This window comes from Numenius arquata, chromosome 12, assembly GCF_964106895.1.
Source record: "Numenius arquata chromosome 12, bNumArq3.hap1.1, whole genome shotgun sequence".
Taxonomy (NCBI): Eukaryota; Metazoa; Chordata; class Aves; order Charadriiformes; family Scolopacidae; genus Numenius; species Numenius arquata.
In genome coordinates, this window is record NC_133587.1 from 13,046,914 (window position 1) to 13,186,541 (window position 139,628).

Genomic DNA, 139,628 nt, shown 5'->3' on the forward strand with positions numbered 1-139,628 from the left:
AGGGTTGGGAAGTTGGGGAATGTCCAAGAGCTGATGTAGGGGTGAATGGCTCTCACCTGCTTTATTGGGGTGTGTGGTGGTAGGGAGGAGAAAAGAAATAGAGCAGACATGTTGATTAACCAAATTAATTTTTTTTTTTTATTGCCTTTTAGTGTCAGGGATGGAGAAAAGTGGCCAGGGAATCATTTTTTTTACTCAATAGTGGCATATACAGGCAACCGACTCTGTTCATATGGTTGTGGTGCAACTGGTGCCCGAGCATGGAGTGTGTTTTGGGGCTCTGAGCAGCACCACCAAGTCTGCCCAACTGGGTGAGAAACAGATGGGCAGAAACCCCTGAGCATCGAGCATTCTCCATCAGAGTTTCGAGGGGCAGTCCCATTGGGGCATCCCAGTGGAGTTGCCGCATGGGCATCCCTGGACCTTGTTTGTCCGTGGACCTTACGGCTGGTTTTCAGGGGGAGCTGGGTGCTGGGGTAGCCAGCAGAGCCTGGTCAACCAGTCTGCTCAGTGTGCTCAGTCTAGATTGAATTTGTCACTTTTCCCTCATTTTTGCCCTTGGGAAAACACCGTGTTATAATACTTGGTGTTTGTGTTCACTTAACCACGGTACTGAACCACTGCGTTGCTTCCCACACCGCTCCGGAGACCGCTGTGCTCTAACACCTCCAGCCTTTCTCTCGGTAGTATTTTCTGACCTATTTAATCACTGCTAAAATAAATGATTTGGAGACATTGGATTAAACTGTAAATCAATAGTAAGGCAACGTGTCTTTCCAAGATGGGGACTGGGAGACAAAATGACCAGAGGTGTTACTGTCCTCCTAGGGTTTACGGCTGGAAGAAGTTATCTCCACAGCAGAGCTCTGCGATGATGTGTGAAATCCTCCTGGAAAGATTTGCAAACTCCAGCACTTCCTGCTCAGGGCTGAAAAAAGGCCTTTCCCTGCCTGTATATACTTGCTCTGAAGGCTGCAGAAAGACTCCAATCTGGAGGTCCTGCCCCAGGGAAGGATCACCCAGCTCTGGCTCCTGCCCCGTTGGCTCTCGCAGCAGAGCTGGTGCAGTCCCATGGCCAGGATGGGGTGACCAGTGATGAGTCACCCAACAACTGAATCCGTCACACGTCATCTCATCAGGACGGCTGCGGGGGAAGTTGCAGGGAATCCCAGAGGTTGCTAAGGCTCCGTGGCTTCTGCTCCACCAGGTACGTGCTGGCACCTTCCGAAGCACACAGGTCATCACCAGCCTCAGCCCCGCGGGGGACAGCAATCACCTCACCCTGGTGGGATTCCCCTCCTTTCTCCACAAAACCCCCGTGATCAACAATCGCTCTTTCACCCTGTGCTTGCTCACAGTCAGAAAAGATCAAGTTATTTTTGTGTGCCCTGTGACTTTATAGATTAATGTGACATTTCTGACTGCTGTAATTTGATGAGGAAAACAAGGTATTGGCATCTAGAAATTAGTGATGGGTGCTTCACAAATGTCTGGATACCTAAAAATAGCTGCGGAAGACAGTGCTGCTAGTACATTTTAAGTACAAGAACAAGCAATGAAAGCTTTCCTAGAAATGCTCGAGGGAATAGCAGACTTCATTTAAGGTTGTATTATTTAATTGGATAATCTGATTAAATATATAGGTTATGCGAGGACCTGATGCAAGCCCCTTTAGAAACTGCTGCATATATGTGAAAATGGCATAACAACCAATTGCAGGAGAAAGAGAGTTACGATAAATGCTATTCTTGATGCAATTGCTCTGGAGAAATCGGTGGCAGATGCATTATGCCGCTATTTGGATAAAAGGGCTGTTTTCTCCCAGATGAATCAGTTTATGAACTGCAGTGAATTGCCCTTTGCCAAAATAATTGGTTAAGTCTGAGTCATTGATACCAGGTATTTTGTTTGAATTTATATTTGATTTACATACATATATATATATATATATACACACACACACACATATGCCAAATGTACGTACTCTCGCAGTGGCTCTGCTGTGTGAATAGATCCAAGCGAAAGCTGCTGAAGCTGCTGTTGGATCCCCGTGGTGTCGGTAGCAGTCACACCGCTCCTGTGGGCTGGGTAAGCTGAATATATTTAAATCAGTGCTTTTTCTGTGCCTGAGCAAGGGATTTGCCATACCCTGCAGTTGGCTTTTTATTAGCATAACTTAATGGCTGGCTATAAATAGAAATAAAGGGAGGTGCAGACAGAGATCTGCCTTCATGAGATATCTCTTGGGTTGTTGCCTGTGATCTTCCTTTTTTCTTTTTTTTTTCTTCCTTTTTTTTTTTTTTTTTCCTTTTCCACAGTGATAAATAGTTAAAAGGCAATTACAATGTTAATTTGTTGTGTTAATGTGCTACAGCAGGAAGCCGAAGGGAGCCGCGCTGACGCGCACGGAGAGCCAGTCAGTTCCCATTAACCATCCCGGCTGCCGGGGGAGTCCTCCGCCACGGAAAATCGCGGAAACACAATCAGTGTCTTATCAAGTCTGACACCGAAAATGATGCAATCACGTTCAAGTGTCCCAGAAGGACCACGGCACTGAATAAAGATAAAGCCACTCAGCCCTTCCTTTCTTCACTGGGGTCATTGGGAAGGGAAGGATGTTATTAACCGAGCAATAAATCTCACTCCTGAGGCTTCCAGTTTTGGTTTTCTCGCCCGCAGCTCCTCAGTTATGCAAGGAAGGGGATGGCACCCAGCAGACCCCCTTGTCCCTGCATGGAGGGTCCTCACCGGGCAGCACCACGGCCGTGAAACGCTGAGCCCAGCAGTCATATGGTGGGAGAGGCGTCTCATCATCCCTCCATGGATAATCTATTCCAGCTTTTCCATCCACTCTACCTATTGCTGTCCCTTTGGGGACATGGAAACCTGAAAGCAAAGCTTCTTGTCTCGTCCCTTTCTTTCTGGCAGTGACTGCAGTGTGCCTGGGGGGGAGCACCAAGGCTTTGGTGCTTTGCGTGGACCACATTTGTCAAGAGGGAGTTCTGGTGGGGGGCAGCCTTGGGGTTCATGGGCTCTAGCACAGGTTATCATCCTTCCCTCAAGTCTATCCTTTTTTTGTGTTCTTGCTGATACATTATCAAGGGCTTCAGCCTCCCCTCACAGTGCTCTTTGGGGCTCTCCTGAGCTCCATCAGCAGCTGAAGGCTGTCCAGTCCACCAAGCCGTATTCCAGTGTACGCTGGAGGACAGCAGGTTTTTCCTCTCTTCTCATTTACTTGACATTTCAGGTTCCCTCCCAAAGGGAGTGGCAAGAGGTGAGGTTGCTCAAAGGAAGTTGCCTTCTCCTCTGGTGGTCCCTTACCTAGTGATGTTCATTGGAATAATTTGCAGCAGGATCTTGACTGAGCAGGATATTAACGTGAGATCTGCAAACCCAGACCATGGGCAAACATGGTAATGCTCAGGTAAAGAGTCCAAGTTGTGTATTGAAATCTGAAATGTTATTCTTGGCTTTAGTGTGGGAGCAAGACCTAGCTGCGGATCTTCGTGTAGTTCTTAAGCCACTCCGTAGGGTTTTTTAGTGCTCTGAGCACATGAAAATTGCTTATATACCAGGGTGCTGTCAAGGATGCTCAAATTTTGGCCTTCAGCTGCTGTATTTATTGCATTCCACCTATCCTTCCTTTTGAATGCTTACAAAGTAAAAGCTGCTCCAGCAGTACTCCATATGATTTATCGAATAACAAAACACAGCCTTAATGAGATGCTTTTTGGTCAGGACATACATAAATCAGTAAACCAGTCTCCAAAACAGATGACTTGCTAGTAATAGAAAAATCCCTTTTTATTGAAGTAGCTGACCTTCCAAGGAATTAAAACTCATTAGCCTCTCCCATTTAGAAAAAAAAAAAGGCTTTTAAGCATCAATTTGGAATCCATTTGCAAGCTCTCTTGAGGCCCTGTATTGCCACTTGGATCCAGTGAGAAGTCTCCCTAATAAACAGCTGGGAAGTGCAGAAAAGCGGGGATGGTCTCGTAGGGGAACTGGCATTTCTGAAATATTTTCAATTTTTTTTGTACTAAAATAAATAATCAATTACTAAATTAGCATTAGAAAACAAACAAACAAACAAAAAAAACCCCAACCCAAACCTCCAAACTTCCATGGCTCTTGTAAAGAGGAGAAAATTAGAAATTCAGTGTTAAAATATGTAAATCCTGGAAAGTTCAAAGGGGACAAATGACACATTCCTGCCCATCGCTTCCCTGGCCAGGCAGGGTGCTGAGTGCTTGCACTGCCTGTTCCCCAGAGAGGATGAGCAAAAGATATTTGCATTAAAATAAATGTTGTCAAGCTGTGAAGAATATTTATTTTTCAAAAACTATTAATTAAAGAACACATGCAGAGCTATGGTAATATTTCACAACTATTTTACAACCCTGAGACCTGATTTTTCAGTAATACAACTCTTCCAGTCTGGAATTAGAGCCATCAGGGTTTGGGTTTTGAACATACCAGTTGCTGAAGAATATTAAATTCTAGTGGAAAAAAACGAGATCCTGTGTGTTTCGAGCTGACTTTACAATTAAGCAGGGTCCTTCATAGGTAAGATGGGAATAATGCTGCCTTGTTCTGCTGAATTGTACAGGTAGGTCTGTTAGTGCTTGAAAAATCTCATCGTTCTATTGGCGTGGGTCTAATGGTCTGTGGGGAAACAAATACTTGGACGTTCAGAGTAGTGTCTACCTCTGTGCAATGAACGAAGCTTGTGGCCACACAGTGAACAGTGAAAATAAATGAAAATGTTGCTATTTATTCTCTCCTGGAGCTTTACCCTTTTCATGTGCGATGTGAAGAGTGGTTGGAAGGCTGAATTTTGGATCTGCTTAAAGATGCTGAATTAAGACTGTAGGGAACAGTTCAACTCTGATGCCTTTGGTCTCCTGCGTGCTTGATTTGGCACTGGCCAACAACTTTTTTGGATGTGGCCTGCCGTACTTTCCTGCCTTTAGAGAGAAAAGTGTACTGGACTTTGTTTGCCATCCCTTGTGAAAGCCAACAGCAGTGTGTTGGTGTATTTATTCAGGAGGCAGCACAGCTAATATTTAATAATCCTAATTCTGTGTGGGATCTTGGCTCTATATAAACTGAGACGTGGTGCAGGTTTTTTTAAAAGCATTTCTATTTTAAATAGTAACATGAATGCTATAGATCTGGTGAACACATCATTGGGATAGGACGAGGGGTAACGGCTTCAAACTGAAAGAGGAAATTCTTTGCTGTGAGGGTGATGAGACCCTGGCCCAGGTTGCCCAGAGAAGCTGTGGCTGCCCTGTCCCTGGAGGGGTTCAAGGCCAGGTTGGATGGGGCTTTGAGCAACCTGGTCTGGTGGGAGGTGTCCCTGCCCAGGGCAGGGGGGGTGGGACTGGATGATCTTTAAGGTCCTTTCCAACCCGAACCATTCTATGATTCTAGGATAACTGATGAAGATGCTGCAGAGAGGTTTTCAGCTTCCTCACCTCAGTCCTACTGCTACGCTGGAGACAACAGGAGCAGAGATGAGATGCTGTTGGAACCCCCAGTGTCCTGTGCCAGCTGTGTCAGCTCTAAATGTTGTGTGCTGTGGTAAGGTACTGCGGGTGGTGAGGTAGGACAACGGAGCATGGGAACAGCCCTGCTAAGGAAACCCTCGCTGTAGGAGAGTACAGCGCATATGGCAGCTTTCCAGGGTGCGGACATAAAAATCTAAAAATCTAGATTGAACATTTAAATGTGGCATCTAGTGTTTAAAAAAGATTAGTAAGGACTGTGTCCCACTGACACCTGCAGAAGTAAGATTTGCTCCTCATAAAGTAGCCTGAAAAGAAGGGCAGTATAAATATGTCAGTATGTTCCTGATTTACAAAGATCATGCCTCGAGACAGCTCCGTCTGTCTGCTCTTTCCCCTTGTTATACCTCATTTTGATGCCTTGGGTCCTGTTCACTCTATTATCATCACAGTAATGAGCTTGTGCTGCTCCTACCGGTTCTTTCACAGCGTCCAAAGGCATCTTGTGTGCCAGAGCTAAAGACCAGGCGGTTAAAAAGGCCCATCCCATTAGCGAACTTAATGAAATCTGTGGTTGCTAACACAGTGTTGGTGTTTTCCTACAAACCGAGGTGTTCACAGCCTGAGTCACGGCTGAAGTGGTGCTGATGGGAGGTAGCGGTTGCCCACGTCTCTTCTTGTATCTGGCCAAGGGTTGGCTGCACGTGTGTAACTTGGCAGAACAAAAGCAGCTCCAGGTTTGCCATTTTTCTAGGGTATATAATGATAAAGAGTTGGCTGGCGCCAACATGGCAAAGCTGACACGGCGTTTAGGACGAAAGTAGATCTGATTTTGTAATTCTGGTTTAGTTTGGATGGGCAAATAAAAGTAAAGGGTCAAACCATGATGTATTTCATATATATATCTTTGCCGTAAAATCCTGTTTAATGGTAGTATATCAGTAGAGTAGAGGAGCAAATTACATCACTTGGCAATTGTTTTTAAAGAGTATTTTTCTCTTCATGTAGATTTAAATGCTTTGCCATGTTTGCCAAGAGAGACAGATTGTTACAGGCCAGAGAAACCCTCTCCCTCTCTTGGCACTCTGCAGGGCCACACAGCTGGTGTGAATTTTAATATTATAATTGTCAATTAAAAAAAAAATTAAGCTAATTTTAGAAAAAAAAAAAAATAGTCAAGATTTTCCACTAAGCGTAGCTCACCCCTCCCACCCTTCAAAATGTTATAAATAGAAAAACATCATCAACAAACTCCTTCACTGTGCAAGAGCCTAATTTCTTCCTCTCCGCTGGGATCTGGTGTGTTTTTCAGACTCTGTCATTAATTGTGCTGTATTGTGTGCATTTTCTGCTTCACTAGTTAGTCAGATAGGCAGCAAATGGAGTCAGCTCTAGGTCAGAGAACACAAAAAGCCAACTCCTGCTGCCTCCCAATCAGGTAGAGATATTGAATTGGGCTTCACATAATTGAAAACATTAGCAGGGTAGACAATAAGCCAATTCTTAAACACACGAGCCCAAAATGCAGAAAAGAGAAAAGGTCTGCAATTCCCTAGGGGCCTGATCCCTCTCCCCCTGGAAGCAATGGGAATTCTCCCGCCTCTTGCAGTAGGACCAGAGGAGGGTACAGGGAAAGAAATACTGAGGGCACAGTGATTTAGAGGTAGAGATCAAAATACTGGTCTTCCCCAAAACCTGTGAATAAAATGAGGTTTAGTGTTGCCTTTACTCGAATACACATGCTGAGACAGAAAAAGATGTAGGGTCTTTTGCCATGTTTTTTAGAAATGAATGAATATGGACTTTTTCTTATCTATAAATAGAGTAAGTAGGCACATCTTATTTGTCCAGAGCTTTTCCTTTTCTAATTTGATGTTTGCTTTTTTTTGAAGTTGTTTTTAGTCTATTTTCAACAAAATGGCAGAAAATATCCTGCTGTTACATGGTGTGCATTTCCCCAGCCATCAGCTCCTATTTAAACGAGACCTGGACACCTCACTTTCCATACCATTGTCCTGTTTTCACCCTGGGCTCCTTTTATAAAGAAAGGACAAGAGCTGAGGTACATTGCCGGATGCTGCAGACGCTGACTTCAATACGTACATTTGCTAACGAGGGCTTCAGCCCAAGAAGAGCCACATTTGTGAATCAGAGGTTGGCCATTAAATGAGCTGATGGAAACTTCTTTGCCAGTCTCTCTTTTCCATCTGGGGAGCTATCACAGGCTGACCCTCCCCCCCCCGGATATTCTGTAGCTCAATACGAAACAGGGACTCTTCGAAATGTAGATCCTGACCAGTGCAAGATGGACATCTCCACTAGGTACCGTCACAATTTGCACTAGCTGGGAGTGTCCCCCTATGGGACACAGCAAATCCCCTGTGGCAGGGGATAATTTGATGGGCTTAGGCAAGTAAATATATGGGTAAATATTCCCATGCACGTATGTGCATAGGATAAGGATTCTATATGTCTCTGACTATAAATATTTGACCTTCTGTTTTGTAACTTGCTATTTTGGTTTTGATGTTTGAGTCAGTGGTGATGGAGACCACCCTGGCCATAGGAATGTGCAGGGCAAGAGGTTGCAGTACCTTAAAATGCTCTGCTTTTTATTTCCAGCATAATACGACTGCAGGAGGAAACCAGAGGCCCCAGCTCAGGCTGGGTGGGTGCTGCAGGTTGGGCCGGGAGAACGGTGCCCTTGGGGATGGGCTGCTCCATGTGGAGCACCTCAAACTGCCTACATTAAATCTCATCTCTGCTGTTAAAATAAGGGGAAGGGGGAGGCAGGGTGGGCAATGTGCACCACACTTTTTTGTGCGGACAGTTTTTTCTGGGGTAATCACCGTATTGCTTCCCACTAAATATCACGGCATTAAGCATAAACTTGCGTGTTACACTGTGACGTGCAAACATCAGGTCTCCAGGTCTGGTCTCCACTCCGAATGCTGTGACACCAGCAGCCAATCTATGCCTTTTAATTAGAATTAGTTGCATGTGCTTTCTTCCAAATCTCCTTAGATGTAAGAAATGTAGAATAACAGTTGTGGTTATGCGTAGTATGTAAAGAAAGAAACGACAAATGTAGGTGATGGAGCTTCCCTTATCAGGAGAGCAGCACTGGCAGATGCGTCCTTCTGAGACGTGCCAGATCGGGGAAGGGCAGAAATGATGACGTGTGCTGAACGGAGGAGATAAGGCAAGGAATAATTCCCTGTTGCCTCCTGCTGCTTCGGGCCTCCTATCTACACCATCACAGCCCCTTGGTCTGTGTACGCCGAGCATTTGGCGGCCCGTCACAACAATACCCACACGGCGTATCAGCAGCACGACAAAATGTTCTGGGCTCGTTGCTGGGAATCGGCTCAGGCCAACCCTTCCGAACGGCACGAGTCGGTGCTGGCTGCTCCTCTGTTATTGCCCCCCAAAGAGCCACGTAATTCCCTGAGCAAAGGAGGGCAACTGGAGTAAGGATGGGTGGAATGGTGATGAGTGGCTGTGCCTCCAGTATCTGCCCAGTAACCTGCAGAAGAGAGCCCTAGAGAGAATCTAAGGGCATCAGGCAAATGAACCACATCACATCCTGCTGTAACTCCCTGGGGAAAAAAGCTGACCCAGGGTAGCCACTGTATTCTCATATATATCACAGTTACATCTACGCACAGGGCATACCCTTACGTTTGGCCACCTCCACATTCTAACAGACAATTCATTTAATTCCAGCTCGGGCAATAAACTGGCTTCTTTCATAAGACAGTGCTCCGCCGGAGAGTGTGTGCCCATTCGGAAACGCCCCTTTACAACCTCAGGCATCGTTTTCTGCTGATGCAAATCACACCTAGAGACATAATACACCCTCTCCCCAGTCCCATCGGGGACACAGGGAAGTGCTCTTTTTGAGCGGCTGGATGCAAACCCCAACTCGCAGCACATCTCTTCAAGCACAGGAAATGTACAGCGGGCTGTGAACTCAAAGCTGATGAAATCTGTGTGAGGTGTTGGATGTTCAAACAGCAAAACACGTTTTAGCTTTGAATTTTCTTCAGTATCGCTCTAGAGCGCACCTCAGAGCTGTGTTCCAGTTTCTGAGAGCTGGCTGCTGGGGAGGAGACGGGGGAAGCACAGCGATTACGCAGGTAAGTATATTAACGTTAATGATGACGCAAGCAGAAATCCCTTGGATGCGGTGATGGGAAGGGGGGTTGGGAACATCTGAAGGTACCTTCCTGGGATGCTGCTACTCCCTGCATGCCTTCCTGCTGCTGAACCACTGATTATACCACATGGTTTGTGAGGAGCACGGAAAAACAGCTGTTTGCAAGTTAATGTGGACACACAGGTCACCTTCATTAACTTTCAGGGTAAACACCACATAGGGATGAAGGCGACAGTTCATGGTTCTCAAAGAGTAGTGAGGGAGATTATTTTGAGGCTTTGCAACGATTTCAGAAAGGTGAAAATGAATCTCTACCTCGACCCAGCTGTATGCTGGAAACTAACACCTCTAACAATGTCCTTTTACTCCTGGTGTTGTTGCAGCTGAGACCCTTCCACAGCTCCCTGTGTGTGGTGTCTGAGCTCAGGTCCGTGTGGGAGAGCAGTTGTCACCTCAGCAAAATGAGACGGCTCTCCTGGGCATGCTGGCAGGGAGCGAGCCTTGCACTTTTACAGGCGTCGTAAATTTGATGATGGCCCCGAGCAGAAACAAGAAGAGGATCTCTGCCTTGTTTCCAGTGAGAGGTTTCACCTCATGGCTGGTAAGCCCTCCCTCCGTTCTTCCTCAGCTCATTTCACGGCAAGCCCCTGCATGCTCCTCAGGCCGTGAGGTGAGGAGGCCGTGAGGTCCTCAAGTGACCACAAAATAGTTCCTCATCCTCTGACGAGTCTGTCTCAGGACACTGGTGAGTGGAAGAGGCTGAACCTGCCATTGAGGACAAGGCGCACAAGTAGAAAAAAAACCCTTTGTGGTTATTGCTGTGAGTGTGGGGTCTGGCCCCATGTCAGGACCACCCAGCAGAGAGGTGGCTTGAAGGCACCTGCAGGTGCTTTGAACCATGAGGTCTCCAGAAGGATGTTTGAAGCTAACAAGTTTTGTTGTGCAACAGGAAGAGGCTGGGGCTGTCTGCACAGCCGGCTGCTGAGATGTGGGTGATGCGTGGTGATTTGCTCTCGTAACCCACTTACTGTCATCGACTGTCCATAGTGTGGCTTCTTCAGACTGACCTGATGCCCCTCACTCCTCCTTTGTAACATTGCCATTGTCTCGGCATGTTCTCACGCACATAAGTGCTGCTGCTTAAGCAGGTTTTCTCCTAGTTCAGGCCATAAAAGCTGTGTTTAGGGCTCAAATCTTCAGCTGATGCTGACATCCAGAAATATTAAGTTAAAATAATGCTTGACAAGGTTTTGTGTGTGTGAGTTGGCAAAAAAGTGATTGGTACTAACTGAAAATCAAAGGAAATGGTCCCAGAGTAACAGGGAACCAGGAAAAAAAAAAAAAAAGAGATACAGATTTTGATCATAAAATAAAACTTTAATTCTTATAAAGCCCTGAATGAGACGCAGGAAGGGCAAATGTTTGTTCTGCTACTGACCTTCTCAGGCAAATAGCGCACCAGGGCCTGGGGGGATGTAAGAAATCACTGCAAGCAAGAGAGGGCTGCAGAGAAGCAGCTGATTGCTCAGGGGGTCTGTTATGAATTCCCCAAATTCCAGCACACTGAGAAGTCCTTATTTCAATGAACATGCTCAAATAACGCCCTTGGATTTTGAGTGAGGTCTGGCCAAAGAAGCCCACCCGTTCCCTGCCTGGTTCTGGGAGGAGAGGTGCCGGTGTGGGTTGGAGGCACCATCAGGAGCAGTTTGGGGCATCCCTGTGACCAGAGCGTCCCCAGAACCTGACCCTGGGAGTAGCTCTTCCTTAAATTACTTCAAATCTAGAACACAGTTACTGAGGAAGTGCTTAAATGGTGACTTAGCAGATAGGAAAGAGCAGAGATGAAAACCATTAGGCAAATATATAACTCTTGCAGACTAAGATCTTTTGCACAATTAATAAAGCAATTGTTCATACTTGGACTTATTGTAAACTTTATAAAGCTTAGAACAGAAGCATCCCCCTGGGTTAACAGTTTTTCTTCCAGCAGCAAAATGGGTTTATTTTTGCAGTTACTCGTTGCTGCTGAAGACAGAGGAATTTGTTTCCAGTGTGAGCATAGAGTTGGAATTCAAACATATTTTCAGTATATGTGTAATTTTCTGCATGTGTGTGGTCCTGCTGGCTCAGCTGCAGAATAGCTTTTAGCATTTTCAGCTGAAAAATTATTATCTAACAAATTTATGTAGAATTCACCATTTCATCTCACTAAGAAGGTCATCTTGGCGATGTCTGTGCCTCCAAGGGCATGGCACTGCTCTCACACCGGGGAAAGGTGCTCACCTGAGCTGGGCACGGTGCAGAATCAGCCACTTATTTCACCTACAGCTCCAAAAAGTTATATTTTTTTGCTCCTACCTGGAGTGCATGGCTGGGGGGGGTGACACCAGCCACCAAAGCGGTGGTGACTGATCTCTGCCCAACCTGGAGGTTAGGAGAGGTTTAAGGTGAGAAGAAGAAAGACTACCCAGGAGAGGAGCTGGAAATGCTAATACCTGGCTGATGGATTAACAGGGTGTGCGTTACTCACGGCTCCCGGTCTCTTCGTCACAGCCCTTCTCGTCCTGAGAGCACCCCTTCCTCGAGCCAGCATCCTTATTGCGGGCAGCTGATCGTCTCCATAATGATGCTATTTGTGACTAATCTTCCAGGATTAAAAATGAACTGTAGCTGCTGCGGCTTCCACCTTTGCCGCATAGCAACGAGAGCAGAAAGTCAATTAATTACCTTCTCGCTGGAATCCAGGGGCCCTTTCGTCCTCAGCTCAGCCGAGTGTGTAATGGAAAAGGGAGCAAGGCAGGCTGCAGCCGGCCAGCTGGGAATTGCATGACAAAGTGAAAGATGGGCTCTGGGAGAAGAGGAGAGGAGGGGAGAGGAAGGGCGCTGGGGGGAAATCCTCGTCCTACAGGTTCATTAAAAAAAAGTAAGATGCCACTGATTACACAATTATTGACTTATGTCCCTGCTTTCAGCCTCACTGATGGTTCTGCAGACACCTTTGTCTCCTTGTGGGGAACCACCTGAGTTCCTGGGGACATAGGCTTATCTGCTCTGAACTCTTCCCTGCTTCATAACTGTGCTTTCAAGAAGTTTCTTTCACTAATGATCACTTCTTGGCTGCCATAGCCTCTCCTGATGCCCCAGAGAGATGCCACATAGCAGCTGTTTGGTTGCTCCAAGAGGTGGTTTCAAAGGTTTTACTGCTCTTTCAGGTGGCTTTCTATGGTGAAGGTTAATGGGAAAATCATTTTAAAGATTGAGTTGCCTTAGAGCCATTTCACCGATGGGTACAAACGCAACTGAGAAACCATGGGTGATGATCTGAACAGATATTAGGTTTGACTTGGAGCAAAAGGAGGTGCTCCTTCTAGCATCTCGCCTGTGATACAGGGATGGTCACCCTCAGCCCTCCCAGACTGGGACTCAGTGAGCAGAGCCCTGTTCTGAGTGAAATTGGAAAAATGGAAGAAGATAAGGAATATTTTAATGTCCGTTTATCTGATCTGGCAGTTTCAGGCTCCTCAGTAATTACCTGTTAATGAGAGTAAGTCATCATCACCTTTGGCCCCTCTAGTTTAGCAGTATCACTCAGGTCACCTCGCGTGGGTTAGGAGTGGGAACATCACGAACAACACCTCCTGGGGCAGAGCAGAAGTGACAGTGGGAGGATGAATTGGGGGTGTGCACAAGCCCCCACCATGGCTAGGGGCTGAGCCAGGCAGAGCCACTGGGCAAGAAGGGGATCCCTGGGGAGGGCTCTGTTGGGATGGCAGCCAGCGAGAGGTTAGAGGGAATATCAGAGGGAAATCTGGCATCGAAAGACCAGAAAGGCATCCTGATTTGTAGAAAGTTAAGCCTAGACAGACCACAGAAAGTGAGAGCCTCTAGCTCTGGGCACTTCTGTCCCATTACCATCTGGGACTTGAGTTGAACTGACCTCAACTGATTTCTCCAGAGTGACAAAGCTTCAGTGACTGAAATGGGAGCAAGACAGTTCAATTTCTGCTTTCCTTCACAAGCTGGTAGAGCCTGGGATCCCAGGTGACCCCGTCCCCATTGGGGGTTCGTACCATGTAAAGGACTTTTTGGCAAAACAAAGCCTCCAGCTTTATCAGCCCCAGACCTGACACAGCAAGAAGGATGTCAGCTCCTCCTCAAGAGGTCGAGTGAGTGCCGTGCTCAGCTCTAAGTCTAACATCACCTGCAAGTCTTGAGGAACTAGTCCTGAGGATCTTCTACCCCACACAATCACCAAAACAAGTTTAATTAGTAAGTTAATCCTAAGATTAAGTGGTTTAGTATTGGAAGAGAGTTCCTGAATCATAGTCCTGCACTCAGTCCAGGGCAAGACCTCACAGCCCTCTTCTTTCCCAGGCTTTCAGTCATCTTTCACTGTTTTCTGATGTGCTCTGTGGAGAAGTAGTAACTTTAAGTCTCATTATTAATTTATCTCAGCCACAGTTTACGTGTGTGCAGGGGGAGGTAATCACGGAGCTCCCTTCCCTGCTGTTCTTATCCTGAGGTTTTACACTCTCCAAATTTCTTTTTTCATAAATCAAATTAACTAAATTGCTTAAGAAGTACTTTTCTATTAAAAGAAGATAGTGTTATGATGCCAAAAGGCTTACTATGAGAATTGTCTGTTTAATAGTAATACTTAGAGTTTACAGGCTGCTATCTTCTCGTCAAAGTTTAAAGCCTTTTACCATGTGTAAGACTCCCTTGAGAAATGAATATTTTTACATTTACAGAGGTCTAAACTGAGGTAAAAATGGGTGAAAAATTATAAATGTGGCTAAAAGGTTGGTTCCTGTACTTGCTGAAGACCCTTGGATCCCCGTGCAGAGCAGGAGTGGTACCTGGAGTTTTGGTGGGTGTTCTTTGCCAGGACAATAACAGTTTGGATCAAATCAAACACAGCTTAAAATTAGATGTTTGCACAGCAGGGTTTCGGTGTTAGCCCAGAGCAACACCTCGCCAGCCCTGGTCCTGGGGTGGGTTAACATGGTTAGACCACAGCGGCACGCACTGGTGAGTCACAGCTCTGGTTTTTGGACTTAGGGCTTTGGTTCTTTAGTACTTTGGGATCTCTGCCTTTCATTCTGTTTTATGATGGAGACATCATTTAAGATGCTGGAGAGATGGAGAAGTCAATAAATTCCTACCTCTCCTTCCCTTTGGGGTTTCCAGCAGAACTGGAGGCTTGAAGGGGCTGGAAAACTGATTCCTCCTCCAGGGACCGTGCCAAGGGAACCACACAAGCCAGTCTGGTCACCTGAGCAGCCAAATAAATTCAGGGTGATGGCCCTCTGAAATATGCTCTGAGAGGGAATCTCAGCCCTGTTTAGCCTTAAAGCTCCATGGCCATTGAGAGCCCAAGAGCCTGCTGCTCTTCACAGAGCAGTTATCAACACTAATTAGCTGGGCAGCCATAGCTGGTTCTGAATTGCTGTTTGCAGCCCCGTGGATATGTGCAAGGTTGTGGTTCTGAGTGGCTTTGGAAAGGTCCTGAGCCACAAACGCAGTGAATCCTGCTGATGCATTCATGGATCCTTTCATGCGACACAATGATGCCCTTCAGGAAGCAGTGTACCCCCCTTTTTCTATCAGGAGCTACCCCAGGAAGAAAGCGGTGTGTGGGAATGGCAAATCAGTACAGCAGGATTCCTCAGCATTTGAGCCTGCAGTGCAGGGTAAGATGGAAAAGCAGCAGCGCAAAAGGGTAAAACCCTCTCCAAAACTTATGGTGTGTCCCAAACAGATGCACCATGCTGGGCTGGGCTCCTGGTGTGCTCAGCAGGGGGGTGGCAGTGGCCTCGGTGGTACCACGAGCATCTCTGAGCCTTGTGCGGCCACCCCGTGCTGCTCTGGTCGCCAGCAAGGATGGAGAGAGCGAGAAGAAATGCTGCTTTGGTGCACAGAAAGTACCCCAGGGTACTGTGCGATTGCTCCTTTGGCGGGCTGTTTGCTGTGATGGGGTTTTAAGGCTAAAATAGGGTCAATGGAATAAAAAGAAAATGAAAAAAAAAATCAAACCAAAAATATATTTTTTTAAAAAGCAGGTTTTTTCAGGCTGTGAGAGAGAAGGGCATTTGAAAACGAATCAGAGCCAACGGCTACAGTGGATGCTTCTGTGACAAAGGCACGGGCTCGGGATTCAGACATTATTAGTGTGATGTCTGGCATTAGGGGGAAAAAAAAATTCTGTTTGTACTAGTAATTTAGGCCAAAATGTATATGCATAACAAAGTGTTTAACTGCAGTTTTCTGCAGGGGGGTAATGTGGGAGTTCGATGCGCGTGTACCCGTTGTACCTGTCTCTTCATGCCTCTGTTTATCGTGGCTGAAAGGCAGAATAATAGTCCTTCCCTCCCACATGGCAGCGCCGGCAGCAGAATGCAGTGTCCCCGTGAGAAGCCCAGGCAGCGCTGGGGTGGTGGCCGAGAAACACCTCTGGGCAGAGCCAGCATAGGACGGGGCCAGGGAGCTGGCATTCAGCATCCCCCGGGGTGTGAGTTCTCGGGTTTTTAGCTTTCTTGATCATAATAGGAGCATTTTTGTCCTGTTTTGCAGTTGCAAGGAGGTGCATGTCATGATGGCTATATATATATGCATATTTTTATATACATACATGTATATATGTGATATTTTTGAATGGAGGAGGGTGCCAAGCACTATTATTCTAAGTTGTTGGGTTTTTTAAATTCTATTTGCCTTCCCCTCTTAATTCAAAGGTTTTAGCTAGGTTCATGGAAAGGCAAAAAAGTTGTCCTTGTAACACACATTAACCGGGTGCCCTCGGGCTCCCGGCAGCAGACCCCTGAGCGAGGACCACCCCCTCCTGCACCTCGCACGCTCCTGGGACCATTTTGGCCTCTCCCCACTGTGGAGCAGCTCTCCAGGAACCCGACAGCAAACCTCCCGTGGAGTTTTCAGCAGTGGTGACAGGTGAAATTTCTATTTTGCTGAAATATTTGCTGTGGGTCAATGTGAGCCGCACGGTGCGTATGCTGCTGAGTCACAAAAAATACATCCTCTGCTACAGCCGTGATTTCCAGCTCATGGTCTGTTCCCTTCTTCTTGTCTCCTGGGAAGGGACAATTTCAATCATGTCTCAATATCTGGGGTTTTTTTTCTGTACTTTACACTAGATGAAAGAAGAAAATCCTCTCTGCAGTGGTCTGATCCTCCCTGCATACGGGGTTGATGCTGAGCCCACCAGTGCTGGCTGGATTCCTGCGGTGCCTCTGGGCCGGGAGCTGCTCCCGCAGTGGGGCTCGCTGATCGCCTGCTCATAAGGACGATAAATATTTCCCCTGTCCCAGTTTTCCTAACCTAATGTGCTGACAGGAAAGATTTCCAGGTCAGGGTATTTGATAAACTGTATAGAAATGCTACATTTAGACGGTAATGAGTATGTGCTGTCCCTGTGATGGGATCCGGAGTCAGCGCGGAGGAGCCGGCTGCAGTGTGAGATGCTCGAGGATTAGACGCTGGCCAGAGGCAGGATGCTGCAGCAAAGTAAGACACCGGGATTAGCTGATCTCTTTGAGCCATGTGAGGAACAAGCAGGTTCTCTAACAAACATCAGACATGGGTAAACTGTATTTCTTTGCATTTACTCCCAGTTACACCATTAGTCCCAGGGAGGCTGGTTCTGCCCGATGCCGAGTCCCCTTTTGGCTGCAGAGAGCCCTCGCTCTCATGGGGCTGTTTTCATAGAATCATAGAACCGTTAGAGCTGGAAGGGACCTTAAAGATCATCGAGCTCCAACCCCCTGCCCTGGGCAGGGACACCTCCGTTAGAACAGGTTGCTCAAAGTCCCATCCAGCCTGTGCATTTCCCAGCGCTGTGCATTGCGGTGCTCACACTGGTACCCGTGGGATGAAAGGGAACAACGTGTGTGGAGCCTTTCTGAAAAAAAAAAAAAAAAGGCAAAAAAAACCAGGGGTTTGTTTTTTTTTTGGGCTTTGCTTTATTATTTTATTTTTTTTTAAGAGCAGGGCTGTGCCCACAGTGCAGAGCAAAGGCAGCCCAGCCCTCGCCCATGAGCAGCGGCGTCTCGGTAGCTGGCAGTGGGGACGCAGAGGACTCGCAAACACCAGCACGACATGGGGTTTTCCATCCCGTTCTCCCCAGCAGCCGACGCAGCGGCACTGGGAGTGTTGTGTGGGCTGAGCCGTCTTTCCCTTTGGCTCAAGCAATGACGTACCTCGCTTCACCCTTTGGTTTTCCTTACAACACCGTAACAGCCTAATGCGGCGTTTCTCTCTGCTCAGATTTTGACTGTTTCCTTTACGTGGCTTTTATTTTTGGCCTCCGGCAATAAAAACCAAAAACCCAAACTAACGGATGATATCCAGCATCCGGATCCTGCCTCTGGGAATAGCAGCCTCTGCACGTGGGGCTCCGTGGAGAGATGCAGGGACTGGGTCCAGAGACCCAACTGCAATTTTGCCAGTAGCCCCAGAGTCTGGCTTAGTTGTACCCTGTTTGTGTCACCCCCAGATACCGAGCAAGGTCCTGTTAAAGGAAGCTACACAAGCCTGTGCCTGCTGCCTTCCCTCCTTAGCCTTGGCTGAACGGCCAGGAATACCACAAAGCAGGGGCCAGGTTTTCCCAGCGTGCCAGTGGTGGCTTTCGCACGGGGCTGGGAGATGTTTGCAAGAGGTGTCAGCGACTGCCTGTGTCACCGACCCGCCTTTGTCAGAGACGGACACAAAATGGGGAAGGAAAACGGGCAGATGGGGATGGAGGTGGCTGAGACTGAGCCCTCCTGACAAGAAACACCCCGAAGGCGAGCTGGCTGCCGGCACCATCCCTCTGCTCAGAGAAGCCCTCCCTCACAGCCTGCTCTGATTAAAAAATAAAATAAAATAAAATAAAATAAAATAAAATAAAATAAAATAAAATAAAATAAAATAAAATAAAAAAAGATTTAAAAAAAATAGATATAAAACATAAGGAAAAAAAAAAAAGATATAAAAACTCTCCAGCACTGGGACATCATCTGACCACGGGCTGCCTAGGGAGAAATTTCCTGTACAGCCCAGTCACTGTTCATTACAGCAGCTTTTTTTCCATGCTTTGAAGCATCATTTACTAGCCAGGATTCTGCCAGGTGTGGGAGCAGGAGGAGGTGAGTGGGATGCAGGCAGCGGTGGCTGGGTCCGGAGGCGGCTGTGTGAGGAGCCGAGCTCACTGAGGGGAGCAGGGCCGGGGTCAGCAGAGCTAGCAAGGGACAGAATGAACGTTTGCCCCTTGACCGAGCCCGGTGGCCACCCACGTGCCCTCCTGGGCAGGCTCCAGATCCCGGGAATACGCCAGGCTGGGCTGGGAGAGACAGGCAGGGATGCTGCTGTGCGGTCACTGCCAGTTAGTCTGTAGCTATAGGTAACGCTCAGTTCTCTGCAACCCCAATTTTGGTTAAAATCACGAAGAAAGAAAAAAAAAACCAACACAACCCCCCAACCAAAAAATAACTTCATGCTGGAGGAAAGCAGCCAATCTAGGACTGGGGAGCACGATAATATAATTTTAGAAAACAGCACTTAGACTCTGCAGCTGTAGCAGGAGTGAAGGGCTTTTTATTTTGCAAGTTGACCTTAAAAAGCCCGGCATGTAGGAAGTATGCACTTGGCTTTCCTAGTCCTCAATCGTTTCCTATGAAATACAAGAGCACGTACATATATGAATATTTAATTTGACAGTGATGAAGCTTTATATATTAAGTCAATGGAAATGCTGTTAAGCTCGTGGGAACAATACTACTTGCGTAGTGAGCTGGGAATCTGGCATTGCAGGTAACCAATGGCTATCACTTAATTTTTATGTCAACAATAAAGACAAACTCTGAGTTAAATTTAATTCCAACTTATTGGAAGCGTATTTGAAAACACGCCATGGTCAAACTGCAAATGAATTTCTAGTTTATAGATGATAATGGTTTATCAGGCTCTTCCTTTCTGGGAAATGGAAATCACAGACATTCACGTACAAACTGTCTCCCAAATTACAGATCAGAAGTCAGCTATTTCAGGAATAGTGAGGTTAAATCCAGAAGCCTTTATTTAGTTTTCACGTATTCTTCAGGTAAATTTTCTGACTGCAACACACGTTAATCTAAAATTATGGTATTCTCAGCCCTTTATAAGATCTGTCTTTGTTTTATGTCTCTATAATTTAGGCAGCCATTTTGTGTTCAGTGAAAAAAAAAAAAAAGAAATAGAGAGGGGACATCCATTGCGGGCTTTCTCCTGGAGACTTTGCTTTTGGATTTTACTCCATTGTGGTAACCTTACTGCAAAGTGTCTGTTATTCTGGCGACGGCTGTCTTTGTCTCGAACACCACACTGTGCCTGAATTCAGCCCCAACATCCAGAGCACAAACCGAACAGCAGCTTGTGTGAGAACCGCTTCTATATCCAGTGTTTTCAGTTTTTACCCTTAATGCTGACAGCAAGCTCTAACCATGGGCAAGAAGAAGGTGTAAGCAAGGGCAGGGATGTTTGCTATGCTATGCGGGGGTGCTTTCTCGGGGTGTTTCCAGCTGCCCTTCCTCCCCTCCCAAACCTCCTCGCCCTGCACCACGGACTGACACCGCTGCCTTTTCCTTCCCACCCCTCCCCAAACTCCCAGAGCTATTAACTAGGTCAGGGGAGCTGGTCCCAATCCAGCAGTTTAGCTAATTGCCTTTTTATAGTATATTGTGCAACTCTTTATTATCCTGTCAGCGTTCCCCTGTGCGGTGCCGGAGGGGGGGACGGGGAGGCAGAGCTGGGATGAAGCTCGCTGCTGCGCAGCCACTCGTGGCCGGGAGCGGAGGATGAGCTTGTGCATCTCTGATGCTGCAGGGATGGTCACAACCTGGGCCATAAACCCAGGAGGTGCTTTTAGCAACGGCTGGGGGCAAGGTGGACCACTTCTTACTCCTGCCATCTCATCTCTAGGTACACACAGACATGTCCGGGGGGGGGGGTGGGGGGTGGCTGCTTCTCCAAGAGCGAGCGTCTGGGCTGAGATGCGTTAGGTCTGCTCTGGGCAGGCTGGTCCTTGGGCAGATGTGGCTAAGGAAGCTTCTTAGCTGGTCAGGCAGAAGGTGCGCCCTCCAGCCTTCCTCTCTCCGCAGCTGGCAGCTCTGCTGATGATGCCCAGCAGCAGGTTTTTAGTGGTGTGGGGAGATATTGTGGCATAAGCAAGGAGGCTGCGCAGGAATCAGGGGGATACACACCTGCATTCAGACACCCACGCTTTTGGTGAGTATTACAGAGGAAGATGAAGCTGAGCATTGCAGGAATTGCAAGTCCCCTCTTTCATACGGACACAATTTGTGGGACAGTGTGTTTGAGGCTGTTCACAGCCCACTGAAGCCCGTGAGGATAAAATCCTTTGGGGTTTGGGAGCCTGACTGTGCAGTGATGCTCGTCCCACTCCCAAATAATCGCACCTTCATGCCACTGCATTCTGCCGCCCAGCAGCCTGGAGAGGGGCTGCGGTGAGGGCTGTGGAAAGAAAACCCACCCGGGGTTGACCTTTCCTGCCTTCCTTAAATGATTTTTGAGCATGAATAGCTCTTTTCCCTCACTTTATTAATCAGAAGACCCAACAACAATCCCCCTGCCCCGAGCCTGCTCAACAGAGATAAGGCAGAGTCGCTCCTCTGGCTGGATCTGCCTGTGCCTGGGGAGGATGGGGGGGGTCTGGGAGAGCTATTCCCCGCAGGAGTAAGTCTGCACCCCCCGAGCCCTGCCAGGGCTGCCCGGGGGGGGCACACGAGACCCTCAGCCCACCCCAGGGAGCGGCTGCAGAGAAAGCAGTTAGTGCCAGGAACCCCCAGCGTCAACCCCGGGCAGAGGGGAGGGCTCCGGCTCGATTGCAGGCGCTCTCTCTCCTTTTAGCTTCAGCTGAAATGATTTGCAGCTCAAACGCCCCCCCGAGAGCCGCTAACCTTTGGATAAGGTTTGGCACCGTTATCCTGTTTGGGTTAATTAGGAGTTAGGGGGAGCCCAGGAGTGACGCAGCTCCCTCCATCCATCCCTCCAGCATCCCCCTGCTCCCTCCACTCGGGATCTCCGGCGGAGCGGCGCGCTGCGGGCGGCGATGGGGAGAGAAGCAGAGGTAAATGCCCCCCACCCTCCCCTCCATCTCTCCGGGCTTCTCTTTCCTCTCTTTTTCTGCCTCTTTCCTCTGTTCCCCCCGTGTCGCCTCACCTCCTCCCTCCCCCTCCCCCCCCCCCCCGCCTTGTCCCCGTCCCCTCTCTCTCGGTGTGCTTTATCCCCGCTTTTAGACGCCGGTAGAAATTCAAGGGGTCTTTTTTTTTTCTCCCAGCCGCTGCTCCAAAAAGTCTTTTTCTTCCTCCTCTGGAATCGGGACAGGAGGGAGCCGCCGTCCCGGGGGCAGAGGGATTCCCGGGGAGGTGTTTCTGGCCAGGCAGGGTACTGCCGGGGCGGGGGGGGCGGTGGCTCCAAGGTGCCCCCCCCCCACCAGCGGCGGGGGTGGGACGGAGGGTACGGACTCAGCTTCCCAGCGTTAGAACCGGGCTCGGGATTACCGAGAAGCAACCCCGGCACCCCCCACTCCTTCATCTCCAGCATCCCTTGGACCCCCTGCAGCCCCCTGAGCTCCTCAGCATCCCCCCGGCATCCCCGCACTTCCCCTGCATCTCCTGCACCCCCCGTTTCCCGTTCTCCCCGGTGTCCGCCGAGGCTCGGCAGGCAGCCGGTGCTTTGCCAGGGGTGTCAGGATGAAGGGTCCATCGGGCCGGCGGGGACGGGGGGGTCCCACGGCCCACGCAGAGATCCCTACCATCGGGTCACGCCTCTCCGCACCGGACCGGCGAAGCGGGACTTATTTTCAATCTCCCTGTAGTTCGGTGTGTGTGTGTGTGTGTGTGTGTTCGTTGTTGCTGTTTTCGTTTGGTTTCGTGGGGCTTTTAAATTTGGATTGGGTTTTTTTTGTTTTGGTTTGGTTTTTTTTACTGTTTTGGGGTTGTTTTTTTTTTTTAGCTAAGAGGTGTCTTCCGAGCCCGGCACATTCCTGACACGCTGGATGCTCAAGAAGCAGCCGAAAGCCCATCTCCCCCACCCTTGGCTGGGATCCCCTCCCCGGCATCGAGGGGTGCTGGGGGGGGCGGTGGTGGGACACGCATTGGGGCTGCCCGGGGGTTGTGGTTGTGCCCCTCCGGCTCCCAGCCAGAGTAGGGCCGAGGTCTGGGGGTGTCGGGGCAAAGAAGGGGATGTGCCAGGGGGAATTTAGGAAATATTCACGCACCAGAGAGCGATTCGGGTGAATTTTCGTTCCTTCCTCCCTGATGCCCCCTGCAGCCTCCAGAAATAGGTCTCCTTCACGTCTTCTTTCATAATGAACTTGTCTTAGGCTAAATAAAAAAAAAAAAAAAAAAAAAAAATAGAAATCGTTGAATTAACCCCCCGAGGTGTTCATCGTAGCAGTCGTTTTCCAGGACTGGAAAAAGGCGAAAGAGATGCTGCGGCAGCCGAGGGCAGCGGTGATGGCCCAAGCCCCCTGCGTCCTTCCCCGCTTGATTTTAATTTTCCCTGGTTAAATCCCGGCCCGCCAGGCCCCGGGTGCGGGCAGGAGGCTGCTGAACCCGGGGCGAAAGCATGCCCCGCTCGGCTTTCTCGACCTATTTGTGCACTGACATGTAATAATTCCTCCGCAAAGCCAAGGATGCGCCTCGTTTAACCGCTTTCCTCCCCTCGCGGAGGAGCAGTTGCTATAAAAAAGCCCCATTTTTTTTTTTGTGTGTGTGTGGGGGGCATCTGCCGCAGAAGCCACCACAGACCGAGAGACCTTAGGGATAAAACCCTCACCGGGGATGATATTACTTCTATTATTATTATTATTAGACGCATTTCAGCATCTTTGCATCCAATTTCCTTTTGGATACTGGTAGGGAAAAAAAAAACCCAATCAAAAAAACCCCCAAACCAACCAACAACCCCAAACCACAATAATAATAATAAAGAAGGCTATTTAAGGGATTTTCCCTAGGAGCCAAGGCGTGTTTTTTCCCCACCTCTGCTCAGTGCCGCATCCCACCTGCAACCGCAGCCCGAGCGCTCCCTCCCCGCTCCCTCAACAACGATATTAGGAAATAATTTAACGTTGGCTTTTCCGCCCATCTGTAGTAAAAAAATGTCCTTTTTTTTTTTTACCCTTCAAAGCAGCAAACGAAACAGATTCCCCCCCCCCCCCCAAGAAATATATATTTAATTTTTTTTGGTAAAACAACGATTCAAACGATCCCCCCGCAGCAGAAGGGGACGTGCTCTCACACACACCGCCCCAAAATGCCACCGCTCCCCCTGCCACCCTGTAATTGTCTGCCACAGCACAGGACAGGGATTTCTCGTTGTTCGCTCTGTTGGCTGCTTACCTCGGAAATATTTTAAATAAAGAAAAGCTCGTAATGCTTTTTAATTACAAACAAGTGTAAGGGTTTGGAAGCAAAACGAAAATAGCGGTATTTTTTTTGAAGAAGAAGAAAGGAGAATGTCTACATTAGATCATGGGGACCAAGAGGAGAAACGTGCAGCCGAGCATCCCCGCAGGGTGCGGGTGTCCCGCAGCCGCGGGGCGGGACCGGAGCGGTTCCGCGGGGCAGAGGCGCTGCCGCCGGGCTGCCAGCCCCGGCCGGGACCGGGAACCCGTTTCCCTCCGGTTTGGGGACACAGAGACCACAGGAGTCGTTAGAGACCCCGAAACCCTTCTTCCCTGTCCGCGGATTTTCCCGCACACCGCTGCGCTCCGCAGATATGGCAGGAAACGCTGTCCCCAACCTCCGAATGGGGCTTTTGGGGGGGGGGAAGAAAGAAAAAGGAGGGGGTGCGGGGAGAAAAATTCCCTTAAGCACCGGTGGAGAGCCATTTGTCCGCCCCTTCGGTGGGACTGTTTTGTTTCGCCGTGGGGAGGGGGCCGGAGGCTGGGGGGCAGGCTGGGGGGCAGAGTGGGCAGCGCAGGGGCTGCGGAGCCGGGGGGGTCCGCGCTGCGGCGCTGCCGGCGGGGCCCGGCGGGCGTGGGTGGGGCGGGGGGGTGGATGGGGAGGGGGGGGAAGGCTGGGCTTGGCCGGGGAGGCTGGTACCTCCCCCAGAAATGCAGCAATTCTCTCCCCTCTCCCTCTTCTCTCCGCGAGGTGGGCGCACTGCGATGGAGACGCCGAGCGCTCTGCCAGGGGCTTGCGCTGCCCGGCTGCTGACAGCCCCCGGCTGCTGACAGCCCCCCAACTCACCCATCCCCGCCCGAACTCGCCAACCTCCCCCCCGCCCCATCCCGCCGCGGGGAGCGGCGCGGAGCAGCGCGGAGCGGCGCGGAGCGGGCGGCGGGGCCCGCAGCTCCCCGCAGCGGTGTCATGCCCCTGGGCAGCCCGGCGGGGAGCCGCTCGCACTGCGCCGGGACACGGAGGTAGCGGCTCGGAGCAGCTCCCCCCCCGCACCCCCCCGCAGCGGCTACCGACCCTCGGCGGGCGCTGAGCTCCCCTCCGCCGCCCCGCCGCTTGCCCGCCCCGTCGGGTCTCCCCATCGCCGAGCAGCGGAGCCAGCCCAGCAGCCACCATGGCCACCCTCCTCCGCAGCAAGCTTTCCAACGTGGCCACCTCGGTGTCCAACAAATCCCAGGCGAAGATGAGCGGCATGTTCGCCAGGATGGGCTTCCAGGCGGCCACCGACGAGGAGGCGGTGGGGTTCGCCCACTGCGACGACCTGGACATGGAGCATCGGCAGGGGCTGCAGATGGACATCCTCAAGTCGGAGGGCGGGGAGGAGGGCGCCGAGCCCCCCCTGGAAGGGGACATCCACTACCAGCGGGACGGCACCGGCCCCCTGCCGCCCTCCGCCTCCAAGGAGGGGGGCGTCTGCTCGGAGCTCTCCGGGCAGGGCAAGCCCAAGATCACGGCCTGGGAAGCGGGTTGGAATGTCACCAACGCCATCCAGGTACGACCCCGCCGCGCCGCCACCGACGGGCACCGGGGAGCGCCCCCCGCGCCCGACCCCGCGCACGCCTCGCCGGTCCCCCCGGGGTGACCGCAAACCGGGGGGGCGGCGGAGAAGAAAAAAAAAATAAAAGGAGGGGGAGAAAAAGAAAAAATCGGGGAAAGGGAGAGAAAAAAAAGGGGGGGGGGGGGGGAAGGAAAAGGAAAGAATAAATAGGGGAAAGGGAGAGAAAAAAAGGGAGGGGGGAGGAAAAGGAAAGAATAAATAGGGGAAAGATAGAGGAAAAATATAAGGAAAAAGGGGGGGGGGGATTATAAAGAAAAAAAAAAAAGATTAAAAAAAGGAAAGGAAAAACCCCAAACCCGGATCTCTGCTTCGCCCCCCACCCCCGTACGGTGCAGAGCCAGGGAGGGTCGCTGGGCCCCAAGCCCCGTCCTGCTGGTCCCCGGGGGCCGGGCTGGCAGGTGTTGTCCCCCCCCACCTCAGCCGGGCTGCTCCAGCACATGGACTGGGGGTGAGAAGAGACCCTGGGTGGGCTGCACCGAGGTGGGCCCTGGCCAGCCCCTTTGGGGATCCTTGGCTCTTGGGGGTCTTGGTGCACTGAGACGGGCTGGGGACAGAGAGGGCAGAGACTGGGGCAGAGCCCAAGCGCCGAAACCGTCTCGCTTGTTCTGGGTGCTCCGGGGTGAGATTATGCGGGTGTGCGTGAGTGTGCAGGTGTGATTGTGGGGGTCTGATTGTTGGGGGGGAGGGCGGTGGTGTGCTACGTCAGTGAGAAAAGGAGAGGGGTGTAGCCGTGTGCGGCGGTGATTGCGTGGCGTGACTGTGTGACCGATGGCGTGGGTGTGATGGTGTGCGAGCGAGACAGCGAGCAGGCATGTGACTGCGACTGTGCGACTGCGTGTGCCCGGGTATCGGCGCCTGCCCGGTCCCCTCCGCGAGACGAGCAACACGGTTTCCATTTTGTCTCTTTCTAGGGGATGTTTGTTCTGGGCCTGCCCTATGCCATCCTTCATGGTGGATACCTAGGACTCTTTTTAATAATTTTCGCTGCAGTGGTTTGCTGCTACACTGGGAAAATCCTTATTGCCTGTCTTTACGAAGAGAATGAGGATGGGGAGATAGTCAGGGTGAGAGACTCCTACGTGGACATAGCGAACGCGTGCTGTGCGCCTCGCTTCCCTACACTCGGAGGCAGAATTGTGAACGTGGCTCAGATCATTGAACTGGTCATGACCTGCATTCTCTATGTGGTGGTCAGTGGGAACCTGATGTACAACAGCTTCCCCAACTTGCCCGTCTCCCAGAAGTCGTGGTCCATCATTGCCACGGCAGTGCTCCTGCCTTGTGCGTTCTTGAAGAACCTCAAGGCAGTCTCCAAGTTCAGCTTGCTCTGCACGTTAGCCCATTTTGTGATCAACATCTTGGTGATCGCCTACTGCCTCTCCAGGGCACGCGACTGGGCCTGGGACAAAGTCAAGTTTTACATTGATGTGAAGAAGTTTCCCATCTCCATTGGCATCATTGTCTTCAGCTACACCTCTCAGATCTTTCTGCCTTCCTTGGAGGGGAACATGCAGAACCCCAAGGAGTTTCATTGCATGATGAATTGGACTCACATAGCAGCTTGCATCCTTAAGGGACTCTTTGCCTTGGTGGCCTATCTGACCTGGGCTGATGAGACCAAGGAAGTCATTACAGACAACTTGCCATCCACCATTAGGGCAGTAGTCAACATTTTCTTGGTGGCCAAAGCCTTGCTCTCGTACCCCCTGCCGTTCTTTGCGGCTGTGGAAGTCCTGGAGCGGTCCCTTTTCCAAGATGGAAACAGGGCATTCTTCCCCAACTGCTATGGGGGTGATGGGCGGCTCAAATCCTGGGGACTCACCCTCAGATGTGCCCTGGTAGTTTTCACCCTGCTCATGGCTATCTATGTCCCGCATTTTGCCCTCTTGATGGGTCTTACTGGGAGCCTCACAGGCGCAGGACTCTGTTTCCTGCTCCCCAGTCTTTTCCACCTCAAACTCTTGTGGAGGAAGCTCTTGTGGCACCACGTCTTCTTTGATGTCGCCATCTTCGTTATAGGTGGTATCTGCAGCGTCTCTGGGTTCATCCACTCTTTAGAAGGCCTCATAGAGGCCTTCAGAACCAACGCTGAAGACTAAGGAGGGGCCAGAGTCGGTTGCAGTAGGAGAATCGCATCGAACATCCGCATAACCAAATAATTCTGCATCCCTTTAATGGAAAGAGTCATTATTTTCGTTACGTGCATCCAACAAATTCTATGTCATAGAATCTGCAAATTAAAGGAAATAAGAAGAGATGAAAGCGTTCGCCCTGGTGTCTTTTTAAATAAGCTAAGAGTCAAATATATTTTTTTGTTATTTAGAATTTTTTGAAGGAAATTATCCAGTGCCCCACCCTTATCTCCTCACTTGTTTCCTGAAGCTTGGCCCCCCGCGAATGACCTGTTGGGAAACAGTCGCAGTTTTCAATACTCCTTACAGATATGCAATTCAGCGTTTCAGGTGCTGAAACACGGGTGCCGATCCCATGGGATTGGGTCTACTGCGCTCACAAGCGGAAGCAGACCAGCTGTGGGTGCTGGGAGCAGGGACCTTCTTCATTTTTAACACTGTGTGAGATGGATGTAGGCGAGACCTAGGTTGTACGACCAGCCCAACAAGTCCAAGCAAGCGGCTGATGACCAGCCGTGCCAGTTACCTGCAATGTTTACACCGTAGTCACATAGATGTCAGGGCTGCTTAATTCTTCCATTTGAATTCCCACCGAGGAACGGCGCTTCCCATCGATTACAATATTTTTGCCTCTGGTTGAATTTGCAGACCTGGAGTCCGCTTCTCGGTGACTTTGTTTTTTTGTTTGGTTTTTTTTTTTTGTTTAGTTTTGTTTTGTTTTAACACTCGTTACTTCTAAATGATGAAAAGTTTAAAAATAATAATAATAATAAACAAAAAATATATTGTTGGATTTGATGTCATTCAGGATACGGGAACAAAACTACGACACAATTCATTCTGTGCAATCTACCAGATCCGTGGAGCTGTTTCCAATGTACGTGTGGTGTCATTGTGGTAAATAAGATGAAAAAAAAAATAATGTATATCAGAAAAAAAAAATCTATCTTTAACATATAATGTGGTACATAAATATATCGAACAATAAAGAGAAAACATAGTCGACGAGGCTGGCTTGGTTTGTCGGGGCGGGGGGGGGCTTGGAGGAGATGGGTAGGGGCAGAGGGAGGTTCTTGTGAAAGAGGAGGGGGGGGAAAACCCTTAAAAAATAAACAAATGAAGTGGAGAGGAGGGGAAAATAAACGAAATAACAGGCTGGGGGTACCCCCTTGGCTTGAATCAAACTCATTCCACCCTCCCCACAGGTGCGGAGCGTGGGGCTGATCCCCGCAGCGGGGGCGGTCGCCCCCGCTGCGGGGATCAGCCCCACGCTCCGCACTTGTGACCGAAAACACTTCGATTTACACCGATTTTAAAGCCCCAACAACTAATTCGTTGTCTGCCGGTTGCCACTGCCCAGCGGGAATGGGGATGGAGGGTGGGGGCGCACACGACACCCACCGGCAGCGGTCCCGCAGCCCGGGCACAGCAGAGGACTTCGTGGGCCTTCTCTTATTGCCCCCAAATCGTGTCGGGCCCCCCCCCCCCCCCCCCCCCCATCCTCCTGTTCGGCCCGAGCTGGCGGAGCTGCCCCCGACGGCAACGGGCAGCTCCGCAATGCGGTAGCGGGAAGTGTGTGTGTGTTGGGGGGGGTGTTGGCGCAAGCCGGGGAAAGGGGCTTGCAGGCAGGAGGGGGGGGGTGATGCTTTTTTCCGGAGAAAACAGTATTTTGGGCGCTTTCCCGAGCGGTTTCCGAAAGGAAAGCGCAGGGGAGTTGTGGGGTTTATTCCGTGGGGGGGACAGGGATGTGTCGTGTCGTGGGTGGGTGTGGGGGGGCATCGTGGTGGGGCTCCTGCCTCCCCCTCCCCTCCCTCCCTGCCCGCCCCCTTTTCTGGGGGGATGCAGCTGTGTCCCATCTCCATCCTCATCCTCCTCCCCATCCTCACCACCATCCCTATCCCTATACTCACACCCAGCCCCAACTTCATCCTCATTCCTACCCCCATCCTCACTCCTATCTCTATACTCGCCCCCAGCCCCATCCTCATCCTCATAGGAATGAGATTCCTATTCCTATCCCCATCCTCACCCCCATCCCTATACTCACACCTATCTTCAGCCCCATCCTTATCCTCACCCTTATTCTCATCCCTATCCCCATCCCGGGGCAGGTGACCAGTGATTACCCGCCCCGCCGGTAGACACCGGCAGCCCGATCCGCCACCCCTCCGTACCCTCCCCCGTACCCTCTCGCTCGCAGCCCGGGGCCCCGGCGGCGGCGCAGCGCCCTCGCCCGACGGCGCGGCCCGACCCGACCCGGCCCAGCCCGCGAGCCCCCGCACCTCCCCGCCCGGCCGGTGGAGCTGGGCGAGGAGCTCCTCCTTCATGGCTACCTGCTGCTTTTTCATCTGTCGGCAGCTCCCTGGGTGCTGAGAAGGGACCAGCGTGGGAGGAGATCCAGTCCATGTTCTCCCTGCCCCCGTGCGGGGCTGAGATAACCCGTCGGATCCTGGGAGGGAGCGGGGAGCTGAGGAACCCTGCAAGATCAACACATCTGTGGTTTGCACCCGCTTTGCAGGCGGTGGTTTTAGGGTCCTTTCCCTCTCCGTGTTCCCCATTGGAATGGCAGGAGGTAAACGGAGGCAGCCAGGACGGCTGCCATGCCGCAGCGGCAGCGCAGCTTGCTCCTTGCGGGCAGCTGCCTGTGCGGGGACGCGGGATGCTCACAGACTAACCTGTCCTGTGTCTTTGTGTTTTTCAGGGGCCAAAGGTTCTCTGGTTCAGGGCACATGATGATGGAAACCGTCTAATGAAGCTTTAACTTTGCAGAGGTTTTAAACAGAATTCAGCACTATTTTTTCCCCCTTGTGAACAGAAATGGCTCCTGCTTTGATTTGGGGCTGTAAGATGAGTTGTGCCTTTTTTTGTGACAATGAGGCGAAAGTCAGGACAGCCGAGGGCTCCTTGCCTTCGGGGTGCAGAGCAGGGGAGAGGGAGCGGAGCGTGCCCCCAGCCCCTGCACCTCGAATTCCTTCATCCTACCCAGGCACAGCCCCTCCAAGCCCCTGTTTCTCGGGAAGCGGAGACACTGCCAGGCTGGAGGGACTGTGCCAGGCATTTCTGCCTCCCCCGTGATGCCTGGCAGTAGGCTGCTCAGGGACGACAGGGCATGTCGGCGTCTGGCTGGATGCAGTTTTCAGCCGTGGTAAAGCCAGCGATGATCCGGGGAGCCCCATCGGGCTTTGTCTCGCTGTCAGCTCTGCTCAAGCGCTTCCCTCCGTGTTCCTGCCGGGCACCGACACGCGCTGGCGGCTGACGTGCCACGAGCCTGCGAAACGAGCCCGCTCAGCAAGCCGGGGCGATAAGCCGAGGCTTTGCCCTCTAAACCTGGCTGTGGCTGGAATGAGCGTGGCTGTTGGTGCAAGCCTTGTGACAGGGGCGTGAAAGGCAGGCAGCCCCCTCCAGCCCGCCGCAGCAGGCATCTCGATGCTGTGCTGACGCTGGTGAGAGCAGCCGTGAAGCTGGTGCGGTGGGAGACACGTGGCCTTTAAAGCAAGGGGTGCAGCGGCGGGAGCAAAACAACACACACACACCCCCACCCCCCAAATAGCAGCAGGTTTAACTTGGACAAAGCAGAAATCTTCTGAAAAGCCAGCGCAATGGCAAAGTCTGATCTCTGTTCCAAATGGCTTTTGTCTGCAGCTTCGTGGCTTCTGGTCATGTGCTGCAGCAATCCTCTAAACCTTCTCGTTCTGAAAATGAGACAAACAAAGGCCCTCTCTGCACTACCAGGGAACGGATTTATTTCTCTCTCTGTGTCTTTATGGTTCCTCAAGTACAATAGGGACCTCTATTTGGGCTCGTTTCCGGAGACGTGAGGGTGATATCAAATCTCTGTTACCCTCACGCACCCACACAGCCATGCCACCCCATGGGACATCGGTGGGAGCGGCCGCTGGTGCCGGAGGTCAGAGAGGGGAAGGTACGGCACTGCCTTCTCCCCATGCACACGAAGACAGAGACCTTGGCTTGGTCGCAGCTGGCTGTCTTGGCCTCAGGAACCTTGGATGTTCCACATGACACGTTCCAGATTGTTTCAGGAAATGCTTATTTTGATGGCGGCACCAATGTTCTCCATTATCTGATTTTATACATCTTTATACCCCTCCGTGTATTCAAATCCCACCTCAGCTCACCCTTTTGCTTTTGCAATGACCACTCCGTCCACTGACCCTTTTTTTTCTCCTTTTTGCTTTGGGATTCACAGGCCTGGCTGGGATGGGGAGATGCCGATGGCAAGAGGTCAGCAACTTGCTGGACCATAGCTGGAGGAACTGTGCTGCCATTCTTGTCTTCTCAGAGCTCTGGGACCTATTTACCCACTACATCATGATCCACTCCCATGAGAGGAGCAGATGCAAAAGGGCTTTTGAGGGTGAAAGAAACCTTCCTGCATAATCAGAAAATGCCCTGTGCACGTGAAGTTTGTATTTTGGGTGAGGAGCTGGACCAGCAGTGACTCCACCAGCATGCTCAACCATCAAATCGTTATCTGGGCACCCACCCACGCAGGGATGTGGTGACCATTGGTGCTGGGCAGCTGCAAAGGGGAAGGGAGAGGAACAGGGAGCGAATGGAGGACAGTAGATTTTGGCTCCAAGAGGGCTCCTCTGGACTCAGCTCTGATATGCCCATGGGGCTCGGTCCTCGTTGTCTGCTCAGGTGCTTGTTCCTGTGTACGTGTGGCCCAGGATGGGAAGTGTGGAGCCACAGGAGGGGCATGCAGGAGGCAGAGTGGGATTCATAGTCACAGAATCATAGAATAGCAGGTTGGAAGGGACCTCAAGAATCATCTGGTCCAACCTTTCTTGGCAAAAACCACGCTCTAGACAAGATGACTCAGCACCCTGTCCAGCTGAATCTTAAAAAGTGTCCAGTAATGGGGAATTCACCACTTCCTGGGGCAGATTATTCCAATGGTTCTCACTGTGAAAAATTTTCCTCTTGTGTCCAATTAGAATCTCCCCAGGATTAATTTGCACCCACCACCCCTCGTCTTTTCCATGTGACTCCTTGTACAAAGGGAGTCTCCTTCTTTGTAGCCACCATCTAAATACTGGAATGTGGTGATAAGGTCCCCTCTACGCCGCCTTCTCTCAAGGTTGAACAAACCCAGTTCTCTCAGCCTTTCCTCATACTGCAGGCTTCCCAGCCCTTTGATCATCTTGGTGGCTCTTCTCTGGACCTTCTCCAGCCTGTCCACATCTTTTCTGTGTAGGGTTGTAGGACTGTCGCACCTGCAAAGTTCATGCATGTAGAAGTCCCTGGATCTCCTGCCCTGGATGCAGTCCCTCCTGCCAGGGGATGAGGCTCCACCTCACCCAGCTTCTTCCTCACTGCCAAGCTCCATGTACTTCTGGTGGACCAGCAATGGGTCATGTCCACATGCAGGAGGTCTTGCTGGTGTTTGGGAGGTGACCCATGCCTCATTACCTCTGCTGGGACCCAGCATGTGACCCGGCACAGCCTCCGGTGAACAGAGCACTTTGTTCTCACCCTTTGCACTTCCCTGCCGGCGAGCTGCCCCCTAATCCCCCCCAAGGAGGGATTTTCCTCTCCCACCTCAGCTCCCGCTGCCTCCGTCCCTTCAGAGAGCGCCAGCAGGGTAATCATTTACTTCCTGCCACAAGCCACTCCTTCGGACTTTTCCTTCGACCTTCAGACCGAATCGCCAAAATAAAAACAAGGGGAGGGAGAGCGGTCGCAGGCTGCGTCCCGCAGCTGGAGGTGGCAGTGCCCGCCGGCCCTGCTGCCGCAGCCCAGGAGCCTCGCTCTCTGCAGGTAACGCTGATTTACTTTCTCCAGGACGATCGCGACTTTCCCTTCTCTTAATGAGGTCCAGGAGCTGTTTGGTAGAAGCAGAGGGTTTTGTGAAGGACTTGTCCCTTGTTGCCAGGGTCCCAGCTGGCCAGCGGGAGAGCTGGCCCGGGGATAGCAGCTGGAAGTGGAGGGGGTTTGATTTCCAGCGGTGGGTTTCTTTCCCAGCTGTGAAGGAATCCAGAGAGAAGACGAGCAGCCTCCTTGTTCCCTCTGGAAATATCGTTAACAGGTGGAAAGGTTTCTTGCATTAACTGTGCCTCCCTCAGGAAACTTCCATCACAAGGAGCTTCCATCACCCTGCTTGTGTCCACAGCTCCACACCAGCTCGCCTCCCTGGGCAAGCTCCTGTGGGGCGCAGCCGCGAGTGTGTCTGACCCTGGGTAATTTCAGGAGCTGGCAGATCAGCAGAGGTAGCTGATGACCGACTGTGCATGTCCCCATGTCCACCTGCACAGGGAAAGGAGGCTCGGGCTGCACTGGGCTTTTGCAGCCAGCACCAGGAGGGTGAGGTTTGCACCAGGAATTTCAGGTCGTTTTGGCCATGGTCTCCTGGGCTGTGTCTCTGTGCCCGGGCTGGGCCTGCTGAAGCTCAGGGGTGGTGTGTCTGGCATCCCTCTAACGGGGCATTCCCTCACCCCTCGCTGGCAGGACAGGGAGGGCTGCTCCTGCTTGGTGCCACAGCAGGGAACAGAGCCGGGCTCAGCAGACTTCATGGCAGATCTGCTGCTCTTGCACAGGAGGCCATGGGTCCAGACAATGTCTTGAGCAGCACTTGGCTTAATTTGGACTGGGCTGCCCACTGGATCCAGTATATATAGAATTATAGAATCATAGCATGGTTTGGGTTGGAAGGGAGCTTAAAGATACCCAGTTCCAACCCCCCTGCCCTGGGCAGGGACACCTCCCACCAGACCAGGTTGCTCAAAGCCCCCTCCAGCCTGGCCTTGAACTCCTCCAGGGATGGGGCAGCCACAGCTTCTCTGGGCAACCTGGGCCAGGGTCTCACCACCCTCACAGCAAAGAATTTCTTCCTATTATCTAATCTAAAACTCTCTTCTTTCAGTTTAAAACCGTTTCCCCTCATCCTATGGCTCTACTCCCTGATCACAAGTCCCTCCCCAGCTTTCCTGGAGCCCCTTTAGGGACTGGAAGGGGCTCTTAGGTATCCCTGGAGCCTTCACTTCTCAAGGCTGAACAAATGTATAGCTCTGCTGGAGACAATCTCTGGCTATTCCAGCACCAGTTGCTTCCCAGGTTTTCCATGTGGATAAAAAGGGGTGAAAACACACATCCCATGCCATGGATGGAGCAGGGTGGAGGGGAGGCATTCCCAGGGACGCTTCACCCACAAGCTTTCCTAAGGAACCCAGCACTGTGCCAGCAGCGAGGGGCCTGGTTTCAGGCTCTCCAAGCCGTCTCTGAGCTGCTAAGCCTTGCTCAATCCGGCTGGAAAACTGCCTCTCTGCCCTTGTCCCCACCAGGCCGGTCACACTCGGGGCTTGAGCTGTGGGTGGTGGCCCTGAGCGTGCACCCTACGTCAGGCTGACTGCGCTGCAGGAGAAAAGGGGTGCTCATCCCCCAAAACAACTGTGGTTTGGTTTGTTTGGGTTTTTTGTGGTTTTTTTTTTTTTTTTAAATGCTTGAAAACAGGCTGTAATGTGTCCTGAAGTCCTGCTGGGCAGGGGAGGACACCTCTTCCCTGAGGATGAGGCTGGCCAGTCAGCAGAGGAAGGGTCGCTTAAAGCCAGGCTGCTTCCAACTTCATGTTATTTATTCACCGAGACTGTGCCTACACTTGAAAAAAAACACTTGGGAGCAAGAAAATCCCAGCCAACTAATTTAATGGCAATAAGAAGATCAGGCATTTATTCCTCTGAAGATGTAAAGGCTTTAAAAGAGATCCGTAATATTCTGCCATGTTCATATTTGTAGAAAAGGAGGCACAGAAAGTTGCAAGAGTTGCTCACACCCACTTTAGCTGGCCTTCAGAATAAAAACCTGATCCCCAGCGCCCTCCTCTTGGCTCCTTTCACTAAAACATGGGAAACTTCCCAGCACCCATGTGGGACTCCTTGGCAAAATCAAGGGCAATGCCTGAGGCAGAGCTCTGGCTTTTTGAAGCTAAAAGAAATAGAGAGGGGGGGGAAATAATCTATTTTATAGAACCCCACTGGTCACCAAAAGTTTATTAAATCTTTCTTGAATCCTCTTAAGATAAAGAAATAGGCTCTCACCTTCTAAAGAATATTCTATCCTATCGTATCCTATCCCTATCCCGTTCCTTACCCAACAGAGATAACTGAGTAGCCAAACGTTTCAGGTCACCTTTCACTGCCGGTCGATGGAAACTTGCTGTGTGCCCTCTAGAGAAATATTTGTTTTAATCTTATCTGGACCCTTCCCTGCAATTCCGTTTGCTCAGGACTGTGCGGTTCCTCTTCAGTGACACTTTTATGGTTATGGTTATGGATATTGCTAGGAGATTAAGATAGTGCATTTTTTCCTATAAAATAGCATATATGCATAGCATATAAAATATTATACACTTCTCTGCATGTAGAGGCAACAGGCTGGACCTGTTGTCCAGCCCTGGAGAAGCTGCAAATGTGGCTTCCCCAGGGTGACTGGTATTGGCCAGAGAGGGACCAGGCTCAGCCGCCGCAGCTCGAGGGTCCACGCAGCCCTTGGCCCTTTATAGGGCTTGGGGAAGTGAAGGCAGCTTTCCTCCCTTGGGGCAGAGGGAAAACTTCTCCAAGCACAGACCATGTCTGGAGGCTCTGAGCTGTGCGAGCGCAGCTGAAAAAAATGGCCAGGGCTTTTCTTTCTGTGGCCAGGGCTTGTTCCCGCTTTGCCTGATTTTGCCCAGAAGGGGTTAAATCACCTGAGAGCTGCTCAGCACCTCCGGACCCAGGTCCAGCCAGAGGTTTTCCTGGCATAGATGTGCTCTCTGGAGGGTAAGGAAACACCACCCCTGCACTGAAAAAGACAGCAATGCTGGCAAAACCCAACACGGACACAAGCTGGCCTCTGGCTTTACTAGAACTGTTTAATTTTGGAGCATGTTGGTGCTGGGCAGTGGAACGGGCCAAGCCCAGTCTGGTGTAAGGGGTGCATGGCCATGTCCTGCAGTACCTGTAGGAATGGGTACCTGTGTGCCTATATAACCTATGTGCCTTGTGAGCGCTCCCACATCCAGCAGCCCCTGCAACGTGACACTAATGTGTCCTGTGGTGGGCAAGGGGCACCACTGCCGCAGGCTGCTGCTGGCCATGGGCAAGGGGAAAAGTCTCACCTCTTGCACATGGGAAGAGTTGCCTGGGTGGGAAGCACACGGGAGGCTGACCCTGCTCACATCTACCTGTCTCACTCATATCCTCCATCATGGGGACAACCGCTTGCCCAGGTCACCTCTCCGGGGAGAGTCATGGGGCTCTCCTGGGCAAAGCCCTCTGCAGCTGCCCCAGGCATCCGATGTTGAATCCCCAGGTGAGGACCTGCCCAATGCTGGGGATTTACTGGTGGTCCTTGTGTCCCATGTGCTTCCAGGGAGTGCCTTCTCATGTGCCAGAGAGACACTGGTGCCAGGGCAGTCACCCTGGGCACAGGGAGGATGAATTGGGTCTCAGCTCCTCAAAAGCATCAAACAACAAAATCATTTCCCAGGAGCAGAAATCTGTGAATTTAACAGTTGTAGGGTAAATTTCTTCTGTTGTACAGAATGCAAACAGCCAACCAGTACCACCCAGCTCTCTTCCAGTGCCCTCCATCTGCCAGTCCCAGAGCACTTTCCAGGGAAGTGCAAAGAGAGGGACACCGGAGGGGTTGCAGAGCACCCCGATGATCTCCACCAGACCGAGTGCCGGGTGGGTGCTGGCCAGACGAGGTTCAGGGAGCCAGCCTCGTGTCCTGGAGCTGTGCCCAGCTGGCGGGCAGCCAGCGCTGCACCTGAGGGCTTATTTCTCCTCTTACTCCTCTGCCCTTCACCTTTGCAGCTGGAGAAACATTGGGGCTCTGCGTGCTCTGCTTCCCGAGGACGCCCAGTGCCTGTGGCTGCCCCAGCTGTAAGGAGAGGGGACTATTTCGGCTGGCTTTATGTACGTGGCCTGGATGGAGCCCACCTCCACCGCCCTGGGGAAGACGAAGGGTAATGCTCCTGGCTGGTACGGTGTCACTAACTCCCCCGGGGACAGTGAGGGCATGGAGGAGGCTTCCCTGTGGAGGTCTCCTGCCAGCATTGGGTTGCAGAGCAACTGGCAGAGGAGAGAGCCCCATTGCACGCCTGCCAGGTGGCTCCAGTGGGGGTCACCCCTTCCAGCACGGGCTGCACCGGAGCCCAGCTCCTGGGGGACTCACGGGTGGCCCAGGAGGTGGCTGTGGACATGAGGGGCAGTAGTTTCCCATCACATGGCTGGCCCTGAGTTACAGCCAGCGTGCACAGCCCGTGTGTGCCAGCAACCCTTACAGACGGAGTGGGCAGGATGGGCAAAATCAACCCAGCCATTGCTTTGTCCATCAGTAACCATTATCACCACTGGCCATGCTCCAGAGTAGAGATTTTATGTATTCTAGCTGGTAAAAATTTTCCCTTCCAGGATCCTTCTGCTTTCTCTTCTTTGGATAGAAAATGGGTTTTAATTAAAGATGCCTTTCTGTGGAAAATAAAATCAAGTAGATTTTGTACATAATACCAAGGTTGTTATTGAAAGAAACAAAAGCAGAAGATATTGATTTGAAAATGTAAGTTAGCTGCTGAAACTATTCTGAAACTTGACCATTTCAATGCAAGTTGAAACAAAACCAGAGAAAATAAAAGCACAATAGGAGATACTTTTAAAAGCTGACAATGCTAATAGCTTGAGAATGTTGGCTGAGCAGAAAATTCAGGCTTTGACCTGAGAGAGAACAATATTTCAAGCAACACGCTGCTTTCGCCTCTCTCCTTACACGTGGCAATGAGCACATTGGATGTTTCAGATATTTTCCTCCTGGTAGGTGTAGTCTGGGATTAGGGACCTGTCCCACAGTAACCAGCCCCTCTGCTCCCCCAGGGAAGCTGGATTTTCTCCTGCTGCAGCCGCACACGGGAGATTTTATAGGAAACGACAGTGGAAGCAAAAAGAGAATGTTTTCTTTTTAATGAAGAGAGAGAGAAGACACCAGCCCTTCTCTAATGTCTCCTTTTGCTCAGAGCTTAGTCTCTGTTCTCTCAAATCACTGCATGCCTCTGACACCAGGTTTCCCCCTCCGCACGTGTTTATGTTTGCATTTAATGCTGCTGCAAAGCGCCGGTCTGTCTGCCCTGGGCTGCAGCCTTCCCAGGGCGGTGAAGAATGCTGGAAGAAGCAGCTTCTGCTGGGTTTGACCTGAACCAAATGACAGTTTTGACCTTCCTCCAAACCACAGGACAGTGGACAAATTTGCACCTTCTTACCAGGTGTAAAAAATTGTTCTGAGTACCTGAGATGCTGGCCAGGATGTAATTGGCTCCCACTCACCATCTGCACCCCTCCCTCCTCATCCAAAACCATCACCCCCACCTAATTTATCACTCCTTGGGTGGTGTCTCTTCATTCTTTTGCAGCTGATGAGCTTTTCCTGCTCTCTTTAAAGGGCTGCAGTGAGCCAGGAGCAGTGGCGTGATCACCCTGAGCAGGTGGGAGGGGGTTGTTTGTGTTCATGGGCTAAATGAACTGCTGCAGGAAAGAAACCCATTCCCCTCTGAGTTTTAGGAGAGAGCCTCGGGCTTCTGGTCTGGCAGGGTGGGCTGGTGTGAGGATGGGAAGTGTGAGGAACGAGGGGTGTCTGTGCTCGCTGGCTGTGAACTGCTTCCCCTGCTTCAGGACCCAGTCTCTGCTGGTAGATGTGCTCCCAGGTGTGTTTGATGCTTTGCTCTCTATTTTCATGGGACTGGTTTTTGCAAAATGCTGCAAGATTTAGCCACCTACTGGTTTGGCTTTTTTTTTTCCTAGCTCTGCATGTAGCTTTTCTCTAAAGTATGGAAGGTTGGTTGTCTGTGGGCTCTAGCTTGCTCAAGGCTGCTTGGCTGGGTTCCTGCTCTGGTTTGCAGTGTCCCTGGGGTGCACGGGAAAGGATCTTCAAGAGAAAATTGGACAAGCCAGGAGTTCTGCAAAGGACAGCTAAAAAAGCTTCCTCAAGTGAAGAAGTCCTTTAAAGTATTTCCTAACCTCTTCCTGGGCTTCCTGTAGTGTCTCAATAGGAGTGAAAGTGGAGCTCAGCACTGGCCTGGAGCTATCTCTTAGATCTGTAGCAGGGGAAAAGCTTGGGCAGCTTTTTTTCTTGCCAGTAAAAGTATGTGTTTGCAGGAATCCTCCTTCCCACCTCCCCCTGTGCTCCTTCTCGGAGCTGAAACTGGGGCATCTCCCCCTTATGCTGCGTGCAGCCCCTCTGCTGGGTGAGGGGCTGCCTCCACTGCCCCTCTCTCAACCTTGCTCCTCCAAACCCCGGGCTTCTTCCAAAGCATCTCCTGCTGTCCCGGTGACAGCCTGCCAGGCCTCCTGGCCTCTCCATGCTGGCAACCAGCCCTTCCCAGAGCGGGAGAGGATGAGGCACTTGCTCGGAGGGGTTTGCAATCTAGGTTAGGTAGGAAATGATGCCGAGAGCCGTGACATCAGGGAAGAGGGTGGGAGGCAGCTCGCAGATGACGAGTCTATGAGGTTGCCGCTCCGTGCAAGGTACGCGTTGCATTAGTAATGTGTTTGTAGCAAATAACGCTGGGCTAGCATGGGAATGTGGGTCACCGCTGGCAGAACTGGTGGAGGAAGAGGAAGCTGCTTGTGCTGTGCTGGGAAGAAAACGTATGTTACGGAGGGATGTGTGGTAGGGGGAGGTTTAGCGGCAGTAACGGCTCCAACTTGTAAGTAGCAGCTTTACGTTGTGTGAGCAGGTGCCTGCTGCCTGGGGGATGCCTCTGCTCTGGGCGTTGGGGTGAAAATGGTTTTTGATGAGGGGGCTGTGGGGTGCGGTGGTTTGTTGCTGGTGTGTAATAGTCACATCAGATCAGGAAACTCTTAGGTTTGCTTGCTGATGCTCTCTGTGGCCTTGGAGCATCCCTGCTGCCCCAGCAGGCATAAGGGGGGATGCAGCCGGGCATGTCTAACCAAGGATTCCAGCGTATTTTTGTGACCTACTTCTGATTCTGTTGTTCAGTGTGTGTGTGCGCTCAGGAAATCTTTGTGCTTTAGGGGGAGTAGGGTTTGTTAGTGATAAGGAAAAGTCTGTTTGGCTGCTCAGGAGATTTAAACTAGAAACTAACCTGGCTTTGAAGGTGGACTCAGACTGGAGAAGGCGGCTCTGCGCCTGAAGAGAAAGTGATAGGGGACGGGGATATACATATCCCAAAAATGTGTGTGGTATTTAAGCGCAGAAAGAGTCTTGCCTTAGAGCAAGTACATTGAATGAAATAGCTTTGTTGGAAAATGCTGCCCTTGGTCAGCAGAGACTTGTTGAGTGGCTTCACTTGCAGCAAAGAAGCAGTAGAGCTGAATGGAGCTGGTGGAGGGAAGCATGAAGGGGCTGCCAGGCTGTGGCCCTGGAAGCTTTGCCTGGCAGCGATGCTCCTGCCTCACTGCAGTTGTGGAGACCTTGCTAAAGCAGCCTTGTCCAAGCCCCTCAGAGCAAGCCAGGAATTTGTCCTGCCCCTGTACTGCCAGCAAGTACCCCAATCCGGACAGATGTGTTTCTGAGGCTTGCTCCCATGCTCCTCGAGATGCCCAAGCTGTGACATGCCCACCTGTGCCTGAAGGAAATCTCTTGTTTTCCCCTGAAAACAATCCCACCCTGTGTGGGATGAGAACAGTGTCTGTGGCAGCAAGCTGACCCTGGGGCCAAACCCAAGCTTGTTAGGGGTTCAGATTTGGAGGGCAGGTCCCTCTGCTGTGACGGTGATATTGGCTGGTCTGTTGAGCAGCCTGTGGGACAGACACAGCCCCTAGGCAGGCGTTGGATGACCTTCAATAGACCTTGGTGAGACGGGGAGAGCCAGACTGTCAGGGGAATGAGGACTATGCCCAGTGGGAGGAGATGGGGATTGATCCATCTGGGTCCTGCCCGCACACTGTCCCTAACTGGTGGGTGCCTGCTGGGACAAGTTCTCCTGCCTGCTGGAGGGAAAAGTACCAGACCAGGTCAGGGTCTCAGATGAGCCTGATGTTGTAAGCTCACTCACTGAATGGCTTGTGGGTTTTTCTTTAAATTCTTGCTTTCTCCTCCCTGTCCATTCAGAGACTTTAAACCCACAGCCTGGTTTTCGGCTCCTCATCAAATCTGTCCGTGGGTCCCAGAGCTGCTGGTGGTTCAGTGGCTCTATGGAGTGTACAGGTCCCTCCATCTGGCAGATCCTGCGGGAAGGGCTCTGTAAATGGGCTTGTGTTTACCTCAAAATTTGTCCTACAAACCCCTTGCATTGGGAGATGGGCTTTGGCAGCTAGTGCTGCCAAGTGCTTGGTCTGTAGAAGAGCTATTCCAGGACGAAAACTTGCTTGTGTCTACAACGGCATCTTTTTGGTGTGTGCATAGGTTTCTGTGAATGTTTTGATTCATTCTCTTCCAGTTGCAAAACTAGGGCTGAGCCAGGGAGTAAAACCAAGTCTTGGAATATTTTTGTTATCTGCTCCAAAGCAAAACAAGGAGCTCCTCCATACAGGTTGCGCTTCTCAGGCTCTTCTCTTGCTCGCCCTGTGCTGGGAGCAGCAGGCTCAGGGGAGAGCTGATGATGATGATGGGTGGTGGCAACTGCCTGCACGGCTGAGCAGCAGGGATGCTCCTCGGTGGGAATCCCAGCTTCTGGCACTGGCTGCATGTCCTTGGGCAAGTCACTTACTTGCTGCGACGTGTGTGTGCTGGCTCACCTCCTGCAGGGCCCTGAAAGGTTTCATTCATGTCCCTAATTACTGGCAGAGTCCTGAATGAAAGGGGCAGGGGATGTGCCAAGTGCATGACGTATCCCAGTACAACATCGTCCTTGTGAGCACTCTCCTCTCGTCCCTCCTGGGGACCCAGGGGTGGCTCAGGGAGGCTTGGTGGTGATGCTTTAGCCTGAGTCCCCTCTGCCATGGGAGGGGGTGTCTGTTTTGTGGGACTTCTCCCTGTCCTGTGAGCTATTGAGGGCTGCTGGCAGGGCTGGGAGGGGAGCTGTCCTGGTTCCTATAATTTCCTGGTTATTTTGGTATATGGGTGGAAGGGGGAGGAGGGCAGCTGTGGAGAGAAGAGCAAGGTCAGTGAAGAACAAATGTGCCTCTGTGTGCTTGTGATCACGCCGCCAGCTAATCGGCATTGGTGCTCCAACTTTCCTCGCAGAACTCATCAGGCACGGCCGTGAGAGGATAGGACAAACCATCAAGGCCTCTGGCTCCCGACTCTGCTCGTAGTGAGTACGAAAGGCTCCTCGTGGGATGAGAGCCCTTTAAAAGCTCAGTCTGATAACCCCCGGGCTGGCTCGGTGGTGAATGGAGCTGGCTGGCACCAGCCAGATGTGGGCAGTCCCTGGGGACAGCTGCCAGCATCCGCTGCCGCCCAGCATCTTCTGCCATGGTCAGCTCGGCTGGGGAGCAGGGGGGCTCTGGGATGGCCGTGGGTCTCTGCCTGGTGGCGTGTGGGGACGGAGAGGGGGAGCACCCGCAGGTGAGGTCTGGGGGAGGCTGTTGGGATCTTCAGGCGCCCTTTTTGGAAGGGCAGGGCAGAGGGTGGCTGAGCAGGACAGGAGCCTTCAGAGCCTCCCTGCGGTGTATGAGAGCTTGGTGGGGCTGAGGGGGGATGGTCAGAGTGCTCTGGAGAAGGGGAGAAGGGGACAGAGCTCTTTTTTCTTCTGTTAGCTATTTAATCCCAGCTTTTGCAAGGAGTGTGGAGGGAACCCTTAAAACCAGGGGGAGGAACCCCTGGGGTGGCAGGACCTGTCCCTCCCCAGTGATGTTCAAGCAGGATGGGTCTGAACCAACAAGTGTTCAAGCCCAACTTCTCCAGCCCCAGCTGCACTGGGTAGATGAGAGCCCTGTGCTTTAATGCCACTGCTCACTGAGCCTTCCCTAGCTGCCACGGCCAGCCCCTCTTCCCTGCAAGTGTCAAAAGCCCCAACCTGCCTTGGTCTGCCCTGGGGAAGTAACCTCTAAGTGCTGCCAGCCTGGATGGCACGTGTGCTGGGACCCAGCTGGACCTTCCTGGCTGCCCTGTGGGGACACTTGTTGGCTTGCAGGGCTGGGGGCAGCAGCATCCCTGTGTGGTGGGGTGGGGGCTGTATCTGGCCATGGCCAGGAGGGCTGCAACCTCGTCTGGCCCTGATGCTGTGTGGCTGCTGGGGCTGTGCTGATCTTCACATGTCAGCACCTTAACCAGTTGCTGCCATTGCGAATCAAGGGCTACTTGTAGCATTAAATATGCTTGTGCACCCAGGAACCTTTCCCTGCCATCTCCATCAGTGTGCCCCCGCCCCTCCTTGGGAGCAGCAGAGCTACCAATGGGTAGCTGGAGAACTCAGCTGAGGTCTCCTGTGATGGAGGGGAGCATGTCCTGGGGTCTGCGCTCGTCCCTGGCAGGTTAATGGTGTGAAGATCTTTCTCTCTTGGATTTTGTTTCCAACACTGGCTTGCTCTTCTTTTCCCAAGTGCTGAACGAGTTGCTTTTTTAATGGATCGTTCCCGGAGCCCAGACAAAAGCAGCCAGGTGAGATCATGGCTCTGAGCCAGCAAGTCCTCACCATTGGGATGAAGAGAGGGGTGGGTGCCTGTAAGAGAAAGACAAGGAGGAGAGCCTGCATTAGCTTGATAGGAGTCTTACTGCTGCCTTGTCCCTGTGGGTGAGCGGATAGACCCTATATAGCCTTTTGGACAAGGCACAATGCTCCCAGAGTCTGGGGAGGGGATGATTCTGGGCAGGAACAGGAGGAAGAATGTATATATATGGATGTATACATAGGGAGACTGCAGCTCTGTGGTGCTGGGTGTGCATATGGCTGCATCCAAGGCTTCAGACTTGGCAGTTTTTGGGCTTAATGGGAGTGGGCAGGGGGCTGCAGGGTCTGGAGATAAGCTGATGTCCTGTTGCAGGAGTGCTCCTCTCTCTGAGCTGTGCACAGGGCTTCTTGTTGAGTTCAGGCTGGGGGGAGCGCCTTGTTGTCTTGGTGCTGCGGTGAGCAACGGAGCCACACTGCCTTTTTTCTGTGGCAGCATAGCAGGTATTGAAAGCTTGAGTCAGGAGCCAAGCAGTTGCTTAGCACTCTTTTTCTTTGTGCAAGTATTGGATGAGGATTTCAGCACAGACTCTAGCTCAGTACAGCCTCCAGCTTGGGTACGACATTGCTTTAGTGAATAGCTGTGTTCTCCCTTTCCCCATCACTTAAAAGCTTGCCAAAGCATCCACTCTCTCTTTTGCTGATGGGTGTTTATCATCAGTGGCTCTGTGCGAGTGATGCTGCACTGAGGAAGGGAAAGCACAACCTGCAGCGAGGCCCTTGTGACTAATGTTATTGTTATCCTCCCTAGCTTCCAACACCAAGTGACAACATCAACCTTGGACCTTCTGCTAATCCAAAGTAAGCTCCCTGCAAAAGCCAGGTAGGATGTGAGCCAGAGCTTTCAGTGAGAGATCTGGCAGAGGAATGCAGTTGCTCCCTGTGTCTCACATGGGTGGTGTCTGCAAAAGTCCTAACAACTAAATTCTTTGGCCTTTAATACCATGAATATCATCAATGCATTGTTATGGCTGGTCCCTGTTATAATCATTCTCTCCTGATCATGTCTGCAGTCTCTTGTCCCAGCTCTCTTGAGAGGCAGTGAAGGAAGATCTTCCTCATCATTGCTGGCTCCCTGACTACCTTTCTCTCTAGAAATAGGGATAAACTGAGTTCCCTGTAAAGGTCCCAGGAGGGGCTTTCACCCGCCACTGTGTTCAGCGGGTGGGTTGCTATGGGACTGCTCATCCTCTGCTGGGTGCACTGACATACACAGTGCTAATCCCTCACTCGCTGACAGCTGGGAGCGAGGGTCACCCGTCCGGTGCCCTTTAATCCCTTTCACAAACACTCGTGCTTCCAAGAAGGACCACTGCTTTGACGGTAATGTTGCTGTTGCATGTTTCTCTCCCAGAAACATTAACTTGCTTCATTCTTGCCCAACAGTGCCAAGCCAACAGACTTTGACTTCCTGAAGGTTATTGGCAAAGGAAGCTTTGGAAAAGTAAGTGGATTTGTACAGGTGGGCTGTAGCTCTTTAGAAGCAGCTTGGAAAGACTTCCTTGCTGAAGGATTTTCTAGCTATGTCCTTTGCTTGCAAATCTCCTGAGGAGTTTGGCCTGAGTAGGACTGAGACCAGATGAGACTTGAGATAGAGTTTTCGTAGTCCATTCTTAATTTGAGCTGTCCTGCAACCTCTAAGGAAAGAAGTGTGAGGTGTTTTGTGCTCAGGGTGGTGACGGTAAGGAGCAGAAGGTGAGAGACTCAAACCTGTGACTGGGACTTTCTGTTGCAGGTTCTCCTGGCCAAACGCAAGTGCGATGGAACTTTTTATGCTGTGAAAGTCTTGCATAAGAAAACCATCCTAAAGAAAAAGGAGGTATGTCTGCTCTCCTTGGCCACTTCTGCAAATGGTGGTCAGTGTATGACCAAACCTGGTAATGCAGTCGAGGTATCCTGTGGCTGGCATTCACGTAGGCAGCTCATGTGTTAGATTTTTCTGTGCCACAGGAACACAGAGAAGAACGGAGATGAATCAGGTCTGACAGGAGGTGGTGGGTTCTCTTTCTGGGGCTGGAGATGACCTTCTGGGGCTTCCACCTCTTTCCAAAACAGCAGTGAGCCCTATGGCAGACTGGACAGGACCCTTGCCTGAAACTCTAACATCTTGCTTGCTTTTTGATAGCAAAACCACATCATGGCAGAGCGCAACGTGCTCCTGAAAAATGTCAAGCACCCCTTCCTTGTGGGACTCCATTACTCCTTCCAGACCTCGGAGAAGCTTTACTTTGTGCTTGACTATGTAAATGGAGGAGAGGTGAGTGTGCTTACAGGCTTTATTTTAATCCTCTAATTGGTCCTTCCCAAATATGTTGCTTTATTGTGTAAAACCGTTTCGTGTCAGAAGACAATGATGCAGAAGTAGGATGTTGCTTTGACTGCTGGGAAGGACCATTCAGGAGTAGGTGGCATCTTCACTCAATTTACAGGAGAGAGAACATCTTGCTGGCTACGACCTAAGGAAGATGATTCCCAGGGCAAGGATGCTAAGCATGCATTAGGGGCCTTTTAAAATCCTATGGAGAATATGGGAAATATTGATGTTGGTGAGCTTTAGGCAAAACCCACTTGTGGGCCAGCTCTGGATCCTGGTCTAGTGCCTGGATGATGCCATTGCAGTACGCTAAATTTCTTTTTCTGTCCTGTAGAAGTTTACCTTTTTCCAGTTGTCTCTTTCTGTGCTCTCTGAAACTGGCTGGGAGACACTGTTAACATGGATATCTTGCCCAAATAGAATTCATATTGGGGACCTTAGAGGGTTCATCTCTCTGCATGTACCACTTCTCGTGGCTGGATGGTAATATAAGAGGACAAATGAAGCAATTTCTAGAAAGGCGTTTGGACTTATTTGGTGCTGTTCATGTGCTATTTGCTGCACGTCAGTTTTCACTTGAGCAGCTGGCTTTCAGGCTTGTTCTTGATGTCCTTCACTTCTTCTCTAAAAAAACTGATCACCCTTATGATCTGCTTGTAGCTCTTCTTCCACTTGCAAAGGGAGCGCTGTTTCCGTGAGCCCCGGGCCCGATTCTATGCTGCAGAAGTCGCTAGTGCAATTGGGTACCTGCATTCTTTAAACATCATTTACAGGTAAGGCACATTTCCTTTCTGGGGACAGCAGGGGCACCAAGTCTGCCCAGCCAGGCTGTGTGTGGTGCTGAGGAGGAAAAGAGCTTCACTGGGGACCTGTAAAATGCAGGACTGGAGTAGCTGAAGAATCTCCTACCCAAAATAAGACAGTGCACTGCTGGCATGTATCCTGCAAGAGGGGTGCTCTCTCCATGGGACCTGATGGGCAATAAATACTCCCAACCTGACAATGGGAAGGAGAAAAAAAAAAGGGTTAAGCGTAAAGATCTAAAATAAACCTAGCTCAATAAGTAGGAAACTGTCTCTCAGTAGCAATTTATGCTTAGATAACCTGCATTTTCCTGCATTAACACTTCATGGAATCACAGAATAGTTTGGGGTGGAAGGGACTTTTAAAGGCCATCTAGTCCAACCCCTCTGCCATGAGCAGGGGCATCTTTGGCTCAATCAGAGCCAAAGTCCAACCCCCAGAGCCCTGTCCAACCTGACCTGGAATGACAGAAGTCTTTCTGCATTTGCATATGTTGATACCCAACGGTGATGGGAATATGCACTTTGGGAAAGTCTCAGTGAACTGGATTGGGAAGTTTTTTTGTCAGCTCCTGTTCTTACCTGATGCTGTTTCAGATCCGGCTCTTCTAAATATCTGGCCAAATCTGCTCAAACAGCACTCTTTGTCTTGCAGGGACTTAAAACCTGAGAACATCCTCCTGGATTGCCAGGTATATTCACAGCTTGTACTGCTTTCCTTCTGGCTTTAAAAGCATCAGGACCATAAAGAGAGGGCTATGGTTCTGCCAGCTGGGCTATAGCTTACTTCATTGCCTGGGTTCTGTATGTACGCACCACTGCATTTCTGTGCAGATCCTGCAAGAGAGAGTGAGCCTGCCCTCAGCAGAGCTGCACCCTTGGGAGACCTCTCAGCTCCCTCCCAAGAGTTGGGACCTGGCTTATGGACAGGGATCAGGGGCGTTAAGAGCAAGTCACTGCTGCTATTCTGGTGGGTGACCACCTTATAAAATCATACACTGGCTCTGGGATAAACCAGTGGCAAAGCACAGCAGTGCTGGATCCCTTCAACGCTATGCAGTTGTAGACAAACTTTAAAAAAAAAAAATTATGAAAAAACTAGATCTAGATTCTACTTTCTCTATAGGCTCCTGTACTTATACTATAGGATGTCCAGAAGGTGAGGGAGGGGAAGCAGGTGAGCAGTGGGGAACTAAAACATACATGAGACGCAATGTGAAGGCCAATGCTTGGAAATCCTGTCTCCTTTCTAGAAAGAGTGGGCAAAGCTGAAACTTCTCTCCCTTCTTCTAGGGACACATAGTATTGACAGACTTTGGACTCTGCAAGGAAGGAATGGAGCAAGAGGAGACAACCTCTACCTTTTGTGGCACTCCCGAGGTACAGCATGTGCGGGGGTTTCGCTATGACCTGGGGGCAGAAAGCCTCCAGAGGCCCGCTGCTGTGGGTCTCAGACTTGCATGGGTGCTCAGCATCTCAAAACACAGGCTCTGTGAATTAGACCATCTTGGGCTCTTTGAGGTCATCGGCTTGGACAACTAACTAGCTGGAGTTTGGATAAGTCCTACTCAGCAGAGGCAGTTTTACCTGCAACAGCTGATTAGTACTTCAAACTCGCTGTGTTGACAGGGGCAGGGAACCCTGCACTGTGAAATGGCCAGCTTTGTGAAACTGGAGCTGCTCCAGGTGGCTGTGGAGACAACCTTGACCCTGGGAACCCATGAGCAAGCCTGTGAGCAAGCTGTTTACCTGCTCTGACACCCTGGAGCCTGCTGGTACTGACACACAGGACCTTGCTATGCCCTTCTGCATGTCCTTGGTGTGCAGGAGCTGCAAAACACCCTGTGAAACACCAAAAGAGAGGACCAGGCTCTACTCAGGAATGTGAACACCGCTCACAGGGGAGGAAATGCCTTTTTCTCCAATGCACCTCAAATAGGTTTTAGAAAAACCTATCTCAAATTTGGCTTCTTGAGGGCTTTTTTCCTGCTTTTTCCTGAGATGAGGAGTTTTGGTAGCACTGTGGCCCAGGTAATAGACCTGGTCCTGCTGCCCTTCCTCAGGTAGCTTGAAGAAGGGTCTGTAAACGGGATACTTTTCAGTATTTCAGCTCAGTAGAAGCAGGCAGAATTTCCTGGTGGTGGCCCTCAGCTTGTAATGGAGACTCAGTTGTGCAATAGTACAGCACGAACCAAGCAGAAATGTTTGAGCTTTGTTTTGTAGTTGGTTTTTTTTTTTTGGTGTGTTGTTTTTTTTCCTGCCCTAGACAGGGAGCCTGATAGTATGCAGAGATAATCCTCTGCGAGACCAGCCTTGATGTACTGCTTGTTCTGCGGGCTGCTTGAGTTCTTGCCCGTTGCTTCTTGGTGGTGGTTATTGGTAGTTTTGCTGCCTTGGGTGGACTTACTGGGACTGAAAAATGCAGATTTCTCAAAATCACAGGAGGCTCTTGGAGGTGTAATATGTCAGTGCAGGACAGGTTTGCTGGCTGAGTTGTGGTGGATTGCAAATCCTTGTACAAGTCCTCTATAGGAAGAGAACCTTTTGTAGCCCAGAAGAAAACACTTTGGGGGTTTGGGTGGGTATCTTTCAAACCCACTGCTCTGAAGCAAGCGGAGAGTCTAGTAGGAACTGCGTTTCTGTTCTTCCTAATGCATTTGCTTGGCTTGAACTGCAGCCAGGTTTGGGTACTTACAAGGGCAAAGGCTTTGCCCTTATAATTTGACCCAAATATTTGCTTCTGACTCTTCACAGTACTTGGCTCCTGAGGTGCTAAAGAAGCAGCCGTATGACAGGACAGTAGACTGGTGGTGCCTGGGAGCTGTCCTCTATGAGATGCTGTTTGGACTGGTAAGTTTGGAAGCTGTCTGTCTTTAATTTACACAGTGGGGAATTGATTTTCAAAAGTTGTGGTGTGAGGTTGGTCTGGTGTTCACACGGCACCTGATGCAGACAACTGAATCCTGAATTCGATGACCTGGTTCAACAATGCCATTGCCTTTTTGAACAGAGATATGGTAGGTCTCCTTCACTACTCACTACAGGACTCATTTTGACCTGTGATGTGTGGTTCCCTTTGGTAGCTCATGTTTTACCAGGCTGCTTCTCCTCTCTTTCAAATTAGCCTCCTTTTTACAGCCGGGATGTGTCTCAGATGTATGACAACATTCTTCACAAGCCACTCCAAATCCAAGGAAGCAAGACTGTAGCGGCTTGTGACATTCTCCAGGGACTTCTCCACAAGGACCAGAAGAGGAGGCTGGGTGCCAAGACAGACTTCGTAGGTGGCCTCCATTACGATCAGGAGGGAGGATGGATAGGACACCTTTCTACTCTGAGCCTTTCTTTCATGATAACAGCACTGCCTTGGAAAATGCTTTCCATGCAGTTTGATGTCTCTGCTATCCTCTAAAAGGGGCCTATGGGGTTGACTTGGATTTCCAAAGGGAAAGGGGTGGTGGCAAGCTAGGACACCAATGAGATAGTGTCATCTCCCTTCAAGGGATTACTGGACCATGACACTCCTGTATTAAGGATTTTCCACATAACCCCTACATGGATACGTGGTAGCTCCAAGCCTTGCTTCAACCACTTAATGCTATGAAACCATCTGGCAGGTGGTGGAAAAGGAGGGTTGGCAGAAGAGTGACTCTTTCCCTATCACTTTCTGTGCAGCTTGAGATAAAGAACCATGTATTCTTCAGCCCAATAAACTGGGATGACTTGTACCACAAGAGGATTACTCCTCCGTTTAACCCCAATGTGGTAAGTGGGTATTTCTGCTGTTGTCTGTTATATAGTGGTACAAAAGGAATCCTCTCCAGGTGTCCTATGGTGACACTGAGGGATGCTGAAGTGCAGGTTAGAAACTGCAAATGCAGTGGTGGTGACCCTTTTGGAAGAGCAGCTGAGTTTATACTGTCTGAACACAAGCGGCTGGTTGGGGTCTGCTCACTGGAAATGACGATGATCTCTGTTCCTTGGCTTAGGCTGGTCCAGCTGATCTGCGACACTTTGACCCGGAGTTCACCCAAGAAGCCATCTCCACCTCCATCACCCACACGCCTGACCTAGCAGCCAGCAGCTCCAGTGCCTCAGATGCATTTTTAGGATTTTCTTATGCACCAACTGAAGAGGACATCTAGGTTTTATAAAGGCTTTGAGAAGCTAGTTTTTAACTGAATGTGGTTTTATGTTTGGGTGTGTGGTTTGTTTTTTTTTTTTTCCCTTTTTTGAAAGGATTGGTACTGTCTTTTGCTCATGGTTTAAGGATATTGGGACTAATACACTAACTGGTGGGGATGGAACAGAGCTCTTAACTTTTGCTGTTTGAATTTCCCTCTGAATGACTGTTCCCCTGGCAGGGAAAGTGGGACGCTATTATTATTATTATTATTATTATTATTATTTTTCCCCCTGAGTGTTTTGTGCTACTGGGCAGAATTGTATTCACTCTGTGGTTGTATTTATGGTTGAGGCATGTACCATCATTCACATCAACAGCCATGTCCCTTTAACTGGCCACTTCTTTTTCTTTTGGCGGAGCAGCTCTGCCAAGCTATGTCCCTCCAGCAGAGAGGGAAACTCTTTGCACTACCAGAAGCAGTGGCTTCTTCCCTTTAGGCAGACTGTGCCACTTAAGGTGCTCATCCCAGACTGAGTTGGGCTCAGAAACTGTTCATCAGTTACTGTTCAGGTCTGTAAATCCTGAGCTGCCCTGTGGCCTTTTGTGGCAGCCAGTTTCTCACCAAGGTGGGTGGATCATCCCTTTTGTCCAGGCAACAAGGAGGCTGTTATGGAGGTTATGAAGAAGCCACTGTGTGTGTGGAGGGGAAATCCCAGACAAACTGGGTTGGGAAGAGGCTGCTTGGCAAAATAAAAATAACCTTATGGCCAACCCCTGCTTGGGGCGGGGGATCCTTTCACAGCATGTGAAGACACACTGACACTAGTGAAACGAGCACCACGTGGGGTGGCTGGCAGCACTGGGCCCTCACACTAGGCCTCCAGCACCCCTCTGAAAACACCCATCACTGATGTAGAAGAGTTATTTATTCTGCCTTAATTTAAACGCTGGTATACTCCCTGAATGTCACTTCCCCTTCTTTTTTTTTTTAAGTTGTTTTTTGTTGCTGTGGGGAGGAGGAAGAGGGTGAAGAGCTTCCACCTGCCACACAGGGGTAAACAAAGGGTTTCTAGAAGCTGTGTGAGGATGCTCGAACTGTTGGGAAGCTTGTGCTGGAACAATTTATTTTTTTTTTAATCTTACTTTATCTTGTACATGCTGAAGTCATCGGAAACATGACATGGTTTATATTAAAGTGCATACATGGATGTGTGTCCACCTCTGTTGTGTGTGTATGGGAGGGTGAGGAGAACCGGTAGACCACTGGCTTCATCCTGTGCCTGTGAGCACCTGTACCCCAATACTTGCTTGTGTGCTGTTTGTGTTTTTGGTGTTTTTTTGGTTTTTTTTTAATAAATTAAATAGAAACTTCCTACTTTAAGATAACAGGATTAGGATTTTTCCTTTTACATAGGCCCAGAAACTTGCCCCTACACAGGTACGGCTGCCTTGAGGGGTCAGGGCCCTGCCCTGGGCCCCTGGCAGGCGAGGCCCCGGCTGCCGTGGGCCCGAGCGGTCCCCGGCCTTGCCTGCCGCCTGAGCCGGAGCAGGCGGGGGCCCTCGCCCTGCCCGAGGGCGGTGCGCTAAGCCCCGTTCCCCCCCAGCCCGCCGCAGTGGTACCGCCTACATACACACACACACGCATACCCCCCTCCCCCCAGTAATGGAGCAGGCCGCGGTAGCGACCTCTGCGCATGCGCCCTGGCCGCCAGCGCGTTGCTAGGCGGAGCGTGCTGGGTAACGGCAGCCGGGCCCGCTCTCCCCGCCGCTGCGGCGGGCAGGGCCCCGACCCGGTGCCCAGCTCCGACCCTAGCCCTGGGGTTCCTGCCGGGGAGCTGGGGCGTGGGAGGCTCGCTTCCCTTCTCCAGAGCTGGCGTCCTTCGGTAGCCCACCCCCTCCCCGGGTAACCCTATGGAGAGGGGCCTGCGGAACGCCATAGTCTTCAACGCGTCCAAAGGGGAGGCGTTCACCCTCGCCAGCAACTACAAAGCCTTGCGGAAAAGGCTTCGCGGTAACTGGAAGATCCAGAGGTGAGGGGCGGCTTTCCCAGTCAGTCCCGGCAGCTTGTTCTGGAGTGCTGGGGCGGGAGAGGGGCCGCGTTTCTGGGGTCTGAGGGGCCTTTGCCGGCGGGGCCGCAATCGTGCCCAGGCTTCTTGCAGCTGGTGGAGGAAAGGCCTCCCTCAGCCCGGGCTGTGTGGCTCGGCCTCACCTCTCTGTCCTCACCTTTGCTTCCTGAGCGAGGATGCTGGGGTGCCTCCCCCTGCAGCCCAGGGAAGGGGTCGGAGCACCTGCGGTTCCCGGGGAGCCCGAAACTTGTCTGTGGTTTGCATCCAGTACCCAAATTGTCTTGGGGAATGGCTGTCGTAAGCGAAGATCTCTCTTTGGCATTGACAGCTCTCTGTGTCATTAGCTGTAATTTCACTGTCGGATGCTGTACATAGTTGTCTTTGGGGCTTTCTGCTGTCTTATCTGTGGAACAGATAGAGGATAAGTTATAAGGGTGAAAGTCCCAGTACAAGTTTTTGAGTCTATCTTGATTTAGAGTTTGGATTAATTAGAAATCAGCCCTTGTAGGTATTATATTGCCTATCTGTCCACTACAAAATGTGCACAGAGCAAAAAGGAAAAAAAAAAAAAAGAGGAAGCTCGTCAGGTGCAAAGTTTAATAGCTCTGATGGATTATACCAGTTCTGGATCTGCCACAGTACCTTGTTAGAGGGGCTTTACTATTTAATGGGTTGAAACGTGTAGGGATTATTTTCACTCGAATTGTCAACTTTAAACCGAGGTAAAAGGATATGAAGTGACTGAAGTTACTTGCTTTCTGTTTATGTGGTAGTTCCTTTAAAAAAAATGAAGCTAAGTTTCAGTTCAGGACTGTATCCAAGAATAACGCGTCTTTATTCATAGCTTAAAAGATGAGATCACATCTGAGAAACTGTTTGGAGTAAAACTGTGGATTACAGCTGGGCCAAGAGAAAAGTTCAGTGCTGCTGAGGTAAGAAGTCAATAATTGTTTGCAAATTGTTATGTTTCAAGATTTGTTTAATGCCAAATAGAGAAGAACAACAGAAAAGAATTTGCATTAGTACTGCTTTATGTGAATTTACACAAATTGAAATTTGAATGCTTTTCTGATAGGATCAAGTTCATTACAAGTAGACAGAATCGTTTACCTTCCCTCATCTCTGTATAACTTCCTTCAGTCTTGTAGCTTCTTTCACATGTATTTTTATCTGGATCTTTGCTGTCTTCTAGTTCTCGGTTCTGAAGAAATTCCTGGAGGATGGTGGAGCCATCCTGGTGATGCTAAGAGAAGGTGGGGAGACCCGATACGGCACAAATATTAACTTCTTGTTAGAAGAATATGGAATCGTTTTCAATAATGGTAATGGGGCTCACTGATACATTTATTCTTCTGTTTTTAGCAAAATCTAAAGAGCAGGTTCAGCCTCTGTAGATATAAGCCAAGCAGATCCCTCTCGCAAAGCACCTGTTGGTCCGAGAGGTGGGTTTTTTTGAAGCCTAAATGTCCATGGCAGTGTAAAACTGAAGCACAACAAAGGTTTTCCATGGAGGTAGTACCTTAATAACAGCTTGGCCATCTCCATTCCTTTGCTGTAATTTTCAATTTTAATGGTATTTTCTAACAAAAAATAATTCTAGTGGCATTTTTTGTTAAAAAGCCTTTCGTTTCAAACATTATTTCCATGCATTTTAATGGGTTGAATCACTTCATACTCACCCTGAATAAACAGTGGTTCTTTTCTTTAACAGACCAATAAACTGCTATTCATTAGATTTTGTTCTGACAATGTGGAAAAAAAACCCAACAAACCAAAATGACTGTGTCTCAGCGTACATAAAATATTTTTAGGGTCTTTAGTGGCATTTCTAGACTGTGCTTTTTTTTTTTTGCATCAACAGTGTTAGATTCATCATGCTTTTTGAAGATGTATAGAAAAAGAATTTGAACTTATAAACCAATACATATTCTTTTAACTGGATCATCCTTCTGCCTTTTCTGCATTGCAAAAGACATGGAGATGTACATATTTTTATTTGAACTTGCAAATATATTCCTGTTCTAAATCCCTGTGTCCAAAAGGGAACAGTAGAGAAGGCTGATCTGAACTCTGTTGGGAGCCACCTGCCAGCTTCGTGGTGTTAGAAGCAAACACCCAGGGCTTGTGAGAGCTAAACTCACGTTTCATTGCTGTATCTAGCACACCAATCAGCTAAAATGTAAATTTCTTTGTTTTTTTTTTTTCTTTCCTCAAGATGCTGTAGTACGAAATGTATATTACAAGTACTACCACCCAAAAGAAGCACTGATCTCTGATGGAGTTTTGAATAGGTAAATATTTGGGATGTATAAATCTTTGCAGTAACTCTTAGAATCCATATTGTTTTCAGTAAGTTTTGCTTTTCAACATCTTGTAGGGGAATCAGTGAAGCTGCAAGAAAAAAATTGCTGGAGACAACAGATGAAGATGGAAGTGGACGTGACTCGCAGTAAGTGTTGTCTTTTGAGGAAGTTGATGTGAAAAGATTTAGAATAACTCGGGTTTAGCAGGTTTGTAATCTATGGGAGCGTGTTGTGCTTGTGTTGAGGTTTTCTAATGTATTTCTTCCATCAGCTTCTCGTTCCTCAAGGAGAATCTGTTTAGTAAGGCTTGATAACCAAGGAAGGAGCAAGAGTGAGAGGTTTCGAAGGGAATTACTACTCTCCTGACCAGATCTTTTTTGTCCCTTGTCTGTGGATTTTAATTTGATGAAACAATGTAAATATGAATAACCTGTAGATAGTGAGTGGTTTGGCCGCAGGCATGAGCACCCCTATGTCTTTTTTAAAGAGTCTTAATCCAGGGTAAAATAGACATTTACTGCAATTTTTAGCTTTCCATCCATCTCTGCTGCAGAGGGGTGAAAAGGCATTGAGGAGAACGCAGCTTTTCCGTAAATAACTAGAAATGTTTGTGTTCTTCCTTGCAGCTAGTTTTTAGACTAATAAATGACCATGTGGCTCATTACAAGGAAAAACCTAAGTGTAAAAGCATTTTATGTAGTTTTGTTCCAGAATATATATTCTTCTGTGAGTTAACTACCCTTCTCTCAGATACAAAGTGTGCAGACAGGAATTAAGAGTGTTCTTTGTTTCTTATTGAAGGCAACCTGGAAAATCTGTAGAAAGAGACCAAAATGTCATCATAATGATCTGAATGTTTGAAACCGTGCCTCTTGGCATTCCACAATTACAGTTGGCATTCCACAATTAGAGTTTGCAGTTTAGGGGGACAGACCGAGTTTTCTAAACATCAAGCCTACCTGATACATGCAGGTACTTATGGAGTATCTGTATTTCCTGCAGGGCACTCACTTTTGTGTACCCATTTGGTGCCACACTGAATGTGATGAAACCAGCGGTGGCTGTTCTGTCGACAGGATCTGTCTGCTTCCCCCTCAACAGGCCTGTTCTTGCTTTTTATCAGCACGAGGTACAATTCTGCATGTAACAAATGGTGCATTCTCCCCCTGCCCCACACAAAAATTGTGAGTGTATTTTTCTGGGAGTACTTCCAAACCCACTGCTATTTATTGATGCATCTGCAAAGTCCAGATGAGCCTACCGAGTCCTGCTTCTTTTATGGAAAACTTCTTTGCATGGGTTTCGGAGGAGAGTTAATTTGATGGTCAGCAAAGATTATATATTTGGTTGGCAGATGAATATTTTTAGTTCTTTAAAGTTTGGGTATTTTAGTGATTGCTTAGTAAGAAAGATTATTGTTAGCTTCATAAATGTGCCATATTGAGTTAAGGAAGAGGAGTGTCACCTTGGAACCAGTAGATTTTTAAGTTATCTTACCCATCCAGCCCTGTTAATTTATTAAAGAAATAATGATCAGAAATCTACTAGTGGTTTATGGGTACAAACAAAGAATTAATATTGTTAGCGAATGTAAACACATTAACACATTTTTACTATGTTGATGAGTTTCTAACACTGTGTTTTTCTGATATCTTCAGTAGGAAGGTGATGTTTTTCCCTGAGGATGCCCAACTTTATCCCCCCATGTTGCAGCTGAAATAAGCCCTATAAATGAAAGACAATTCAGCAGCATGAAATGAACTTACAAGTACACTTACTGCTCACGTTTTATCTGCACCTGTCAGACTAAGATGTAATAAAATCCCTCCACCCACACAATATTTGCACATAGATCCAAGGGACCCATAGACTCATGTCTAATTTTGCACCCATGATGTGCCTGTTTATGTGGAGTCTCACGTGCTTCACCTAATCAGTATGGAGAGAAGCGTTTTCTTTTAAGAATTATACCAACTATATTAAGCAGTGAGTGAAATCCATGTAACTTGCTTGCACCTCCGTGAAGTGTTTTGCGTGGATTGATCTCAAAGTGTGATATGTTTGTGCAGTGGAAACCATTACACGTCATACTGATAGTTCTTCATTTGATATCATATGGTGACGTGAATGTCAAATAGATGGCATCATTTTTCCTATCTAGCTCAAGGAAGAGGGTAGAAGGGTAGAAGATGAAACCAGAGACAGAGGTTGTCTCTCAAGCAGAGCAGAGAAACTTGGTAGAAGGAAAACAAGAGCTCTTGGAGAGAAAAAGAGATATGGTAAAGAAGAGCAACAGAAGGTGAAGGAACAGAAAGTAAGATCAGAGGGTGGTACCTAGTCGTGCTATTGTGGGTAAAGCATGTACAATTCAGGTTAGAACCTTGCAAAACATGGAATATGAAACCTCAGAAATTCGTTAAACAAACTGGAGCTTTGTTTGATATATCTTCAGATTTGTTACAGCATTATTCATTGTTATACTATGCTGAGTTTCACAGTTGATGCAGGGAACATTACAGGGTTTCTTGTTCTGTTCAAAACTTACTATTTCTTATGTATGTCCCTGTGGAAGGATTAAGGGCTAATCTCAGAGAAGTATTCCAAAGATGTTGCATGAATACATTTTCATGCAAGTTTAACTTAGCTAAATTAAAATATAATGACCCGCATATTTTGCATTTTATCTTTCAAATAATAAAATTCCCAAACTCTCTTCTCATTACCTGACATGACTATGTGCTGTATTGACATGCATGTCACTAGCCGCCAGGTTGACATTCTGAACGCTGAAGAATGGGTTGCAGGAAGTTAATAATGCATTCTTAATTCTTTTTTACTTGGTTGAAAAAAGAGTGTTCTTTTCCTGCAAAAATAACCTAAGTGCAGCTATTGTTGATGATGTTCTCTGGGGCTTTTTTGATTGCCAGCAAGTTGTCTGTCTACTCTTATGAAATGCAGATCGGTATTTTAAATAAATTTATGAGCCTTAAAAGCATACACACTTACGATGCTGCTGCGCTCTTGTGAGCTTGCCAAGTTTGAAACTGCTTTTGTCACTACTTACTCCAAAATTTCCTATTCCTTTAAATCACTTTGTAATTAGACAGCATTAACAACTGCCTCTAAAATTGTGATTTTTTTTTTTTGAAGGATTTTTTACTATATTGTATTCTTTGTTGATAGAGTCAAGGTGGAAAGATGGCAGCGCTGGGATCTTCCCACATGTTCAGTGATCAATATTTAGATAAAGAAGAAAATGGTAAGATCATGGTAAGTTGTTTTGTTTTTTGAATTTTTCTTAGTGGATATCCATGGCACTTGCAAATCCAGGCTCACTTGTTTAGAGCAAGACAGCTATGCGGTGGATTCAGTATGAAGATTCTGACCCAATACTGATGTCCTGAGGAATTTGTTAGAGCCCAAGTAGCAGGAGGGAGTTTTTAAAGGCATAGATTATTGTCTATGTTATAGGACTCTGAAAAGCTTTTCCAACTTCTGTTCGCTACTTTATTGTTATTAATATTTAAATAGTCGGTAGGGGTTTTTTTGCTTACTACTTTTTCATAGCTTCCTTAGCACTTGATTATGGCTACATGATTAATAATAAAGGTTTGCATATATAGCTCCTGATACCTGGAAATTGCAACGCACTTTCCAAAGTGGGGTGTGTAACGTTGTTATGTCTAAGAAAGGGAGTTCCCTGCTGAGGTGTTCCTGAAAGTATGTGCCTCATACAAAGTATGCTCGTTGCCATCAATCATTGCTTCCAGATGTAAATACAAACAAAGCTTGTGTTTTCTCCACAGATATTCTTTGATTTATTACCTATTTTTTCTTCCTCATTGCTGTGTGTTATTTAATAGATACAATATGAATGTTTAAGCATTATAATAGATTACTTGGACCCTCTAGAAATTAATTAAGTCTTGTCCTTCTCCAGGATGTGCTTTTCCAGTGGCTCACAACATCAGATATCCATTTAAACCAGATGGATATGGAGGACCCTGAGGTAAGAGAGGTCCATCACAAGGAAGTAAATAATAGCGTGATCCAGCAGCACTAGTTTTGGCAAACCATGTATTTAGCACAAAGTGGTTGGGTGCTGCTGTTGTGGCAGACCCTTTATTCAGGGTTTGAGATGGAGTAGACAGATGGACTAGGCATAAAAAATAATGGCATTGTATCTCTGTCAGCCTTAGATTACTATTCATTAGCAGACTTCATTTGTGAAAGTCTCTTCCCAATTTGCCCTCGTTTATGAGATCATTTGCTGCTCCAGCTTAATAAGTTTGCACTTTGCTCTGAGTCTTCAGACAAGAGGAAGGTGGGTGAAGTGAAGGTAGATTTTCTGTGTATGAGTAGGGATCAGCCTGTCTATCAATTTTAGTTGTTTTTTTAACTGGTGTATGCAAATGCTATTTTTATTTGGAAATATCATCTGTGTTAAAATTGTATACTCTGTGTGCATAAAGAGAACAACAGTCTCGGCACAGTTGTCCAGTAAGCTCTCTCTTAATTTTAAAGAATTAACAGAAATTCAGATACAGTATCCATGTGGTGAGGGGCTTGACAGTTAAGAATAGAGTTTGCACAGTCTACTAATGCAGTATGCTGCAGTGCAAATGGTCATAGCTGGTAAAGAGGGAAATAATTAGTTCTAGATGAGATTTCAGTTGAGATACAAACTAGAAAGAGACTAATCTGATGGGTTCGTCTTTTTAAATCATAGCTGTGTGTCTCTGTGTGTGTGTGTTTAGATTTCAGACTATACCATGCTCCCAGACACCGCCGCGCTGTCTGAGCAATTGCGAGTCTGTCTGCAAGAAGGAGATGAGAACCCAAGAGACTTCACAAAGCTGTTTGATACAGCCCTGTATCAGCTGGATACAACTGCCCTCCCTTCAGTTATCAAGTCAGCAGCTGTGATTTATTTATTTATTTATTTATTTATTTTTCCATTGTGTATTCTGCATTTTCTGTTTGTGCTTAACTGTGTCTGCTCAAGAGCAGAAGAGGCTGAGCTGTAGGCAGCATTCTGAATACGGATACATCAGAAGATTGATTATACTACAGTGTGACAGTGATGTTTTCTCTTGCTTCTTGTCTTAGCTGTAGTTCCTGACACGGCTCTCTGCTTTTTTGTGACTACTGCTGATTCAGTGATCTGATACTTTTAGTAGAACTGTCTACAGTTATGTTGGGTATTTTCTGCAGTGATAACTGAGTGCTGGTTGGTTTTGTGCTTTTGAATTACTTGGCATTTACTGAAGCTGCATTTCATTTGTCTTTGCATTTCCCAATAATTGTGTCTTGAGATTTATCTGCTCTTCAGTTTTACCAGTTTTGTATCGCTGGCAGCTTTGTCCCTCGTAATTCAGCTGTTACCCAGATCACGCATGAACACGTTGAATAGCAGCAGGCCTAACACATTCTATGAAAATCCACTCTGCTGTGGACACTCTTTCTTCTTACTCTGTTGGTTTTGTATTTTCGCTAGATGTGAATTCATAGTGGGATGTCCCTTCTTATCCCATAACAAATAACTTTTTAAAATAGCTTTTGGTTATGGACTTCCTGAAAAACCTTTTTGAAATCCCAAGTCTGCTCTTTCTGAACTAGATCACTTTTTCCTCATGCATGTTCATCCCTTTAAAAGTTGCTTGAAGAACTGATATGTGACTTCCTTCTTTTTTATCATCTTATACGTACACCTATCATTATATTCTTCTCAGTCGTAATTTTAATTTGCTTGCTGTAGAAGTCAGTTATTACTGATATGTAGTTCTTTGGGGTCCTTCTAAAATTAGACATCCCATTTTTTTAATGATACGGCTGTGCATAATGTTACCCTGGTGTCTTCATAAAAATTGCTCTCTATAGCCTTTATGGCATGCAAGTGGAAGTGGATGTTGTATCACTTCTTCGTTCATACTTCGTCTTTTTTCCATGCTGCAGAGCTTACGAACAGCTGAATGTGAAGCACGAACCCCTCCAACTCATTCAGCCGCAGTTTGAGACTCCACTACCTGCCCTCCAGCCAGCTGTGAGTACACCTCCTCGCTCATACAGCACAGGGAGAATCACAGAATCACAGAATATTTTTGGTTGGATGGGACCTTTGAGATCATCAAGTCCAACCAACAACAACAACAAACAAAACCAAAACAAAACACCAAAAACCAAACAAACAAAAAAACCCCAAATATCCCAGAACACCAAACACCAAAACCAAACCAAACCAAACACCCACAACCACAATCCTCCTTTTTCATGTCAAACCTCTGTGTGTCATTTCTATAGTTCTTAGCAAAAAAAAAATTGATAAATGCACTTGTAATAATTAATCACTTGGGAGTTGAATACATTGCAGGGTCTATTCTGCCCTGGGGAGGCCCCATCTGGAGCACTGTGTCCAGTTCTGGGCTCCCCAGTTCAAGGACAGGGTACAGCAGAGGACTACAAAGATGATGAGGGGCCTGGAACATCTCTCTTGTGAGGAAAGGCTGAGGGACTTGGGTCTTTTTAGTCTGGAGAAGAGAAGGCTGAGGGGGGATCTGATCAATGCCTATAAATACTTAAAGGGTGGGTGTCAAGAGGAAGGGGCCAGTCTTTTTTCAGCAGTGCCCAGTGACAGGACAGGAGGTAACAGGCACAAACTGAAACATAAGAAGTTCCATCTAAACGTGAGGAGGAATTTCTTCACTTTGAGGGTGGCAGAGCCTTGGAACAGGCTGCCCAGAGAGGTGGTGGAGTCTCCTCTGGAGACATTCAAAACCCGCCTGGACATGGTCCTGTGCAACCTGCTCTGGGTGGACCTGCTTTGGCAGGGGGTTGGACTAGGTGATCTCCAGAGGTCCCTTCCAACCCCATAGCATTCTGTGATTCTGTGACTATCTTTTAGGAAAGAGCTCTTCTTTATGCTTATAATTTTTATCAATAGAGCTTGAAAATGTAGCATCTAGTACCCTAGCAGAATGCCTTGTGTATATCAGCCTTCAGCCGAGTAGCTGCTCCCAGTCCTGTGAGGTGCTGGTTCCGCCTTCACTGTGAAAACAGAATGTGGCATTTCAGAAAGCAGCGGTGCTGTAAGCAGTGTACTGACTGCTGCCAGGGGAGGAGCCCATCTGCCCTGCTCTTGTTCCATCTCCCATCTCCTTTGGAGAAGTAGAAAGTGGAGCGCTGGTCTTTTACAGCAAGGGCTGGCCAAACTTCTACCAGCAGAGATTTGGGCTGGCAGCAACTACACGAGCTATGGCGGTGTCAAACTTATTTCGAAAAGCAAGTATCTTTGAGTTTTGCCATCATAGCTGCATCCTTCTTTACCTTGGTCACTAAGGAAATGTCACTGGGATCCTTATAGCCGATAAATGGTGACTGCATGAAAATACCCTTGTCAGAATTAATGTGAATACATTTCCAAGGTGAACTGTTATGATGAGCTTAGTACCTCAGCTATCACCTGGGTCTCATGGAGCAAAACTAAAACCAGACTGCAAATGCAGTATGTCTAGTCGTGATGCTAGGTGATAATTGTGGCATACTTGTGACTAAACTCTTTTGGAATATTCAGTTATTTTTACAAAACATAAACGGAATTTTTAAAAAGGTGTACCTCTGTACTGTGGCCTTTGGAGTTGCTTTTGACTTTATAAAAGGTTTCTTCAAGTCCAATCTAAGTCCAAAATTGTCATCTTGGAGATCTGTAAAGTATAAGAAAAATACTTGGCAATAAACCGTCTTAATTCTTTACTTCAAGGTTTTTCCACCTGCTTTCAGAGAGTTGCCTCCTCCCCCTCTGGAGCTGTTTGACTTGGATGAAACTTTTTCCTCTGAGAAAGCTCGTCTTGCAGAGATTACAAACAAATGTAAGCAGAACAGACTGACTGTTTACATATATAAAGTCCAAGTTTTTGGAGGAAAATTGTTGTTATATTTGATTTTAAAACATGAGCATTTGAGAAAATGCACTGCTCTCATCCTGGGCCAAGAACCTGGAAGGCCTTGGAAACTGGTGACATGACTTTATGTACCATGACATTTTATTTTGTTTGTTACATGACATTTTATTATGTCTCTGCCTGCTGTTTCCTATACCATGCATAAATTGCTTTGCACAGTCTTGCTGATTTATTTCACGTTATTTTATGCTTTGATGTTAAAATGTTAAGTTTATTCTAAACACACCTTAAGTCTAAACAAGATGAGACAGTACTGGCAGGAATAGTTCGTGGCTAGTCCACTGAACTTAGTTATAGGACTTAACCTCCCAGAACGTCAACAGGAAATGGAGACTTATAGTAAGTTTTTGCCCAGCTGATATGGATACATGTGATACTCAACTACCTTCTTCCTTGGGACGCTTGTTTAGGTACTGATGATGACCTGGAGTTTTATGTACGAAAATGTGGCGATATCCTAGGAGTGACAAGTAAACTCCCAAAGGAGAAGCAAGATGCCAAACATATCCTGGAGCACATCTTCTTCCAAGTGGTTGAGTTTAAGAAACTGAATCAGGTATTTTATGACAGAATTACAAGTGAATAATTGGTAGTATCAGTGCTATGTTTGTCGCAGCTACACTTGTCACAGGCAAGAGGTACAGGGATGTGTTAAGACACTTGTTGTGTAATAAATTAGACCAGTGAAGCATGATCCAGAATACTTAACGACTGTTAATCTGTATAGAATGTGTACTGCTCAATTTATTAAGTCTCTCATTTATTTTAATTGGGGGATTAATACATGCAAGTGTAGTTTTGGTAGTTTCAGCTAAATATGGTTCGTTAATGGTGCGTTGTGTAACAGCAGTGCGCCCTCATGAATGTTCACGGTGCTTCCTCGCGCTAAATGTAGATGTGAAACCAGCTTTGTTACTCACAAGCAGCATTGTATTGAAATAATTCTTTATAGTAAATTTGATGCCACAAAGTCTGCTTGGAACATACTGGCACATCAGCTGTTTCTACTAACAAGTATTCCTGTTTCTCAAATAATCTAGTTAAGACAGAAAACTGTCATTTCTACCCTCTTGTTAAAATTCTTTTTTTTTTTTCTTCTCCTTTCCTCTTACCTAAGGAACACGATACTGACACAAGTGAAGCTGGATTCCAGAGTGGTAACTGAGACCTGGCTTTCCCCAGTTTGACACAGACCTTTTAGTAAAAACATGCTTTTCCATTTTTTTTTTTTCTAACCTCCGTGTTCAGTATAACGATTGGGACCATCTCGGTAGTTCACTGAATGTTTGGATCATTTCTGTGTAGTAGTTTGGATAACTAATGCCTTTTGAGGAAGTGCTTGTATTTTTGCAAGCACTTTCCCAATGATTGCCTATTTTTCTACTTCTTTATTGAAATTGTAATTTTGTAATATATGAAAAAAATCTTATATGAAGAAAATGTGGTTTTGGTCTTCCTTTTTGGCTCTAGTATTTATTTCCTTCTACTAAGGCTTACTGTGGGTTCTCCTGGTGCACATGGAGTCCTTAATTGCACTGTGGGAGAGATTGTCATTTTGGTTGGTGAACTGTGGAAAAGAAAATACAGCCATAAATACAGGAGCTGCTGAAATTATGTTAGACTGTCACCCCGAGGCAGCCTCCTTTTGTCTCTCTGCCAAAGTGAACCAAGGAGAGGTGGGTTTGTTGTTGTAGCAGGAAAACATCTCTTCCAAGGGAGGCGAAGAGTCGAAATGAAGCAATAATGACTGTCTTAGATCACTGCCTCATATAAGACTGAAAATGCATAATTTTGAAAAGAAGGGACAGCATTTGGGTGAAAATGACTTTAAGATTTAATGGATTGTTATTAAGAAAATATGATACAGTGCAGAAGCTTGGGAATATTTTTACTTACAGTTATTTGATATCTAGCCTATTCCGAGATAGTGAGCTGGGTAAGGCACAAGAATAATGGAAATTCAAGTGAAATTCATTGACCATGAAATGTTGAAGCTCAACGCACAGCAAAGATAGAGCCAAGGATATGAGTGGTGAGAAGAAAAGATTTGTCAACATCATTAACTCTGTGTGTGTCTGTGTTGCAAGGACTTTTTTTTTTCATATCAACACTGAGATTGCACTTTGACATCCAAAAATTCTGTATTTAATCTGACACGCAAACTGTGAAGCTTAATTTCTTCCCCAGCTCAAGCTTTCTGTACAGCCTTTGTGCCACCCGTGCTTTATCTTGCCCTTCCATGCCTTTTTAACGTCAAAGCTGCCTTTTACAAAAGATCTGTTCCATCTTTTACCCCACAATAAGTAATTTCATTTTACATTGCTTCATGCTTTGGATGCCAACTTGGTGCAGGTTTTTTTAAAGGAGGTGGCCCAAAGCACCTGCAGAGTTCCTGTGTGCTACTAGAATGTTAGCAGAAGTGGTTGTATCTCTTCTTCCACTGTGGATGTTCCTTTTTCATAGCAGCACGTTTGAAATTTTTCATTTCTTCCTCTTTCATTTAGTTTTCTTTAAGGACACGGTTGTGTTTGTCACACGGAGTACTTTGCACATTCCAGCTACAGATTTACACAATAAGCTTTATCTTCTCCCTGCAATATCAATACCAATCAGTCAACCGGCACAGACTGCAGTCGAACCAAACAACTGTGCGATCCTCTTCCTAATTATAGATCTGGTTTGTACCCTTCTGCGGTGTTTATACTTCAAACCGTAAATACATTTTCTTTCGCGGCCCTTTTTCTGACTTGTTTTGTCACCTGTTCCTGATGTTGTAACATGGTTTAGAAAAAAAGCCATCTGAGCAGCCAGAGAATACAAGCAGGGCCCTGTTTGCTGTTTGTCTGTGGTGCCACCCTGCAGCTGAAGCAAAAGAACAGATTTTTTTTTTTCACTGAATGGATGTTTTTTTGGCCAGAAACTACTGCGAGATGTATGTGGAAGCAATAGCTTGCATATCTCTTTCAAAGCTGTCCCTTTGGCCCTCCGGAAGTGTTTATTATTATGTAAACAGATGTGCTACTTTGGTTATGGGAATCGTGTAATGTACATATAAATAATGTACATAAAAATTTATGCTTTCAAGAAGTGAGGCTATGCCACTAGAAGGTTAGGCATGCAGCTAGCCACAGAGTTTATATATTAATGAAATTATTGCTGTAATTCACAACAGTTGGTCCCAAGCAACTGTTGCTACTTTCCCTGGTTCTGTCCCTGCCCCCTCATGCAACATGACTTTTCATCCTGTAATCCATCCATAAAAGAAGAGGGGGGAGTGTATACTGATTTTTCAGCAACCTGTAATTGCCCTGGAAAGCTGGTTTTAAGAAGTAATTCTCCACGTCTTCGTGTCTGCTGTAAGCGGCGATTGGAGAGGGGGAAAAAGGAAAGGGAGCAAGTGGCTGTGGAAGGTGGGGAGTTCTACCGGGAAACGGGTAAGAGGGGTGGCTGTGTTCCTTTCGTAGACTCATAGAATTGTTATGGTTGGAAGAGACCTTTTAGATTGAGTCCAACCATTAACACAGCACTGCCACGTCCACCACTAACCCATGTCCCTCAGCACCACGTTTGCCCGGCTTTTAAATACCTCCAGGGATAGTGACTCCACCACTTCCCTGGGCAGCCCAATGCTTGACAACCCTTTAGGTGAAGAAATTTTTCCTAATATCCATCCTAAACCTCCCCTGGTGCAACTTGAGGCCGTTTCTTCTTGTCCCATCGCCTGTTCCTTGGGAGAAGAGATCGACCCCCCCTGGCTACACTCTCCTTTCAGGGAGTTGTAGAGAGCGAGGTCTCTCCTCAGCCTCCTTTTCTCCAGGCTGAACACCCCCAGCTCCCTCAGCCACTCCTCACAAGACTTGTGCTCCAGACCCCTCACCAGCTCTGTTGCTCTTCTCTGAACACGCTCCAGCACCTCAGTGTCTTTCTTGTCGTGAGAGGCCCAAAACTGGACACAGTATTTGAGGTGGGGCCTCACTGGTGTTGAGCACAGGGGGACCATCACTGCCCCAGTCTTGCTGGCCACACTGTTCCTGACACAGGCCAGGATGCTGTTGGCCTCCTTGGCCACCTGGACACACTGCTGGCTTTTATTTAACACCCCAGGTCCTTCTCCTTTTCCAGCTACTCTTCCCCAAGCCTGTTGGCATCCATGGGGTTGGTGTGACCCAGGTGCAGGAGCCTGCAGTGGGCAGTTGTTGACCCTCACACCGCCGTCCTGGGCCTAGGCCGTGGGGGTCACACAGGGAACCCTCCCGCAGCTCTGCCCGTCGGGGCTGAACTCCTCCAGCTGGGACAGAGTTTAAAATCCTGCATAAAAGTGTAAAACGGGAGCCCCCGGACGCCTTCCCCGGCCCGCTCCCAGGCTGTTCTTCTCCCAGCGTGCCAGAAGAGGGAACCCCAGCCCAGACCCGCCGCCGCCTCCCCGTGGGCAGCGCCGGGCCCGGCCAGACCCGGCAGCCCCGCCATGGCCCTGCAGCGGGGACCGCGCTCCCGCACCCCTCCTTCACCGAGACCTCCCCGGGCCCCTCAGCCAGGTAATGGGGGCGGGCGGGGCGGCGGCGGAGCCCGGCCATCTTGTCGCGGCGTCTCGCCCCTCCTCAGCCGGCCGCAGCGGGAGGCGGGCGGAGGAGGCCGGGCCGCCTCTCCCGAGCTCCATGGCGGCCGTAGGGCTCCCGTCGCGGGTGGGGAAGTGCCGGAGGCGGCTGTTGTACCGGCAGCCCGGTCTGTTTACCTCAGCCCGGCTGGGGCCCGGCCCTGCTCCCGTTGTCTGGCAGAGCTTAGCCGCAGGCCGGGCAGGCAGGCAGAGAGGAGAGACTACAGGCAGGATGAAAATTATATCTTTATTGCATTAATACAAAAGACAGCGATCGGGGAGGGAGAGGGGGAGCAGTAGGGCTGCTGCTTAGCTGGTGCTGGCTTTCGGGGCTGCCATCAACAGCCGAAGCTTCCTCCACCCAGCAGAGCCGCTTCAGCCACCCCAGGTTGGAGGATTGAACCTTTGGCCACGCGGTGCCGTCAGCAGCAAGCTCAGGGCAGGGTAGGAGGGCTTCATTCTCTGTGCTGCAGCGGGGATGGTGGCCCTGTACCCCTCCACAGCAAAGAGAGTCCCCGGCCAGCACCCCACCAGCATGGAGCCGGGGCAGCCGCATCACAGGGCCTGCTGGAGGAACACAGGGACAGGCTCAGGGTCGCTCGGCTGGGATTCGGGGGTGGCAGACCTGTGGATCAGCACAGGGTGTCTCTTGAAAGCTCCAGGCCAAGCCAGAGGAATTACTACAGGGGTCTCCAGGGATGGCATGTCCGGTTTGGAGCATCCCAGTAACCTTAACTCCTCAGTGCTCGCATCAAGGAACAGGCTGGTGTCCAGGGGGCCTTTTATTGCCGAGATCTCCCATCTAGGTGTTGGCGTCTTCCCAAGGGTTGAGAGGTCACCGATGAGCTCAGTGCTCTTGGAGAGCAGGCTCTCCAGCTGTTTGGGGCACTTTTCTTTCTTGCATGGTGTGGAGGTGTTCTGCGATGCCATGTCCATCAGGCAGGCAGCTCTGCTGTAGTGCTCACAAGGCAAACCAGACAGGTCAGAGGTGACCTGGCTGTGGTTGGTCTTGCAGAAGCAGACAAGACTGTGGTCAGAGATGCTCTGGGTCAGGCTGTGCAGGTCAATCTTGACACAACTGCTGAGAGACTCCGCCTGCTTGACAACACATGGGGAACTGCCTTTTGTTGCATTGTCCAAGTCCATGAGAAACTCCCAGGTGTCTGCTTTGGAGGCACTGCTGTTGTCCATATAATAGCTGGAGACGGGAGAAGAGTGGGTCTGGCTGGAGTCCCCAGCCACAAACCCATTTTCCAGGACTTCCTTTATGGTCAGGATGCTGGTACCATGCCTCTTGGTGGACAGCATGGTGCAGAATCCCACCACTGTCAGACCTATGGAGAATAAGGATGTTAGAATAAACATGTTATTGTTCATTACAGTTCACTAATGAGTTGCAGACTTAGAGTGGCTGAACTGATTTGCTGCAAAATCCTGTCTCAGTCTTGCTCAGGAGAGCGAGGAGCTGAGAGGGATCCAGGACAGGTTGGTGGGCATTCAGCTTGTCATTGTTTTCTAGAGCAACACCAAGGCAACTGTTTATTGCTCGGAGGTCATCATGGAGCATCCCTAGAGTCGTATTTATTCAGCCTCAGCCTGTGTACCACTGCTCTTAGCTTAGTGGAGAGTGTCAGTAAACCTCTCCATCTGCTCAAGGTACTAAGATGGAGCTACAAGAGCCCTGGAGATACAAGATGACTTTATCCACGTTCCTTGACTCAGAGGACCATTAGCCCCAGTTAGAGTCGAGTCCCTCTGAGATGGGGGTACTAGAACTGGTCTCGGGTTAGGATGGGAGAGGTTGAAGAGCAGCTCTTACCTAAGCTTTAGCCCCACACATGGTGTTCCCCACCTGCAGATCTTTGGGGTCCTACTGCCCACACAGGGCACCGAGGGAGGTCCTTGGGGACAGTCTCTCCTGGCTGCTCTCATATCATACACCCCTGCCTTCTGCTCTAGAGGCAGGAGGTACCTTTGTGCTCCTCCTCCACCCGGGAGGGAAGTTCTCACCACAGGTTTATCTAGCATCTGCCTTCCCAGAGGGAATGGGCCAGGTTGGGGAGAGGGAAGCAGCTACTGTGGCCTGAAGCCATTTCTTACACTGAATGTGTTAAAAGCAGAGATAAAAAGCTCTTGAAATTTACTATGAGGGGGGGGCTGTGTAGTCACTCTAGAAGGAATGTTTTCTTTAAGAGATTAAAATACTTTTTTCTTAAAGATAATTTAAATAAATTAATATGTGAAATAAACAGGTAAATGTTAATAATAAATAAAAGGTTCACAGTAAGAGGATGGACTAAGAGGTACTACTTACCTTCAGCTCCTATAGAGACCCCCTTGAAGATCTTGATTCTTTTTTTTTGCCAGTGTTACTTAGAGTGCTTTTATAGTTGTGGTAATTAATTAACAGGCTAATTTCCTAATTAAGCTAGTTTGGGAGAGGGAGGGGTTTTTGGTTGTTCCTCTTGAAGTGCAGGGGAAATGACTGTGGTCTGGGGGTAACTGCTGGGGGCAAAGGGGGTCCTGCTGGGGTGTGTTTGCAGCCGGGCAGCCTGGAGAGCAGGAGCTGTGGTCCTCTGCTGAGGGAGGAGGAAGACACACGGAGCCTTCCTGCTCAGGCACAACGCTTGGGGAGGGTCCCCAACAAGGTGACATCCCTCCTAAGGTTTGTTTGGCAGGACCCGCTGTCACCGGGGTGGCTGTGCCTGTCGCTGCTCCTTCCTGCTTTCCCTGCGGGGTGGGACAGTGACAGTGGGACAGTGCCACCACCCGGCGCTGTGTAGAAGATAAAGGCTTTACAAGCTATAATTATTTATGATGAGAGATTGTACATTTAGCCACTTCTGCTGGGAAAAAAAAAAACAAAACAAACAAACCAAACAACCCAAACCAAAACCCAACACAAAACCGGTTTAACTTTTATTAAGGAACTCCAGGGGCCAAAGAAGCCGGGGGTTTGGTGACACAGTGTTCTCTCCCTTCTCCCCGGCAGTGCCAGGCCCGAGCTCTCCCCCCGTGGGGACCCCACGGGCCGCCCCCGGAGCGGGATGTGCTCCAAGAGCAACGTGGGGAAGGCAGTCAATGCTAATTTGCTCTTTTGCCGCCCATTTCGGTGGGAGGCGGCTGCCGGGGGTCCCGTGGCCGGTTGGCCGTGGCGTGAGGTGGCCCCAGCAGCGCGGTGGCGGAAGCGAACCCCTTCCCAAAGCTCGGCATAAGCCGTGAGCTGAGGGGGTTCTCCGTGCACCCCCAAGCCCGCCCGCAGCCGCCATCCCGGGAGGGCTGCAGCCGGTTTTGGGGGGCTGGAGGTGACCGGGGGCGGAGATCCCCTTACCCACAACCCAGGGCTGCCTGCTGCGGCCGTTTCGGGGGGTTCGGCTACGGCTGGGGGTGCCCCCCCGGACCCCGGGGGGTCTCACCGCGGGTCCCCACGGGCTGACGGGGGGCGGGGCGGGCGGGCGCCCTCCCGCGCGCGCCTCTTTGTGCGGGCGGGAGGCGGCAGCGCGCATGCGCGGCCCGGCCCCGCGCGGGCGGGGGGGCGCCGTTGGCGCGAGATAGGAAAGTGCCGCCGCCGCCGCCCGGCCCCGCCATGGCGCGCCGCAGCCGCGGGTGAGTGCGGGCCCCGCCGTGGCTACCGGGGCTCTGTCTGCTGGCCCCGCTGGGGCGGAGGCGAGGGGGGGTGCGGGTGTAGCCCCGGGGACCCCCTGGAGGTGCCTCTTCGCCGCGCGGCCCCGCCACCCGCGCCCCGGCCGGCCCATTCCCGCTCTCCGGCCGGGCGGCGGGCAGGGCTGCGGCCCGCACCCCCAGGCTCGCGTCTCCGGGCTCCGTGTTCCGCGAGTCCCCGCTCTAAAGGCTCCTCTTGGCCGTACTCGGGAGCTGGGCGCGGGCCTGGCGTGGCCCACTCGGGAGCGGGGAGGGGGGGTGACCGGGTAGGCGGGGGGGGTCCGGCGGGTTACGTGCCGCTCTCCCGGCACTTGCTGGCCGGCTTCTGGCTGCTTCTCCCATCCCTTCTCGCTGTTCCAGCAATGGGGGAGACTGGCGAGCTGTAAAGAGGGCAAATGGTGCCAGTCCTCGGACTCAGAGCCCTCCCAGAGGAACAGAAAGGAGCAGAAATGAAGACAAATGCTCCTTCCCCCACTCTCGGCAGCATAAAAATCGCTAGAGTGCACCAGGACCCAAAGCTGAGGGACCCCTTTAAACCTGGGGTGTCCAAGTGAACGTCTGTGAGGTGTCAAGGTGCTGGAAGAGATTAGATCTGGAGTGCTGCTCTGCAGGTTGCTCTCTGGAGCTCTGCCCTACATGGTGGAAGTTGCTCCCTCTGCTGCGTTTTTATCAGGGGTGGAAATTATAACCTTTGTGTATTCATCTCTAGTGAGGACCAGGATGAGCTGCATTACCAGGATACCGACTCGGATGTGCCAGAGCAGCGGGATGGGAGGTGTAAAGTCAAGTGGACGCAAGAAGAGGTGAGTGAGGGCCCAGTGCTTGCTGGAAGCATGTGCTTTGGGACAGGCCTCTGGCGTGGCACCCAGAGCTTGGGTGCTTCCACCCCAGCCGTCTCCCACTGGCCACGACACCACCTCCTGCTGTCTTGCTACTGGGGAAGACCATGTGTCTGTTTTGCTGATGTGAGCTGAGGTTTTAATGAGGCTGGGAGCTTCAGGGGAGTTTGAAGTGTAGCCTGAAGAACAAGAGCTCCAACCACTTTAGCTTAAGCATATGAGCCCTGAGCGAGGCGTTTGCATCCTGCAGCAGTCTTGTGAGCAAAGAGGCTTTTCAGATGATGGCTGAGGCCTCCATCAAGCTGAATCGTGCAGTGGAAATGTCCTGCCTTTTCTGTAGCAAAAGCAGGGAGAGTTGAGGCTGCTGGGATCATGGCTTAGTCATCCTGGCTGAGAGCCTGAAATTAGTTGGGATATTCATAGAATCGTTATAGTTGGAAGGGACTTTGAAGATGATTAAGTCCAACAGTTAACCCAGCACTGCCAAGTCCACCACTAAACCATGTCCCTCAGCACCACGTCTACCTGTCTTCTAAATACCTCCAGGGGTGGCAACCCAACCGCTTCCCTGGGCAGCCTGTTCCAATGCTTGACAACCCTTTCAGTGAAGTTTTTCCTAATACCCAGTCTAAACCTCCCCAGGTGAAGCTTGAGGCTGTTTCCTCTTGTCCTGTCACTTGTTACTTGGGAGAAGAGGCCAACCCCCACCTTGCTACAACCTCTTTTCTCTTCCCTTCTCCCAGTTCCTCCATCATCTTTGTTCTATTTGAAAACTACAACATGTCTTGTCTTCCCTGGTGTCTGAACGCTAAGTAATGTGATCTTTTTGTAGACATCAAAGCCTTGAGCTTGTGTTTGGCAGGGAATTATTTCATGCTTCTGTTTGCCCAGCCAGAGCACTCAGGCAAGGACACCCATAGCAGTCTTTGTGAGCTCTGAGAGTCGGCAAACCTGGGCTTTAGCAGGGTTCATGAAAGAAAAGCTGTAGAGCCCAGTAGCACTGAAAGATGGTAGACCACTGGGCTAGTGGTGACACGCTTAAACCAGTCAGCTTTCTTGGCCAGGCAAGCAGTGGCTGAGCTGGGAGAAGGACAGGGTTGTCTGGTCAGGGGTGTACTGGGGCTGGCTGAGCAGGTAGCCTTGGCCACAGAGTTTGAGCCGGACTGTACTGGGACAGAGCTGAGCTTTTCTTTTGTACTCACTGTATGAGCTCGCCCTAGTACAGAGCCCAGAACCAAACGGTCTGTTCCAGTTGGGTTCCGTGCACTGGAGTGCTGCTGAAGGGTGGTGTGAGTTACCTTCCTCCCCTGAACACAGAATACCAAAAAAACCCATGACAGTTCAAAATGTCTATCTTGTTCTCTTGATGCTGTCAGCCCAGGGGTGCCTGCGGCATGTGTTGCCTCAGTATATGTGACAGTGGATTTCTTTGTTCTTTGCAGGATGAGCAGCTGAAGATGTTAGTAAGACATTACGGGCAGAATGACTGGAAGTTCCTGGCCAGTCACTTTCCTGTAAGTGACCCCTTGCCCAGCTGGGAATTGTAGTGTTTGCATGTTGCTCCTTGTGCTCAGTGTGCTGGTTCTGTGTGTCTGTGCAGCACCTTGCACAGTGGGACTGTTCTGTGATTGCAGCTCCAGGCTGTGAAATGGTGCTCCTTCAGGGCAGGGAGACATCCTTCTTGGATAGAGGCCTTTCAAGGGCAAGTCTGTTGGAGCTGGGATGAGGAGTTGAGGTTCCTGTCCCTGTTTTCTGTGCCCAGTGCCCTGGTCTGTGTTCTCCATGTGCTTCTGCAGGTTTTCTGTGGGACTGTGTGTGTATGCAGGGACTGCTGTTGCTGTAGGGGCTTTTGGAGCCTCTGGTCTAACGCATGGCTGCTCTCATTCCTTTCCCAGAACCGCAGTGATCAGCAGTGTCAGTACCGGTGGCTGAGGGTGTTGAATCCAGACTTGGTTAAGGGCCCTTGGACCAAAGAGGAGGACCAAAAGGTAAGTCAGGGCTGGGAGGATCTGAGCGTTGGACTGTGACCGCAGAGAGGATGGCGGTGTCAGACCCTCAGGCCTTTTCTTGTAAATGTGGGTAATTCTTCCCAATGGTGGATGCCTGTGAGAGCAGCACTGTGCCCTGTTCTGAGCAGACTAATGCAGCCATGGTCATGATGAGCAGAAGCAGGTCTAGGCCTCTTTAGCTAAACACCTTCTCCTTTTCACACAGTACTGCTACAGTAGGCTGCTAAGGGAGAGAGAGAAAAGGGAATTAATTCATCTGCCTGATGGCAGATCTCCACCTGACCTGTCCATGCTGACCTACAAGAAAAATAAAACTGGCGTTTCCTGTGCCACAGTAGTGTCCTGTGCCTGAAGTGGATGTCTGAGGTTAGCTGGATGAATCATGACCTCTGTGAGCCTGTTTCTCTGCTGATTCTGGAGTGAGCTGAGAGGGACCAGCTCAGATAGACTCATCTTGACCTACTTTAGAAAAGTTGGAATGAATTCCAACTTTTACCAAGGTTTTCTGCTGTAAAATTTTCTAGTTTGTCAGATTCTCTGTATCACTTCTGCTCCCCCGTTTTGTTTCCTTTTAGTCCTGTTACAGGCTGCTATGGTCCCTTTTGCCTTCTGTCTGTGTGTTATGTCAAGCGTGTCCTAAGGAAGCTTGTCATGATGTCCTTCCAGCTTCCTACAGCAGAGCAATAGCTGCCTGCTTTCTGCTTCCCTTTGCCTGTCCTAACTCTGCCAGCCTACCCAGTCATGATGCCCACTGCCATCCTGGCCAGGCTGGGCTCCAGCTTGTGACATCACACATCACTTTGCCTTGCAAGCACTCCAGCTCCTTGGCCTGTGTCTGTTTGGTGTCTTTGGTCCATTTGTCTGTGCTTGATAGTCAAGAGTCTGCAGTAGAGACATTTGTTACAGGCCAAGAGCACTGTGAGCATCACCTGGCTACCCATACCTTTCAGCTGAGCGCAGCTGGCCAGGGTAGAAATGCTTTTTGAGAACCCTTCAGCCTCCTCTCTAATATTTTGCTGGGCTGAACGTTGCAGGCAATAGACCATTTTGTCCTGACACTGCCACGGACGTATCGCAGGGGCTTGAACAGATTCCCTGCCCAGGTGCATTTGCATTGAGCTTCAGGAAGAAGTGACAGTGCCCTGGGTGAAGGGGAAGTGGCAAAGTGGATGGCTCTGAAGTGAATATTATTAGGTTTTGCTTTGGAATTTTCACTGTGTGTCCTGGTGCCCATGGAGCATGGAGCTGCAGGACCTGGCATGTCCTCTGTTAAAGGGAGGCTGTGCCCCTCTGTCCCAGGGGGCAGACTAGTGCTTATGGGGACTGTTGTCATGGGGCTGGGTCCTCGGTAGGAGGGAGGGCAGAGGGGCCTTGGAGCATGTGGGACTTGGCCCCAGCTCAGAAACAGGCATGTGTGTTGACATCTGGGCCCCTCTGCCCCTGGTGCACCTGCCAGTTTCCACCCTATCTTCTCTGAAGGCTCCTCTGCATTCACAAGTGCCGTGTGGCAAAATGCATGGAAGCAGCCTCTCTCAGAAATTTGGCTGAATTGTTGCTCTCACAAATGTTGATACACCTGATTGTCAGTGCTGGATCCCTCCAGCTTTTTCTCCTAAGGGGCCTTTCTCTGTTTGCCCTTACGTGGTCCCGAGAGAAGTGAAGAGCAAAGCCTGGAGATGACTGTATTGACCTTCCCCTCCTTTATTCCAGTTCCTTATTTCCGTCCCACTCTTTTCAAAGGTAATTGAACTGGTTAAAAAATATGGCACCAAACAGTGGACCCTGATAGCCAAGCACCTGAAAGGGCGGTTAGGGAAGCAGTGCCGGGAACGCTGGCATAACCACCTGAACCCTGAGGTGAAGAAGTCCTCGTGGACAGAGGAGGAGGATCGCATCATTTTTGAGGCCCACAAGGTCCTGGGGAATCGTTGGGCAGAGATTGCCAAGCTGCTGCCAGGGAGGTAGGACCTCTTTGCTCACTGATGCCTTCACAATTGGGTGGCCTGTGGAGATCCATGTATTGGGCTCACAGGATGGGGCTGGAGAGCGTGTAGGAGCTGTTAGCTGTGCTTTAAAGCTGCTGTAAACGATGATTTCTGTTTCCTTTTGCTTTCTCTGCAGGACCGACAATGCTGTGAAGAATCACTGGAACTCCACCATCAAGCGGAAGGTAGACACAGGAGGCTTCCTCAATGAAACTAAGAAGTCCAAGTCACTGTACTTGCTCGTGGAGGTGGACGACAAGGAGAGCCAAAGTCAAATGAGAGCTGGGAGCCAGGTACTGTGCCAGCACATTTGCAGCAGGCAGCTGGGTCAGTCCCCTGCTCTGCTAATGCATATCAGAGCTGTTCACCCACCCTTCTGCTGCCTCTCATGCTGCCTTTGCCACAGCCTGGTGCCTACACAGTCTGTGCCTTCCCCAGGCCTTTTCCACGACACTGGCTCTTGGGAGATCTATCCCTCCAGGAGCTAGAGGTCTAATGTGAACCCAAGTGTGCTATCCAGGTGGAGGATGGCAGTCTGCTAGTGCTGTTACCTTGCCAATCTCAGCATCAGGTCTGTCTTGGAGACTGAAGATATTTTTGGCTCTGTTGACCTGTTACTGGTGGGAGAAGGAGGCTGCTCCAGACAATCTGGGGGGCATGGTGAAGAGGTATTGTATTCCTTCCCTTTAAAAAAGGAAGCAGGGGAAGTACAGCCATTTGTTTTTTTCATGAAGAAAGCACATAGTTTTCAAAGGCAGTGAAATCTTCAATTAAACAGTCCTGTGCTCGTTGTGTTGCATGGACTCCTGTTCAGATGGTGTATGGGAAACAGAAGTGAGGGAGAACAGGGATGTGAAACAAACTGAATGGCAAGTAGGAGAGCAGGTGGAGCCGAATGTGTCCAGGGACCCTTGCTTTTTATCCCTGGGACTTGACATTGTTCCCTTGGCTGGACTTTCTTTGTTGTATGCCCAAAGACTGTCCTGCCAAACTGGCCACTCAATATCTCTGAAATAAAGGAAGAAGACATCAGCGATGAGGAAGTGACGGGAGTGCAGGAGTTACCCTCGGAGCTGCCAGCTGCTGAACTGGCAGAGCATAACACTGAGGGGACCCCAGATGATGTGGTGCCTGAGGATGCCTCTTCATTTGTCACATCACCATACAAATGGGTCGTCGAAGCTGCCAACTATTTGTACCCAACATCTGTGCCAGCCTTCAATGAAGCTCTGGACATGATTGAATCTGTAAGTAACAGACCCTTGCTCCTCCAACCAATGTAGGGAGACTGATCCCCGCCCTTTTCCCTTGAGTGAACTTACTGGGTCCCCTTGCTCACCACCATGGACATCCTCAGGGGGGCTGGGTCTGTCATTGGCTTGTGACTTTCCACCATCTCTTTTCCAGGGCTGGATTAGGCCTTTCCAGCTCTGCCAGTATTGCCCTGGGCTTGCAGAGTCCCCTAGGTGGGTGTCCTTGTGCATGGGCTCTGCTGGTGTGGGAGGGTGTAGATGCTGGCAAACCTGATCTCAAGCCCTACTCTTATCAGCTGGAGTGTGCCCACCTTTCCTTTTCAGTTCAGGCCCGTGCTTGTGGGCTTTCCTTTCCCTCTTGTTACGGGATGGGATAGGGCATGACAGACTGGGAATAGGCCAGGGTACGGGATGGGATAGGGCATGACAGACTGGGAATAGGCCAGGGCCACTTACGGTATGCAGGATAGAGCCTGGGATGTTGCATCCCCTGGGATGAAGTCACCATTTCCACTAGTCATTTTGGGCAGGTCAGTCAGTTCTGAGGTCCCAGGGTGATGGAGGCACACCAGGACAGGAGGCTGGTTAGAATCAACAGAGCACTATGCTGCCATCAGAGGGAAATGTCACTGCAGCCCCCACCCTGCCTGCTTATGAGCTGATTATCTGTGGAGGATCCACTTTGCATGTGTATAGGAGGACAGAGTCTGTGCCCAAGGCTTAAAGGCCCATCTGTGGGTCCTTAGGGGCCTGCTTGTATGGTACTTTGGGTGGGGTTGAGCTGTGAAACAGCTGATCTCTGAACCGGTCTGGTTATTTTTGAGCTGGTTCTAGCAGTGTGGTTACAGCAGAGCCCTGTGTTCAGCTGTGTTGGTGTGCCCAAGACTCTGGTTGGGTGACAGTCACTTCATTCAGCTCCTGTCCCCAGACCTATCCCCAGCTGCTTTTTTTTTGTCCCTTCTGTGTGGGGGTGCAGCTGTTTGTGCAGCTGTGCTGTGAACCGAACTGGGAAACCAACCTTGCGTAAATAGAAAAATCTGCCCTATGCACACACAGCAACTTTCAGCTGGGCCAGTTCCCTGCTCTGGTTCTCAGCTGCGCTGGCCGCAGAGGGGAGGAGGGCTTGAGCTCTCCTTTAGCCAGGCTCCTTGCAAAAGCCAGTACAATCTCACACCTCCACTTATTTCACCTCCTAGTTCATCTCTGCATCTGCACCAGCTCAGCTTTCCTTCCTGGGCTGCTTCTGATGGTTTCCCTTGTGTGCAGGACCCTGATGGGTGGTGTGATCTGACCCAGTTTGACCTGCCCGAGGAACCCTCTGCTGGCAGTAGCAGTAGCAGCAGCAGCCCGGTGAGGCAAACCCCCAGCAAGCCATTGCCATCCCTGCCCAACGTGACCGAGTACCGCCTGGACGGCCACACCATCTCTGACCTGAGCAAGAGCAGCAAGGGGGAGCTCATCCCCATCTCTCCGCATGCAGAGGTGAGCTTTGGCACGCCACCCTCTGTGCTGAAGAGGCAGAAGAAGAGGAAGATCTCCCTCTCTCCCGTCACGGAGAATGCCACCAGCACCAGCCTTTCCTTCCTTGATTCCTGCAACAGCATGACGCCCAAGAGCACCCCTGTCAAGACACTGCCCTTCTCTCCATCTCAGGTATGGAGCGATGGCAGAGCCCGTCTGTGCTCCTCTGCTTGGGCTCGGTCATGAGCTAATAAGTGTGTTAGTGCTCTGGCTGCTTGCCTTAATGCCATGTGTTCCCATCAGCTCTGCCAACTTTGTGTTTCTCCACCCTTGAATGAGGTAGTGCCAGTGGACAAGGGTGTGTGTCTCTGCTAAAACAAGGTGCAGAGCTGGGTTTTGGCACTGCTGGTCTTCAGCGATGCCCTTCCTGTGGGAGCAGCAGCCTGTGTCTGCCTCTGGGAGCGCTTGCAGCGTCAGGGAAGCCCAGCTGCCCTGTGTGATGGGCAGGACACGTGCTTGCTATGAGGAAGGAACACCACTGTGCAGATCTACATGCCTGCCTGCTGCAGGATCGCTGGAGAGCACGATATTTCTGTCCCCAGGGCATTACTGCCCCAGCTGTGGGTAGCAGAGTGACAACAGTGAAAAGTGGCTTTCCCAGTTCATTTCCAGTTAAGTCAGTCAGGCAGGCTCAGCAGCACACACCTTGTGCAGATCTCCTGAGTTGCTGAGCTTAAGAAAATGCTCCTGGGCTTGTCTTTGTTGCAAAAGGGACTCAGGATATTTCAGCCTGTGTCATGACCCCTACAGCATCCACACAGGTGTGCGCATGTGGTCTCCAACATACATCATCTTGGAGCACTGTGGTGTTCAAACCCACTGGTGTCTTGTGTATTGATGTGGAGGAGTTCTGTCTATAAAACGGAATAGAGGCTGCTGCGTTCTCCAGCACAGCTCCCACAGCTGCTCTCTCTGCCCCTGCCTTCCAGGCCTTTATTTCTGCTGTTTCTGCAGCCCTGGGTGGCCTGTGAGAGGGCACCACAGGACAGTCTGACACTCAGGTTCAGGTGGACCTCAAGTGCAATGCCAGCAAGAACTGGGAAATGAGAGCGGGACCCAAAATGGGCGTCTCTGCTGAGTGTGAAAGGCTGGAAGGCCTGGAGTGAATCTTAGAAGGCAAATGGTATGTCCTGCCTCTCGGGTTGAGCTTCAACCATCAGTCAATGTAACACACACAGCTCTTCTCTCCCGATTCTCTCCTGAGGCTACAAACCTCATTGATTATGGGAGGAAAGTTGTCACTTATTAGCTGTTGTGAAATAAAATCCTAGCAGAGGTGAGACAGTTTGTCATTTTTCTCACAGTTCAGGCTGAAGACAGCTCAGTGCAAAATGTGTTAACTTGCACGCTGTTGTGTTACACAGACTTCCCTCACATTTGCCAACCTGAGGTCGGAATAGACCTTTGGTGGACTGGCGTTATCTCTCCTTCAGCATTTTGCTTGGCTTTATCTGGATCAGTGTGGGGAGAGACTTCTCTCCCACCCCGTAGCTGCTTGTGGTCACATCAGCTTATCCCTTATAGGAAGTGAATAACCTTTATAGGTGTAAGGCACCTTCTGGCAACTTTCATGTGTGTGTCCATGTACAGGACTCTGAGTCTTACTTAAGAGTCACCCTGGTTTGTACTGGGACAGATCCCTCTTGTGCCACTCAATATGAGAGGATTGTCCCTACTCAAGTTTTTCCCCCACATTTAGGAAAAAAGTAATGACTTGTAATACTGTGCTAGGATGATTGAGACTGAGTGTGTTCTCTTTCTTTCCTGTGCTGTGCAGTTCTTAAACTTTTGGACCAAACAAGATACACTAGAACTGGAGAACCCGTCTCTGACCTCCACGCCTGTGTGCAGTCAGAAGGTGATTGTCACCACCCCTCTGCACAGAGACAAAACTCCTCTGCTTCAGAAGAACTCAGCGTAAGTCTTTTCTTCCTTCTCCTCCCCCATCCCCACCCAATCAGCGTCCTTTTCCACACAGGAGTTTGGTCCAATTCAAATATACTTCCCTCAGTACTTGTACTGGAACTACTGAGAGAGGGGTATAGCAGGTTGGGGATTTCATAGAATGGTTTAGGTTGGAAGGGACTTTAAAAATCATTAATTGTAAGCCCCTGCCATGGGCAGGGACACCTCCCGCCAGACCAGGTTGTTCAAAGCCCCGTCCAGCCTGGCCTTGAACACCTCCAGGGATGGGGAGCCACAGCTTCTCTGGGCAACCTGTTCCAGTTCCTCATCACCCTTGCAGGAAAGAATTTTTTCCTGATATCTAATCTAAATCTCCCCTCTTCCAGTTTAAAACTGTTCCCCCTCGTCCTGTGGCTTCCCTCCCTGATCAAGAGTCCCTCCCTGTCTCTCCTGGAGCCCCTTTAGAGACTGGAAGGGGCTCTAAGGTCTCCCCGGAGCCTTCTCTTCTCCAGGCTGAACTCCCCCAACTCTCTCAGCCTCAGAGGGGTTCCAGCCCTTGGAGCATGTTTGTGGCCTCCTCTGGACCCACTCCAACAAGTCCATGTCCTTCTTATATGGTGTTTCCTAAGGGTAGCTCCTGTCTGAGCTGCAGGGGACAAGTGTCCCATCTGACTGGGACCACAGCCAAGTGACCACTGTTCTGCTCAGCTGCTGGGTAGGCTGTTACCTTCTGTGCATGTCTCTGGGAAGCAGTGCAGTGCTGTGAGCCCTGTGCCAGCAGGAAAGGGATTTGATTTTTCTCAAGAGCTGTTCAGATCCATCCCTTTAGCTCTTCACCCTCTGCTTTGCCTGACCTGAGGGGCAGTCCGGGGTAATGATTTCCCAGGGCTCTGTAACAGGCAGGTGAGAAGGGGTGGTCTGTTCAGGGAGTGTTTTGCTGGCAGACTGAAGCAGAGCAGTGTTTAGGGGTGCTGGCTGTGCTAGCAAAACTGCTGTGGTGTTGGCTTGGCCCAGAACAGCTCCCCTGTCCAAGGGGTGTAAGCTGGCTTGGCTGCTGTAAGTGTGTTTGCACTCAGGGCTTCTGCTGGTCCAGCTGTGACTGTCAAAAGCATTGCAGAATAGGGCTGGCCTGCAGAGCTGCTTATGGCCTGTGTCAGAGGTGCTGTACTGCTTTCTGATGAGGGTGCTTGGCTGCTGGCAGGGTAGAGCAGCATAGCTGCCACCTTTGAAGGGTGTTTTCCCTGGTAAAGACTCCTCTGTGCCTGTTTGCCCTGCTCGCACCCCAAGAGCAGTCCAACCAGGCAAGCTTCTGCTGCCACCCCATGAGACCCTGCAGGTGGCTTGTGTAATGAGAGGGCTCAGGAGGACAGGGGTTACTTTGTGTGTGTGTGTTACAGAATGCCTGATCCTTCATCTTTCCCACTCTCTGCTGCCAGGTTTGTCACACCAGATCAGAAGTATGTGGTGGACAACACACCTCACACCCCCACACCTTTCAAAAATGCCCTGGAGAAATATGGACCAATTAGGCCTCTGGTGAGTACTGGTGGGTCTGGTGCTTGTTGGTGGCAGAAATGTAGTGAATGCAAATGGAAGGTGGGGTAGGTTGTGGTGGAGCTGAGAGACAGCCGTTATCTGTGTCATAACAAGGTACAGTTTGGTAGTGCTAGGCTGAGATGGGAGGGATGAAGGGGACATTATCATGGTGAATATGTCAAGGTAAGTAGCCACAGGGCTTTTAGCTCCTCTGTAAACCAGCTAAAAGTGCCAAAACCTGCCCTTAGTCAGGTTGCAGTGCTTGGCTCCTGATGACCTTGAGGAAAAGTAAGGAAACACTACCTAAACATCCCTGTGGAACTGGGTCTTTCAATGTGGGTGTTGTGGGGATAGGAGTTTCCAGCATCCCAGGCTTTCTGCGCATACTGGTCTCTTGATGGCACATCTGGGTTTCGGATAATAAGAGCCTCTCATGTTCATTTTCCCACTCTGAGCTCCAGTGGGTTCCCCTGGCTCCATTTTCCATTGAGGGAAATACTAGTGAGTCTGCCCAGCATACAAATCTTGTCTTGTGCTCTTTGTCCTCCTTTTCACACCAGCCCCAGACTCCTCACCTGGAAGAAGACTTGAAAGAAGTGCTTCGAAGTGAAGCTGGCATCGAACTTATCATAGAGGATGACGTGAAGCCTGAGAAACAGAAGAGGAAACAAGGGGTGAGCTGATTTTTTGCATCCAGTACCTGCTGCTTGGCTGCCCTGTGGTGTTGGGTGTTTTGTTCATCCTGCTGTTAATGCCAAAAAAATTTGGGTTGGGTTGTTTGTTTGTGTGTGGGATTTTTTGCTTGTGATTAAGGCCTGCTTAAAATACTACCAGCTGTGTCCTGGCTTGTGCTAAACTTGGGGCATGCTAGGAGATGCTGTGTCCCTAACCTGCAGGAGAGACTCATGGCAGGCTTGGAGCGTCTGTGGCTAGTTGGGCTCCCAGAAGGCTGTGGGCTAGTATGCAAAGTCTCTTGGCTCAACTGCTGCGGTGGCCTTCCTTTCCTACTGAAAGGGGTCTCTTCTAAATCGGTGGCTCTTGGTGCCAGGAAGAGAGCACTGGAAGCTGCTGTGTCCTGTGGTGGGGAAGGCTGAAGCACGCCTTCTTGCTGAGGTGCTGGTGCGGTGCAGACCTGGGGTGACGTGGGCTCGGTGTGCACCCTGGGCCCTTAGAATGTCAGTTCACCGGGTTGATTCATGCTGACACTTGTGTTTTTATGTCCCCCAGTTGCGCAGGAGTCCCATCAAGAAGGTTCGGAAGTCTCTGGCCTTGGATATTGTGGATGAAGATATGACGCAAAATATGCCTGCCCTTCCCAAGACTCTCTGTTTCAAAAGAGCCCAGGTGAGGTGGTAACTGTGCTCAGAGCAGGGGCAGAGATGGCTGCTGCTCCAAAGAAACCCCATGCAAAGCAGCAGCAGGAGCTTTGCCACCTGCAGCTGCCTTTGAACAGTATGTGTGGATGAAGCATTGGATTTGTTAGCTGGCCTTTTGGCCAGGCCAAATATCAGCACTGTTAGGTCAAATTAACTTGTTTCCTCATACTTTTCTTATTTTGCCCCTTTGCAGCCTGTGAATTTCCTTTCGAGGTCCCTGAACCTTTCCTCCTCAAGCAGGAAGAACGACAGCGGTTTGCTCAACAGAGCTTTCGTGCAAGTACAGCCAGAGAAAATGTCCTGCACGAAAATGCCGAGCCATTTCAGACCACCGGCACCGGTAAGTCCTGCAGCCACTGCCCTCCTGGTCAGAAGGTGAGCTGGTAGTACAGCCCTTGTGCCTCCTTGGGAGGAGGAGCGAGGGGACAAAGCTCAGTGCGCTCCTGCAGAGATATCCCTATGCTGTGAGGGCTGGCTTTGCACCCAGGCTTGGAGATGCTGAACAAACAGTGTCATAGAACTGTTATGGTTGGAAAAGACCTTTAAGATTGAGTCCAACCATCAACCTAACACTGCCAAAAACACCACTAAACCGGGTCCCTCAGCACCACGTCTACCCATCTTTTAAGTACCTCCAGGGATGGTGACTCCACCACGTCCCTGGGCAGCCTGTTCCAATTTTTCACAACCCTTTCTGTGAAGAAACTTTTCCTAATATCCAATCTAAACCTATCCTGTCTCTTTGCAAACCTGCCCTTCTGCTGGCGCTCAAAGCCCTGTGGCTGGTTAGAGTTGTGGCCTGCTTGTTTGGCCCCAGATTTCCTCATGGGAATCCACATCCCATCCCAATCCATCAGGGAATTTAGAGCATTGACCCAGGAGTGAAGGGAACTTTCCTTTTTCCAGTGAGCGCTCCTTGAGTGGGCACCAGTAGGCTCATCTCTTAGTTTTCTGTGCATAGCAAGTCTGCGAAGCACTGTATAAATCCCAAACAAAAGGTGATTCCTATCTGTGATATTTAGGATGTTTCTAGGATGCAGGCCGTGTGCCGCAGGCAGCACGGGCTGGCTCTTTACCTGAGCCCATGGCAGTGCAGAGCTCCAGTTGACAGTGTGACACCTTTGTAGCTCGTGCTGAGGTTGGTGGCATTACAGCTACCCTGTTCCTCAGCTCCACACTGTGCTGGAGTCACGGCAGCCTACAGATGCACTCTGGGGCATAGATGGTTTCTTGTGTTGTCCTTAAAATCTTCACCATTTGGTATGTTTGCAGTCAGAAAGCACTAGTAGAGGGCTATTCCTGCTTTGTTAGGCAGCTTGGCCTAGAGAAGGGCATTTGGACGGTGATTTTGCTGATACTTTCTTGGGCCAAGTCATGGGGAGCACTCTGGTAGCTTGAGTGCAGATGGAAATACATGCTCTTCTTGGCAGGGGGTGAAACTACAGCTGGGGGTGGGTGTGGAGGTGTTTTCAGGTCGCAGGAAGAGCGGAGGTAGTGTTTTTGTCTTCACTGAGCAGCCTTGGCTCAGCTTTCACTAAACACTGCAGCAAGGAGCGTTGCAGCCATCCCTGGATTAGAGCTGTCTGTTGTGAAAGCTCTTTCTCCTGACAAATAAACACTCCTCAGCCAGAGTAATTCCTTCTCCTCCTCAAAATAAACCCTGCTTAAACACTTCCATTTCTCCTCCTGTCCTAGGCAGGGTCATATTGTTCTGAGAGCTAATAGATCTGTATAAATAAAGCTTTGGGAATGACTTGAAGGTGACAGTAAGGCAGCTTGCATGGTGACAGGTGTGTGGTGAAATCCCGTTGCCCAAAGACAGCAGAGCTGTCTGCGGCGTTGCTCGGCTGTCGGGATTTATTGTGCCAGACTGGGGTTGCTGGCAGCGGCAGGTATTTATTAAGGAAGCTCACCTACCTGTGGGCTGAATCTAAATCAGTCCCAGAGCCATGTTGTGGCTGCATGAGGCGTTGTTACTGTAAGCAAAGGCTGGAGCTCAAGCTCTGGCTGTTTGCAGTGCAGGTTAAATGGGTATTTCCAGTCCAGGGCACTGCGTATCTCTTGGCTGCATTTATCAGAGGATTTGCAGGGGTTTTCCTAGAGGTTCAAGGCACCTCATGGGAGCCCTTTTTGCACACAGTGGCTGAAGCTCACCTGATTTGCAGCTCTTCCTGTGTGCTGCGGGGCCCTGCTGAAGCTACAGGCACCAAATTGCTGTTAAGGATGGTCTTTGACCAGCCTAGACCTTGGGGTTGAGCAGCTCATGTAGGAATTGAACTGGTTGGGAATAAACTCCAAAGCTGTTCTTGAATTCCTTCCATCCCTCTGGAATCTCTAGCACAAGGAGCTTTACTGGGTTTGTGCTTTGGGGTTTTTGTCTCAAGCCAAGTAGGAGAAAGCTTTTAAAAGGGCACGTGGGTTGTCCTGAAATTGCTGAATGAGCTGAGAAACTGCTGAATGTAGCCCACCTTTGCTAGAAATGACCGTCTTAACTGTCCTGAGCAAGTTCCTCCTGGTTGTGACATGTGTGCTCCTAAATCCCAAGTTTTCTTTCCCTTGGGTAGAAGGTAGTTGTTATTTATTTTCACAGCCTTTTAAAACAGGATGTTTATACTTTGTCCTCTCCCTTAACTGTATTGTACATGTGCTTTCTTTTCCCTCTGTAGATGACCAGAGCTTGGAAAGCGGTGGCCTGTGGTGGAACCCGAGACCAACTCTTCATGCAGGAGAAAGCTCGACAGTTTTTGGGCATGTTGAAACAGAGTCACACATCAAGGACCTTAATCTTATCATGAAGGATTGTTCTGCTTTTTTTTATTTTATTTTTTTTTAAATTTTTTTTATAAGGGGAGGGGGAGCCACAGGAAAAAATATCCTCTGTGTGGGGGTGGATTTTTTCCTTCCGTTCCCAGGTAGATCTATATTGTAATAAATTGAGCTAAGCGCTGGCTAATGTGCGGAATGCGAGTTTTGGGATAATTACAGAGAGGCAAATGAGGGAGGGATGGATGGAGAGCTAACGGCAAGACCTCTCTCTGCAAAGACCTGGGTTCTGCAAAAGCAGCTGTGTCCTGCCTTGGAGCAGCGTGTGCAGGAGGCAATGGAGACTGGCCTCACTGCCTGCCCGGATTTCGTGCTGGCTTCTCTGGTACCTCAGGAATGGCTTTTGGGAAGGTTCCTGCATGTCTTGTGTCTCCCCTTGTGGCTTTCCTCGGGGATGGAGCGGTCCCCCCTCACAGAGGAGGGTGTTGCGCACTCATGGGAGACGTGTTTTAGGGTGACCCTTTGCTCCCTGCGGGGCTGTTTGTGCTGCTGTGCTGCACCGGGGGAGCGGCGGGGGCCTCTCCCCAGGGCTGTGCTCCCTCTCCAAATAAACGATGGTGCTAACATCACCCTGTTGGTCCGACTCTGACTCTGCCCGTGGCCTCCCCACGCTCGGTGGGAGGCAGCGCTGTGCTGGGGTGGCGAGATGCAGCGAAGCGCTGGTTTTCATGTGGCATCTTTTATTTCTGAGTGGTGAGATGCAGTGAAGCACTGGCTTTCTTGTGGCATCTTTTCTTTCCTGGCAAATTGCTGAATTCTTTTTAGCTTCTTAGTGTGGGGAAAAAGGGATGGTTTCCCCCAACCCTTAGTAGTTTCATCAGCTGTTTAGGAATGTTTTTGGCTCCTTCATGGGAAGGTGTTTGAGCTTAGTGTGGCTGGGATCTCCGCAAAGCTGCGGGAGTGGATGCAGAGCAGAGAGCTGTGGGCTGGAGAACAGCACCAGGAGTGAGTGATGTAGCAGAGCCTCTTCTGTCCTTCCTTTGGAGGCTGAAGCTTCATCCATGTAGCTGTTTCAGTGCAATAACAGTACGACGGTGCCCTGTTTTGACACGGCCAAGGATGAAATGTGGTGATGTAGCAGTATATTAGCTTTTATATATTGTACTATATTAGATTTTACAGTTGGAAAGGTGCTGGAAAACCTGAAGAGCAGCTCACTGGTTAGACCAGCAGGTGAACAGCTCTTTGGGTGAGCTCTGTTTTGGGCTGTGCTGTGACGTGCCATCCTTTGTAAGCCAGCAAAGCCATCGTGGCAGATCTGCGTCCAGCTGGGTGCAAAGGAAAGGGTCCGTTCAACCCTGTACCTCTCCATGGGGTCACTGTCCACAGTCCCTTTGCAGGGTGGAAAAACAGCAGGGCTGTAGAAATCTCAGGTTTTTTAGGTTGTGACTTACATTGGAAACAGTAAAAAAAAAAAAAAAAAAAAAAGTCCTTACTGACAAACTTGTTAATAAAACCTTGGATCCTGGGAAATAAGGGAGTTTTCGAAACCCAGCTCGTTTTTCATTTCTACAAGCTCTGGGCCAAAGTAAATCCATGAAGTCATTTTTATTTCTGTTTCTCAGCGCTGCAGTGTTTGTTTTGGAAAGACGGCTGGGACCACTTGTCTGAAAGCCTGGCTTTTAGCTACTGCAATTCTGTTGTTATTTTAAGAGAAATCATCATAAACCCATCCTGCTCCGCTTGGGTTTTAGCGGGCTTGGCTGTTCCTGCACTAGGTCACTTTACAAAACCAAGCCTAGATTTGCTTTTCCTTCCCGGAGCCAACGTGAGCTGGGAGTCCTGAGCAGGCAGTGTCTGCCGGAGGATAAATCGGTGTATGAGCCCGGCACGTATGTTTGGGAGCTGCCCCTAAATTAAGGGATTATGAGGCTGAGAAGTATTAACTGCTGCTCCGATGCTGTAAATCCAGATAGCGCCGGGTGTCCTGTGTTGCAGTGTGCTTATTAAGAAAGATTGAGGGGCAGAAAAATACCAAGGAAAATTGCTAAGACCTGGCATGGTTAATGAGTAAGAACACAATTAGCTTTTAATTGGAAAATTGAGCTCCTGATGTGAATGTTACCAGCCCAGCTTGGCTGTCCTGGGCTTGGGAATAGGTGCTGCTCTGCAGGTAGGGGGGGAAAAAAGGCCCCAGTTAGAATTGCAGAATGGTTTGGGTTGGAAGGGACCTTTAAAGGCCATCCAGTCCAGACCCCAGCCACGGGCAGGGACATCTTCAACAAGACCAGGTTGCTCAGAGCTTTGTCCAGCCTGGCCTTGAACACCTCCAGGGATGGGGCAGCCACAGCTCCCCTGGGCAACCTGGGCCAGTGTGTCACCACCCTCAGAGTGAAAAATTTATTTCTTGTATCTAGTCTGAATCTCTCGTCTTTGAGTTTAAAACTGTTCCCCCTCGTCCTGTGGCTCCCCTCCCTGATCAAGAGTCCCTCCCTGTCTCTCCTGGAGCCCCTTTAGAGACTGGAAGGGGCTCTAAGGTCTCCCCGGAGCCTTCTCTTCTCGAGGCTGAACACCCTCAACTCTCTCAGCCTGTCCTCACAGCAGAGGGGCTCCAGCCCTCGGATCATGTTTGTGGCCTCCTCTGGACCCGTTCCAACAGGTCCACGTCCTTCTGATGTTGGTGGCCCTAGAGCTGGAGGCAGCACTGCAGGGGGTGCTCCCCAGAACAGGGCAGAATCCCCCCCTCACCCTGCTGGCCACGCTGCTGAGGATGCAGCCTGGGATATGGGGGGCTTTCTGGGCTGTGAGGGCACATTGCTGGGGCATGTTGAGCTTCTCATCCACTGACACCCTAAGTCCTTCTCGCCAGGGCTGCTGTCCATCCTTTCATCCCCAGCCTGTACTGGTACCAGGGGTTGCCCCGACCCAGGTGCAGGACCCTGCACTTGGCCTTGTTGAACCTCATGAGGTTCACATGGGCCTGCTTTTTGAGCCTGTCCATGTCCCTCTGGATGGCATCCCATCCCTCAGATGTGTCAGCTGCCCCACTCAGCTTGTTGTCATCTGCAAACTTGCTGAGGGTGCACTTGATCCTACTGTCCTTGTCATTGATGAAGATATTGAAAAGTACTGGTCCTGGTACAGACCCCTGAGGGACACCACTTGTTGCCAATCTCAATCTGGACACTGAACTGTTGACAACTACCCTTGGGATGTGACCATCCAACCAATTCCTCACCCACTGAACAGCCACACCACACTTGCTTTGTTTTTCTGTTGATTTGGAGTCTCTGCTTTATTTCCAGTAAAAACCTCATAGAGGCTGAACTTCCTGGTGGCTGTGGAGTCCCTGGGCTGGAGCTGGAGACCCTGAGAGGGGGTTTTGCTGGAGAACCCTCTCAGTCCGGGGCTCTGTGTCCCCAGCTGTGTCCTGACCATTGTCCCTTTGAAGCCTCTGCAGTAACACAGAGGCTCTCGGGATGCACAATCCTCATTCACAAAAAGAAACCTGGAGATTTAATTTAGCTTTAAATGAAAGGCTGGGCTGGAAGAGTTCCAGGAGCCTCTTCCGCGTGGGAGAGGAATCTCCTCCTGTGGCCCAGCTTGCTGGAAAGCTGCAGAAGCCCCAAGTTCCTGCTTTATTTTAAACTTTGTATTTGCTTTTGGTATTTTTATTCCTCAACAGAGCACATGACCCCCTGTTTGTATCCAGACGCGGAAAAAGCATTGATTTTTAGCAGGGATGAGAGGGGAATAGCAGAGCTGGAGCTCCTGGGTCATGGCAGTGCCCAGACTGCAAGTGAGATGTTGCTTCCAGCTGGGACAAGTGTTGGAAAAGCTGGGGAGTACAAAAATATCGGGGTTAGGGGAAAGAAAGAGAGGGCATCCAGGGTTTTTTACTGGCAGGCTTCCTTCAGGATGGAGCCGGGCGGTGGCAGGGCAGAGTGGTGCTGAGCCTGCATGGCTCCCCAGCCTGGGAGCCCCTACCTCTCCCTCAAAGGGCTGTCGGCTGCTGGGCTTGTTCCTGCTGGTTGGAGGGATTTCACAGCCTTTTTATCTTGTTTTCACAGGTAATTCTGCTGAAGTGCTGTGCAAACAGCAGGCTGCTCACAGGGGAAGTTCTGGCACTGTGGGGAGAGCCCTCCCTGCACGCAGCCGCGGAGAGATGCAAATCCCCCTCTACTCTGCACTGGTGAGGCCACACTGGAATATTGTGTCCAGTTCTGGGCTCCCCAGTTCAAGAGAGACAGGGAACTGCTGGAGAGAGTCCAGCGTAGGGCCGCTAAAATGATTAAGGGATTGGAGCATCTCCCTGATGAGGAAAGGCTGAGAGAGCTGGGGCTCTTTAGCCTGGAGAAGAGAAGGCTGAGGGGAGACCTTATTTATGTTTACAAGTATCTAAAGGGTGGGCTGAAGGAGGATGGAGCTGGACTCTTTTCAATGGTTTCCAGTGAGAGGACGAGGGGCAACGGGCATAAGCTGGAACATAGGAGGTTCCATTTAAATATGAGGAGAAACTTCTTTATGGTGAGGGTGACAGAGCAGTGGAAGAGGCTGCCCAGGGAGGTTGTGGAGTCCCCTTCTCTGGAGATTTTCAAGACCCGCCTTGATGCAGTCCTGAGTGATGTGCTCTGGGCAATCCTGCTTTAGCAGGGGAGTTGGACTAGATGATCTCTAGAGGTTCCTTCCAACTCTGAGAATTCCGTGATTCTGTGGAATGGTGAATAAAGTGGGTTTTCCTATTTTTGGGGTATTTCCTGTAACTAAAGGAAATATAAGCCCAAGCCCAGGTTGGTTGCATGGGGCTCTGAGCAACCTGATCTAGTTGATGTCCTTGCTCGTTGCAGGGGGCTTGGACTAGATGACTTTTAAAGGCCCCTTCTAACCCAAATCGGGTGCAGTGACCACCACAACCCCAGCTTGCCCTGTGGACCTTTGTAACTCACAGTACTCGGGCGCTAACATGATGGCATAGAGCAAAGTAAGCTGTAGAGCGTGAAATGATGAATTGCTTAGCAGTGATATGGAGGTTTGAGTGTGAGCATAACCTGATGCTCCCTGATGCTTCCCACGAGCATGGCGGGGCTGTGGTGCGCACGGAGACCATCCCCTGGGGTTGTCCTCCCGGAGCACCGGTGTGATCCCACGTTACAGCAGGGCTTTTGGCTGCACCAGGAGTGTCTCAGCCCCCAGCATTTCCAAACACTCCTGTTTGGGAGCCATCTCTGTTCTGTAGAGCATGTAAGGATGTGCTGCTCCATCCCTGCTCTCCTCCTGCCTTCCTGCATGGGACACTGGGCTTTACCCCGGCTCTGCATCCTCTGGGGCTGCAGGTGTGCTGTTGAGGGGGAAAAAAAAAAAAAAAAAAAAAAAAAAAAAATTAATTTCTCATGAGCAGCTAAATTTGAGTTGGTTACACCTCAGCGATGTTTCACCAGCTTTATCGCAGCTCAGTGCAGGAAGGGAGACTGTGTTAGACCCCGCTTTGGACCCTGTGATGGGGGCAAGGGGATGCCGAGGTCGGGGTGGATGGGCTGGCCCTTCTACTTCTCCAAAAAGTGCTTTGACCCTGGGGATTACTCAAAGCGCCGAAGTGCCTCCTCTCCCCCTTTGCTTATGGTATTTATTGAGCAGTCGCTAAGCAATAACCTTGTAAAATTTCCCATGTGCTTTTTTTTTGACGCTCTAACCTGTGGGTTTAAAGGTTCAGGAAATTATAAGGACAATTTCAGCCTGGTAGATACATGCTGAGGATTAGCTGAGCAGCTCCTGGATTTTTCGGGAGATGGAGACCACTGGTGTTGAGAGCTGGCTGGAGATGGACAGGAAACTAACTGAGATTTGGAAACTTGAAATTCTACCCCCTGCCCTGTTTCTGGAGTGAGGGAACCGCGATTCTTCATCTTGGCCAGTACAGAATAATAAGAGATTAAAACATGGGCACGGGGTCAGGGAAAATATTTCGCTGTGGAAACTGAAGGGTTCAGATTGGGAAATGAACATTTCCATTTGGAAAACATTAGAAAAGAGAAATTTCAGGGAGTTAAAACAACCTCCCCCCTGTGTAAAGGCTCAGCAGAACTATGTGGAGTGCAAGCGCAGGTTCACCTCCCCTTGCCAAGGGCAGTGTCCGGCTTGTATGTGTGTAGCTGGCAGTGGTCAAAATCATCACCTGGATCATATGTGACCTAGTGACCTAATCGCTCATGAAAGGCAAATTAAATACTTTATAGGGGTTTTATTTGTAAATGCATTAAGGTTTTTTGTTTGGGTTTTTTGGTGGTGTGTGTTTGTTTGTTTGTTTGTTTTTTCAAAATACTAGACAGATGTGGTAGGAAAATAAATAAAAATTGCATTCCTAAGTGCCTTAGGGATTTTATTTTTTTTTTGTTTGGTTTGGAAATCTCACCCAAAGCTTTGGTTTAGAGTGAAGTAACCAGCCCAGGGGGAGGGATGCCTTGCATCACTGTTGTACAACAATGCCTCTTAAGGTGTTAATACTTTTTTCCCCCCTCTTTTTATTTTGGTGCAGATACACTGTGTCCTGTCCCGAGTTTCTCCAGGGGCACTGGGCTGCTGAAAGCACTTGGATCCGTCCAGTGAGGGAGACCCCAGCGCTGGGCTGTGCTTCGGGCAAAGACTCAGGGCTTTGGATGGGAAGATGCTCCAGCGCGTTGCGCTGATGTTCACCACCCCCCTGCGGGTGAGCAAAGCTGCCCCCCTGCCTGCTACTCCCCTCCTCCCAAGGGCAGCCACAGCTCGGATGCGAAAACTGGTGCATGAAGCTGTGTTTTTACCACCCTGCGTTTGCAAAGGTGTCAGAGCAGCGGCGCTGGCACGAGCGGCTGAGAATGGTGCTGCCAAGTTGCCTCCGTCCAGGGAGGCTGCTGGTCTGAAAACTCCACTATCAAATTAGAATCTGCAGCCCTGTAAAAATGAAGCCTGTTATCTGTAATTGTGCAGCAGGTAATGGGTGCCAAAATTGGTGTCAGATCTGCCCAAAAGGATTAGATAAGGGGAAGGGGGGGGGGGAAAGTAACAATTTTCGATTCAATTCTGCTGATGTACTCCTCTATTCCCAGGGTTGGTGTAAATCAAGGTTTGAATTAAGCCAAAACAGCCCTAGTTAATGTCTAAATCTGCCATTTCTCAGGCCCTGCAGATGCAGACAAACACAAAATCAATATTTTCTCTAACTGTTGCTAAGTTTTCTTTACAGATTAATTTCTGCCTAATAATCCCTGCAGCCACGGGTCTCTGGAGCCCTCCCTGGCATGGCGACCTATCCTGCCCCACGGCTCCCTCCCGGCTGCCGTGGCAGAGGGAAGGTGAGAAAAGTCTGCCTTACCCCCAAAACTGGGGCTGCTGGGCTGCGGCTTGAATCTCTACTCCAAACCCAACCCTGCTCTGCCTTCAAGGGCACACACACAGCATCCTTCCTTTGCAAGGAAGAAAATCTTTTTTTCCACCCCTTCTTGCTGTCAGGTATCCTTTTTTAGAAGGTGGTGAGAAGTACCACGCTGTGGAAACGCGGCCGGATTAATACCCGGATTTACAAGCTGGACCCACGTTGAGCCAGGAGATCATTTTGTCCTGTACTAGAGTTTATTTCTGGTCTGAAGGCTTATTCTCGGCTCCTGCCGCTAAGGGGGAGTGTTGCCACGCCGCAGAGCTGGGATAGGACCGGGGCCACCGGGTCCCCGCAGCCACTTCTCCCTCTGGAGCCTGGGAGAGTCAGGAGTGTGGGACTGGCCACCTCATCGCCCAGGGGAGGGGAATACCCCTGTGCTTTATATGGAAGGGGGGAGTGATGCAAATTTCAGTCTTGGACATCAACAGCGAGTATCATCGTTCCCTTGAAACCAGATGGGCTTGACAACTTAGAATCATTGAATAAGTTGGAAGGGACCTTTCAGGTCATCAAGTCCAATCATCAACCTAACACTGCCAAAACCACCACTAACCCATGTCCCTCAGCACCACGTCTGCCCGGCTTTTAAATACCTCCAGGGATAGTGACTCCACCACTTCCCTGGGTAGCCCATTCCAAGGCTTAATAACCCTTTCAGTGGAAAAATTTTTCCTAATATCCATCCTAAACCTCCCCTGGCACAACTTGAGGCCGTTTCGTCTTGTCCCATCGCCTGTTCCTTGGGAGAAGAGACCAACCCCCCTGGCTACACCCTCCTTTCAGGGAGTTGTAGAGAGCGAGAAGGTCTCCCCTCAGCCTCCTTTTCTCCAGGCTAAACACCCTCAGCCACTCCTCACAAGACTTGTGCTCCAGACCCTTCACCAGCTCTGTTGCTCTTCTCTGGACACGCTCCAGCACCTCAGTGTCTTTCTGGTCGTGAGGGGCCCAAAACTGGACACAGTATTTGAGGTGGGGCCTTGGGGGACCATCACTGCCCTAGTCCTTCTGGCCACACTATGGCTAATACAGGCCAGGATGCTGCTGGCCTTCTTGGCCGCCTGGGTGCACTGCTGGCTCATATTCGGCCAGCTGTTGACCAACACCCCCAGGCTCTTTTCTGCTGGGCAGCTCCAGCCCCTCTTCCCTCAGCCTGGAGCTCTGAGCAAGAGACTGCTTGACCCACAAAGCTCTTTGAGGCCTGAGGAGGACAGATGCTGATGAAGAGCTGGGAGAGTGTGATGAGGATGGAGGCAGGTGGATGGACAGTCTGGTGAAATGGGCTTTCCTGCTACGGGAATGAGTGGAACAAGAAGCACCAGAGGAAATGGTCTGAAGTTGCGGCAGGGGCGGTTTAGATTAGATATTTGGGAGAATTACTGTACTGAAAGAGTGGTCGGGCACTGGAACAGACTGCCCAGGGAGATGGTTGAGTCACCATCCCTGGAGGTATTTCAGAAATGTGTAGATGTTTGACTCCAGGGCATGCTCCAGTGGCCGAGATTGTGGTGGTCTTTTGTGTGTGTGTGGTTGGACTTGGTGATCTCTGAGGTCCTTTCCAACCATTAAGATTCTGTGAAGAAGAGAAGAAATGCTCCAAAGCCAGCTGTGGAAGTGGTCCCTCCGCCACCTGGAGAAAAAGAATTAAAAATGGGGCTTAGTCACTTCTTAGGGCAAAGCAGCTCAGGATCTCTGCTTTTGGGCACTTCCGTGTGGTCTGATGATCATGTCATGATTTATGTGCTCAAGTTGACCTCAGGGTTATTCCCCTGTTCTGTGAGATACACTAGATATGTATATGCAATTCAGCCCTTTCCTTCCTTAGGGCTTCAGTCCCTTTGCCTATGAAATGCAGATAACCCCATTCATCTAATTTTTTTACCTCTCCCTACAAAGGGTTTGGGGATCTACAGATGCCAAACACACTTGTTTATAGCTTGCTGGAGCTAGAGTTGTGAGTTTTCTTTAAAAATATGTTCTGTTTTCAGTTTCTTATTTCATTTCAAATGTCATCCTTTTTCTCTTCTTCCAGGGCCACCCAGGGATTTTATTCACAGAATTGGAATGAGCTGCAAAAGGGATAAAGATCATTCACGGGAACCTTGAAAGAATTGTCTGAGCTCTATGAAATGAGGATTAAAAATAAAACCAGGTAAGTGAAGCACAGGCTTCAGCACGAACATCTTATAAACACTTGTCCGTGAAACCGAGAGCTCTTCCCACCGTGCTGTTCACTCCGCACGGGAAGGAGCTGCCATATCCCTCTCTCAAGTGGCTAAATGGGAGCGCAGCCCGAGGGCAGGAGAATACAGCAGGTTGGAAAATCTGCCAGCTCCTTGTGAAACACGTTTCTGCTGCGTCCCCCTGGTGTGAACTGGCCAGGGGAGCTCTGCCAGGGGTTGTTTCAGAGCTGGCGTGTGAGAGGTGATACCGGCAGAAACCTCCAGCTCCCGGGGAAGGTGAGGTGAGGAGGAAGAGGAGGGAGAAAGAGCCCTAATCCCATGCTGCCTTCAAGCACAACCTTCTGGCGCTTTGGAAGCAGGTGTAAAATGAAGGGCTGTGATGGTTGCTGCTGCCCAGCGTGAACAGGCCCCTTTTTGGTTGGCAGCAGCGGGGTGAGCTCCCTGGGGGAGGCTTCATACCTGTGGATGACTCTTGAGCCCCTCTGTGTCTTGGCTACCCAGCTTGGCTGGGTACATCTGTCTGTTGGCCACGGGAATGTTACTGGCGTGTCAGGAAAGGAGTCGCTAAGGAAGTCTCTTTAAGTTTGTCTTTCCCAAACCCTTGTGAGTCCATCACACAGAGCCTTTCTGGTGGCTGTGTGAACCCAAGAGCAGCTTTGTGTTGGAGCCTTCCCGTGCGTTACCCAGATGGTGTGAGCTCTGTGACACGTTGATACCCTACATCCTCTACCAAAAGCTCTTCCGTGTTGGCTGGACATTATTTAAAAGTCAGGCAATTATGCACGAGCACAGCAGTCTGGACATCAGCACCTCGGCTCAGCTGAGCTTTCCCGTGAGCTGGTTCCACGCCTGGGTGGCAGATACCTCCATCCCGCCCACCTTCCCCTTCTCCTGGCTCCTGTCCATCAACCCCAGACCTGCTGAGCATCTCCAGCTTTGTGTGTCTCTGGCATCTACCTCTCATCAGCCCATTCCTCGGGGCTTTCTGAGACTAGGGCTGTGCTCTGGCTGTGGGAAAGCTTTCTTTGCCCAGGTAGATTTATCTGTTACACGTGGCTGGTGCGTCTGAAAGGCAATCGGTTGCGCTACGTATTATTTACTGCCTCTCAGATGAAGTAGGTCAGCAATCCATCTTGGGTTTATTTTGTGTGACGCACAGGAGAAGGCAGTGAGATCCTACTTCTTCCCTGTCCTCCTCCTTCCCACCCACAGGAGATAGAAGGGAGAGGACTGTGAAATCTCGAGGAGAAAGGCCTGATCCGGCACCATGCTGGCTCTTGTTGTGCCTGAGCAGAGGCTGTGGCCCCAGGGAGGATGGCTTGTGCCAGGGCAGTGGGCTAAGTAACCGCCCATGTGCTGGTTTTGGTTTGCCTTGAGATGCTGGGCTGCAAATGTCAGTGGCCCAGGACATACTCTCCGGGTGCTCCCCAAGCCATTCACCCTGGTTTTGTGTTAGGTAGGGGATTCACGCATGGTATTTATGTTAGAAAAGGCACGCTTAAGCATAAAATGTTTGTGTTTTTCCTTCTGTTGCTTTTTTTGGATAAGTAAGTGACCTCGAGAGGTGTCTTTTAAGGTAAAGTGAGGAAGTTGAACCCTTTCTCTGCTTGATAGAAAGCCATGCTGTGTCTGTCAAGGGCTTTCTGGAGGATTCTGAACTGGCTGGAGACTTGCTAAGTTTCCTCTGTCATCAGGAACAAGCCATAACGAAATACAAAACTTTCCCCATCTCTCTCTCTTATATTCTTTAAGATTCTAGTTGGGGGTTTTACCCATGCCCACCTGGCTCTGGGCTGGCTGCTTTCCCCTCCCTGCCCCTGGGATGCCCTGCCAGGGCATCAGAATGGCTTTGGGAGGTGGAGATGACCAGGAGACGGATTGGGGTTGGAAGCTGGTGAGAACACAGCGGAGTAACTCAGTAGGGACAAAGAGCTCCAGCATCAGCCAGCAGAGATGAGGAAGGCAAAGCTGCCGTTTCTGAGGATAAGTCCTCCTGGAAAAAAAATAAAAGCTATTTTGGGTGTTTCTGATAAGGAATCAAGTAAATTCCTCCTCTCTGTGTCCTCATCTCTGCAAGAGATCGTTCTGCTATTCAGCTAAGGCTTAGCACATGGGGCTTTTGAAAGCATCTTGGTGCAAGTGCTTGGAAAATGCTATCATTTAAATCCATAATAGCTCTGTTAGGAAACATGCCCCAGGCATTGCACGTCAGCTCTCGGTGTCGCAGAGTCTATGTCTGGCAATGCTTCGCATCACCCGTGCCGTAAATAATGTGAATCAAACGCACCATCAGCCTGACGGGGCTCATAGGCAGCCTCAGACCAGGGGCCAAAACGTGGTCCAGTGTGCCCGGGGGGCTCCCAGCCAAGGCTGGGGTTGTGTGACAGAGCCTGGTGTCCTCGCGGGCAGGAGGATGAGCTTTACTGGGGCATCTGCCTGCTGCCGGTGGGTCTGGTTGCCCTGCTCTCCAGTGAAGCTTCTCCGTTGGGTGGTGGGAGAAGCAAAGCAAAGTAGAAAGCCGATCAGTGCATCTTTTTCTTGGGGAAAAAAAAGTAATACAGTTTCTGGAAGAAAACCTTGGAGTAAACAGCTGAGTGCCATCGACTGTGGGATGCTCAGACAGCTGTCCCTAGCAGGAGGTGTGAGTAAACCCTGCTTAGCCTGAGCTTTGGGTGGCAGTATTGAGGTTAAAGAGGAAGGTCTGTTAGATCCTTCACTGATGTCTCCCACTGTTCTTCTGATAAGAGATGGAATTAGGAGATTTTGAAAGCGCTACTGCAGTTACTGAAATGCTTTTACATCACTTAGTGCTTGCCTCTGCCCACACAGGCTTCTGAATAATCCTAAATTTCTTCTATAATTATGTTTATTACACACTTGCTATGGTGACACGCTGTCCTGTGCTGTGGATGAGACTGCAGCCAAGCTGGAATTCTGTGCTGGGTGAGCAGCTGATTCCCGGGGCATGGGAGGGAAACCCTTTGGCAGTCTTTCTGTCCAGCTCCCCCTGCCCAAGACAGCATCACAGCAGGTTGCACAGAAATTAAGAGGGTGATCATCTTTCTTGTGTATTTTGGTACCAGCAAGCTAATTAATAATGATGGGTCAACAGTTTTTAGGCTTTTAGGATTAATGCCAGGTTTAGGAGAGGATCACAAGCACGTCTGAGCTGCAATATTGCAGATGTAGGCAGACAGGTTGCAGTAAGTGATGTATGACCCACATTTTGAAGTTTTTAAAAAAAATGTTCATTTCTTGCATATGGAGGTTACAGACTTAATCCTTTTCTCTCTCACCTGCCCCAATTTATTTAATTCCTCTTATTTAGGACAAAACAAAGACTTTTGCTTTATCAGGTAAATGATGTTTTTTTGGGTGAGATGGCCCAGCCCCCTAAACTTCACATTGTTTTATGAATTGCCTCCTTGATGTGTTGCAGGGGCGAATTGGCAGCTGAGGTGTTGGTGATATCTCATGTCCCAGCACAGGGGACTCTCTGGAGGCAGAACCTCTCAGTTTGCTTCTCAACCAAGGGTCCCATCCCTGTAGCAACCACAGAAGAGGTGACTGGGCTCTCTGCCATGTTGAAGGCTGAGAGAAGGGCCAGCTTTGCCTGCAGAGTCATGCCTGGAGAGCCCCTTGGTCTCAGGTGGCCTCCTTGTAGGAAACTGATGGAGCAGAACTGGCTTTAAACGTGCTGTTCTTTCTGGAAGTGATGAATTGTCCGGATGAGTTGGCTGGGACTCTGCATCTAATTGCTGAACCAGGGTGTACATCTTCCTCCTGTCTTGTAGTACACGGCGAGATGCTTGCTGTGGGTGCTGGGCTCTGCAGATGGTGTTTGTGTAAGGGCAGAGCATCTTGTGGCTGGCACAGCACCTTCCTGACATGTTTGGTGCTTATACCAGCCTGGGCTGGTCTGACGCCAGTGCTAGCGCTGTGGTCAGCAGAAGGTTGGATGAGATGCCTGCAGCCTGACTTAGCCGATCGTTTCGCAGCACTGCAAAGTTTTGCCAGCCTACCCTGGACACAGATAATTGCTCTCATCCTGCCGCCTGGGCTGACATGGCTAACGCAAGCCACCTCTCCCTTGGTGGGCTGCAGGTGGAGGACAAGGAGTCCCTGCATGTTGCTGCACTTCAAGCTGCTTGGCCTAAGAGAGAGGTGGTGAGACCCTGTCTCCCTCTGTGTAGTTGTATCATGAAGCCTTTGCCATGGTGACTAAACCTTTCCTACCCCCTTCATCCCCCAGTCATGGTCATCACCTCTTCCTTTCCCACATCCTTTCTTGCTGCTGCTGCTCTCTTTTCCTCTGAAAGCTGCAGGAGTCCAGGGACAATCTGTCAGACAGGAGCTTGGCCAGCTCAGCTCCTCGGAGACAGCTCCATCCCCAGTAGAGACCGTCTGCCTGTCCCGTAGGAAGGAGACCCTCAAGGAAGAAGACCCCAGAGCAATGAGCAGTGGGTGCGCGGTGAGGGGTGCCGTTAGCACCCTGCCAGGCAGCGAGCGCAGGCAGCCTGCCTGCTGGCTGCCTACCTGCCTGCTGGGAGCCAGCCAGCTATATTGCATAGCCCGCCAGATACCAATAGGGTAATCAGTGCATAAGCTGCTAATTAAAATATAAGTATGCTGCAGCGAGAAGGTGCTTGTGCAATGGACTTTGAAATGCACTGTTTGCATAGTTGATGAGAGAGAGTTAATGCTCCTACAGCAGCTGGAAATGGAAACCCCCGGGCCTGACCCACTGCTGCTGGCTCCCCGACCTGCGATGCTGGTGGTCCTTGTGGCACCGTGAAGGAAGGTTCTGCTCCTGCCTGGGTTCATCCCAGAGGCTACAGCCCTTGCAGCACAGCTGGGGATAAGGTCTTGGTTCAGTTCATCCTGAAATTGTGTCTAAAGGTGCTGGTTGTGGTGTTTGGGGAGGGATGGGCTGACCCAACTGCTCCGGGGAGCAGTGACCAAGGTGTGAGCTAGTGGTGGCCAGGGAGCTCCAGCCTCTCATGCTCCTCGGTGACTCTTCTCCTGCAGCACCCACTGTAAGCCAGCTATTTCCTCGCCCCCACCTGCATGCTGGAGGGGTGGGGTGCTCAGTTTAATCACTGTTTGCCAAAGTGCTTTGAGATCATTGGAGTAAAACTGTAGGCTTAGATGGTTTGTGTAACGAGCCAGACCCAATTCACTCTTCTCTCATTCTTGTCCGTCCATGAGGTCTGAGCAGATTCAACATTTACTCAGGTGGCAAAGTCAAACATGGTCAGTACACCTGTTAAACAAGTTGGCACACAAATTAAGGGTGAACTACAGTAGATAATTCCTCTTATAATGAGCGTGTAAAACTAAACAGAGAGGGCAGGAATTAGGTGGCTCTCTATTTTCCAGAGACTAGTCCCAAGGAAGTTTCTTACCATCTTTGCTGGGCAGAGGCTGTCCTGCAGACCACGGCTGTTGCTTTACCTCCAGATGTCTGAGTATTTTCTGCTGTTTTCTTCCCCCTCCAAGCAGTTGTGCCTGGTCAAAGTGTCTCCTTCCCCCAAGCTTTGATCCTGCAGCAAAGTCTGAGTTGTAGGAAGATGGAGCAGGAGCCCAAGGTCTGGATGCTGCTGAAGCTCGGTGTGAGTTTTGGGTCAGGGCTGGCCTGGAGCTGAGCTAAGTGCCCAGTGTTGGTGCAGGGTTTTATTTGTGCTGCTTAATGGTATTGTTCTCACAACAACCCTGTGAGGCAGAGAAATACTATGATATGAGGGGAGATGAGGTGTGTGTGGGTCTGTGCTGGGGAGCCTGGACCCTGACTCTTCTGCTCTAACCATGGGGCAACACGTCTGCCCCTCTGTAACGAGAAAGAAAATGGAGTGTAGGAAAAACTCTGTGGAGGAAAACTTGAATTTGTGGAAAATTCCATCTCTGCATCCAGGTGCTGGTGCAGGGCCTGTCCTGGGATGGGCAGGGATGTCTGTTGTGGGAGAAGCAGCATCACTGGTGGGCCGGACAGGGAACGAGGAATCCATGGGGGTCCTGGCTGGGAGGGGGTCCCTTTGCAGGAATCACCTTTCCAAGCCCGGCTTTCTGAGAAAAGCAGCCCCAGCATGTGGAAAGAGGCGCTTTGGGTTTATTTGCTGAAGGAGGGATCTTCCAGCCGCTGCATACTTAATAGCTTCCTAGGACCATTCATTAACCTGACAAGTCGGCCAGCGAACCCAGAGCAATGATTCTAGCTGCTTGCCAGGACATCTCTTTTTTTTACCCCAATAAACTTTCCCCCTCCTTCTAGCTCAGCTGATGAATCTGCCCTGAGATGCAGAGAAAGGGTATCTCCAAAACAATGAATCCACGCCAAAAGATTTGTGAGCAGCCAGCCAAACAATTCCAGCCACAGAAAGACGTGAGAAAGAACATCATTCCCGAAAGCGCTGCATTATTGATTAAGCATTTGTGATCCATAAAACATAGTAACAACGTGGGGATGGCTGCCGAATGAATTCTACCAAAAAGGTCTTCTTTCACCATCTCTGATCCTCAAGGACGAAGGTAAAGTAAGTGTAGTGCTGGGCAGGAATTCATTTGTATAATAATGGTTTTTGATGACTCAAAAAGGTTATTTTATGATTAGCCATCTAATTATAAAATGGCCAACAATTTCATCTTATCCAAATCTGCATCAGCTAAATTATGAAATGCCCTTGTTTTATGCAAATTCTGGAAATATTGCTTCTCTAACCTCCCAACCCCGCTGTCTGTCAATAAGGCTTGCATGGAGCATAAATCTTAGGGCAGTGCCAGAGCTGGATTCAACTGCAAATAAAATGTAGTGCGTTAATTCCGGGGGCAGTGAGCAGTGGCAGAGGTGTTGGACGGGGCAGGTGTGGGTACCTGACCCCATGGTGTGGGTCAAGCTAGGCTGCCCTGTCCAGGGAGGCGCTGTGGTGGGCACAGAGAAGTGGGAGGGATGTGTATTTCTTGGGAAGGGTGCATTGATCATCCGAGAGACTGGAGATGGGAGATGTCCTCCCACTTGGGCTGTGCAAGCGCTGGAGGAATCTGCCCTGTGTTGGCTTTGCTGCACACTCCATCCTTCCCTAGCCTTTGATCCCCCTCAACACCCTCAAGCAGGGAGACCTTACAGTGGCTTTCCAGTATCTGAGGGGGGCCTACAAGAAAGCTGGAGAGGGCTTCAAACTGGAAGAGGGGAGATTCAGATTGGATATTAGGAAGAAATTTTTCACTATGAGGGTGGTGAGGCCCTGGCCCAGGTTGCCCAGAGAAGCTCTGGCTGCCCCATCCCTGGAGGAGTTCAACGCCAGGTTGGATGGGGCTTTGAGCAACCGGTCTAGTGGGAGGTGTCCCTGTCCAGGGCAAGGGGTTGGAACGAGATGGTCTTTAGGGTCCCTTCCAACTCTGACCATTCTATGAACCTTTGAAGCACCCACTGGTTTCTCTCTGCTTTAATTTTTCTTGGTCAGCTGGGGTCAAGCATATTTTTCTCTTTGTTTCCTCCACATTGCAGGTAGATGGCTCTGAGGAGCACTGCTGAAAGGTCCTCTAGCAAGAGACCATGAAGTACAAGTTCCTCCTGTGGATTGTCCCCTGCCAGTGCTGCAGAGAGGGTGGGTGGGGGAAACTGAGGCATGGGGCTCTGCCCAGGGTCCAGCCTCCTGCAGTGCTCGTGCATGGCCCCATCCCTGCCTCTGCTCGCGGGCGGGACTTCACGTGGACAGTTTGTTCCTTGTGCTCCATGATCTACAGCCGGCTGGGAGCTCTGGGAACAGTAAACTTTATGGCTTGGTTACAGTGTCCTTCCTCTGATGTGAGATGTGCTAAAAAACCACTTGACCTGTGGACAGTACAGTTTAAAGCACAGTCAACGCAGGTACTAAAATTAACTGTTGAAGCTTTTGTAACCTCAGAGGTAATTTGGAAAGGGATGCCAGCAGCAGAAAGGTGATGTGAGGGGTGCCCGTGACCCTTCCTTGGGTTTGTACCGACCAAGAGCACAGCCCATCGTATGTGTCAATGTGAGGAAATCGCAGTGTGGCCCCATGGTCTGTGTTATTTTGAACACTTGAATTCTATGCACATAGAAAAAAAAGTGTTTTGAAATATTTGTGTATGACAAATTACATGGATGGGTATGGGGTGTTGCATGCCTTGAAATCTTGGGAGGTTGCGGTGTTTCTGGCACTGTGAGCTGAGGGGTTTTTCTGTGGTTAGAGGTGGGCATGTCTAAGACTTGGATGTAGATGGGCATGGGACTGTTCGGAGCTGTTGTATAAACACGGAATCACGGATCACAGAATTCTCAGAGTTGGAAGGGGCTACTAGAGATCATCTAGTTTAACTCCCCTGCTAAAGCAGGATTTCCTAGAGCACATTACTCAGGACTGCATCCAGGCGGGTCTTGAAAATCTCCAGAGTAGGGGACTCCATGACCTCCCTGGGCAGCCTCTTCCAGGGCTCTGTCACCCTCACCATAAAGAAGTTTCTCCTCATATTTGAATGGAACTTCCTATGTTCCAACTTGTGCATGGTATGTGTGTGTTTATGGCTTCTTTGGTTGGAAGGGATGCTGAGTCCTTGTGCCTGAACTTTGTGAAATAGAGATGATTTTTAGAAAAATTAAAATAATATTTTTCCATTTGACAAACAAGGAGGCAAAATGAATTGTTGCTTCAGCCTTTTAGTTACAACTCTCTGAAACTGAGGATCTTGGGTGACTCCTGGGAGAGGACTTTCCTTCCAAAAAGGGCAACCTCTCTGGGCAAGGCAATACTGAAATAAAATAGTCTGAGACTGGTGATTCTTACAGAGCAGGATGGAAAAGCCCACGTGTTTCCATTCACCAAATCAGGTGTTTGGTTTTTTAGCTACCATCTATGATCCTGTTAAAACAAGCTTTTAATGATGGGCTTTTTCTCCATACCCCTGGGACTGGCTGGGTCTGGGCGAGCTCCTGAGGAAGAGATGGTGAGAGCAGAGGGAATTAGGAGATGGTTTGGGAAACCCTGGAGGGTTTCCAAATGGGGACACCTCAAAGTGGTGGTTGCTTTGGGACCGTGGCCCTGGTGGGGCAGCGGCAGAAGCAAGGATCTGCCACAGCAGAGGTGGGGGTCTGCGTGCTGGAGGCAGGGAGAGAGCAAAGGAGGAGAAGCAACGCCAGCAAAGGGGGAGGAAAGGAGGATTATAAAGATTAGGTCCAATTAGATACGTTCACTTTAAACATCAGATCCTATTAGACACTCCTGGTTTAAAACCAGGCCCTATTATATGGTTGCAGCTTCCAGACAAAGTCCTGTTAAGTGGAACTTCTTTGAAATCCAGGGCCTCAGACACAGCCATTATGAAGATCAGGCCCTATTAAATATATTCAGTTTGAAGAGTAGGCCCTGTTAAACACAGGCAGTTCAAAGCTGGCCTCCAATTAAGCAGAGGCAGTTGGAGAACCGGAGCTTGTGGGGAGAGGGAGACCCGTGGAGCAGCTCCGTGCATCTGCAGTTCCTCCCTGGTGGGAATGAGCTTCTATCCAACCACAGGCAGGATGCTTGTGATCCCACCTGCACATGGTGAATTACCCCAAATTGGTTCTTCAGCATGAAGGAAGCTAGGGGTGGTCTCCAGGCTGGTGGAGACCAGAGGCTTGAGGCTTCAGGAGAGGTTTGGAGGTGATTCTCACTAGAGCAACGGGGGACTGGTGGAATATTGCTGACTGGATCAGGGGCTTGAGAATTTGGGGGAATAAAAGGTATTCTCCTGAGAACATCTCTGACTTTCAGAGATGCATCAGTGGGCTGTAACATCTGAACTCTTCAGACCTGGATGGGGTCCAGGGCGGTGCCGTAGGTGGGGTGGTTGTGCAGATAGGGAGATATCTTCTGGATAGCCCCAAGGCATTTAGGTGCCTGGAGATCTGTGGATTACAAGGAAACGTGGGCACTCTCCTGCCTCCTAAGACCTAAAGAGCCATGCATGGCTTGGCCTGGGGTCTGCGGTTTGGGTGTTTGAGACCACTGTTGTCAGCACCAGCCTCCCTTTTCTGCTGGCCACGATGCTGCATAGGGCAGCCCCAGGCTTGCTAGGGACCTGGTAGTGGTTTTGCTGTAGGATTGCACAGTTCCTTCTGATTTCATAGGCTTTAATGGCTACTCACCGTATTAATGTGCATGGTTAAATAAATCTTGGTAGTGGCCTGGGGGAGATGATGGGGACAGCGGTGGTATCTGGTCCAAACTCCCTTCTGTAGGGCCCCAACCCTCTGCAGTGGGTAGCCCAGAGCTGTTGAGCCTTGGCTGGAGGTGACTTGCTTGCATGGCTAACGTTTTTCCTGCCAAATACCATCAATCACCCCTCCTCATCCCACTTTGTGCCTTCTCCCTGTGTTCTTCACAGTGCTGCTCCTGCTCTGCTTTCACGGTGAGTGGTGCACAAAGATGTGAAGAGCAAGAAGGGTCATTTTCTACCCACATCAGTACAGGTCAGTGAAGAGCCCTTGAGATGTTCTTCCAAACCTTACTGGCATCATTGTGGCTTTGTTTCCACGGGATTTATTTGGTCCTGAGCCTCAGTAGCATCAGGTAACTTTTAATTAAGTGCTGGGTGCTTTTATCTTTGATGGAGAAAAGGGATTTTGCCATTTGAATTTTAGCATATGAAATATTAACTTAAATATATATATTTAATTTTTGTATTAAATATTATATAGCAGCACAGTATTAATATTAAAACTTTAATACAATGTAAATGTCCGAATGAGTTGTAGTGATAAAACCTAAATGAAATGTATTTACCTCTCTGTTTCACTTACAATAGCAAAAGATTTTCAAGTCAAAACAGATTTTTTTCTCTTTTCAACAGAAGTGCCATTTCTTTCTTCTACAAGAAACCATTCCACTAGAGGTTGTTTTGTTGTTTTTTTTTTTTTTTTTTATCACTTCTAATTCACATGACTTGAAGACCCAGGGCTTTAATGAGCACTGAGGCTAAGACCTGTGGTGATAGATGAGAGTGCTGTCAGCTCTCATATCTTCTCATCCTGATCTTTCCTCTCCTATTTGCTCCTCTCCCTCCCCTGTTCTGTTCCTAGGAAGGAGACGAGCGTACCTGGCCCTGGCTGATGCTCTCTTGGCAGCTGGTGGGTACCCAGGAGGGAAGGGTGGCAGCTCTCGGATGGTAGGTAATGCTCAGACAGGGCAGAGAAAACAAGCAGACCCTTCTCCTGCCACCTTTGCTGGGCTCAGATAACACGTACACAGTACTCGAAAGCCACAGCGAGGATGAATTTGCTCCATGCTCTCTCGAAATCCTGCCTGGTACATGCAGTGTGTGTGGTGGCAAGCGGGGGAAGCTGCCTCCAGGCACGGAGGGAGGCAGGAGAGGATGCTTTGGGCCCCCATGGCCATAAGCAGCCTGAGATGAGACTTTGGGGCAGGGATGGTGTCCTGCTCTGGCCCAACCCTTCTTCTTGTGCTCTTTGGCCCTGTTTGCTTGGCTCCTTAGTGGGAGGGGAATGAAAGACCTTCCTTTCAAGTCCTCTCCTGCTGGTGAGGCTGACCTTTTAGACCTCGGAAAGTGGGCAAAACTGCAAATGAGTCCCTGAGAGGCTGCAGGGGAAGGTTGAGTGGGTCCCTCTACTGCTGGCGAGGTGTCTTCTCTCGGGGAGCAGGGCTGTTGCCAGCATGGTACTGGTGAGCTGAGATGCTGTGGAAATGTCTGAGCTGGCTCGGGGGGGACCACAGTGTCCCAGAGCCACCGTGTAGCTCTGCAAGGAAGGTTGCAGAGAGAAATGCTTGGGGACCTGTCCCAGCAGGACAAGTTGGCTGGCCTTGTCCTGGCCGTACTTTTGATGTTCCAGTGGGCTGTAACGGAGGAGCCCTGTCCAGTGGGCAAAGGCCACCAGGACAGGCAGGGTGCTGCCTCCCCCTGCTCAGAGCAGCGAGCTGAAATCATGACGTGTCAGCACATGAGATGTGCTAAAGGAGCAAGTGCAGAGCAAGCAAGTCTCTCAGTGCAACACTTCTGCACACGAGGTTTCCTTTTTCTTTCATCTTTTTATCTACATCCTTTTTTTTGAAGAAGCAGCAGATGAAAGAGCCCACCATTCACATCAAACCCCTATCAAGTGCATTAAAGGAAATGTTTTTGGCTTCATGGTTTGCTTTGAAGGAACTGGTGGCAAAATGAGCTAGGAAGGCATGGAAGACACCCCAGCTAGTTTAGATGCATTTCCAGTGTCAGGATTTTGTCCTCTGAAGTAATCAAGATGCGCAGGTGTTTGAAAAGGGTGCACGAGGCCGCATCTTTAAGGTGCACTTTAACTTGGCTTCTGCTGCACGCCAAGGATAGCTGCAAACTGCCCCAAAATGACCTCTTCCACTCAAAACAAGCCACAGGTTTTTGGGATGGCGAGGACAAAGGTAGAGATGCAGAAACATTTCAAAAGATTTTTCTCTGGATAGACCTTGTTTTTTAAATTCCTTCTCCCTATTGAATGCAATAAATCAGATGCGATGGCTTCCTGTATCAGGAACACGATCGTGGTTGGGGCTGGTGAGATAGCGGAGGTGCTGCAAACAGGCCAGGAGTGCTGGATGCAGGAGAGCTGAGCTCTCACACCTTCTAGGAAATTGCTTCTCCTGTATTGGTGGATTTGGGACCAGCCTTTAATAATGGGGCAGATCGAACATCGTGATTGCAAGTATCTTAAACAGGGAGATGTGGAGATTTCATATTTTCCTGTGTGAGAGCTATAAATTGTAGCCCTTGTGGCTAGCCGTGTGAAGGTTAATAAAAGCAAATAAAGAATGAGTTCTGTTCAGCAGGGAGGATCACTGATGGCATGCCAGCAAGCTCCTTGAGTGGGACAGTGCTGCTCGGTGCTCCATGGGTTCCCTAATCTCGTGGCCCTGCAGTGCATTCGTGGACATAACAAATATCTTCATCTGCTCCCCTCCTGCCCCGCTGCCAGGAAGAAGACAATGCTCAGTGGAGCTCCCCACTGTTGGTCCCTTCCAGTGGGCACATGTGCAATCCCTCGACTGAGTGAGTGGACAATTTTAGGACAAATCAACTGAAGGACCTTCTGCTGCAGGGTGTCATTAACTCCAGTTTTCCCATCTCTGCTGAGGAAAATCAAAGCTGTGCATAGCTGCTTTGGCCAAGATTGGAGTAATTTTATGGCCAATAAACAACTTTTCCAGATGTTATAGCCTTAACTGTTTTGGTGGTCATAGCTCATGTCTAGGCTGGAAACTTGTCCACCAAGGAGGGACTCTGCAGTCCATTGCCTGCACACAGCCTCCAGAGCACCCCTTGTGGGTTATTGCCAATTTTCTGAGTTGTTTTTCCTTACTATTCGACATCAAATCCCATACATCTTTTTGGGAGGCTCTTCAAACGTAGATAGAGGACAGGAGACTACAGATATGTCCCGTGGGACATGGGTGAAGACCGGAGGGATGGGATCTCGGGCACAGGGTCAGGGACCTGGAGCGCACAGCACTTTGTTTCTGTAACATCTCTTTGCTGGAAAAGTATAGTGGTAATAAGTGTAAAGCCAAAATGCCTTCTTGTGTCCAGGGAGCTTTTGTTCATGGCTTCAGTGGAAGTGAATGCTCCTGATGGGCAGAAGGATGCCATCGCAGCCAGCGTGGCACCCACGGCCACAGGGATCAGCACACAGTGGTGGTATTTCATTGTTTCTGAAATGCAGAGGAATATAAAAATCTAAGTGATAGCTGGAGTTTGATTTTTATGGGTGGAAGGGGAGTGTTGTACTTTTTACCACTAGCCACAGAGGGGCTGAAACTAAATTGAACCCAGAAGGTTAATGTGGCTTTAACGAGCTGGGGAGAGGTGGCAAGGAGGAGTGGAGAGCAGGAGGGAGGGATGCTGGCTGCCCCAGGAGGTCAGAACCAGCCTCTGGCTTCAGCCCAGCCTCCAGGAGCAGGGACTGTCCCTGACTCTGCACACACAAGGGGACAGAGTGCCAGACCCAGTCGATCCCCTTCCTTGGGACAGGCTGTCCTGCTCGGTGTGATGCTGCATGGTACCTTATCCAGCCCCAAACCAGGTTTGGGGATTGGATGCTTTGCAACCCAATGGGTCTGGACTAATGGACCCTGCTGAGCAGCAGCCTGCATGAAACAACCTGCTAGCAAAGCTGCTATTTCCCCTATGGATACCCCTTTTTTTTTCCCCTACCCTAACGTAGGTAGTCCCTAGATGGCCCTGGAGAAGTAGCTCCACGCAGTTCCTGGCTAAGAGGCAGCAGGGATGGTCAGGTACCAAAATACGGATTGGCAGAAGCATTAGGTTTGCCTCTGGCTTTGTTCTTGGGTAGCTTTGGGGACCGCTGAGACTTCATCTCTGTGGCTACAGCTGCTTTTTCTCTCCCAGCCCAGGCAGGCACAGACCGTTTAGTCTGAGCCTGTGCCTTGAGGAGTGCTGGTTGCTGAGCTGATGAGAAATCTGCCTTTAAATTGGAGGCATTTGTAAACGTGGCTCACTGGATTTGTAGGGAAACACTATTGAGCTGCTGTGCTATTGATTTAGACATTTACCTGGGTTTGCAGTCTCACTTCTCTTCCTTTCCATTTGCTTTGGACTCTGCTGGTGTGTATTACAGGAGCCATTCCCTCCTTTCCCGGGAAGAGGAGCGAGGAAGCGCTGGCACAGCTGCAGCGTTGTCCTCCCGGGCCGGGCTTGTACCTATGGGGTGAAGCTCCTTCACAGAGCCTGGTGCAGCACAGCACTATCCCAGCAAAGAAATTTCTTTTCCTCCTTCCAGGCTCAATTTTCCACTGTGGCAATCCATAGGAGACAGAGAAAACCCGCTGCAACCTCCCCATACTATCACCTTGCAATCAGACACAGAGAAAGCAAGGATTTGAAGGGGACAGCAATTTTTAAAGGAAAATTCCAAGCTCCCTCTCTTTGCTGGATGATGGCATGTCTCAGGACATCACGAAGAAGAGGTGTCATGAATGCCGATGACCTAAAAGAGGCCACCAAGAAGAAATTAATTCCTCCAGACGCTGCTTCAGCATCTCTTGCCAGGCGGCAATCACCTGGGTCCTCACCCCTTGCCCTGCAGAAGGAGCTGGTGAAGCTGCTGAGCAGCTCAAGGCACTAAGCCGAATGGATAGACTTAATTCTTCTGGCTGAGAAAACCCACAGAAGCTGGGGCAGAATGCGATCACTGCCGGCAGTGAGCCCCTTTTCCCATTGCCATCCTCCCAGGCAGGGCTGGCTTGTTGCTGCCCTGGCCCCAAGCATCGGGGGATGGGGTGCTTGACCCAACACCGCAGCTCCTTGGGTCACCCCAGCCTCACAAACCCACCTAGGACTGCCCCTACACCTCCATCGACGTGGCCAGACTCTGTTGGCCAGCAATTTAATACGTGGATGGTCTCTACAAAACTCTCTCTTGTTTTTCCAGCTGCATTTCCTGGCCCATTGGGAGCATGGCACGGGGGGTGCTCTGCAGCTGGAACTGGGTCGTTGGTCTCTCCCCTCGTCAGCTTTGGGGTTCCTGGGTCCATCTTGGCACCTTAAGAGCAGCTTCTGAAGGAGCATTTTGGAGCACAGGGTGGAGAAACTGCTTTTTCCCTTTTGTGAGGAAAAAAGTACATCTTCAGTGCTGGTGTGAAATGGCATAGAAAAGGAGTTGTCTGGATTACAGGGAGAGAAATACCTATTATACGAAAATGGGGGTAAAATCAGGAAGGCTTTATCAGGGCCATTCACTGACAAGACTTGCAGCTACAGGCTGTATAGGAAAAGGCTCAGATCTGAATCCACAGAAACATTTTGGTTATAATAATCCTGCAGCATTCAGGCAAAACTCCTGTGGGGTCCAGCGGGAGCCTTGCTCGGGGCCTGGAGGATTTACCTTATCGGTCTTTTGAAAAATGTTAAAGAGTTTAAAACCATGGGCTGCCTTACCCCGAGGAAGATGATGTGCAGGGGCAATGCTGATGCCTGCGTGTCACGGCCAGCACCAGCACACAGCATCCCCGCAGAGACACTGACCGGGCTTTTCTCGTTGTCCTTTCCCATTCACCGTATGGCAAAAGGAAAGGAATGAAAGTAAGAACTTAGAAAGTTTCTCTCTCCACACGCTGTCAGCTCTTTTTTTTTTTTTTTTTTCCCCTCCCCTCCTTTATTTCCTTTGCGCTTGGCTGGGCTGGAAAGTCCTCTTTGTTCCTGACTGCCCTCTGCCCTTGACACTCATTGAGGATGCCAAATGGCCAGCACGGGGTCACTGGGGGAGCCCTCCCGGCGCATGCCGTGCTTTGTTAGTGGTGGCCCTGCCACGTGTCCCTCCCCAGAGGCTGCGGTGCTCGCTGTGAGCCACACAGACACTGATGTGACCCGGGAGGTGAAGCTTTTCTACAGCCCCGGGTACTGACATGTCCCCGTGTGACTGTGTTCTGCTACGGAGACAATGAGCCATACCTGCATCTTGAGGAGCTGGTCTCCAGCATGCTGCAATGGGATTCAGGCACTTGGGGGCTTTTAAATACCAGTTTGTGCTGCAAAACATGGTCGCTGGGGACAGTTGTCACCGCCCTTGTCCTGGGCTGGTGGGAGATGGCAGGCTTTGCTTCCGTGCTGCTCCGTGCCAGGGCTGTTTGCAGCAGAGCTGCCCCATACCCCCGGCCACGGTGTGGGATGCACCCCGGGCACCATGCTGGCAGGAAGAAACAGACTTCAAAAAAATGCTCATTAACCTATTTCTGTTCTCTGGCTGCTGCAGTTATTTTTGGGCCCCCTGTCTTTCCCACATGACCTCAGTTTTACCACTCAAGGCAATTGGATTGATGAAAACCCTGCTGCAAGGTTGTTTAAACCCAAAATTAAGTGGAATGAGGAGCACTGTTGAAAGCAGCAGTCTCTGGTTTTCAGCATCTCCACTTTCCAATACATGATGGGGAGAAGAGCCAGCCCTGGTGTGCCATCACCCTGTGGGTGCACAAGCTATGCTGGCGTAGGTGCAGCTCCTCACTGAAGCACATCCCTGTTAGAAAATGATGCCTCCTGGAAAGCTGGAGCCAAAAGGGCATCCTGCTGTGGAAGAAGGAACTTGGGTGAGGAACCTCTGGGGGCTTGGTGGAAAACCAGAGATGAGAAGCACACGCCAGGCAGCGAAAAACTCTGGGGCAGGACCAGCTGCCGTGGAGGATGTTCTTGCTGCCACAGGTGCCAGCAGCTGAAAGGGAAGGATGGGGAAAAATGGTGACTGTTGATAAGAGGGAAATTCTTCATTTTCGAACAGCACTCGGGCTATGTCCCAAAGGATGAACCTGTGTAACCTATATGGCATTTTTCTCTTGTGCTTCAGGTGGCCGTGGCTCCTCTCGCCATCAATCTGAATGTCCAATCAGCTCAAGCCCTGCACCACTGAAACCTCAGAGTCAATTTGCGGCAGCATCTCCCAGAGGTTAATGACAATGTTATGGGAAAGTGGTCAGTTTTAAATTCTCTGCTGTCTGATTTCACTCTATATCCCCTTGCAGTTGTGCTGCTGCAAAAAACCAGCCACCAGCTGCTTGTTGCAACAACATCTGGCTTTCACCTGATATTATTAACTTTTTTTTTTTTCAATTTTGGGGTTCTTTTCACTTCCTGGTAGTTGGTGCTGGGTTGCTGGGGGGAAACCATCTGCGTAACGGGGGAGATTTAGAGAGTTGGTAACAGAAGGGATGTTATCAGAGGCTGGTACTTTAGAAGACTATGGTAATCCAAAGCTGATTACAGCTCGGCTGGTGCAGTGGGAAATTTGGGACATATTGGACACCGACACTTCCCAGCAGCATCAAGCAGCGTGTGGCTGTCTCTGTGTGTGCTGGGGAACAGGAGAGCTCTTTGTGTTTCCACGGTACTGGGACAAACGGTGACCCTTTCCCTTTGAGATCATGGCTGGTGGTCTTTTTTGCTAAAAAAGGTGGGGATAAAAAAAAAGAGGGAGTGAGGAAAAAGAAGGATATGGGAAGCACTGCAGCTGCTCTCTGGGCTGGCGGTGGCATGTGGCTGTAAGGGTGATGGTGTCCACAGCCAGCGCTCACGTTCCCCTGCTGTGACAAAGTCCCCTTCCAGGGCTGCTCCCTGTGGGCGTGGGTCAGTCCCACACAGCCTTCCTGGGTGCACTGATTTATGTCCCTGGGCTCGGCCACGCTTTTGTGTTGCTCTCGATGAGTAATGCAGCCTGCGCGAATCAAGCACATAAATTCCAGGTGTCAGAGCAGGCGGTGATGTATCCCCGCCGGGGCAGAGAGGCGTCTCTCACTCCTGTCGTGCTTTATTAACAAATATGGGGGATTTGATCACCTTCGGGCCCATAAATAAACGCCAAGGGGAGTTGCGTCAGTGCTGTTCTCCGTGGAGGGTTTTGGGTCAGCCCTGAGGCCACCGGGCAGGAGTGGGCTGCGACTGGGGGATGCGTTTTGCTCGTGGGGTGGCCATTCGCACAGGGAGGCAAAGCCCCAAGCTGTGGTCCGGTTACGCAAGGATGCTGTGCGCCAGTTTGCCCATGGCTCAGTGTGGGGATGGGAAAGTTTTCCCTTGGGTGCCCGTAGGTTGCTTTCCTCCACGGTGGGAGACTTTCTCAAAGCTCCGTGATGGCCACTGTGCCTGCACGGGGGAGACAAGGCAACGTGTGAGCCTTTGGGGGAGATCACAAGTTCTGTAAACTGCAGTGTGGGTCCTTCCCTTTATCCTGGGTGGGAATGTCCCTGTGCCAGGGGGGGCTGTGGTGGGGGCCTGGTGCTGCTGGTGCTTTTGTGAGCAGAAAAAGGGCCCGCAGGGTGCAATGTGTTGCCCTGTGTCACCGCCGCGATGCGGGGGAGGCTGTGTCACGATGGGCCCAGTGTCTAATGTGGTGTGTAGAAGAGAACAAACTTTCCCGAGTCACTCCTACCTCAGCCTGTGCTAGTCCAGCTGCATTTTGGGGTGTTTATTGTTTAAATCTCTGCTTGGCTCCCACTCAAGCACCCGGGTGTTGGGGTGTCCCCCCCCCTCAGCGCTGGCTGCGGCACCCGGCTTTGGTGGCACCGTGGGATCACACACGAGGCTCTGCTCAGGCTGCCCCGAATCAAACTGAGCTATCGATTGCCGCTTTGATTCCCGCTGCTTTATTTACTTGCTCAGTAATAATTTGGTTAATAAAACCCTACTATGGCGATTACTGACTCCCCAAACCTTTTGATTTCCGATTGCCTTCCCAGCCCCAAAATCACCAGAGTTTCTGTGTTTGCCTTGAGGGACAGTCTAGGGTTTATATCGTGTAATTTGGAGCTGTACGCACTGACCCATTGCTGTTTCATCAATAGGTACCAGTAGATAGGCACCATCTTGGGATGTCTGGGTGGTTTGATGAGCCTAATGGCATTGGTGCATGCGGGGAGACCATGTCCTGGGAAAACTTTGCCTGCAAACCCCAGCAGAGGAGAAAGGCAGCCTCTAATACCCCAGCTGGGAGCATGGGCATAAAAACTCAGCAAAACCCATGATACTCTTATGTGCCTATGCGACCATGGGTCTTGGCAGCCTCCTGCTCGTGCGAACACCATTTGATTTGTGTAACGAAGTTTCACAGTGAGGAAAGCATCATCCTTCTCATTAGTCCAGCATCCAGCACAGCGGGGCCCTGGCTGTGGGCAAGCCGGCAACGGAAGTATGAAATAATGTTAATAAAAGGAAGCAAAATTGGGGCTTGCCAGATGCTGCCACGCTGGGGGTTGTCAGGAAATGACAACACTGCGTGCAGGCTCTGTGCAAGATTAGAAAGTGTTTGGAAATGGTCCCCCTGAGTCTTTAACCAGGAATGGACAGTATGCAAATACAGTTAGTTAATCATTGCAAAATAGGACAGGGTTTCCAGGGATAGAAAGCAATTTTATTCTTTCATTATGCAGGCTCCTCGCTCTTAAATATGTTGAAGAGAAATTCATATTTTTTGAAAAAAGAAGTGAACAAAAGTGAATGGAAAGCCTTGTACTGCAGAGATGCTTTTGGAGACCCTCGCTGCTCCAGGGAGGGCAGAGGCAGGGACCACGGGGCTGTGCCGGAGGGCACTTTGGGCTTGGTGGCAGCACGGGGTTTGGTCCCAGCTTTGGAGCTGGTGTCACTCTCCCCGGCTGCAGCTGGGTTTGGTGTGAGCCTTGTCCCGGCCTTATCTACAGACTGGCTATGAACCCCGGGGGTGGCTGTAGCCACCTGGGGGAGCCAGTTTGGTCCCATGGGCAGATTTGTCACACCGAGAGAAGGGCATCAGCCATAAAGGTGTGTGAGCATGAGCAGGAGCTGCCCCCTGGGGCAGATACACCCCCAGCCTGGATCCCACCAACGGGAAAGATGTGATATTTTCTCATCTCTCATTTTCTCATTTGATATTTTTCCTGAACTTTCCATCGGTAAAAAAAAAAAAAAAGAAAAGTTCCTGTTTAGCTGTTTCAGTCTAATTTGGGATGAAAACGAAATGCTGATATATTCCTTTGGCCCGAGGCGGTGTTTAACCAGCTCTATTAATACAGCTGCATGCATATTAATAGCCAGGCTGCTTGCAAGTGGGGCACACGTTCGGCCATGCCTCGGTGGTGCGGTGCTGGGGCAGGGATGCGGGATGCTGGAAGTGGGATGCAGGAAGTGGCGCTGCCTGCTCCCCAGGGCTGCCAGGCTGCAGCGTGGCTCCCCGCCTGCGTGTCCCATGCAGCAGTGGCCAGCGGGGCTGGTGGCTCTGCATCCCCTGGGGGAGACACAGCATCCCCTCTCGGGTCTCCCTCCCTGACATGCTGGGGCCACTGGGTGCTAAGTGAACCCAAGGCTTTGGGTGCTTTTGGCTGGTTTTCTGCCTCTAGATGGCACTGACCTAACGTGCATGGCTCAGGAGCAGGACAGTTTCTGAATTATATCATTTTCCCTCCCTTGGGTTATTTTTGTTTTGGAATCCTGTAATAATGGATGTTCAGTTTTGGCGGTGAGGTGCTGATTACAGAAATAATCGATGCCATTGAGAGAAAAGTGCCTGTTGACGCCAGGCTCTTCCCCACTCTCCTCCTGCGGGAGCCAGGGCTTGGTGGTGCCTATCCTCTGGGTCTGAGCAGAGCACCGACCACCAGGGCAGGAGGGTGCTGGGGGGCAGAAATGCTCTCCTGGATGCTCTCTTCCTTCCCCACGCCTTTGTCGTGCTGAAGTGAAATCCCCTGCACGGGAAGGTGGCAGCACAGTGTGCACCCGGGCAGGGTCCTCAGCTTCGAGAGGCATCCCCTGTTCTGCTCTTGGTTATCCCTAGTAACAGCTTTGCTCTCTTAAATCCCATTTTATGCTTATTTCCACATCCCTTGAGTCAGGCAGCAAGAATCTGCCTTAAACCCCGGAGCAACATGAGATCTGTGGAGCTTGGGGATGCACCATGGACCAAAGGCATGAGGAGAGGGAAAATTCCTGTTCCAGCTTGGCCTGCTGTGGAGGGTAAAATGCTCCGACTTGGGTGGGAAGGGGAACCGCAAATGGTGCCTGGTCCCTGCGCATCCCCTCCTGCAGCATCCGTGCCCCTGGTCCCTGCGCATCCCCTCCTGCAGCATCCGTGCCCCTGGTCCCTGCGCATCCCCTCCTGCAGCATCCGTGCCCCTGGTCCCTGCGCATCTGCTCCTGCAGCATCTGTGCCCCTGGTCCCTGCACGTCTCCTCCTGCAGCAACCATGTCCCCAGCACCCTCCTCCTCCTCTGTGGGGACTGGGATGTGCTTTTCCCACCATGGGGTTAGATGCTGGGGAAGACTTTATAAAGAGACCCAGACATATGAGGTGCTGAACGGATGTTACAGCTGCTGGCTATCAGAAAGGAGGGTTGTGGCCACAAAGATCAGAGCCTGGTGGGGCTGGCCACAGCCCCTCCATGGAGCGGGAAGGTCTTGGCCCCTCGCTGCCCCCCTCCAGCCAGGGGAGATTTGTTATCTGATGGAAGATAAAGCCCCCAAGGTCACCCAGGCTGAAAGACTGCTTATGTTCCCTTCTAGGAAATAATCAGAACATTTTTGACAGCATTTTGCCTGACCTTGTGGATAATAACTTGCGGAGAGGGAAAGCAGGGATGGGGCTGCGAGTTGCAATAGCGCCCAAAGGGTCTGTCTGGGATCCTGTGGGGGTAAAGAAGGGTTAATGGCCTGTCCCATAATATTCATTTGTAGGTATTTGAAGACCAGTGAGATTGCCTACTATACTTTCTTGGCAGCTTGAAAGAGGGTATTGTATGTATATTTGTCTCTATATAAGTATACATTTGTTCGTATTACTTAATATTCAACGATAAGCTGCCTAAAGGACAGTGTGGCATTATTTAAGCTTTATTTAAAGGACAAGTCAGGGGAGATTTCTGGGAAATTGGGGCTATTCCCCATACAGCGAGGGAGGGGAATACTTAATTCCCTCCTTTCCATCACAAATTAGCAAGTGCATGTTGCCTGAGCAGGAGGGAATACAATTTGGTTGGGAAACTTTGTATAATGCAGGAAGCAGCTCTTCTCCCAGGGACTGCCGTCCTCGCTGCCCCGATTTCTCGGAGTCAGATGTGACACTGTCTGGGTCCCTCACTGGGATGCGCCCCTGAAGCAGCTTCCCCGGCACGCTCGAAAAAAGCAAATTTAAACCTGTGGCCATGCTCGTGGTTGGTGTTGTGTCAGGAGGACTCCCCAGCATGAGAAGTAGCGATGGGTGCTTAAAAATCAGTGGAGGAGGGTGAAAAACTTACACGTGGCTGGGCAAGATGCCATTTCCCTTTCCTGTAAGAGGAAAGGATGAGGACTGGCAGTTTCCCATCTCTGCAGCAGGTACCCATGGCTGGTACTGCCTTTCCACCAGCCCCACTGCAGGGCTGGGGGCCAGAAAGGAGCCCGAGCTTAGGGAGGCAGGGGGAGAACATTTATTTAGGCTAAATCCTGTTTTCGGAACCCATTATGTCCTAAAGAGCAAGTTATGTGTAAGCCTCCTGGTTTTTAACCCCATCCCATGCACTTTGGAAAGGTCTAATTGATGAGTTTTAGCTCTTGGAATTGGCACTATTGTTTCCAGCAAGAAAGAATCACTGAAATGCACATTTTCAAGAAGATTTTGGGAAGGGTCATAATGTCATTGAAAGAAAGATGGATGTTTGGTTTGGATGAGGGCTCATAAATTGTCTGGGGGATGGGTGCATCTACTGGGAAATATGGATGTGGGTAAAACATTCCCACTATCTTCTATTTGCAGAATTATCAAAGCTGCCAGAAATGTTGCTTTTAGAACTTGCAGTATGTAGTTAACTCTTACTTCAGCAAATGCTTCTGGCTTTTATTCTTATTTGCTAAATAGTTGCTGGGTTTGCTGCATGTCCTATTGCAGGAATATGGAACTCAGGTCACTGTCAGGTTCTGGTCCCGGTAGGACCTGTTTGCGTTCCTGACTTCTAGCTCTGAACTTTTTTTTTTCAAGGATTTTCTCCTCCCCGGAAAAAAACACGTGGCCATGAGGTTCCTGGAGCCAAAAGAGTGGTTTGGAGTTTTTTTTTTGTCATCCCAAATGGTGAGTGTCCTCTGGGTGGTCCCACCACTCTGCTGACAAGGTGGCAGCAGGGCGAGGTATGAAAAGTGTCCTCAAATATTGGTTGGAAGAACCAGTGATCCATGGTTTGCTCGTTATTCTGCATAACCAAGGGATCAGCAAAACAGCAGAAACAGTGAATTCACCAACCTGCCCAAATATCAGGCAGGTTTTGGGGCAGGATGGCAATGGCAGACCTTTGCATTCCTACACATCCCCTGGGCAGGAGGGAGCAAGGTCTAGTACCCTGGACTCACACAGAGAAATCTTCAAGCCACAGAGAGATAAAGATGAGGAAAAATCAATCCAGAGCATTTATAATGAATAGTAAATAAGCAAACATGGGCTTAGCTGTCTACACAGGTATATAGCTTCATCAAGAGACACCGGTGACAGCCTGATAATGGCTTGCATTTAATAACAGGATTTAACGTCCCCGTAAAGGGAGCAGGCAGTCGTCTGTTGTCAGAACCACGAGATAGAGTTTTCTTGTATTACACTTTCACAAATTGCTTGTGAAATGAGGTCAAGCGGTGATGGAGTGCGATGCTATCCCTTCCTGCCTCCTGGATGGAGCAGGACCTGCTGCCGTGGATGTGCCAAGAGCAAGTGGTGGCTTTGCCAGGCTGCGGTGGGCAGCAGGGGGCAAAATCTCTGTCAGGTCCTGTTGTGGAGAGTTGCCCTGACCCAAAAGCAGCGTGATGGCTGCTGTGGTAGGGGCTGTGGCTCCGTGGTGAGGTCTGGCTTTGAAGCTGAGGCTTTCTGAGGCTGGCCTGTGCATCCTTAAGGTCATAAGGGGATGCTCTCATGGGGGTATGTTCTCATGGGGGGTGCGGTCATGGGGGTGCTCTTGTGAGGATGTTTTCATGGGAATGCGGTCATGGGGATGTTCTTGGACCCATTCCCAGGCTGCACAACCCAAAACCCCAAGCACAGCCCAAGCTGGGGCTGGCTTGGCCCTGGCTCGGCTCTTAGCCCAGCAATGCAGACCATCTGCCATAATTCCAGACTTTCCCACCCCCGTTACAGCCCTGCCATGCCCCAGGATGCTATTGCTTCCCCAAAAACTGTGCATGCTCTGGATGTGCAGACATCCTCTGGGACTCTGGCGGCCGACGGGCTGTTCGGGGGGGCAGAGGCTCTCACCCCCTCCCCAAATCCCTGCTCTGCAGCCGCTGGGCTCCCAGGGTGGAGGGGAAGGGAGCTGCAAGGCCATTCGCAAGCTGTATCAAAGGGGTCTGTTGATATCATGGTAACCACAGGGGTGGAACTTGATTAGCTGGGGTTGTGATCAATAATTAATGATGGTTATTTATTATTTGTTAAGTGCCGACACTGTGTTCGCTTCCAAAATTCCCCAACGGATATATAGCCTTGTTCGGCGTCCCTGAGTTGCATTTTTATACTGCTTGTGGGTCACAAAAGATTTCACAGAAAGAATATTTAAAAAAAGTGTAATCCTTTGTACGGCGAGAACAGAAACATCCCACTGCTGTAAAATTTGCTGTAACCAGGGAGAAAAAATTCTCTCCTTTTTCCTAGTGGTTTGATTTCAGGACAGCTCTCAGCCGGCTCAGGATGGCATAATCTGCGGGTCAGAAGTCGGTACAGGAGTAGTGCGAGTTCATTTCTGCAGCTCCTCTGCTTCGTGTGAAGCCGGAGCTGCGCTGAGTGCATCAGAGCAAAGAGAAGTGAGATGTAATGCAGCCGGATTTTAAAAGATTTGAATAATTTAGTTGGCTGGGTCATGGGCGGAACGTGGCACTGCTGGTACCTGTGAAGTTGTGTTAATGCCTGAGGGCTGTGATTCATCCCAGGGCAGGAGGTGAGGGAAGATCCTTGGCTTTCCTTTAGCTGCGTAGAGGGATGGTGGTACCCACGGTCCCTGCTGCCAGCTGGGTGTGGGCAGGGGAAGAGGTGCCACCAAGGTGGTTTTTAGCTCTCAGGAGAGAGGGTTCTGTGCCTTGGGTTCAACTCTGTTCAATGGCAAGGGATTAAACAAGAAGAGAGGGCAACTTGATGCGATGGAGAAACCAGGAAAGGTTCAGGAACTGAAGTGGATGCAATAATTTGGACCTCCATCTGAAAACCAGTATCCTTTGGGCCCCCTGCACTGGTGGAAAGAGCTTAGAGGGTGGGCAAGAAGGGAGCTGTGGTCTGTCTGCCCACCTCTGCGCTAACCCAGCAAAGTGCTGCTGCCCGTGCCCCTCATGGGGACAACATCCACCGTGGTGAGCACCATCACCTCCATCCTCTAGCACTGGGTGAAAACAATGCTGGTTTGTTGTTGTTTTTTTTTCTTTTAAGAGGAAAAAGAAAAACATCTGGGATTTGAGAAAAAGCCACAGGTGGTTTATTAGGACTTTGTAGACTTTATAGACCCCTTCCTAGAGGATCCTTTAAGGATCTAGGGGGTCTAGGACTATAGACCCCCCCTTATAGACCCCTTCTCAGACATCCCTCGGCTGCCCTGGGGGATGACAACTCACTGTTAGCAGGAGGGACAGGGAAGTGCACATGGGAACTGGGGACCTGGGGACCTCACCAGTGGAGCTGCCATCTCCCCTACTTGAACGTACTGGTTCTTGTTTTATTTTAATGAACTTAGCAGCCTTTTAAAGCTAATTACATTTCTCGCTCTATTGCTCCAAGAGATTAGAGAACCTCTTCTAATTTCCGACCTGGACATAACTCCAGATGAACCCCCCCAAGAGGGTAAGGCTGGTGCCCCCCGACACCTGCGGGAGCTGCCTGCATGATCCGTGGGGCAGGGGGTCCCCTGCAGAGCCCGTCAGTGCTCACTGCGGTGTATACCTGTGGGTCATCCGGGTTAAAACCTGCCGCCGAGGCTCCGCTCCCTGCAGCACCGTCCAGGCTCACCGCAGCCCATCTGCTCCGCGGCTGCCTCGTAAATCCCTCCCGTCCCTAAAATGCCACCATTAATTCTGCCGCGCTTTAGCCACCATCCTCCCACTCCGGGCTTCAAGGTGTCGGCTTAAACCGGCGAGGGCACGAGTATGGATGGTGATGGATGTAACCGGGAGGCTTCGGAACAAATGTGTGTTGGGTGTCAGTGTTATTTGTTGCTGTCTGATGGCAACAAATCAAATTTTTTAAGCAAACTCTAGATACTCCATGGCCCTATTGTTATCTCGCTGGTCCCGCTGACTTGGACAAATCACTTAAGGTTTGTGGTTGTGGTTTATATTTTACTTTTTTTTTTTTACCAGAAATCTTTGTCACCGTCCTATCCCAGCCTTGTGTCACACAGAGAGGCGAGGTTAATCTCCTCTTGCTATAGAGAGAGAATTGGGGAGCTTTATTTCATATGGAAACACTCTCTAGTTAATCCTTGTTTTGATGCAGCAAGAAAGGGAATGAAGGGTTAATGAACCCTCCCCGGAGAGATTAGTCTGGAATTTTCAAGGCTTCTTTAGTCCCGCAACATTTATTAAAGGCTCTTTTTTTTTTTGTTTTATACTTGTAATGCTCCATTCAAAGAAATCCCTCCTGGAGAATTCTTTCAATTTGGTCTCCAGCACAGAAATAAACTGGCTTATCTGAGATCTTTTAATATCATATTCAGGGCTTTTAATAAATGGGAGTTTCATCGGTGCCTTTTTTTTTTATTTTTTTTTTTTTTTTAACTAGTGAGATAATTTAATATTAACACATCACACCTTATCACCCAATAACACTTAGTCCCTGTAATCTTATGACAGGCAATTTCTGTAGCAACATCCCCTGTGTCAAATCTGCTCCATTCCATTACTACCCCGGCTGCTCGTGGAGCCTGGGTTGGTAATGAATATTCTGGCTCCTAAGCTTTTATCTAAGGATTATGAAATGAATTTGGAGTTTAGCTTGAGGGAGTTACAGCTTCATTTTGCCTCGTGGAGTTTGTTCATATCGTCAGAATAAATCGTAGGAGTTTTTTATGCTAAAAATGTAAGATAGAGAACCAAAAATATATATGTGCAAAATCCCCTGGATGGGGCGAGGTATTAAGTGCAGGATTTGGGAAAAGAGTTAATTGAAAAGAGAGATGGGGAGATGGGAAGAAGCATCTGCCTGGCTCTCGGGGAAGGGGAGAGCAGGACCGTGGTGCTCTTGCAGCTGCCCCTTTTCTCCTGGGGGCAGATATTGGTGATGGTTTGAGTTGGGAGAAGCAGAGGGTCAGTCCCCACACTTTTAGGTGGGTCGTCTGTCAAGGCAGTGGCGGTGGGGACCCCCCGATCATGGCGGGTCGGTGCCTCTCCCCTCCCTTTTCTCTCAACTGCACCACTAACAGCTTTTACTTAATTTAATATGTGCGGCTTAGAAGGCTGAGGATGAGGTGAGCTCATTTGGCATAATTATCGGATGTGTCAGGAATGTGAAATCCAAGGCAGTGTAACTGTCCTGGAGCCATCACACCTTCGACAGCCTGTCGGCTGTTGATGCTGCAAGGATGGGAAATGCACCTGCTTCCTCAAGCAGAAAATAGACTGTTAAAAAAAATTGGTGAAGGCTAAACTGCTATCGTGGTTTCTTTTTTTTTTTTATGTACAGCATATGCTCCCCATCCCCGCTCCGCTGCCCGCTCCGTGTGAGCCCCTCAGAGCGGTGCTGGGGCGGGCGATACCACCCAGGGCAGGTCACAGCGATGGCAGGCTGCAAAACGGGGACAAACTGGCGAGGGAACGTGTCCCAGCCACCCGGTTGAAGGCAGCTCTGGTGCTCCCACTGACGTGCAAAACCCCTCCTGGGGTGGGAGAGAGGACAAAGGAATGGGCTGCACACAGGCTGTGTGCTCTGGGCAAGGACTGGGGCATCCCTGCCTGTCCCCATCCCCTCCTGCCTGTCACGGGCAGCTGAGAGCCGGTTGTTCAGGGAAAACCACAGCCCCCATTCCATGGCTATTCTACAAAGCAGCACAGGGCACAAAAATGTGGCTGTTGTGAGCTGAGGTGGGTGCTTGTTTCATTTTTGTCCAATTTCTGCCTGGATTGCTCCGTTACTCCTCACTTTATCTTTTGAAAATCCCACCGTCTCAGTAAATCTCCCATCCCCTCTTCCGTGGAGCGGTTAGACAAGTCCCTAGCCCAAGCCCTGGGGGAGGGGGGTGGCTTTGGAGGAGACTTTTCCAAGCTTTTTCCAAGCCAGAGATGCCACCAGTAAGGAAATAAATAGCTGGCCCTGGGATGCCGGTATCAGACAGGAGTGGGTTTCAGCGGGAGGTGGTGGTGTTGTTCCTGCTCCGGTTCACAGTGGGGAAGCGGGAGGGTGTTACCTGGCTCCATCCTGCCCATCCACACTGTGGAGTGCCAAAATTTACCTGCCTCCCGCCTCTCCCTTCCTCAATGAACACCGAATAATACATTTGACAAAAAATAATTACCTTGCCATAAATTGGGTATTAGCATATGAATTAGAGTTTAACATATGAAAGGGCTTTTGATGCCGCATAAAATTAATATAGAAAATGACCGTAACAGAATAACAAATTACACTTTAAAAGCCAGCTCCATGGAGCCGGGCTGACATCGCGGTGGTGGCACAAGGATGCCTGGCTGGGGTGGGGGGGCAGGCTGGGAGCGGGGAGCATCGCTCTGACCCCCCGAGCAGGCTGACCCCAATATTCGGTGGCAGCCCCAAGCCTCGGGGCTGTCTCTGCCCTGTTACACTGGGGCTGAAGCAACTCATGCAGGTAATCCCCTCTCCATTTTCATTCTGGCACTTGCTTCGCGTTTATTTGGGCAAGCAGTGGTTTATTTTTGGTCCCTGGCTTTTGTCCAGGGTGATCGTTTTGTTACTGATGATTAACCTGGGGCTTTTTTCCACTTGAGTTTTAAATACCCCGGCCAGGCTAGCTTTTGGCTGCATGGTTGATACATCCAGGACAGAGGATTTAAGACAGCTGTTGAGGCGTGTTGTGATATTGTTAAAAACAATCTGTGGATATAAACTATTATTCACAGGCAAAAACTTTTCTAGGGCAGAGTTAAGCTGGTGAAGACAGGCCATTTATTTTCTGGGGGGGGGGGGGAAGAGAAATCAAAGCTCTTATTAAAATGTGAAAGGTATGAGCATGATTAACCGTGGTTTGGATAACAGCAGCTCAATGAGCTGCCACTCCCAGTGCTGAGCTGCTCTTGGACTGACCCAACTGCAAAAAACCGAAGTTAACCAAGGTTAACCAAGGTTGGCTTAAGTTGCCTTCCCCGAAGCTTAAAGTCAACGGGCTTTACCTTGCGAATTTGGAGCGAGAGAACTCAGCTGATGAACAGCAGCCCACTGAAATGCCAGAACATGTTCGCATGTCGTCAGGCATCCACCCAACGCAGAAGGTCTTGGAAAATATGGGTTGGAAAGCTTGGAGATTTATATTTTTTCCCAGTTAAATAACTGGAAATATCCTGAGGGGTACAGAGCCCACCTCCGCAGTGTGGTGGTACACAGCAGGATCTGTCATCTGCTGTCGTGTTCCCAACGGGCAGTTTTTCTTTGCCACAAGAGCAGTGTCTACATGTCAGGGGGGACCATGGCTTGTGTGGTTTGTGTTGGAGAGTGGGAGGATGTCTAGCCAGGAGCCACAACATAGAGGTAGAAATGGGAGATACCAGTATTTTCCTCCCCTTCTGGCAGAGGAACAGGGCTGGGTTTTCTCCCTGTGGATGGAGGGGGTGGCTGTGAGGCTGGACCTTGTGCTGGTGTTTCCATCTCGACTTTTGAAGTTCCTGCGTAGCTCCTGTAATTGCAAGAGAGCAGCACCGGTCTGGGCTTTGTGTCCATGCTTAAATATTGCAGGCAGCCTGCGGGTAGTGTGGGCAGAAAGACCTATAACTAATCCTGCAGGAGAGACAAAACTGGGGGGGGGCTGTGGGGGTCTTGGAGAACAGATTCAAGATGATGCTGGGGGAGTTAGCTGCATCTGGGGATGCATGGCTGGAGGGTTTTCTCCCTTGACCACCATTCTTTCCCAGAGCCAGCCAGCATGTGAGTAGATGCCACGTTCCTGGTCTCAGGGAGTGACAAAACTTTTAGGACAGCATCGTGCAGGCAGGGGTGCGTGGCAGGGAGGGAGGGAGGGCAGAGTCCCCCAAACCCAACCCTTTGCTGGCAAAACTTTGCTTCCTTGCTGTAATCCTGCAACATGGGATTGAGCTCTCCACGACTTTCATTTCTGTTCCAAATTACCCATGAGGTACCCCAGACATTTGCTATTTCTAGGGAAATCCCTGCATTTCTTAATCCCAGCAAGATTCTCTGCCATGTTTTCGCCTCCCTTGCAGAGTTTTGTGGATGGTACTGCCCTGTCAGCAGCACTGCCCTTGGAGTCTCTTTCCAGCACTGGATGTGCTCTCTTTGCAACATGCAAAGCCCTCTGTGCTGGGCTGGGTCCGCTCCAGACCACAAGCAGTCTATGGCTTCATGGTTGTCCCTTTTCTTTCTCTTCTTTCGTTTCCCCTTCTTTTTTGTCTGAGCAGCAAACCCTTAGGTTGTACGTATGCCTAAGATAGTAACATAATTATACCTTCCCAGCTGCTGTCTGTAAATGCTCTTGCCATGAGTGCCAATTAAAATAAATGCAGATTATTGGGAACTTAAAGGACAAACAAATCACTTTTTGTCTAAATATCAGCCTGGCTGCTGGGGCCATTATGGTGTTTTGCATTAGTGCCTGCATTTATTACCTGTGTCGGTTCCTTTTAGCAGGGGAAGGACCTCAGCCTCCTCACCAGCGCAGGCAGGCAATGGTGGCCCAGGGTCTTTGCTGGGCATCCAAGGGGGATTGAGGGAACGTTTTCTGCCCTGACCAGTGAGCTCTCCTCGGGTGGAGGAGCAGAGAGGGCTGCCTGCTCTGATGGCTCAGCAGGCAAACACTGATCTAAAGAACTTGCTCTAAATTCACATTCATGGCCAGGCAGAGCAAGCCAAATAGAGACAACCGCGCTCTGCCCTCAGGGTTAACTACCTGCTGCTGAAATACTAATTGCGGTGAATTGTGTCCATCAGTTATAGCAAAGAGGGTTTGCTTCCTGCAAGGATGCAGGGGGAGGGCGAGGGAGGGTGAAGCCTCAGTCCTCTCAAATGAGCTTTCTGCTAATCAGCTGAGAGATGGGAGGGTTTGGGAGACAGGTAATGAGTGGGACATGAGCATCCCTCTCCAGCCCATAACTGGCACATCCTTGGTCATCCAAAGCACCCCTTTGCCTTGGGTGTTCCTGCTTTGGTTCATCCTCGTGGGTCCCCAGTTGCCCCCTGGCTGCCTGCTGTTGGGAAGGGCTGAGGTGCCACGGCCATCACAGGCTGCTTCTCCTGGGGTTTTCTGTAACCTCCTTGGCCAGGTTTCCTGTGGTCACTATGGAAATCACCATCTCTTTGGACCCTTGGTGACTTTTTGAGGGTCTAGGTTTCCAGTGAGACCCCATGTCCTGCCAGAGGAGTGGTGGGATCATCCAACAGGCTGGGTTAAAACTTCCCTTTCCCTCCTTCAGGCAACTATTTTAATTACCATACTATGATACTACTAATAAAAAGAGGGATTTCATACTCTTGCCAGCTTTGGGAATCTATTGTTCAGGCTGTTTACCTCCCTTTTTGTTCTGAGTAACGATTGTCTCCTTGGACAAGGTTGTCCTCTAAATTATACTAAATTGGTGGTAATTTATGTAATATTTCTCGCTTCATACAGTAGCGATTTGCTGTTTACAGATCCTCCTGCCGGAGACTGCTTTTGGGGATGCTCAGCTCTGCAGCTGAGCAGTCCTGTAGGGACCAGAGCACCCCAGAGCTCTGCACCCTGAGGTGCCCGAGCTCCTGGGACCTTACTTCTGTTGTCCTCTGGTTGTTCTCCAGTGTGTTCAGCTCCCTGGCAGGTCTGGGGGAGCTTCTACTTCTGGCATCTCCAGTTTATTTGCAAGGAAGAAGGAGCAGGTATCTATTACAAGCTTGCCTTATTTTCCTGAAGTCATAAGTTACCCATAGAGGAGTTAAGAAAGCACTGCATGCAGTGCCGCATCTCTGAGATACCTCTTGGTACCACTTGGTTTAAGTACTGCAGCAATGAGTTTTTTCAGACTTTTAAACCAACCTCCTGGTTGACTTATTTCATAGGGTGAAAGATAGAAAAAGAAAGACAAAGAAAAAGATAGCAAAAATTTTGTCCAAGGAAGGGCAATGAGCTGGTGAGGGGTCTGGATCACAAACCTTAAGAGGAGCAGCTGAGGGAGCTGGGAGTGTTCAGCCTGGAGAAAAGGAGGCTGAGGGGAGACCTTCTCGCTCTCTACAACTCCCTGAAAGGAGGGTGTAGCCGGGGGGGGGTCGGTCTCTTCTCCCAAAGAACGGGCAATGGGACAAGAGGAAATGGCCTCAAGTTGTGCCAGGGCAGGTTTAGGATGGATATTAGGAAAAATTTCTTCACTGAAAAGGTGGTCAAGCATTGGAATGGGCTGCCCAAGGAAGTGGTGGAGTCACCATCCATGACGGTATTCAAAAGATGTGTAGACATGGTGCGGATGGACATGATTTAGTAGTGGACTTGGCAGTGTTAGGTTTACATTTGGACTCAATGATCTTAAAGATCTTTTCCAACCTAAATGATTCTGCGATTCTATTCTATAATTCTATAAAACTTCACCTAGAAGTCTCTAGGCCAGTCTCCTGCTCAAAGAAGGACTGTCATCACCACTAGATCTGGTCAGATGTGGCTTTGTGTGGCCACATCCTGGAAACCTCCAAGCATGGAGACTTCACCAAGAGTCCTGTGCCGGGGGACAGGGATGAGGTCTCTCTGCCTTAGCACCCCGGCAGGTTTATCTTGTTCAGAAATGAGAGGCAGAGCCTTGAAGGTGGTGTGTGCCTTCAGCCCTGACACGTGCCTTTTCCCTGTTTGCCTATTTTTCTTTTTTTTTCAGCTCTCTGTTGAAGTTTCTAGTTATTATTATAAATTTATTTTGGTTGTACGTCTTCCCTCTGAAAACAAAAGAAACCATTTTTCCCTCCCCCCCCACCTCTTCAGGCTTTTTTTTGGCAGAAGTTTTAGTTCCATCTTCTTGTTAAAAAATAACTAAAATTTTGAATGTCCTTGTTGAGTCTGTTCAGTGTGGGGGTGACTGTATTTTTGATATTATAATGCCAGCATTTTTTCTTTAGTTTGAGTTTTTCTTGCAAGTAAGTACTGAAGCTGGATATTCTGGTATGGAAGAATTCAGAATATAGGTTTTCTTGATTAGCCATGGGGGCATATCTGTAAGAAAAAGTCTTTCAATTTGGGAAGAAGGGAATGGTGCAGGTGACCTGGAGAAAATGCTAGGGTGACAACCAAATTTTTCTATAGATAAATATGCCCCAGTCCTGCTCACTCTTACAGTTCCAATCTTAAACATGGGATTCAAAGGGCATCACACTCAGCTGCTATAAACCTTCACAGTGTGAGGAAAGAGCAGTGGCTGTGCTGCCGACAGCCTCCCTAGCAGAGGCCAGTAGCATTTTGGCAAGTGTTTTTACAGAAACACCTACATAAAGCCCCCAAGGGCTTAAGTTAGGCTTAGAACAGAGGGAAAAGGATATTTGCTGCTTTTTTTTCAGTTTTGTTGTTTGGCCAAATGTTCCCTGTGGAGGATATAGGATGTTCTCTGTCCTTTGCTGCTTTGCTGTTAAGGGTTTTGTCTTTGGTTCAGGCTTACTCATCTAAATTAACAGGATACGTGTTTTTGACCAAATGCAGGCATTAGATTAAACCAATGTTGCAATGAAAAAACCCCAAAAAATCTTTATTCTCTGCAAAAATTCCCAGTACTCTGCAATTATGTATCTTGTGAAGGTGTTGCAGCACCTTGTGTCCAAGGGACACAGATAAGCGTAGGGACTGTCTGACTTTGTCCATGCAGGAGTCTCCCAGGAACCTCTTCATCCAGTGGCAGAGGGGTTGTTTTCTCTTCTTTGGCAGAGGTTTTGTTTGTGGTTCATGGTTGTCCCTGGGCTGGACAGGGACTCAGGGATGAGTGGTGGAGTCGTGCTGACTGTGTCAGGCACGCAGGTGTGGTTGGGTGGTAAAGAGGTAGAATCGGCTGGAGTTTTAGGGAAATTCCAGAATTTTGGGGTTTTCTGTCACTATCTCTTGCCTCCTCTTCAAGTTATATGTGATCTGCAAGACCTAAGGTGAGACAAGCACCAATGCCTCGGGGTCCTGGAGCCACTAACACCACAGCCTTTTCTTAAACAGTTCCTTGCCCTGTCCCATGCCATCAAACCTAAACACCTTCCCTCCTCTCCAGTCCACCAGCTAATTATTGCTGCTTTTTAAGCACATGGAAACTCTGCAGAGAAGGAGCTTTGCAAAGAGTCTTTGGACGATGAGGGGGCAGGCATCAGGGCTCCATGTGCTGTAGGCACCAGCTCATCTTCAATGAGGAGATGCTGGTGAAGTGGGGGTATTCAGCTCCTGCAGATGCATCCGCACCCTCGAAGGCAATCTCCAGCTTACACTCCAGGTTGAAACTGTTCTGCTGCTTATTTTATCCCCTTTTATTTCTTTTTCCCTTGTCGTCAGAGGCATTTCTGCATTTGAGGAGTGTCACGGGCCTCCTGGCTCTGTCACTTCAAAGCTTGTCGCCCTTAATGGCATTTCTCACCAGCCCCTTCCCGCCCGCGTCTCCCATCGTGGTGCAGCCCCCTCTCCCTCCTGCATCCGCTGCCTTAATTCTTTATGGACAAAAGCTGACTTTAGCACGTCTCCTTTGATCAAAGGGAGCCTTATCCGGTCCCAGAGACAAGCACATCCCGGGGAGATGGCAGAAATTAGGTCAGCTCCGTCGTGCTTGTTGTGGGGTGGATGGGACTGCCTCCCACCTCCCCTGGCAGCACAGGGCTGCTGGCCCCCTCCTCCCGCCTTTGGGGAACCCCCAGGGAAAAGCTCTGCTTGGAGGCATCCGGGGTCCCTCCAGCCCTCCTGCCTGGGTGAGCAGCCTGTCCTCCACCCCTTAGCCTCCCCTTTCTGCCTCCTGCATCCTCCAGCGTGGGAGCCCAGCCAGCAGATCTTTCCCTTTTATCTCAGGGTTCCCTGAGATGTCTATGTTCAGGGCGATCCTGTATCCTGCGATGCTGTCAGGATGGGATTCATCAAGCTGGCAGCAATGGGCACGCTGGGCTGGAGGAGGCTTGTTAAAAATGGAATTAATCCCCTTGCCACTCGTGCCAGCAGAGCCCAAACCCCTTTACCAGCTATGCCACTATAATACACAGTCATCTGCATGGTGGGACCAGATCTCACTGGGAATGGGATGCAAAATGAACTGGTAGTAGGATAGGACTCATCTTGCATCTTTAAGGTGACTTTACTTTTTTGGGTGCCCGGTAGCCAAGCCAGTGGGAGGCAAAGGAGGGACCTGCAGCTCAGCTCGATGGACAGGATCACCCTGCAGCCCCCAAGCAGCATTCAGCTCAGCCCCCTGACCTTTTGTACAACTCATTAACAACAAACACCGGAGAGAAGGAGGGCAGAGCTATTATAGAGCAATTTATATGTAAATGCCTAAAGTACCAAATAAAAGCAAGCCTACTGGCATTCATTAGAAAAAAACATTATTGAATTTTCTTGTATGTGTCTGTGTTTGGGGTTTTGTTTTTCATCTTGGCAAGACAAAGCATGCTGTCAAACCACCTCCTTGGCTTCTTGATTCTCCAGCTGCATCCTTGCTGCATCGAGGCACAGGTTTTCCCCTGCCTGGGTAAGGTGGGGAGTGAGACAGGGAGACTCCAGGCTCTGAGGTCCCCAATAAGCCGTAGAGAGAGACATCCCACCTCCACTGCCCACCTGGGACACCAAGGAAAGTCCCCAGTGAGAGGCTTTGCTTGACCCCACATCAACACGGCAGTCCAGTGTGTTCCTCAGAGCCTACACCATGGCATGGACCTTGCTTACCCTTGGACAGACGGTCCAAAAATTTCAGCCAGGAGGGATTTCCAACCAAAGTGAATTTACCTTTAGCTAAAACCTGAATTTTCTTTTCTGTGAGGTTTTAGCTCTCAGCTGAGGGCTGCTTCTGCCAGCAGCATTAGAAACAAAGTAAAACGCATGTATAAATTCTTAATCAAACTGTATATAACAGCCCTAAGTAGTACAGCTGATGGCACTGCTGCTGGAGATCGCGTGTCGGTGTCTTTGCGTATTTGAAGAAGCAGCTGATTTTCCCTTCCTAGCGCTGTGTTGTCCCTTGTCAAGCTGGGACTGCACACAAGTGAGTTTGGGGGTCCCATGGTCCAGCTGAAGGCCTGGGGAGTGCCTTGCTTGTGTCACGAGCCTGGATGTAGTTTGATTTGAGGCAGAGAAGCTCAGCAAAGACTACTTCTGGACTCGAATGCAAAGTGGAAGAGCTGCCTACAGTGAAAGTTACACGCCTAAGCAGGTCTTTTTGCACCAGCCATCATGTCAAAATCCCAGATCCTTTTTCTAACCCAGCATCCTTCCATCTTGGTTTCTTTGCAAAGCTGCACAAGTCTGTGAAAACCCTGCCTGTGTCAGCTCCACAACCATTGCTGTCTTCATGGATATATGACTCGGCAGTGTGGTACCTGGGTTCAGCTGGCTTCCAGCTGGCTGCTTGTGTGTTTGTAGGGTAACAGCAACACAGCCCCATGCTCAGCATTCTGCGTAACCTTATGCAAATTAATGTAAATACAGTAAGACCTACCCCATTGATGTAATGATGGGATTGGGTGCTTTGTCAAACACATTTCTATCACTCTTCTCGACACATGGTGTCTGGAGTTTTCCAAGACAAGCTTTTGGCAGCTGTGCAAGGGAAAGCCATTCAAATGGGAGAGAGGGAGAAACGGAAAATAATCAATGTTACAGCATCGCTATCAAACATGTAGGAACCCACGTGCTGGAAGAGATGTGTTCATTATCTCTCAAACCGTTATCATTGTATCAAACACAAGAACTCACTCTGGGATGCTTGTGCCCATGGCCAGGCATCGCACACCCAAAACAAGTGTGATGCACAAACGTGCCCTTGGCCCTACCCCTTCCTCTCCTCCAAACAGCCAATTTACATTTTTTCTTGTAGCTTATTTCAGAGTTAGAACGAATCCTCAGCCTTGCGATGGGGCAAAGAAATGTTAGCCCTTTCTTCTCTGCATTAGTGAGGAGTTGAACTGTTGGCAGCTCCTGCAGAGGATGGGTTTGCAATGAGAACATCTCACAATGCTGGGATTTTGTCTCCTACAGCTGCACGGCCAGCCTTGGAGAAACTTTTGGCTTTGTCTGCTGGCACGGTGGTGGCATGGTGGCATCCGGCATTGCTGTCACAGCAAACCATCACCGCGGCTGTTTTTGAGCCTGTGCTCTGGCCTGGAGGCAGCTGAGTATGCTGAGAGCTACCGCAAAGCAGAACCACTGTCAGGAGCTTCAATTTACTTACAGGGGACTTCATCCGATGGGAAAAATAGTGAGGGGTAAGTTAAAAAAGATTAAAAATTGCTGTCTGGGTGTGTGGAGTTGGGAGGTCTCACCGGGACAGGAATGGGGGCTACTATGGCCCCAGTGTGAGCAGGAGTGAGAGCATTGCACAGACCTGGCACGTTAATGAGCAATTTAACGAGGAGCTGCATCAAGAGGCAGCTGTTGGCTGCCTGAAGGGACAGAAAACCTCACCCTGGTGCTTGTATCATGCATTTTGCTGCTTGCCCATGTGCTTTGATACCTCCACCTGGGAGCAGAGGACTGCCTGCCAGCTCTAGCAGAAATTGCTCTAGATACTTGGCTGTCTCTTTGTTTATCCAAAATGACTTGCTGGGTGGGCTGGAGCCTGAATCAGTAAGTTCATGATTGGACTAATGGAGAAGAAGACCCAGCTGCCAGATTTCCCAGTGGCTTGGGGCAGCCTATTCCTTGTGCGCCTGTGTTGACCCTCAGAAATCAACTGGAAAAAATCACAACAGCTCAAAGAATCCATCCCAGAGAGGGTGTTGAGGGTAAAAGACTAAAATAATGTTAATCTTGTCATACAAGAAGTTGATAAGGAATAACACAGATCTGACATGGTGAATTCATATCTGAACGCCAGACTCCATTTTTGTTATGTCCATAATATATCTCCATTGATGCAAGATAAATATAATAATAACATTTCATCTTAATCTCAAGGAGATAAAAATAATGCCTGTTGGCAAAATGGTGCTCCTGCTGTTTTTCCTGGCTGTTAGTCCGTGGGAAGTGTTGCCTCATCCCTGCCGAGAACACACTTTTTGGTCCTATAACTTCCACTGAGCTCAGCTAAAGCGGAGTTCACCCCAGCTGCATGGAGTGTTCGTTTGAGCTGGATGACTGCTCACATCCTACTCTCTGCTCCTGCTTCTGTCGGCTCAGGAGGGATGTGGTGACCTCCTGCAGCATCGTCCCCTCTGTCATCCCTCCTGTGCAAGAGGGTCCTGGGAGGGAAGAGGTGAGAAGAAGCCCCCAGGATGTACTTTTCCCAGCTCACTTCCAGCCCATGGTAGAAGATCTGAAACAGGTCTTGTCTCCCGCATGGTACACCCCTGAGGCATAACAATTAATCAGTCCCCAGCTGCTATCTACCTGGGAATTAGCTAATTTCCTGAGGATTAGCCTAATTGTCTAATTATTCATTGTATCGCCTCTCCTCCTGTGCCTCATTCATTGTTTGATTGTTTTATTTGTAAAATATCTTTAGCCTGTTTTATTTGAAGACATTCAAGAGACTTATTTTGGGATTTTTTTTGCATGCATTTCTTTTCTGAGGAGTCCTTATTGACACAAACCTCTCTTCAGCCTCCCCGAGAGCATGGACCAGGAGCTCTGGCCCTTACCGTGTGTCACCTCCCCCTGCCTACATGAAAGGCCCCTAATCCCTTTTTGTTCCTGTGCTCCCCTTGCCTGACTGGCTGCTGAGATAACATCACACTGCAAAAGGGATGTCTCCCTAGAGAAGCTGCCCCTCGAGAACTCCTTGACAGGAGTTTTAGGGTTAGTTTGTTTTTGCCTCTAAAGAATCCACCTGCATTTGCAGAATCTGCTCCTGCCTCCAGAAGTGGTTGTGTGTTGACACCTTGGTCTTTGTTCACAGGACAACCCCCCCAAAAAAGCGAACAAAAAAAGGAAATCACCCACAGAGCAGCCTTTTTGACTGTGAATGGATATGTTTGGAAGTGCAGGGATGGATTCTCTTCTCCTATTCCAGTTGCCTTTGCAGAGGGACTTAGAGAGGCTCTTTTAAAGAAGCAGCCAAATTTCCAGGTCCTCTGTAAGACCCTCGTGCCCTGTGCTTACCAGCTGGTGCAAACTCCAACCAGTTAGCTCCAGTGAGCTCCTACCAGTGGGTGTAAGCTCCAACCAGTTAGCACGAGTGAGCTCTTACCAGCTGGTGTAAGCTTCTGCTGGCTTTTACATCCTTCACCTGTAGTCATGTGCAAGGAGCTGGTCTAAATTTTGATTTGGGGCTGAAATACCCCTGGTTGCATCCAGAGTTAAAAATGAGTTAAAATATACCTTCCTTGGTGAAAAAGGAATGCTTGCTCTTTCCTCTCCACTTTGGTACCAGAGCCAGGAGCCAACGTCGGGGGGACAGTCCGGAAAAGCTGCCACTGTCACTCAGACAGAGAGCGGCTGAATCATTGCAGATAATAGTCCTCTATTGATTTTGCCTTGTTTTTACAATCATTTGAGAATTTTCACTAAGCAGAACAAGAAAATCTTCTGATCCCCAGAGGGTTCTCTTGTTCCTCTCATTCTCTCAAGGAAATAAGAACAAAAAATAAACAAAAAACAAAGCAGAAAAATTAAACCCATGAGTAAACTATAAATAATGGGGTAGAGCTGGCTGAGAGTGCTTTGATGTTCAAATGCATCAGTTACTTGTTTTGGTTCTTTTCCTTATAATTTTCTTGTGTTCACTTTCCTAGCTTTTCCCGGGCAGATTTCAGTACCAGGCATGGATCCTCAGTGATCCATGAGCATTTCCAGCCCTGCATGGAGGAGCATGAGCCAGGCTGGGCACGGGTGGGTTTGTTTCTTGGCTGGGTGCTTGTCTCAGAGGCTTTTGGGGATCTGCTTGGGGGATCATTCCTCCTGGGCAAGTCTGTCTGATAAGGTCTTAGCTATGTTTTGATGAGTTCCCAAAATATATGTGTGTGCTTGTGCACTGACTCACTGTGTACATCTGTGCTGGACTCGGGTGTCAGGATTGATGTAGGCTGGAGTTTGTGCCCATGTGGTGCTTGTCTCTGGGGCTTTTTGGAGGTGACTCGGAAGAGTTTCCCATGGCACGGAAAAGAGTGTGCATGTGTGAGTGTGCGTGCAGACATGTGTGCTTGGGGACAGGGGTCTGTACATCCCATCCGAGTGCAGCGTTTGCAATAGAAGCCAATTCCAAGTACTAGCAACACTGTTCTGCTGCTTGGAGGTGCTGCTTGGCTCATGCAACTGAAAAGATTATGACATGTAAAAGAAATAATTTATAAACAGCAGATGTTTCATAAACTATGATAAAAAAAACCCCAGCAACCAGAACACCAGCCCACCCAGCATGTGCGTGTGCCTCGACTTGGAAAAAGGTATCTAGACAGAGCAGCTGCTGAGAACGCCAAGGGAGGTCGGCTCTGGAGCAGCACTGAGATACACACTACGCCGAATGCCTAAATAGAAATTTCGAAGTGATACAAAGAGGGCATCTGAGGGAAATTAAACTCATGAATTTTTTATAAGAAATAGGGGGAAGAACGATATGAAGTGGGGACATGCAAAGTGGGGAATGGGGAAGGAAGAGGGGAAAAACAATAATGAAGAGGCAGTAGAGCCCAGCCACCACTTGAAAGCCTTTGACAGAGCTCTGAGCAAAGCTGGAGTGCTCTGTGGCTGTCAGGCAGAGATGTGACCCTGTCCCTGCCCCCCCAGAGCCTGGCAGGGGTGAGAGAGGGACCACTGCTGGGGGACGGGGTAGCAGAGTACCCCTTCCCAGAGTGGCTCTGATGCAACTGTAAGAAATTCATTTCAGCATCAAAGCATGTTTTAATTTGAGTTTTCAATTTGATTTCATGTCTTCTGTGTCTGCTAAATAATGACACAAATATTTTCAGAAAACACCCTTCTAGTGCTCTCTAAATGCTTGGGTTTGGACTGTAATCAGCCTTCCTCCTCCTCTTGGTCCTCGCGGCCCCTGCCCAGGTGGTGGCAGCAGCCAGGAGGAGAAGGTGGACATGTCCCTCCTCCATGTGCTCCAGCAGGGCTGGGCACCTGGGGTAGAGCACATGTCTTGGGGGCAGAGCTGGTGGGTGAAGCCTCCATCCAGCTGTGGCTCCTGGGGACACCTCTGCCACGTACCCCATGGACCGACTGCAGCTCATTGCCTCGCTCCCCACTCCCATCTCTCCACCAGTGCCCACCACTCCATCTGTAAACTGTCGGGAGCAGCTCCTTCCTTACAGCTTTTCCTCCATGAACACACAGGTCTTCTGTACTTCTCTAATATTTGTCCCTTTCATGTACAATCAGAAGGCATCTCCTACAGTCTCGGTCTTGGTGGCCTTCAGCCTCCCTGATGTGATTACATAGGTCTCCCTAAGGCGTTACAGGGATGCAACTCATCTGAAGGACCTGATCGGTTCTTTCCCAGCTGGCTATTAGTCATTGTGTTTGGCCCAGAAACCCTTTGGCAGAGATCCACATCTCTTGACCAGCTTTTAGCGACCCCCAGAATAGCCTCAAGGGGTAGCCAGTGATGTAGTTTCCCACTCACATCCATAAGTGCCTGCTAATCTATCTGTTCACCATCTGGGTAAAGATGTGGATGAAAGAGATGAATGTCTGGTATTGCTACCTGAAACCTACAGAGCAAAACTACAGAGCAAATTTGTGCCCATGTGGTGCTTGTCTCTGGGGCTTCTTGGAGGTGACTCGGAAGAGTTTCCCACGGCATGGAAAAGAGTGTGCGTGTGTGAGTGTGTGTGCAGACATGCATGCTTGGGGACAGGGTCTGCACATCCCATCCGAGTGCAGCATTTGCAATAGAAGCCAATTCCAAGTACTAGCAACACTGTTCTGCTCGGAGGTGCTGCTTGGCTCACGCAACTGAAAAGATTATGACAT

General features: G+C 49.8%; 5 protein-coding genes across 7 annotated transcripts; 4 read left to right on the top strand and 1 right to left on the bottom strand.

The window, feature by feature from the left end:
* Positions 1-25,239: 25,239 nt before the first annotated feature.
* On the top strand, positions 25,240-27,782 carry SLC32A1 (solute carrier family 32 member 1). Its single transcript, XM_074157506.1, has 2 exons — positions 25,240-25,617; positions 26,595-27,782. Exons 1-2 carry the CDS (start codon positions 25,240-25,242, stop codon positions 27,780-27,782), a joined length of 1,566 nt encoding a protein of 521 aa, XP_074013607.1.
* Positions 27,783-37,727: 9,945 nt separating this feature from the next.
* On the top strand, positions 37,728-51,638 carry SGK2 (serum/glucocorticoid regulated kinase 2). 2 transcript variants are annotated; one of them, XM_074157709.1, is made up of 14 exons: positions 37,728-37,779; positions 42,951-43,020; positions 44,252-44,309; positions 45,128-45,177; positions 45,763-45,820; positions 46,112-46,195; positions 46,502-46,633; positions 47,351-47,463; positions 48,149-48,185; positions 48,787-48,873; positions 50,248-50,343; positions 50,618-50,773; positions 51,169-51,258; positions 51,483-51,638. In XM_074157709.1, the coding sequence occupies exons 1-14, from the start codon at positions 37,728-37,730 to the stop codon at positions 51,636-51,638; spliced, it is 1,239 nt and encodes a 412-aa protein (XP_074013810.1). The 2 variants fall into 2 exon arrangements, with proteins under 2 accessions (XP_074013810.1, XP_074013809.1); XM_074157708.1 differs by lacking the exon at positions 37,728-37,779 and adding an exon at positions 39,321-39,507.
* A 1,699-nt stretch (positions 51,639-53,337) lies between these two features.
* IFT52 (intraflagellar transport 52) lies at positions 53,338-67,028 on the top strand. Of its 2 annotated transcripts, XM_074157705.1 has the most exons (14): positions 53,338-53,649; positions 54,530-54,617; positions 54,878-55,007; positions 55,901-55,976; positions 56,063-56,134; positions 56,991-57,117; positions 58,150-58,302; positions 59,172-59,258; positions 59,929-59,997; positions 60,746-60,900; positions 61,944-62,031; positions 63,745-63,853; positions 64,357-64,502; positions 65,064-67,028. In XM_074157705.1, the coding sequence occupies exons 1-14, from the start codon at positions 53,531-53,533 to the stop codon at positions 65,109-65,111; spliced, it is 1,467 nt and encodes a 488-aa protein (XP_074013806.1). In that variant the 5' UTR covers positions 53,338-53,530; the 3' UTR covers positions 65,112-67,028. The 2 variants fall into 2 exon arrangements, with proteins under 2 accessions (XP_074013806.1, XP_074013807.1); XM_074157706.1 differs by lacking the exon at positions 58,150-58,302.
* Positions 67,029-69,095: 2,067 nt separating this feature from the next.
* LOC141471175 (uncharacterized) lies at positions 69,096-69,848 on the bottom strand. The gene has a single exon (XM_074157596.1). It carries the CDS (start codon positions 69,846-69,848, stop codon positions 69,096-69,098), a length of 753 nt encoding a protein of 250 aa, XP_074013697.1.
* Positions 69,849-72,044: 2,196 nt separating this feature from the next.
* Positions 72,045-88,015, top strand: MYBL2 (MYB proto-oncogene like 2). Its single transcript, XM_074157450.1, has 14 exons — positions 72,045-72,146; positions 72,910-73,003; positions 74,482-74,553; positions 74,935-75,027; positions 76,789-77,009; positions 77,170-77,326; positions 78,011-78,280; positions 79,553-79,939; positions 81,585-81,724; positions 83,149-83,248; positions 83,809-83,922; positions 84,476-84,592; positions 84,818-84,964; positions 87,291-88,015. The coding sequence occupies exons 1-14, from the start codon at positions 72,127-72,129 to the stop codon at positions 87,417-87,419; spliced, it is 2,061 nt and encodes a 686-aa protein (XP_074013551.1). The 5' UTR covers positions 72,045-72,126; the 3' UTR covers positions 87,420-88,015.
* Positions 88,016-139,628: the final 51,613 nt, after the last annotated feature.

Coding starts and splice junctions, on each gene's coding strand:
- SLC32A1 (XM_074157506.1), top strand. CDS start 25,240: ATGGCCACCCTCCTCCGCAGCAAGCTTTCCAACGTGGCCACCTCGGTG. Junction 25,618..26,594: donor ATGTCACCAACGCCATCCAG/GTACGACCCCGC, acceptor GTCTCTTTCTAG/GGGATGTTTGTTCTGGGCCT.
- LOC141471175 (XM_074157596.1), bottom strand. CDS start 69,848: ATGCTGTCCACCAAGAGGCATGGTACCAGCATCCTGACCATAAAGGAA.
- MYBL2 (XM_074157450.1), top strand. CDS start 72,127: ATGGCGCGCCGCAGCCGCGG. Junction 73,004..74,481: donor TCAAGTGGACGCAAGAAGAG/GTGAGTGAGGGC, acceptor TGTTCTTTGCAG/GATGAGCAGCTGAAGATGTT. Junction 77,010..77,169: donor GCCAAGCTGCTGCCAGGGAG/GTAGGACCTCTT, acceptor CTTTCTCTGCAG/GACCGACAATGCTGTGAAGA.
- SGK2 (XM_074157708.1), top strand. CDS start 39,321: ATGAACTGCTGCAGGAAAGAAACCCATTCCCCTCTGAGTTTTAGGAGA. Junction 39,508..42,950: donor GCTGGTAGATGTGCTCCCAG/GTGTGTTTGATG, acceptor CTTTCCTCGCAG/AACTCATCAGGCACGGCCGT. Junction 48,874..50,247: donor CCTTTTGTGGCACTCCCGAG/GTACAGCATGTG, acceptor GACTCTTCACAG/TACTTGGCTCCTGAGGTGCT.
- IFT52 (XM_074157705.1), top strand. CDS start 53,531: ATGGAGAGGGGCCTGCGGAACGCCATAGTCTTCAACGCGTCCAAAGGG. Junction 55,008..55,900: donor TGGAATCGTTTTCAATAATG/GTAATGGGGCTC, acceptor TCTTTCCTCAAG/ATGCTGTAGTACGAAATGTA. Junction 62,032..63,744: donor TACCTGCCCTCCAGCCAGCT/GTGAGTACACCT, acceptor CTTTACTTCAAG/GTTTTTCCACCTGCTTTCAG.